Source organism: Erigeron canadensis, chromosome 2 (assembly GCF_010389155.1).
Source record: "Erigeron canadensis isolate Cc75 chromosome 2, C_canadensis_v1, whole genome shotgun sequence".
NCBI lineage: Eukaryota > Viridiplantae > Streptophyta > Magnoliopsida > Asterales > Asteraceae > Erigeron > Erigeron canadensis.
Genome location: NC_057762.1, coordinates 30443203 through 30575268, shown reverse-complemented (window position 1 = coordinate 30575268; position 132066 = coordinate 30443203). Strand labels below are relative to the sequence as shown.

Below are 132066 nucleotides of genomic sequence, written 5' to 3'. Positions count from 1 at the left end.
ACTAGCATACATTATTCGGGGTGTCTAGTGTGCTATCGTGGAGAGGTTTTGCTTTAAACCCTAAGTATTAATAATAATCTTATTATTATTATCTCAATTGGATCTTTGCATATAAGGTACACATCTCAATTCTCTCTTTGTTAATTAATGTGATTACATATATGTTTCGATTTCTTCCGTTGCGCTTATTCGTGATCTTGTATGTTTTATGTGTTCATATTCTAACAGTGGTATCACGAGCCACATATGTGATCTATTAATTACAAAAATCAAAACTTGAATGGGGGTTAAGGGTTGGTTGTTTTTAATTAATTGTTAAATAATTAAAAGGTTGTTTTTCTTATTTTTAATTAATTAAATCGGATCTTGATTAAATAAAAATTAGGGTTTTTGTTTAATTAAAGTTTTAACCTTGTTCAATGGAGATTGAAACCCTCAAACAAGTTTTGAATTATGAATTGATATAAATTATGTGATGAATTGCATGATTATGTGTATTGTTTTATTTAAAGTTGTTAAATAAATAGTAAAATCACAAGAAATTCATGCAAAATTTATTGTGATTTTACTGGATATATAAAGTGTTATATTATGCAAAACATGTTGATCCAATAATTAGGGTTAATTATTAGATAATTATGTGACAATGTGATTTTTGCGTGTAAATTTTCTTATGTGCGACAGTTTACTAGAAAAATCATATAAAATAATCTGTAATGAGTTAGAAGTTGTGCTTTGTACTGTAAAAGCCCAACACATAGGGCTACAACTTTGTAGTTTGGTCGAAAGCTGAATCGGACCAGAAACAGGAGTAAACTGGTCATCAAGCAGCTGGAAATTTCCAGTCAGCATGTATATGTGTTTATTTGCAACTTGTTAAGTTAATTTGTTTAAAGGCTTACGCAATCAAGATAACTTGATGCATGTGGTCCTTTTCTTCGGAAGGGGGAGCCGAAATTGAACTTTTGCATGAACCATAGTGACCATGTTTAGGTGGCCCACCTTAACTTGTTACTTGATTAAATAGTTCGGTAATTAGTAAGTTTATTAATTTTTGTATTTGTTTATAAGTTTTATAAAGGTGATGCAAAAATTGTTTTTGAAAATAAACTTGACTAAGAACTATCGAAATAGAGATTTCATTAATAAAATTGGAGTCTTGCAACCTTGAGATACACCGGCTCACCCATTTGAACAAACTCTAAAAGAGGTATAAGTCGGAGTGCGCTAGCCTTCTAAAAGGGCGGGTTTTTAAATCGCGTTTATCGCATACCTTTGCCCTTGCGCTTCTTTGTGCGTTCAAATGGAGCTACCGAGCTCTCTTGTGTTGTAAGACTATAAAAATGATTTTATTAAAATATTATGTTTCGAAGATTATGCATGAGTTTTCAAACATAAACTTTTGATTCACATCAAATGCATTACCCATTTAAAGTTTAAGTCAATGCCACCCACTTTGCTAAGAACACTTGCCAGTGCTTTTTGCTCTACGTGAGACGTAGGTGAATTGTATCTCTTCAAGGTGGATTACCACTCGTTGTGAGACAGCGGTGGACTATCTACATGTTCTTAATTGGGCGACTTAAAACGAGTTAAGAGGTGAGACCTTAAACCGTGGCATAAGATGGGACAAAACATGTTTACAAAACACTTAATACCCCTTTACAGTGTTATTGTAAGTCCCATAAACCTAGGAGTTGCATGAATGCAATTATCGATTCTCGATTACCTTTTGAATGCCGTCATTTCTAGCAGATCAACTGATGAAATTATTGTATGTCAAGTTGGATCCTAGCCTTAGTGAAAGTAATTTGTTAGATGAATTTAACAAGGGTAAAATTACATTTCTTAAGGATAATTATCGGAATACTGATAATTGAACTTTTTGTCTGTTTTGTAGATGGCAACAATCAATACCACTCAAAACATACATCAATCAGCGTTCAGGCTGATGTTGGAAAGGGAAAAGCTTTCTGGACCGAATTTCAATGATTGGTATCGTCAGCTCCGGATTGTTTTGAGAGCTGAGAGAAAATACCAAGTCCTTGAAGAGCCAAGACCCGTTGCTCCTGCTGCCAATGCTTTTAATGAAGCATTAGCGGAATATGCGGCTGCATATGATAGACATAATGAGGTCGCTTGTCTGATGTTGGGAAGCATGAATGCTGACCTACAAAAGCAATTTGAGCATTCATTTCTGTGTGATATGCTTACTGAATTCAAGTCTATGTTCGAGAAGCAAGCTGGCGTGGAGTTATACGATTTTATCGATGTACTTCATGACTTGCGACATGAACAAGGAACACCGGTGAGCGCTCATATCCTTAAGATGAAAGGATACTTTGAGCAGTTGGAAAGGTTGAATTTTCCTTATGCAAAGCAAGTACAAATTGGTCTAGTTCTCAAGTCCTTGTCTAAGGATTTTGAAGAATTCGGACGCAATTATACTATGCATAGCATGGATAAAACCGTTACGGAACTTCTTGAAATGGCTATTGAATTTGAAAAGAAGTTACCAAAGAAAACTGCTACTCCCAACGTTCTCATGATCAAGGGGGGTAAGGTCCAAAAAGGCAAACAACCGAAGGGAAATGGCAAGGCTGACGGTAAAGGAAAGCAAGTTGCTGCTCCTAAACCTAAGAAGACCCCTCCGGCGAAGAAGGAACATCCCGCTAAGAACCTACCTTGTTACCATTGTAATGAAGTGGGTCATTGGAAGCGGAATTGTCCCAAGTATCTTGCTGAGTTGAAGAAGCAACAGCCCAGTACGTCCGGGACTTCAGGTATATTCTTCACCATTGAATTATATTCATTTTCTAAGCGGAATTCATGGGTTTACGACACTGGGTGTGGTACTCATATCTGTAATTCTTTACAGGGGCTTAGAAGGGGAAAGAAACTGAAGTCGGGATCTTTACAACTGTTCGTGGGAAATGGCCTACCTGCAGCTGTGGAAGAGAACGGCGATTATCATTTGGTTTTACCTAGTGGTTTAATAATTGTCTTGAACGATTGTCATTATGCACCTTCTACTACTAGAGGTGTTATTTCAGTTTCTTTGTTGAAAAACAACGGTTACGTTAATGTCTTTAATGATATTGGAATTTCAGTTTCTCGAAATAATATTCATTATTTTGATGCTATTGCTTGTGATGGTATTTATGAAATTGATATGCGTGGTTTTGATTCAAAGGATAATTCAATGTATCATGTTAGCAAACGAGTCAAGTCCACCTTGGACTCGACTTATCTTTGGCATTGTCGGCTTGCTCATGTTGGCAAGAAACGCATTGAAAGACTTCAAAGGGACGGTGTCTTGCAATCAAATGATGAATCATTTGAAAAATGCGTATCTTGTGTTTCTGGCAAAATGACAAGGAAACCTTTTCCAAATAAACTGGAAAGGGCTAAAGATCTACTTGGACTAATACATTCAGATGTACGTGGCCCATTTAGACATGTGTCAAGGAAAGGTGCTAGCTATTTCGTCACTTTTACGGATGATTTCAGTCGTTATGGTTATGTTTACTTGATTAAGCATAAACATGAAGTCTTTGAAACATTCAAGGAATTTAAAAGTGAAGTGGAGAATCAACTCGGTAAAACCATCAAGATCCTCCGTTCGGATCGAGGTGGTGAATACTTAAGTCAAGAGTTTAAGGATTATCTTAAAGCTTGTGGAATAGTTCAACAGCTTACTCCTCCATATACTCCTCAACACAATGGTGTTTCGGAGAGGAGGAATCGAACCTTGTTGGAAATGGTTCGATCGATGATGATTCATACGACTCTTCCTTTTTTGTTTTGGGATTATGCCCTTGAGAATGCTGTTCGCATTCTCAATATGGTTCCAACTAAGAAAGTTGACAAGACACCGCATGAATTGTGGCATGGGAGTGTTCCTCAATTGTCTTACTTAAAGGTCTGGGGATGTGAGGCGCTCGTGAAACGAGATACGCCTGACAAGCTTGCACCTAGATCTGTCAAGTGCATCTTTGTAGGATACCCAAAGGAAACGATGGGTTACTACTTCTACTTTCCTACGGAAAACACTGTCAAGGTTCATCGATATGCTGAGTTCTTTGAAAAGAAACTCATATCTCAAGAAGACAGTGGGAGGATTGTTGAACTTGATGAGCATCAAGAAGATGTGTCAACTTCTAAAGATACTAGCAATCTTCAACTTGGGGGGGGGGGGAAATGTTCAAAGAGATGAATCTCAAGATGAACTTCAAGTTGAAGATGAAGCGATTCCACTTCGTAGGTCCTCAAGGACCATACGTGCTCGTGATAGATTAAATCTTATGATTGAGTCTGAACAACACGTGGTAGGAGATTTGAATGAACCTCCTAATTTCAATGTTGCATTATCAGATCCGGAATCTGAAAAATGGCTTGAAGCTGCGAATGTGGAAATGAAATCCATGAAAGACAATCAAGTCTGGAGCTTGGTTGATCTTCCACCAAATGGTAGAACCGTTGGGTGTAAATGGATCTTCAAGAAGAAGACCGACATGGATGGAAATATACACACCTATAAAGCTCGTCTTGTGGCGAAAGGTTATACTTAACTCTTTGGAGTTGATTATGAGGAAACCTTTTCTCCGGTTGCGGACATTAGAGCTATTAGGATCATCTTAGCCATAGCGGCGTACTATGACTTTGAGATATGGCAAATGGATGTCAAAACCGCTTTCTTGAATGGTTTTCTAGACGAGGAAGTCTATATGGACCAACCTGAAGGTTTTGTCGATCCAAAACATCCCAACAAAGTATGAAAGCTTCAAAGGTCCATTTATGGACTAAAGCAAACATCAAGGAGTTGGAATAAAAGGTTTGATGAAGAGATCAAAAAGTTTGATTTTGTTCAGAATCCTGATGAGCCATGTGTATATCGCAGAGCTAGTGGGAGTAATGTTACTTTTCTTGTCTTGTATGTCGATGACATATTGATAATAGGAAATCACATTCCAATGTTGAAAGACGTTAAATCTTATCTTGGAAAGTGTTTTGCTATGAAAGGCTTGGGTGAAGCAGCATTCATACTTGGAATCAAAATCTATAGAGATAGAAGTAAACGGTTGATCGGATTAAGTCAAAGTGCGTATATAGATAAGATCTTGAAGAGATTCAAGATGGAAAATTCTAAGCACAGGAACTTGCCTATGCAAGAAGGACTTAATTTATCCAACAAGAATGGTGCTTCTACACCCGAAGAGGTGGAGCGTATGAAAAGAGTCCCTTATGCTTCGGCAGTGGGTTCTATCATGTATGCGGTTAGATGCACTAGACCTGACATTGCGTTCGCGCAAAATATTGTAAGCCGATATCAGCAAAATCCCGGAGAGGATCATTGGACTGCTGTGAAAAGCATTCTTAAGTACATGCGTGCTACTAAAGAATTGTTTTTGGTGTATGGAGGAAATCCGGATCAAGAGCTTAAAGCCACTGGAAACTGTGATGCTGGATTTCAGACTGATAAGGATGATACCAAGTCTCAGTCAGGGTATGTCTTCATTTTAAATGGAGGAGCAGTAGATTGGAAGAGCAAGAAGCAATCTACCGTTGCTATGTCTGCTACAGAGTCTGAGTATATAGCTGCTTCGGATGCAGCAATGGAAGTTGTCTGGATCAGAAAGTTTATTTCTGGGCTTGATGTGATGCCATCAAATAATACATCTATGGATCTGTACTGTGACAATTCTGGAGCAATTGTCATTGCCAATGAACCTGGGGTTCAAAAAGGTGCCAGACATTACCAAAGGAGATATCACTATGTTCGAGAGCAAATCGAATCACGTGAAATCAATTTACTCAAAGTTCACACAGATAATAACTTGGCGGATCCTTTTTACAAAGGCATTGTCAAAGGGAAAGCTCAACAAGCATGCAGAAGGCTTAGGTCTTAGATATTGCTAAGTTATTTCATGTAAATCTGTGATTAGTATTTGGATAATAGGATGTTAAACAATTGTTATTTTCAATAAATGAATTTTTATACGCGGTATAAGTGGTTTTATTTTTATAATAATTGTGTCATATATTTGCATGTTTAAATCCATGAATATTAGTTGAATATTCTAAATGTCTATTGTCGATTAATTATATGGGAATATGATTAAAGTAAGACAATTGTGAGAGTTTGGTGAAAATATTTAAGGGAATATTTTGAAGATGGTGGATTGTACCAAACTCACATGATATTCAAAAGGTGAATATTAGACTTACCCCACAGAACGAATTATCATTTTATGGATCGGCGTCATTAAATGAAATTCGTGAAATGGTTACTTTATTTATCCTTTGACTTGAGATACAAGTGAGTTATGCATGTGTGGATTGCATTTCTTGATATAGTTCCTAACTGTCCTGAACAAGGCAGTAATAAAGGCCTATTTTCAGAAATGTTAAGAAACGACATCGCCAGACACTTGTAGTCAATACAGGATTTGTTCCTTCAAATTGCAACTGAAGTATGATACCATTTGGCGCCCTCATTAATTAATTAAGGTGTTTGTATGGCCATACCAAAATGAACTCAAGAGGAGTCTTGACTAATTTGGTAATCTTGATTAATTGTAGAAATGAGAAACATAATCGTTAAATTATGAAATGACATTGATCCATATTCATAATTAACAAGGGTATCTGATCAAAGGGATAATAAAGACTAAATCATTTCAACTTGGCAATTTAAGAATCTATTCTTAAATATTTCCGGGAGCATTGGAGTGTTGCTAGACGCCAACCAATGTTATTGCTTTTATAATAACATGCTCAAGTGGGAGCTATTGGCATATGATCATACTATTATAAGTCTCATGTCCGGGAATAATTTAAGCCTACGGGGTCACACGAAATGACACGGTAACTCGATAATAACAATTGATATATTAAAGTAATATATTAATTAGTTTGATCACGAAATAATTAATTAAACATAATTAAAGGATTAATTATATTTAATTGATTAAAAGGAGGATTAAAATGTAAAAATTAGAAAGTGGACTTGGACCTAAGTCCATATAGGGGGACGGCTACTCAAGGCTTTCCAAAACCTTGATGTTTGCTTAGTTTCCAAGTAATAGTTAACCTAATATTGCCCTATAAATCCAAGGGTTAATTCCAAGGTTTTTATTCATTCATTCACAAACAAATTCTCCTCTATCCCTCTTTTCTTTGGTTCGACCGAACCCTCTCTCCAAGAAGGGTTTTCGGTTTTCGATTTTAAGCTAAGGGGTTTTAAACAAAGGGTTTTTTAGGTTAGTGATCGGGGTACTAACATACATTATTCAGGGTGTCTAGTGTGCGATCGTGGAGAGGTTTTGCTTTAAACCCTAAGTATTAATAATAATCTTATTATTATTATCTCAATTGGATCTTTGCATATAAGGTACACATCTCAATTCTCTCTTTGTTAATTAATGTGATTACATATATGTTTCGATTTCTTCCGTTGCGCTTATTCGTTATCTTGTATGTTTTATGTGTTCATATTCTAACACGAGTGTCGTCGTAAGTTTTAGGATACAACGTTAGTAATGTAAGCTTTTGGTAATGTAAACTAGTCACGCCACTAAGGGCGCTTTTGGTTCACATAATGTTTTTGGAATGAATGCAAATCTTTCGAAGGAATTAGAAGCTGAAGGAATGAAATTTGACGGAATGTTTTTTATTTTTTGAGAATTCAAGTGACGAAAGGAATGAAATTCCTTCCTCCATCCCCAAGGAATGGAGATTCCATCAAATGATGAAATGTTTACATTTCTACGGAATGAGATTCTTCCTTCTTTGAACAACCAAACGCACTAAAGAATGGAATTCAATTCCAATTTCATCAGATTCCATCAAATTCTATGAAACAAAGGCGACATAAGAATCAATAAGGGCCAAAATATACGAGTAATTGATTATTAAGTTACAACTCGTAATCAGAGGCAGTATGATAAAAAAAAAATCCAAAAGGGCAAATAAGAAAATCCATGAAACATAAATATAAAAATGGTCAAAATGTTAAAAACCTATAGAAAATTTTTAAAATTGATTGAAAAATTTAAAAACAAAAGTCTAAATTTTAAAGGGACCCCCTTTTGCTCCCCATGTGGTAACGCCACTACTCGTAATATGATAAAAGAAAGCTTAAAACATACAATTGATTTTACTTAACTAATTTTATTTTTTGAGTGTTAAATTGAAATATATTTTTTTGTCGATTGAATTGATCTTGTAGTTTATTTTCACTTAAAGCGCATACAATTGATTTTATTTTATATCGTTATAGAAAACAAAAAGTTTGAAATATAAAGATTTGTTACATAAAGAAGGTGTAGTAAAAGTAAGAAATCAGATTTAAATATGTGGGAATTAAAGAAGAGGAATGGCATTGGATTGATGGAGGGACCAACCTTCCATTGCTAGCTACTTGTACTACCAGACCAATAGTAGTAGCAGAAGTAAGCAGTGGTTTATTTAATTCAACCAACTATTAAGTTGGTTAAATCTTTTATTGAGTCTTTATTCCTTCATGTGACAACTTAATTTTGCCAAATAAATGTTTTCATTTTGACTTTTGACAATATCAGGTTGGATTCATATATATATATATATATATATATACTACTATATAAAAATTATACCCTTATGTTGAAAAGTTTACAATTTTGGGACATGCTAAAATACCTTTTTTACCTTTAATTAATTAACTTACACAATCATTCCATAATCTTTTAAAAAATATTCACTGTCCCTAAAAATCAAATATTTATTGTATCAATTACCAACACCACTTGACACCGACGCCACCACATCGCAACTAATGTCATCATAGCCGCATTGCGCGGGTACTATGCTCGTTTTTTTATAAAAAAGGAATAGACGTTCTGTAAAGAAAAATAATGTTAACATTATACACTAAATTTACTGAAAAGCTAATGTTAGCAAGGTGTTGTATTTCTTATGTTTTTAGATAAACATCAAAGTTAAATATTCGAAAACAATCACAAGGATATCCTGATAGTACCATGTATATCTAAGGAAAATAAATATAAAAAAACAATCACAAGGATGTTCTGATAGCTACGGTTAGCAAAGTGTTTTCTTGTTTATGTTTTTAGATAAACATCTTAATCCTTAGGTTATGACAAAGTTAAATATTCGAAAACAATCACAAGGATGTTCTGATAGTATCAAAAGAAAAGCTAACATTTTTGGATAATTTGAATTGGGAACACTAGCAAAAATGGAAAAGTTTCTCAAACAAAAAGGTAAGAACTTTGATGGTATATGTTCAATAGATGAACGGGCATTAGAATCAAAATTAGAAATATGAACCTTAGGTTATGACAAAGTTAAAGTTTCTCAAACAAAAAGGTAAGAACTTTGATGGTATATGTTCAATCATTATCTTTTAATCTTGACTCTTGATTTTTATCCAATGGCCAATATTAGCCTAACATGACTAGTCATGTTAGACTAACTTGAGGGAATCCCTTTCCAATATAGACGGCTACTAAAATTAAAAAGGATAATGTCATACGAATGTAAACATCTATGACAAAATGGTTATATAATGTAGTGATCTACTCGGGTGGCTATGTAATGTATGCACTTATGTTTTTTGGGCTATACTATGTAAAATATGTACGAACCTTACATAGTATAGCAAAAAAAAAATACATAGGTCCTTACATTGATTGACCCAAATAAAAAGGTTCTTACATAGTATAGCCAAAAAAACATAGGGGCATACATTACATAGCCACCTGAGTAGGTTACTACATTACATAACCATTTAGTCATAAGTGGTTACATTCGTATGCCATAATCCCAAATTAAAAAGGAGGTCCCGTTGAAACGCAAACAAAACAACCTCCCACGGATCCGAATACCCGTTGTAACATGCCACTAATACACACGGAAGGGGATTCCCTCAAGTTAGTCTAACATGACTAGTCATGTAAGGCTAATCTTGGCCCTTGGATGAAAGTCAAGAGTCAAGATTCAAAGATAATGATTGAATCTTAGCCCTTGATTTTTAATCAAGGGTCAAGATGCCCTCAACTTGACTCAAGTTATAAAAATAACTTGAGGGAATCATTCTCCGTCTATATTTCATGTGTTTGTTTTTCTCTGAGAAATCTTGCTTTAGTTTTATTTAGTCTAGTTTCGGATTGGATTGAGTATATATTTATATAAAGTTTAATTTCATTTAAAAAAAACTGGCAGATGTATCTATAATTATATTCACATGTCAAGGGTTAACTGAAAAAATCAGTCTATGATGTTTTAGCTCATTAGTTAGAAAAGATTCAAATTATATTGTTCTAAAAGAATGAACAAAAACTAGAACATTAATGATGACATACCCCTCCAGCGGTACGAAGAAGGAATAGTAGTACGTTACGACCTGAAGGTTGTCCGTAACGAAGGTTTCCGCAGTAAGGTAAAAGAGATAAGAATTGTTCCCCTATAAAGTTGGGATTCGTTATTGCCATAAAAGGCCGGTAAATATGGAAATAATATTCCTGGTCTTAAATCAAGGAAACCCTAGGAAGTTTGGCTTCCTTTCCAAGTTGAACCTCTCCTATAAAAGGAGAGGCGTAAAACCTTCAGAATTATTCCAATTGACTCACCCAGATTCACCAACTCGATACGATCATCCGGACTAAAAGTCTGCTTAACAGTACGATAATAAATGGTTGTACTCAAATCATAAACACAATAGCATGATCATAATCGGCCAAACAACACATAATTGATTGGCGTAAAGAGGCACAAACTCTACCTTTGGAAAATCACCAACAAACAACCAAAAACACCCATCATCCCCCTTTCTAAACCTAATCTCGGTTTGGTGTACAATCAATTAAAGTATGGAAATATTTGGTTTTGACTCTTGACAAATGACTACAGCTGAGTGAGTAAAGTTTTGAAAGTCAGTTATCTAAACTTCGACTGACTAGGATGCAGGTCAATCCGTGATTTTTTAAAGTTTGCTTCTCAAAATATAAAATAGAAAATCTAAAGCTTTTTTTCTCCTTCTTATTAAGTTTAAAGTTTAGTAAATTTCTCAAAAATAAAAAACTTTTAATTATATCTTGTGTACTTTGTTGGCGTTTGTTTATTATTTTTTATTAAATTGTTATGTTATTTTTATTTTTCATCTCTTTTAATTTAGTTTGTTGTCAATTGTAGTTTGATTATAACTTATTATTGTACAACAAAAGGGTTTATTCTTGTAAATTTTTTTGTTCATATTTTTTTATTTTTTACCTATGATGTTATTTATTATTTTCATATTTACTTTTGATATATATATATTTTGAGACTATCCGTTCATCGGACGGGTCTGAAGACTAGTATATATATATATATATACATGCAGACATACAATAATTTTATTCTTCACACTAAACATTATCCAAACATCAAAATCCATTCTCGAACGTGGACCTGATTAGGGGGGGTAGGAATGGCAATGAGTCGGGTTCGAGACGGGTAGCACCAAACCCGAATCCGATAAGAAATATGCTACCCGAATCCGACTTGATATCCATCGGGTACCTTAAGATAGTTATTTTTCAAAAATAATTACCTAAACTTGTATGATTTGAGAAATGATATTAGATTTTCTTGATATTTTGAGAAACAGATGTGCGAATTGTGGAATATATAGATACAAAATTAGTTGATATTCATGTTGGAAATTGTATTTATAAAGGTGAAATATAGATTCAAAACTAATTACTTATAAGTATACTAGTGTTCAGACCCGTCCAATGGACGGGTAGTCTCAAAATATATTAATCAAAGACAAAAAAAACTGGAATTCAAATATATTAAATAGATATACTGAAATCAACTTGAAAATTTGCTAGCTGAATAGTCACTCCATCGGTCAAAATACTCCTAAAATTTTTCGTCCATTCACCATTGGCCGAGCCATGTATGAATGTGTCTTGCAAATAGCAAAAAAAAAACATGGAAAAAACTGGCAAGTTCTGTAAGTGTGTTTCTATGTATTTAATCCAATTTTAAAAGTAAACCCCAAACAAATTAACCATAAGAATCGAATAAACATCTTTGCATACAAATCTTAGAAAATTATTCAGGATAAAAAGGAACTCAACCAAGGACATTCCAAACGTTGATCAAATGATTTTATCGGCTAATTCAAGAAAGACATGGAAACAAATTGTTGCTAAAAAAAATAGTCAAGCCAAAAACATTGCAAATCCATCTTCTGTTGTGTTAAATCCTAAACATAACGTGGATCGAAGGGTTTTATCTAAAGAAAATTATGCTTTTCATAAGATCCGAAGTATATCTGTAATACACAAACTAAAATGATGAATTGTTTCACCATGCTAAATAATCATACTAAAACATTCAACACCATCTCAATATGTAATATTTTTCCCTGATAGAATAACAGTGACTAAAAAATTACACCATTAATGAGCTAATTTCAAAATTGATTCAAAATAATCATAGTCGATATATTAAAATAATCATAATTTTACTCATAGCGATGTTCAACTTTTTATCTAAAAGCTTATAGAAAGATATAATCGTAAATCTTAAGTATACACCATTAATGAGCTACTTTCAAAACGATATCAAAATAATCAAAGTCAATATATTAAAGTAATCAGAAACCTACTCATAGCAAATTTAGACTTTATATATAAAAAGTTATAGAAAAATATAATCGTAAATCCTAAGAGTTAATATAGGTTACAAATACAAAATTTAATATATAATATTTAGATTAGTTAAGTCATATATCACAACTTAATCAATACGAAAACTAAAGAAGAAACGTGCGAAAATTAACTCCATATAAATATTGATTCCAGTTTACCCTTTTTTTTTCCAACTTTAGTTATATAAAAAATTTACAGTTTCTTATATTCTAAAAGTGTAAACTATATAATTTGAAAAATACATATCAATTCATCAACAAATACCATCTCGAGCGTTTTGATTTTCTTCGAGTTGTTCCACTCCGAAACAGTCCATACATGCACAGCACGAAGTCGTAAATGATGGTTAACATGTGTTGGCTTAAGATCTTCAAGATGAACTAATGTGGTCATATTTTTTGTTGTTGAAGAAAAAAAGCCATAACAAACCTCAAACTAAATTAAAAGAAATAATAATAACAATAACATAAGAATTCAATGTTAAAAAGTAATATTAATGATTAATTATGTGCAAAGTATATAAAAAGAAAAACTTTTTGTAGTTGATCATATTTTTTTTTTGTCGTACGTGAGTTATATTATAGATTATCAATAAAACCGAAAAGTGTAAATTAATTATTTTTTAATTTGGGTGAAATTGTAAATTGGTGATGGAAAACCAAAAAGTGTAAATTAATTATTTTTAAGTGTAAATTGGTGATGGAAAACCGAAAAGTATAATTAATTATTTTAAATTGGGTTAAAGTGTAAATTGGTAATGGAAAATCAAAAAGTGTAAGTTATTTATTTTTAAATTGGGTTAAAGTGTAAATTGGTGATGAGAAACAAAAAAATGTAAATTAATTGTTTTGAGTTGGGCTTAAAGTGTAAATTGGTGATGGAAAACCAAAAAGTGTAAATTAATTTAGATTAATATTAAAAAATTAGAGTATTAATAAGGATGGGGGATTAGGCTCTAGAAGGGAGATTAGAGTGTCAAGTGTATCTCCAACCCCCTCTTTTAATTATATTATAGATAGATATAGATATTGATATGTTACATTGGTGATTCCATCTTTAACTTCGAACTACACCTGATGCTTTTAAAATAAAAGTTTAAAAAATATTGGAAATAAGTTAAAACAACAAAAGTTACCAAGGAAATGAGAGGAAGTCATAGATAGATGTAGGACTGGCAAAAAGATAAAGAAAAAAAAATGAAGACAGGACAGGCAGGCAGCACGCGAGAGAGACTAGGGGCAAGTATATATGTTTACAATATGTTGTACAGCCATCATTGCATAAAGTACAACTCCCATCACCTTTGCCCATTTTGCACCGACCCTAATCAAATAATTAACCTTCGCTCACTCACATTTCTTTTTCTAAACAAAAATAATGCTCCTCTACTCCCATCATCATCTTCTTCATCTTAAAAAACATTTACTTACACACTTACTCCCAATATCTGTATCTATAATTTTTTGCTAATTAACATCCAAGATTTCCTCAAATTAATCATATTTTTAACTTCCATTATCTCAACAAAGTGTCACATTTGGACCTTTTTTAGCTTTCATCATGTCTGCTAAATCCAAGTAATTTTCATCATTTTGCTAATTTCTTTGTTATTATTATTATTATTATTTATTATTGTTTGATTATCATTATCATTAGCTGAATTTTTACTAACTTGTTTGTTTGTTTGTTTCCATTATTGATTAAGTTGCTTGATCCAACTTTCTTTTTGCTGAACACTTTAGATCTGCTCATTTGTTTCAAGTTTCTTTTTCTTGGATCCATAATTTTTCATGAAAATTAAACCCCATGTTGTTAATTGCATTTTTGTGTAATAAAGTTGCTAACTTTCTTCAAATACAATAGCACAATGCTCATTTTTGCATATTTGTGTAAGTTGAATCCTTAATTTTCCAAGAAAATCAAACTACATGTTGTTAATTGCATTTTTATGCTATTAAGTTGCTAACTTTCTTCAAATACACTGCTCATTTTTGCAAATTTCTGTAAGTTGAATCCTTAATTTTCCAAGAAAATCAAACTACATGTTGTTAATTGGCATTCTTATGCTATAAGGTTGCTAACTTTCTTTAAATACTCTGCTCATTTTGTAAGTTTCTTCAACTTAGATCCATATTTTTTTTTCTAGAAATTTGAACCCTTCAAGATTGTCAATGTCAACACCCGATCCCGCCATGAGCAGGGTACGAGGGAGGTGAGATGTAGACAGTCTTACAAAATCTTCTAGCAAACCCCATCAAGAATCTTCTTGTTGATCGCAGTTATATGCTATAAAGTTGCTATCTTTATTCCCAATTTCTTCAAAATTATAAGATCCGAAATGTAAGAAATTCAAATCCCACCAAACTTTACCTTGTTGATTGCATTCTCATGATATAAAGTTATTAACTTTAATCCTAATGTGAGAGTGATACTATTTTACCGTTTCTTCCAAAAACTGCAGATTGTAATAAGCTTGACCTTGTTAGTTGTAATTCTTGTTATAAAGTTGATAAATTTATTCTTAAATTCTATGAATTATAAAGATCTCAATTGCACGTAGAATGAGGATGCTTCTTTCTTCTTCTCTTTTTTTTTGCTTTGATTCACATTTTTGTATATGTAAATTTTGTATGTTTGTAAAGTAATGTTTATGTGTTCTATCTGCTTGCACTGGTATAAGAATGTATACTAATGTGTTTCTTGGTGTGTGTGTGACTGTGTGCGAGAGAGGGAGAGTAATCAGAGTATACATAGTTGAGAATGTGACTGATGATGTTGAAATTTGACAGATCTTCTTCTTCTGAAACTCCCCCAGCCACAAAAATTCCGATCAGCAAAACATCCCCGGCAACACCCAGAGTCAGTAAACTTGGCCGTGGAGTTGCCAAATCTGAGACTGATTCTCCATCTCCTTTACAAAGCACGAGAGCATCCGCGGAACGGTCTCCACGAGTTGTTCCATCGAAGCCAACAATAGAACGCCGGTCGCCAAAGATCAGCTCCCCTGCAGAAGTAAGCTCAACTTGGAACCAAATAGTTACAATATATGTACTCCCTAGCAGACTACTTATATTCTAAATTGACCTGATATGTATATCTTCACATCATTAATTGCAAATTAATTTTACTCTTGCTTAAATCACTAATATCACACTTCTAACCAATGATGGGTCCAAGATTTTGTTTTAGCAATGTGTTTTTATTCTTGTCTTATTTTTTGGCTATCTAGAAACCTGCACCAAGGGGATTGCAAAAGGGTTCAGAATTACAGGCTCAATTGACTGCCCTACAAGATGATCTCAAGAAAGCTGAAGAAAAGTTGGTTTCTATAGAGAAAGAGAAAACAAAAGCCGTTAATGAGCTGAAAGAAGCACAAAAGTTATCAGAGGAGACCAATGAAAAACTTCAGAAGGCTCTTGTGGCTCAAAAGAGTGCAGAAGAGAGTATTGAGATTGAGAAGTTTCGTGCTGTTGAAATGGAACAAGCGGGGATCGAGTCTGCTCAGAAGAAGGAAGAACAGTGGGAGAAAGAGCTGGAAACTGTTAAAAACCAGCACGCTGCTGACTTGGCGGCTCTTCTTTCTGCCACTCAAGAGCTTGAAAAGGTAAAGCAAGAATTAGCCATGACGTGTGATGCAAAAGATCAGGCACTTAATCACGCGGATGATGCAACAAAGATTGCTGAAAATCAAGCTGAAAAAGTCGAAGCACTTTCTGCTGAAATTACACGATTGAAGGGATTGCTTAATTCCAAATTTGAATCAGAAGCAGATCAAACTAACAAAATGTTGTCTGAGCTGAATTTAGAGATCGAGTCTTTGAAATCAGAGGCGGGTCAGAGTGAAAAGTTGGTGTTGGAGCTGAAATCGGAGATAGAGACATTGAAATCGGAGGGTGAAGAAAACGACAAATTGGTATGTGAATTGAAATCAGAGGTGGAGCATCTGAAATCAGAGGAAAAGGAGTTAAAATCAGAGATTGAGACTCTGACCCAAGAAGTCAGGAAATCTAAAGTTTACAAGGAGAAGTTAATCCATGTAGAAGCTTCGTTTGAGGAGCTAAACGTTGAATTAGAAGCTGCAAGAATGTCCGAGTCTTATGCACGTAGCTTAATGGAGGAATGGAAGACTAAAGTTGAAGAATTAGATCTTCAAGCTGAAGAAGCCAAAAGATTAGAAAGATCTGCGTCATCATCTCTTGAGTCAATGGTCAAAGAATTAGAGACGAGCAATGGTTTCTTACAAAAAGCAGAAGCTGAGCTTTCTTCCTTGAAAGAAAAGGTTGGTTTGTTAGAAATGTCAAACGTGAGACAACGAGGGGATCTTGAAGAATCGGAACGTACCCTTCAGAAAGTGAAGGAAGAGGCTTCCGTTATGACCAAAAAGGCTGAATCTTTAAAATCAGAGCTTGAAACTGTGAAGGAGGAAAGGGCACAAGCTTTGAGCAATGAGAAACTTGCAGCCAGTAGTGTTCAAACTCTTCTGGAAGAAAAGAACCAACTCATAAGTGAACTCGAATCATCCAAGAATGAAGAGGAAAAAAGCAAGAAAGCATTGGAAAGCTTAGCATCAGCTTTACATGAAGTTTCATCAGAAGCACGAGAAGCAAAAGAAAAGCTGCTTTCTAATCAATCTGAAAATGAAAACTATGAAGCACAAATAGAAGATTTAAAACATGCACTGCAAACCACTAATGAGAAGTATCAGAACATGCTCGATGATGCAAAACATGAAATCGACATGCTTATGAACACAATTGAGCAAGCTAAACATAGTCATCAAGGTACAGAGTCAGAATGGAAAGAGAAGGAGGTGGAGTTATTGGAGACTGTGAAGAACTCTAAGGATGAAAATGCTTCATTGGAAAAGGAAGTAGGGCGGTTATCAAATTTGCTTAAAGAAACGGAGGAAGAAGCTTATGCTTCTAATGAAGAACGAACTCAAATGAAGAATCTTTTGAAGGAAGCAGAATCGGAAGTTACTTATTTAAAGGAAGTTCTTGGTGATGCAAAAGCAGAAAGCATGAACTTGAAAGAGAGTTTAATGGATAAAGAAAATGAATTGCAAAGTCTTGATCAAGAAATCTCGGAGCTTAAAACACGTGAAGCTGAATCTTTAAAGAAGATTGAGGAGTTGTCTAAATTGCTTGAGGAGAAAGATGCGAAAGAGAAAATTGAGGAAAATGATGATGTCACAGACAGTGAAAAAGATTATGACATGCTTCCAAAAGTGGTGGAGTTTTCTGAGCATAATGGAGATGTGCCAAAAATGGAGCAACTTTCGAAAGATACACCGTCGATTGAAAATGAAGTCTTGCAGAAGGAAACAGTGGTGAAGGATTTAAATGGAGACCATAAAGAGAGTGAGAATGTAGTAGAGAAAGGAATTGATTCTGAAGAAGTGGAATTTAAGATGTGGGAAAGTTGTAAGATTGAAGAAAAAGATCTCTCACCCGAAAGGGAAACTGTTAATGATGAATCGTTTGAGGATGAAGTGGATTCGAAAACAGAAGGTGGTGACGGGTATGATCAGATAAATGGTGCAGAAAATTTAGACAACGGTGCCACTTCACCATCGAAGCAGCAAGTGAAGAAGAAGAAACCACTGCTGAAAAAGTTTGGAAGCCTCTTGAAAAGCAAGAAGGGTACAGGCAATGCCCAGAAGTAGTAAAAGAGGTATATCGATATTACATGTGTTTGTGTTCTTGTTTTTTCTTCGAATACAATTTCTTTTCTTTTTTTCCTTCCGTTTTTTGGTGTAAAACAGTGGGTAATTACGTATCATCTACGGAGATTTGTTTGTTATTACTATTACTATTATTTGTGTATGCTATTTAGCCGTTCCAATGTTCTTGTATGTGATTTCCTCATGTATTTTACCTAGAAATTTAATTGGAAATAAGTGATAACTTTTAAGGAAGACAATAGCAGCTTGATGTGGTTTGGTTTGAGAGGTTGAAAGTTATTGCACTTGAATGATCAAGTTACAAACATTTGGCTATTCTATAACAGTTGAAGTGTTTCATGTTTTGCGTAAACTTTTTTTTTTTGAACGGCAAAATGTTTTGCGTAAACTACAGGGGATGACTCATATGTACGAAGTATAATGGGATATTCCTATGACCGTTTGTATATCCATTGTCCGGGCATTCCCAGATGGCGAGATGTTTACTTAGAAAGCTTCGAACTTTAGTTTCCATCCTGAGAACTCTAGCAATATATTTTCATGAATGGTAGGAAATGTGCATAGGCATGTTTTAAAAGTGTTTTATGAAGAATATCTGTTTAGATGGTCAGATGTCAATTGCATATCTTGTCTTTACATTTAATTTGAAATGATCTGTTTACAGTTATTTACTGCAGATGCTGATCTCAGTGATCTTCATCCATCCCCCCATGTGTTTTGTGATGCTTGAAAATCTTTATAATAGTGTAGGGAAGGAGTACATGCACATGCACATGCAGACTTACTTTAAGCAACTGCCCATCATGTTCAATAATATACACTGCCAGCATGACTTGTCAGACATTATTTGGAACATGTGGTGCAGTATGTCAGTTGGGCTTCATATAGGGAAGTCTGAAGTTTTAACTGTCTTCCATACATTTTCTAATGAGATATGTTGATGAATTTGTAGCTCATATAAAGCCAACTTTCTCATTTTTTGGTCTTTTGATTTTCTATTAGGAAAATATAAAATCTTGTTAACATCATTCCTGCTACTCTCACACCCCCCCCCCTCCCGGAATTTCCCACATGATAAATAAATAATCATCCTCTCTGAATGTGAAGACAACAGCAACCAACTAAATGTTGTTAACAATATATTAGCTAACCCCTTTTCTATTTTATGGTTTTGGAAACTTATTTCAGGATGATTTGTGTCTTACTCAGGGGTGGATGTTAATCTTTCTTTTAAGTATGTAAAATTCAGAGGGGGGTTTATGTAAAATTCAGGGGTTATATATGTTTATCAAATTTAAAGGTTTAATATGTATTTTTTTTTTTTGATGTGACAATACTTAAGCGTAGGTAAAGTCTGCAGTACAAATCATTTTCCCTTCTTTTAATTTTAAAATTTTAGTCATGGTAAAAAAAAAAAAAAACATGATTTTTCATGTTTATTTTAAACTTAGAGAGAATTTAAATCCTTTTTTTTACTCAATCGCCAACCATTTTCACCCATTCGCCACTGCAACTATGGTCTCCACATTAGTGAAAATAACCAAAACCCTTAAAACTGTTAGTAATCCTTAAACCCGTTAAAGCTCGTATAAAAGAACTAGTCCATATCTTAACTAAGCACGTATACAAGGCTCATATTAACAAAAGAACCAAGATTGTATCATGGGTTGCATTCAATCATAGTTCTGAGTTCTGACACTAGTCTTAGTTTAGCTGCTGCTTTTTTTCTTTCAAATCATATGGTACTAATATCATTTAACAAAAGAACCAAGATTGTATCATATTACCAAGATTGTATCAAGTCATATACTGAAACCAGCATACTGACTAACAAACTGGACATGCAACCCAAACAAACTGGAAACTCAATATGCACACTGATAGCAAACTGGAGTTGGAGATAGCCTTAGTATCCAATCTTGTGTACTACATTTTGCATATTTTGTTAGAAAGTAACACACATTTAAAGCTCAAGTTATTAGATGCCCACTGTTTACTGTCTAGGACTCTAGGCCCTGCAAAGCAAAGATTTAAATTGTCATAATTGTTTACATGTTAACATGTTTGTTACACATTCCTACATAATAATAGCAGGTAAATTCGTACACAACTGTAATTTATAACACCAGCAGAATAAAAAAACAAATGAATTGACCCATTAGGAATTTAGGACCCAACCCTGGGGCCTAAGTACAATTTTCAATCAATTGTAATGGTCAAGGCCCGACCCATTAAAAGTCATATGGTCAAGCCCTGAGCCCCTGACCCATTAGGACTCGATGTGGTCAAGGACCAGCCTGTTAGGAGTAATACGATCAAGCCCTGAAGCGTTACTCGGGACCCATATGGTTAAGGCCCGACCCATTGGTGTATCTCTACCTACTCACCAAGAGCTCATCCAAATATGTAGTAAACTAGTAACTGACTACTTGTGCAAAATACAAGACCTCTAAAGATATCTATCAATATCATTAGGCATAATTTCATATTTCTCATCAAAGCCTTTAGCAAACATATGAAATCACCATTAAAGGTGATGTATATCAATATAAATATATTCTTTCATGTTCCTCATCAAATCCATGAAACATAAGAAATCACAAGGCACTCTTCTCTTCTGTCACTTTACACTTGCAGAAGCTTGAAAACACCAAAGGAAATTTTACAGAAGTCAATCCCAAATAGAACATGCGAGACTTATTGTTTCGATTCAACCCAAACTAAATTTCTAAAAAAAAGAAGAAGAAAGAAACAACACTGCCAAGGGGTGGAATGAAACTTATGCCGTCTTAGCTCATATTCTACAAAGCACTTAATACATGATCATCCTCTCCGCCCTCGATTGTAATGCTTCTCTTGCTCTGTGTCATCGGAAGAAGGGAGCCTTTGTCTCTATATTTGACCCGTTTGGACCCATTTTTCTCACCATTCTTCCATACTGTTGCAGATACTAATTTCAGTCCTCTCCTCATGTACGTCACTAAAAGCGTCACAAGCTCTCTGCATAGTAAAGATCTTGTCATCGACTGACTTCATGACGACGACAACAATGTTATATATTCTTTTCCTAACCTAATACACTTAAGCCGACTCTTGTTTTCTTTCAAGAGAAACATAGGGAATATACCGCTAGTTAAGTGATGGTGAAACACTGTTGACTAAGAATGAAGTATATTTCATTAAAAAAGAAGAGGCATATCTAAATCTGGGATGTGAAGTGACATGATTATCCCAATTTACTAGATTGCTACCAAATGGTATAGATGGAGAAAAACGGTTAAATATGCTTTCAACTTCATTTGGAATGAAAGAAAAATAAATGTCATAATACATGATTAGAGCGTGGGTTTTGGGAACTCTTTACAAAAGAATACGCTCCCTCTATTCAATCTCATAAAAATTGCAACACTTTTAAACTCTGGCATTTTCGCTTTCTTATCCTCTCCAGGCTAAACTCACATTTACACATTTGGTCACACCATTGTGAAATTAATGAAATTGATTTTGGTAAACAAGAATGAACAAGGTATACTTACAAGGGTGAACACGGAGACCGACCACCGTTCACATAGTATATGAACAAGTATGCATCATAATGTTGGCCATTGATAAAATAGAAGGAATGGAGCCTCCTTACGCAGAGAAAAGACATTTTCTGGTACAAATGGATGGCGGAATTATTATAAGAAATTACATGAAGATAAACTGCTCTGCAGTTTGGCATAGTTGATGCATACTTGATCACCTCTCGGATGAGTGAAGTGGCTGAAAGATCAACATAGCAATTTTAGCATAAAATCAGAAAAGATATTATAAAAAGATGTCATAAAAGTGGAATATCTTTACCTATACCAAAATTTCTATAAGACTCTACCACACCTAGTGTCAGGATATAAACTAGAGCCTGATCTGATCTTGATTGGTCAAATCTCAGCATGTCTTCTATCTGCAATGCATTTGATCACTTAGTGCCCTTGTTTCAAATAACAGTGAAAACAGGCTGGTTGGGTAATGGGTCAATATAGGTGAAGCTAGGTTAACCCAAAGCATGTTTTTTCTAGAAAAGATCATTTTAATTTCTATACACTTGTGTCTATAGCTACAGAATTATATTACTTCGACAATAATACATGTTTTTTTGTTAATTTGATTAGAGAGGTATTGCGCATTCAAAATACAACTGAGGAACTTTTGACATGCTCAACCCACATGACTCATTCTCTTTTCAGCTATTTTATACTTTACCCTTTTGACCAGTTACAAGTTTAAGCAATATTCAGTCAATACAAGTTACACATAATCTGTTAATCATGAGAAAGATATTAGCTGATCAACGTTCATAGAGCAAATCAATAGCCAGATACCATAATGAGAAATCACCTCACTTTCTTTTGCCATAACAATCCGTGCAGTAACAAATCCAATAAGTTCATCACTTTGACCATTAGGACGGTTCCGGTCAACTGCTCCCCAAGAAACTATATCACGACCATGGGCAACATTGTGGAAAAATTCAATTTCATACCTAAACATAATCAGAAAGAGCTTCTTGTTGAGCAGTTCTATCTTATATTTAAACCACTACATTTATTATAAAAAAGATGTTCTAACCTGATGGGAAATAGATCACCGTGGATTTTGACAAGAACTTCTAAATCAGAAGGTTTTATAGGCCTGTATGATATCGATGGGTGGCGAGGCGTTATGAATTTCATCATTGAATAGAAACGCATCAATACCCAAAGATTTTTTCTTCCATTTATGTCACTCAACCAATAAGGGCTGTACAGCAGTCACTGAAACTGGTGAGTAAATATCCATGTTAGCAACTGCTAAAAAGTATGCTTATCAAAAGAAAAAAATGTTATAACCAGCAAGTTTTAAAATGATAATTCCATTCGAAGAGAAAACTAACGGGAAACAAGTATATTTATATAAAATAAAATAGGTTTTGTACACACACAAAAATGTAGTGTGTTTAGATTGAGGGATGGGAGATGAAGCAATGGGAATAGGAATAATAGGAGTTTTTCATTTAAGGGTACCAGTTTTAGAACCAAAACTGAAGCCCTTGAATTGGGTTAACCTATATAGGAAGATGGATTTGGCACACGTATTCCTATCACTCCGACCAGATCCATCCTGCGAAACAGTATCTTAACCCTACTCAAACGCATAAACTAAAGATCATTTTCATTAACCCAATCCATTCCACCCTACATTCAAACCCATATCCATAGTGATTTCCCACTTCAAACCAAACACTACCTAAATGATCCATTCAATCCTTCACATTGATGCATATCTGTGTGCTTTGGATTGGTAATAATCAATAATTGACTCGGATACAACTTAGACTTGTGACAAAAAACTTCTAAAAAGTAGTATTTCAACCCCACTCTTGGCTATGGTTACACAAAATCTACAATCAAATAATCAAAAGTCACATTCAAGTTCGTAACAACATGACAAGAGCAAAAACATTGAGATTGTCATCTGTATTCTGTATCTAGTGAGACCAAAACTTAGAAGAGTTTTAGCGCACTAGATCTAAACTCCTCTCCAGGTCTCGCACAAAGACAAAGAAGGAAGATAGTTTCCCTGCCATGAGTCATGTCCAAATCAGATTAGCTCATACGAGCATGCACTCTGCATCTCCTAACCCGTATTAGAGCTTAACTTGAAATCTTAGAAACTTCTAACTATCCCACCACAAGACCGTTAAGATTTTTGTTTTATTAAGAAATAATCATTCAAATTATGTGTAATCAGTATATAATTCAGAGCAATAGCAGTCAATAGCCGACACGCATATACATAATACATAATTAATCAACACTATAAGTATTCATCTAGTTGGCAAATCATCAATGCAATTAGTTAAGCTCACCAAACCCTCAAGCAACTTCACTTAATAATTTAGGAAGGAAAAAAAAAAAAAAAAAATTTTTTTTCCACCATATCCTAAAAGACATTAAAATAGATACAAGAAATGTAACATAAAGCTGATTGATTCAAAGTGATAATGGGCGATATAAATGATGGGTAAAGTTACAATCTAACAAAAACACTTAAAGATCAAAACTTTAAGGTATAAACACAATAACATGATCAAAATAGGGAGTAAAATTGAAAGTGAAAAATACCAAAATGATTATTTTTATTAATTATGTTCAAGAACTGTAAGTGAAATTAAATAAAAGATTGTTGATTGGGGCTTACCAAAATCTATAATTAGATTGTGGGTGTTAATCATATGATTAAAAAAGAGAACTTGGTGGAAGATCAAATCGAAAAAAGTTGGAAGAGAAGAATCTTGGAATGTGAACGTGATTATGATGATCAGGAAAACAGAAACAGGGGTGGGGTGGGTGGGTGGGTCGGGTCGGGTCAACCTTCAAAAACGGGAATCCCAAAGATATGCAACTTTTCGTTTTACTTTTATTATTTTGTTATTTTTTTATAATTTTTATGATCGAATGTTTTCAAGTGGCAAGAGAATCCATTTTGTTTTTATATAAATTCTGTTTTTTTGATTTTGGATATATATCTAGGGGGCATGTACATAATCAATTAATCATATAGTCAACTCATTCAATGGATTTTTAAATAATCAGTCAATGTAATTGTTTTAAGCATGAAATCCATTCGATAAATGGTTAGATCTAGATTAATTGAATACCTCTTCAATCTAGAGTATAAACCTAAAATAATTGATGGAAATTGTGGATAGAATGACAATGACGAATATTACGGTCTCAACTTTTTCCAAGTTTATAAGGTTGGTTTGATTTAGTTTTAACTAATATTCTGAATATGCTTAAAGACAAGTGATTCTTTAAAAAGTTTGATGACATAACATGTCTGTATTGTTGAATGAAAATTAGCAACATGTTAACGATACATAACCAACCAACAAAATAGGTTAGCAAGTGTTTGACAAATCACTTTACTTACTTACCTAATTGTTGCATAAGTACTCACAAATTTTGAGTAAGAAATATTGAAAGGGTCAAACAGGTTTAAATAATGCGTATCTCACTTGTTTCCACCATACACTTCCTTCTATTTATAAAAACCACCATCTCAACCATTAGGTTTGTTGTCGTACGTGTAAGTGTGTGACTCACTTGCACGTCAACAAATACAGATCAACTTCCTTGATATACCCACAATATTCGTTTCCATCCATACATCCATTGTATTTACCATTCAATAAGGTGTAAATTAGACTTAGATTCCATCAAGATTATTTCCATGCTAGTAATTTTTTGATTCATATCAAAGAAGAATTATACATTGAAATAAACATAATTTGTGTTGTGTTTTGATTTGTTGATTAACTCCCATCCAAATTTCATATAGGAGGTTTCATAGAAGAATTAGTTTTTTCTTTGAACTTGTGGCTTTTTCTTTAAACATCAAATATTAGTTGTTAGTAAATGACTTAGTAATTCACCAAATTAGTGCACCACATGGTTTGAACATGTGATCAGTGAAGGAGCCACATTAAACATAGAATGGCCATGGTCCATCCCAAGTATACTACCGAAACTCGTTTATTATACATGGCCTATTCAGGCCTAGTACAAATTTGATTCATGAGACATCTTTCCCATCTAGGAAGTTTCAAAAGTCAAATACGCATTGAAACGGGTCAAAATGTATCATTTTAATTTTGAAGATAGCAATTAAAAGGTAAAACTAGAAAAACCTATTAGGGGTGGGGGGAGTACCTCGCCACTCCTCCCCGCCCTCCCTGATTTTTCAATAGGTATGTGTCGGGTGCCTAATTGCAGTGAATACCTCGCCACCCCTCCCCACCCTAGCCTATTTTATTTATTTTCAATTTATTTTTATTCAACAATAATTACAACTTTTATTTAATGACTTAAGCTTTTATTTAAAATATTAAACTAATACAACAAAATAAAACAAGGAAATACAATCTAAAAACGAAACGACAACGCAATTTGGGGGTGTTGGGCCAGATCCGAAAAATAAAGGGTTGTTGAATAAAAGGTTCATGATTGTTATTTGGGAAATATATATTTATTTCTTGAAAATAAAGGGTTATTGGTTGTTTGTTGTTGTTTTTGTTGCACACTTGCACCTACAAGGTGGATTTTTTTTAATTTTTTTTGCAGAATGTTTGAAGAAGAAAGAAAGGGAAAAAGACAAAACATCTTGTAGCCGTTAGATGTGGGCCCCATTCATTTCTTTTACTTTTCTTTACTTTTTTTTAATGCTCCTACGGTCGAATCATGCGACATCACAACCGGCACCACTATCCCCATTTTCCTCCCCACCCTACCGGTACCGGAGGGTCGGAATGGTGTTCAAACTGATACCGGTCGGGTGCCTTTGCTCTCTGTCCACCCTTAAGGAGTTACCACTCAACTCTTTTATTTTTATGAACTTACGATTTTCATTTTAACATTAACCCATTTATTATCAATTCTTGTTAATGTAAGTAACAACTTATCATTATCGTCCTCAATAGTTCATATAATTTAATGTAAAGTTTGTCATTGTTTTACGGTGTATTTTTATTGCATTACTCAATGTTGTTTTTATTTGGAATCTTTTTGAAATCTACAACTTTGCATAATTTTAAGAGGTGTCCATATAATTTACTTATTACTAAATTCTGGATATAAAGTAGATTGTCGTTCGACAAAAGAGAACGAAGAGAGATACAAACAGATTTAGTTAGATTCAGATTGTAATGATGTGGTTTGCTATTGTAATGTCATTGTCTTGATATTCTTCTATAATTGATTATATTGTTGTTATTAAATAGCTATAAGTCTATCGTTTATAACTAAATTGATGTTTCACATTGTTCAACAATTTTTAGGTTAAAAATAATATTGGCCTACTCTGATTTAATTTATTGGCTTCACCTGTCCGTAATTTTTACATAAGGAACCCTTTAAGAAGAAACATATGACCAATACACCTAAATAAAATTGGCTTGAATTTGTGACTTAGTATTGGAACTTGTTTATACTTGACATCTTCCTTGATATCTAAATATTCTTTCCGATTTTACTATATTGTTTAAGGTTTGGGACTTAAGGAACCGAAAGAAAGATACATTTTGGACTAACCATTAGCCTAGAATTTAGAAGTGAAGTTTTCCTATAAACTTAAAAAGGGTTTATGTAAATTGGTGTTCATTAATTACCCAATACACTGTACTTTTCAAATTGGAATTTATAATACACAGGGTAACACTTCGGTAAAAACAGTCTTAAATAAGAACGGTGAAACACTTAAAAACATCATTTTGATGCATTAAAAGTCCATAAAACTAACGTAGTGCAAAAAAATTAGGATTAGTACATTAGAATGTAAGCAACTTTATACGAATTGTCATAGTATATTAATATGTATCGAACTACAATCTTGTGTATTGTATGTAATGAATTTTCAAATTTTGTGCATTGTATGTATACGTGACAACCATATAAGTTGTCACTTGTAAGTTTTTTATTGGTCAGACATATGCAATGCATAAGATTTAAAAGTTCATTACATACAATGCACATAATTAAAGTTTGATACACATTATGACAATTTCAATAAAGTTGTTTGCATTCTCAAATACTAATCCCAAAAATTATATACAAACTTACCCTAATTATTATCTTATATCACAAAAAGGGTCAACCCAACCCAAAATGATATTTACAAAAAATTCCCTTCTAGTAATTGATATAGTATCATAGTGACATCATACACGGAACCTCACTTGGATATTAGCCTCTTTTCTTTCCCCCAACCAAATTCTGATATCAACCATGTCGGTTAGTGATTCCAGCTCTCAAATCTTTCATCTTTTTGTTCTTCATTTACTACACAAATTTGTTATCTTTTTTAGTATTTATTAATTAATGTTTATTATTTTTAATCAATTTTTATCTTGTATTGTTTGATGCCAATATGCCATATGTTCATTCTAGTTTTCAAATGATAACATGTTTATGTTGCTGGGTAATTAGATGAGGTTTTTCCTGTTCAGGTTACCCGGGTAGGCCGAGTCTTTCGCGACGTGGCCTAACGGGTATCCTAGTGACCATTTTAGAACCCTTTGCATGACCACCCCTAGTTGTTTGCCTAGGGACCACTAGGTCACCTTGATGGTGGAATTTTAAGAAAAATTTTGAAGTTCTAATTATCTTGGCAAAAATGAAAAAGTGAAGAAAAATAGTTCCTTTTGTTTGTTTGATTAAAATCGATTAGAGTGGCTGCACAATATTGTTTTTGTATACATGCCAGAGTGATGGAAAACAAATAATGTTGTTTATATATGTATGTATGTATATTATAATTTGGCAGTGATGGGGATATATAAGTTAGTAATTTACCTAAGAGAACCAATATATAAACTAGCAATATTTTTCATGTTTGTGTGCTTTATGCATCTTCATAAGTTGGTTCAGTTAACGTTGGTGAACTTAATTTGTATACATAGGCTAGTATCCATCGGAAGTTAATCCCACATGGTTTTTCTAATCTTTCCGAAAGAATGGTGGCTTAAGTTAGTGCTTACGTTTGTTTATAAAAAGGGTATAAGTTCATGTGGTTATTTCCAATATTTGTCTTCTGCCATTAATGGTATGACTCGGAGAATCCTCTATGTTTGGGTTTAGAAATCCATACTTTTGTTCCGTCCTCTTATGAGACTCATACTCTGTGATTATTGACTTCAAATCAAACACTAACTAAGTTAGTTTGAGCATATTGCATTATCCATGGTGACAGTGTTACTTCATATCATGTTCCATCGCATGCTTTTTGTTTAGCACTCAGCTTTATTGTTTCTCTTTTTACTGATGATTCTTCTTGGTGACTGCAAAACAATTTAGTTTGTGGGTAAGCATAGTGTACATAGTGAAGTAAATCTCATGGGCATGTGGTTTCTTTTAGCATCACATGCAATTATGATCAATGAAACTTGTACGTTTCTTTTTGACAGGTAAGAACTGTGAAAGTCAGCAATGTTTCCTTGAGTGCTTCTGAGCAAGACATCAAGGAATTCTTTTCGTTTTCTGGTGAAATTGAATTTATTGATATACAAAGGTGAGGTCATTCTTAGCAGTTCGTACCAGTTCTTAAGTCATTTCTCACAACAAATGTCATGATTTATTATTTATTTTCTTAACACAATTTCCTTTTTTTGTAAATTGATAAAGAGTTGGAAACTCGTCTTCTTTGTTTTCAGTGTCATGTATGTTAGAAGTATTTTGCTTAAGTTTTGTTTAATGTTTCAGTGAGAATGAGCGGGCTCAAAAGGCATTTGTCACTTTTAAGGATAGTCAAGGTGCAGAGACTGCAGTTCTACTATCGGTATATCAACTTTCTTATCTATGAAGATATACCCTTTCACCGTTTGGCTGGCGCACATAAACTTACAACTTTCAGTTATTATGATTTTAGGGGGCAACAATAGTTGACCAGTCTGTTACTATTGATCTTGCACCAGACTACACTCTCCCACCTTCTGCAATTACATCTTCAGCGCAACAACCCACGGTACATTTCTCTAAATATCGAGACGTTTGGCTTTGCAAGTGATGATGATGTGATATTTTGACTTTTTTTTTTTTTGTATTAATCAGTGTTTGAATGTTTGGACGGTATTTAATAATCAGTTTCAAGCTAGTTACAACAAATTTTCTTATCAGAGTAAAATAATGTTATCTAATCAGACCTGCTTAAATCTTATTTGAGAAGCTTTTAGTCACATATCACCAGCATATCTCCTTTTTTTTTTTTACCTCACAAAATGAGTCTTATGGTCATATTAAAGTATTATCTAAATTAAGGTTGGCAACTCATGATTTAGGCAACGGATCAACAAAGTGGGGGCGTTGCTGGAGCTGTTGTTCAAAAGGCAGAGGATGTAGTGAGCAGCATGTTGGCCAGAGGGTTCATACTGGGAAAAGATGCAGTCAATAAAGCCAAAGCTTTTGATGAAAAGCTTCAGTTTACTTCTACAGCTGCTGCAAAAGCCGCCGCAATAGACCAAAAGGTTGGTCTCACAGAAAAAATCAGCATAGGCACAACACTTGTGAACGAGAAAGTGAAGGATTTGGATCAAAAATTCCAAGTGTCGGAGAAGACCAAAACCGCCTTTGCGACAGCAGAGCAGACAGTGAGTGAGGCAGGGTCTGCCATTATGAAAAATCGCTATGTGCTGACAGCTGCCTCCTGGGCTACAGGAGCTTTCAACAAAGTCACAAAAGCTGCTGAAGAAGTGGGACAGAAGACCATGGAAAAAGTGGCAGTGGGAGAACAATCAGGAAAGATCGAGTCGACTCAGCAAGAACCACCTGGTTCCCCGAAAGCCACTACTAGCTGAGCAAGAACACCACCTGCGCGGCTCCACTATAGTTTATTGTTTCGTTCAAGTGGTAGGCTGTAGATTGTGCAAAACTTTTTGGATTTCATGGTATGAATTGAAGGATACATGATGTTACTTGCTTATTAGTATTAGTCATAGCTGAAAGTACATACTGTTGCTTGAAAATGCTAAAACATGTGACTTAGGTTGCTTGATTTGTTTTTATGTTACATAAAAATCCTACCTTGCACTGTGGATATGTTTCTTTTTGGCTACTGGCCAACTGTACACATCTATGTAAATTGCATATATTCATCCTTTCGCAGTTTTATTGTTATCATTATTATCGGCTAAGATGCTAACAGAAAATTTTCACTTTATTTAAACTGTAATAGCTTCTTGTGTTTGTTAAACGATTATTTTCATGTAGAAAAGATGTTTATTTACTTGTTTTACACTAAAATAAGCAGATACTGTTTAAGCAGCATTGGGAGGCGGAGCTGCTTAAGCATACTTCCAAGAATTAACTTTTAATATCTGCATTCCAAATTGTAGAATGCATAATCTGCTATAATGTTGATAGATATCTACTTCCTATTTCAACCATAAGATAATGCATTAGAATAGACCCTTGAAAACATTATCCTAACATACGCTGTCACTACATAGGTAATTGATCATCATCATCATCATCATCATCATCATCAATTTTTCATTAGTGCGACATGGTTCAAAAGTATCAACAAAAGGTCAAAAGTGAACAAATCTACTAATCCTTTTAATTTAAGGAAAGCCACTAATGATTAATCTCTGCAAGTAACACTGAAGAGGCTTGACCTCTATAAGCCCTGTGCAGGCTGCTGCTAATCTGCAAAGTATTATAGAAGCTTCAACCCACCAGTTACATCATCAACCATATCAGCTGGTCCTGCAAGTGCAAGCACTTGATAATTGTAAAGGAAGTAAAGGCGGCAAAATAGATGCATATCATGTACTTATAAATGGGAAAATTTGCTTTCGGTTGTTATCTCAAACAGGTCAAACAAAATAAAACCAGCAAGATGAGAAACCAGTCAAATGGGTCTAATGAATTAAATGTTGCCTAGAGTGTACTTTTTTCAGGAATTAAACCTCCTGTATTTTGAAATAATATTTATACAATTGACATAATACATTTTTTGCAACCATTAGTGACACTTCAACTGAATACAATAAGTCAATAATGATGGACAAATACTAGTTTGTAACTTAACCCAGCCTGACCCGACCTATTTTGACCCATTATCCAGCCTGCACATATTCTCACCTTTAGATAATGAATAAACAGAAAAACACTAACAAGTGACACTGAATGAGAGAGAAAAAAAAAGGGAAAGGGAATGTATTTTTTTTTTTTTTTTTAATGAAACATGAACTCTACACATGAGCCAGAAAAATGATAAACTTACCGAGAACTGCCATTACTGTCCTTGAATCTGGAAAACGGAAGATGGAAAAAATTAGATACATACATCACAAAAAAGAATCTATAGATTATGAATAACAGAAAAGAAGCAGCAAAATACTTTTAAATTCACCTAGATGGATTCAATTTAAGATTCTCTTTCACTATTCTATGGAAACAGCAAACAAGCTTGGAACTATCAATAGAACAGAATGCAACAAAAACAATACATTAAAACAAAGAATATGGAAGCTCACTTGGTGCTATCTGTGTTCGCCCAGCATCAATGACAATATGAGTTGGTATAGCCAGTGATTTTGCTCTTGCCTGTAAAATAAAAAGTTCCAAAATAAGCATGGGCATGCCTATGAAAAAACGATATAAGATAGAAACATAGCTACCCTAGTCTGCAAGCGAATCGCCGTGGATCTTTTTTAATATCACAATAAGACGGAAATAACTAAATGTTAATGAAAATAGGAAAAATTACATATATCCCCACCTAAACTTGCATGATTATATACATATTAATGCATAAATACAATGAGAGGCCATAGTTATGAATACTTCATTCATGGCTGGAATAAAACTGTGTTTGAGATAAGTTAGCCAAACTGCCAAAGCATTCACTGCTCCATTAGCCTCCCTGATATAATTGAATGTTTTTGCTTTGTCACTCATTCAGTCTTATTACGTAGCATGCTTGCAATCATACTAGTCAGTCTAAACTACTAAGGGATTGGACTGGAATTATATATGCGAAAATCAGAAGTCAGACACTTTCTAGCGTAAGATTTTCTTGGATGACTTTCTAATATCAATTCTTAACCGATTATAAATACAAAAGCGCTACTAAATTTAGAGAAGTTTCAGCTTCATCTTAGAGAATATTTTAAGTAATGAACCTTTACGTACCTAAAACATGGTTGAGTGTCAGTTAATAATGCCTGACAGTTCTGAGAATAGAGGAAGTAATGAATCTATAAGGTCCCAAAACATTGGTTGTTTTCACTATGCACTTTAAAGGGCATTTGAACAACCATTGCCTAATAGAAAGGTCAATTCCAAATAGTGGGATCTCTTTTCACAAAATCTATGGCACTGTTCATGGTGGGTTTGAAGATTGATTGAACTTTCATACCAATGTCACAAGCGTAACAATTTAGTTCTGGGTTGCACCAACGTTGCCTATCACTAAAGCCGGCAATTTCAACCCATATATATTTCGGCTTTAGTTATTTATGATGGGTCAAACGGGTTTAGCTAAAGGACTTGACTAAAAAAAGAAAACAATTCAAACAGGTTCAAAGTCTGAACATGTTGTAGATGCATAACAACCGCATCAATCGTTTTATTAAAAAAGTTATATTATTTTAGTAATTAGATAATCATACTTACATTTAACACATTTCTTTAAACCAAAAATATGGACAAAGGCATGTGTGTTTGGGGCGGCCCAACCTCAAAAGCTACCAAACCTGCCCTGCCCAGTTGTCCCATCACCGTTTATAACCTTTCATGATGAGCAAAATATGGTCGAGTGTTTATCCAGCAAAGTTTTATCATATAGATTAAAGCAATAAAATTGTACCTGTAATTCCAGCATATCATCTTCGCTTTCAATTTTCACCACCACTTTAACCTGGCCACACATCTCCCACCTGCATAATTGCACCCCAAAAAAACCCACATAATTAACAGCACATGTAAAAGTGCATTTTTATTCTGCCGTTCAAAAAAAAAAGTGCATTTTTAGGATAGATGCTGAAATGGTTTACAAAGGTACCTGCTTAAAGCTTTAGGTGCTCGGTGAAGAATCTTTTTATAAAGACCCAAAGTTGCATGACTGCAAAACAAGCACAATTATGTCATTATGAGAAAATCATATAAACACATGATGAATCTTTATAGCATTATTGATTCTTCAAAGATGTTTCCAGAATTGAAAGAACTAAGATCAATTATGTGATACATACATCATTGAAATATAAGCACTTAAAAACACATAATACCAAAAGTTGTTACTGTGTTGCCATTCCATTTCTACTTTACATTTGATGTGTTACTTTGATGCCTTCTTTAACTGGCATACTCCAAATTAGCAGTCAATATAGCTGCATTTCAAGTACTAACAATGTGTGATGTTATAGCTACCTGCACTGGGCAGCAATCTTCCCTTTCCCCATCTTTAGGTCATTCCTTACAACCAACACCTGAATAAAAAAAAAAAGAATCATCCATGTTGAAGCCTTTAAGGTTTGGAAATTCATGTTCATGCACAGACCAGGGGGTTTCTGGAAACAGTTTCACTGATCATTACCACTTACGATTGCATTTTGGAAACATTTACCTGATTATTGCGACTTCATGCGGCAATAATCAGAGTTTAGGTTTTAAACAAATAATTCTACAAATATTTAAGGATTAGAAAACCAGTTTTACACCATACGACAAAACAGAAGTAAAATACAATAGCTTATTTACCTTTTCTTTTAAACTTATTCAGTTAGAGTATACTAGCATTTAGATTATGGGAGGTGATATAGCCACCACTTCATTTGACACATATACCACAACGTATAAGTTTCATAGCAAACTGTACAAGCATGTAATGCATAACTGTAATATATTTATCCAGTTTTATGTTAAGTACTTAAGTTTATAACTTTCTTTAGATTAATGTCTCTCACTTTTCCCCGTACAAATGACCCTTTTGGTCATTCTAGCTATAAATTCCTTAAATAATCAAATTTACCAAACACTCAATCGTCTACTTATTTGGTTATAACAGCTTCAAACAGCAAAAGCACACTACAGCCCATTCAGACAAAAAGGATGTTTTGAGGCTTACCATCTTAAAATCTTCAATAATCTCAGCAAGTTTTTCAATCTCAAGGGGTGGTTTCGCCTGACCCTTCTTTTTTCCATCTACAAGTGCCGCAGTTTCAGCGGCTTTGTTTTTTGGTATAAACTTGCGATAAGGTTTCTCTGCACCAACAAAAAATCCCATAGCTAGACAGCCTGCCCCAACTAAGATAGCACTTAGCCATGACGTTACATCCATCAAACCCAAATTCAGTTCAACACCTTTTGCCTCAAATCCAAATTGAAGAAAGTTATGTTTTAGAAAGCCAGATCAATGTGAACCTGCAATAAGCATAAAAAATAATACCATTAGAATTACTTCAAACCCCAGATAAATAAACTATTAATCAAGAAAAGCCAGAATTACATCAAGCAGTTTTTCCAATTCTTAATCATTACTATCTCCTAAATGCCCATTCAATTGTGTCTGGGAAGTTGTTCGCTAACGGCCGTTTGTGTAGTTTGTCCGTTTATATAACTATATCACAGTATATGCTTATATATCTCATATCTCATACATATAGATATAGCAATAGAGTGAACAAAAACAAACGAACATAAACGAGAACCAATACAGTTTATATATGAAAAACTGTATGTTCGCATATGTTTGTTCATCTTCGTTTGTTTACTTCTTAAGTGAACGAATATGGGAAAACTTATGAACACAAAAAGTCGGTTTGTTCAAGTACAAGTTATTTTTCGGTTAAACTTAAAAGGTAACACCACTGTCCATGAAAAGCCCTTTGTTGGGTTCATATACATCCCTATTAATATCATATGCCCAAAATACATGTATCTTAAGAGATGTTAACTTGTAAAGGCCCCTGGTCAATATCTCGTTGTCTAGGGTGGTGAGGTTTCCCTGGTGTCGTATTCCGACCGAATGTTCAAATAAAAATTAACTAGGTTTAATATAATCAACAATGAAACATACATAACTGTTGGCCTAAAATCAATAAACTTGATGGGGTTTAGGAATTGAACAAATTGTTACAAAAAGACAGATTAATAAGAAAGAAATTAAATTAAAAGGAATATAGAGAATATAAATGGGGTACCAATAAACAGTAGCATTGAGCAGGGTCGATCGGAAAGATGATGATGATGATGATGATGATGACGACGATGAGTTTGGGGATGCCTGCGGCGTCCCACTACAACTCTAATCACTTCTACTCCTTTTTTATTTATTTTCTTTTCTACTTTCCAAATAAACCTTTGCTTCAACTATTTTTACTAGTCTTTAACTTTCATTGGACACAGTAAAAACTAAAAATATAAAAAGTTACCCATTCTCTTATATATGATAAGTATATACCAAAAGTTGTAGTGCCAAAAAGTCGTGTTCGACTTAATTTAGATATTTTATTGATAGTTTGGAAAAAATTTGGAACTAGGCTTAGAAAAAAAAATGATTAGGCCGTTAAATTTCAGTCAAAAATAATTTGTCATTTTTACGAAACTTAGACACAAAAAAATTCACTTGCCTTTGAGTATTATGATACATTGCAATTTTTTACCAATTAGGTTGGCCGGTAATCACATATGTTTTATTTGAATGTGGTATTTGTATGAAGTTTACTTGAAAATATTAAAAACATGTTGAAATTTATCACCTTATTAAAAGATAACGTTATTAAATTCCTCATTGATATAGCCAACATAAATTAACACATCGAATGTATTTAGATAACATTATTAAGTTTCTCATTCATATAGCCAACATAAATTAACATATTGAATGTATTTATCATGTGAGGATATGAGATTGGTACTTGTCTTTTTGAACACATGTTACGTCAATGTGTGTTTAAACATGTACATATACATAGCATACTAACCCAATTTCAAAATCATGATTTTGATAAACTTCATAGTTAATGGACTATCCTAGTAATGAATAATTAGTTCAGTTGAATGGCAAAAGTGGGAATCATTAGGTTCGACACCAACTTGTTCACTCAACCAAACATAAATCACTCCTAATTTGATTATTTATTTGTATGCAAGGTCTATACAGGCAAGTGGCATCGGCAAATCGGTTCTATTGCAATTTCTTCATTGGCAAAATTTAACAAAGAGCTCCAGCAAGCACCATCGACCCATATGAGCTGATGCTAGTGAACGTTGAGATTTTGGGCCACGTGCATGTTGACTTAAAAAAAAATAAAAAATTTAATGTTTGGAGCGTGTTTTTTCTTTTTTAATTTATTCAAAAGCACTAAAGTTTCTAGTGTAGGATCTAATTTAGATAAGTAAGCCACCGTCGCTTCTCTCTCTCTTTTCGGGTCTAGTGGTGGTAGTTAGAATAGGTGTTGCGGGTAGATCTGGTGTATAGAGTTGATGATTGAAGGTTGCAATGTTAAACCGAGATAGTGATCGAAGGTACATGGTCTTGGTGGCAGATCCAGATTTAGAGGTCTTGCAGCAGGAGCAAATGAACAGGTCCCACATAAATCAGGGGCCCAATAATTTTCAGTGTATGTAACTATTAATACACATAAGTTCTTATTCTTTCTGATTATGCTAAGTAATAACATGCTAACGAGAACTAATTTGGGATGTATATACATTTTAAATTAGTATATATACTTTAAAATTTGTTAGATATATTAAATCTATATTGAGTTTCTTTATATTAGATTTATGCATGCGCAATGTGGTGGCAGTAAGGATAGTAATGGCGGAGGTGGTGGTGACGTAGTGGGGGCGGCAGTGAGGACGACGGTGGGGGCAACGATGGTGTTGAATGTAAAAATAGTTGATATTAAAGGTAGTAGTGTATATATTTTAAGTCTTTGAGAGATATATATTGTAAATTATTTCATTAAGGATATTATAGGTATATTAGATGGAGATGTTTAAATTAGTGAATAAAGAAAAGGGGTATTTTTGGTTTTTCAAAAGTAAAAAATTTAAAGGAAAAAATGAGTGATTTATTTTATTAGATAGTATAGATATAAGTTAGTTATAAATAATTGTGTTGGAGCTAAATTAATCAATAAAAACTCTAATAGGTCATTTGACCAATTAAAAACTTAATTTATTAAAAGGTAAACTCTTATAGTTTTAAAATTTTTTAATATTTTCTTTGTTTAAATTTTTTTAATATTTTCTTTATTTAATATATAAGCCTAACTTACAAAAGAAAAGAAAAGTTAGACTTTGCAATTTGTGATGTATCTAAATATGTAACTTAAAGATGTATCCAAATATGTAACTTAAAAAGCTTTTTGCAGCCATTGTTTTAATATTATTCTATAGTTATTAACTTGTTAATGTTAATAATGTTTTTAAGCATATATTTATCTTCAGTTGTAGAGAGTCCATTACGTATATATAATATAGGGCCTCGGATAATCTACAGGGCGACCATGCTTGGTGGGAGACAACAACCAGATTTAAGGAGTGGTGGGAGAGATAGGGTGGCAAGAAGGTGAGTTTTTTAGAACGGGTTGAATGAAAAGTTGTATTAGTTTACTGTTATTAATAGTATATATTAAAAGCCATTTTGACATTGTGTATGCGGGTGTAAATTGAATGATACTATCTACTATTTGAAGAGTAGAAGGTGGTGTAAATGAAGATATAAATAACTTAAAGTTGGTGTAAATGAAGATATAAATAACTTGAAGTTGGTATAAATGAAGATATAAATAACATTACCTATTACTTGCGGGTAGTGAAATAAATCGAGAATTTTAAATCGAGTTTTGTAGTTCACTTCCTGTGTAAGTAAATGAGAATCAAACTCGATTTTTATTCAAAAGAATATCAGCTAATCTTACAAAAAGCGATCGCAAATAGTTACTCAAAGAACAGTTATAAAATCGTTTACAAATTCCTAAAGGACTGTAAACCTCAACAGGAAAAAATGTTCATACCTAATTTCGAAGGACCATTACTGTAATATGTAAGTCAAGGGTATAAGAAAGTCTTGCTGCAACTTCAAGGAAACACAAACCCCACCTTCAAAAAGTCTACCTTTCGACCAAATTATAAACCCCCAAATTCCTAAACATCCAAGAAAAACCTAACTATTTCATCTTCTTTCAATTTTAGTTCTAAAAGGTACAAACTTTAACTCTTTTTTGTTGCGATTTCATATTTCTTGAATTTTGTATGTGATCATTTTTTTTTTATTATTAATTGGAATCTAGAAATTTAGTAACTTTATAATTATTTCCTTATGGTTGAATTGACTTATCATCTGATCAGATTGTAAAGTTAGTATTTTGATGATATCTTTAGACACCCTTTAATAAGTTTTAGTAAATATATAAGTTTAAACTGTCTGATTAGTGTAATTAGCAATTTGGGTATTTTTCTTATAGTTGAAAGTTAGTGTTTTTACTTTTTAGGGTTTTGAAGATCTGATTTTTTGTATTTATAACTTGGGTTTTTTAGGGTTTTAAAGATCTGATCAAGTTTAGGTTTATAAGGGAATTGGTTAATACATTTAGGGATTCGGAAAGATGAGTGATAATCTAATGGACAAAGTTAACGCGCTCGGGGAGCGTCTTAAGATTGGTGGATCGGAGGTCGGTCAGAAGATTACTGCGGGAATGAGTTCGATGAGTTTTAAAATGAAGGAGTTTTTTCAAGGTCCGAATCAAGCTGACAATCTTGTGGAGGAAGCAACTGCAGAGACGCTAAATGAGCCGGATTGGGCGACTAATCTTGAACTGTGTGACATGATTAATACTGAGAGGATTAGTAGTATTGATATGATACGTGCGATAAAGAAAAGGATTATGTTGAAGAATGCTAGGATTCAGTACTTGACTTTGGTGTTGCTTGAGACTGTTGTCAAGAACTGCGAGAAAGCATTTTCGGAAGTTGCTGCGGAAAGAGTGCTTGATGAGATGGTGAAGTTGATTGATGATCCGCAGACGGTTGTTAATAATCGTAATAAGGCTTTGATATTGATTGAAGCTTGGGGTGAGTCAACTGAGGAGCTTCGATATCTGCCTGTTTATGAAGAGACATACAAGGTATTGTTATTGGTTAGGACCTGTGTTCATAATCTAATTTTGGCTAATAAATGAGATTAAGCTCTTCATTGGTTGTGTAATGACAGAGCTTGAAATCAAGAGGTATACGATTCCCTGGTCGTGATAGCGAGAGCTTGGCTCCAATATTTACCCCTCCTCGTTCAATTCAGCCTCCAGAAGTATATCCCGTCCCCCCACAGCAGGTTCATCAGGAGATGCCGATTCAGATTCAAAGCTTGTCACCCGAACAAACAAAGGAAGCCTTTGATGTGGCACGGAACAGTGTTGAGCTTCTATCCACTGTTCTATCTTCTTCACCACAGCAGGATGCTTTGCAGGTATTTTATTGCACTGAAAATTACATTCGTACGACAGAATTGTATACAAGTTGTAGAACACATAATGACCATCTATATCACTTAAAGTATTTATGTTTTGAGAAAGTTACCTACATTGGTGCACAAAGCACTGAAGCTTCCTAAATCATTCGATTTTAAAAATCAGTTATCGTTGAATTAGTCTTGTTTTTTCTTATCATATATAACACACTAAGCCTGTATCCACAATACAAGTGATGGGAAGTGTGTCAGCTCTGTGACCTTTTTCGATTCCACCTTGCCTGTGTCAGCATGCACAACAATTAACCCATTTTGACTGTAATCCATTTGACTTATTCCCCCACCTGTCTGACCCATCCATTTTGCCACCTCTACTTGTGAGATCTAAATGTCAATGTATAGGAGATCTAAAGCCTTAAACATGATGCTATATAGTTTGTCATTCGTCACTTCTACCACTATTTGTTAACTTTAGTAGGTCTCTTGTCAAAGTTTATACCTAACGTCTTATATTTGCTGTAATTACAGGATGACTTGACCTCAACACTAGTACAGCAATGTCGCCAGTCCCAGCTTACTGTTCAGAGAATAGTGGAGACAGGAGGAGATGACGAGGCTCTGCTCTTTGAGGCCTTGAGTGTGAATGATGAAATCCAGAAAGTTCTGTCAAAGTATGAAGACATGAAGAAACCTAATGAGGTACACCGTGAGCCACCCGCCATGATTGCTGTTGCTGCTGAGCCTGACGAGCCACCTCATGTTGGGAAAGAAGAGTCATTGGTCAGAAAGCCTGCAGGGTCTCGTGGCAACAACAACAATGATGATATGATGGATGATCTTGATGAAATGATCTTTGGAAAGAAAGGTGGTGGCTCCTCCGAACCTAAAAAGGATAAACCATCCAAAGACGATCTTATTAGTTTTTAGGCTTTCTACCACACATCGAAATTTGTCTCACTCAGGTTGTGATGAACATGAATTTAGGTTCTTTTTTATGTTCTTTGTTCTTTTTTCAATTTATCGGTGTGGGGTCATATTTGGAGCTTTTACCATTGTTAATTACAAGCATCATGGACAAAGCTAGTTGTTGCCTGAACCATTGCTATGCTTTCACACTATAGATACAAATGGTTATGTGATGTGTTGTTCAGATTGTTCTTTCTTGTTCATTACTGTATTAGATATGGAAGAGTGTGTAAACAATTGTTTTGAGTATGATAGTCATGATTTAATTGAATCAAAGGTAAGTATGATGTAAGTTACCATTTCTTAGTTAGGTTACCACAATGAACCAGTAGTGGCGGCCCTGAGAATTTTAACACCCCGGCCGAACAAAGAAAATTGTGCCCATAGCTTTAACCGAATTCAAATATATAAATAACTTTTTTTATCAACGATAATTAGCATTATAATAGAAAATTATATATACATAATAAGATCATAATTTTAGAATTACATACCATAATAGTTACTAATTTACTCGATGATCCGTGAAGCTCTCCTAGCATTCTTCATATCAAATTGGTTAATTAGCTCTTCACAATTTATGTTATCTATGTTTTTGTTATCAATAACTATTATGGCCAATCTACTAAGTCTTTCTTGAGACATTGTTGATCGAAAATAAAATTTCAATAACTTTTAACACATCTTTTAACATATTATACATATAAATTTCAAAAATTTATGCCCCTTTAAAATTTATGCCCCGGCCGAAAATCGGGTTTGCACACCCTCTAAACTAGGGATGGGCGTGGGACTAATACCGTCCCGTCCCGGTACCGACGGTACCGATCTCGAAAATGAACAAAACATGGTACCGATCCCGGTCCCATTTGTATTGGTACCGGTACCGGTACCGTACCGAGATGGGACCGGAAAATCAGTACCAAATCCCGAGTAGTCCCGAAAGTTGAGCAAGAAATCAAAAAACCAGGAAAAAAGATGATGTTGTATAAATTTTTAGAGGTATGTTTCATAAATCTTTGAATGACTGGTGATATGTTATTAAATTTTGCTACGGAAACTCATATTCTATTGATTGTTAGAATTATCCAATGAAAAAATATGTCTACAGCTTTTAGAGCTTCATTTCCCTCCATGCACTCTTAGAATAGAGACGACAAGATATGCATAGGCGCATAGCATTTGTTGACTTTGCCCAGAAAAGGTGACATTTTAGTCACTTAAAATTATGTTAAATTATCGTAAGTTATTCATAACTTTGCCTCTGTGTTCAAGAATTTCAGTCACCTTTAATTTACTTGCTATACTTATCATGTTTCTGATGTTGAAAAACTCACTTTCTTACATCATCTAGTGATGGCAAGATTTATATTATCATTCAAGAATATATATATAGATATATATATATATGCATACTACATATAGATTTAGATATACATAACATTCCATAAAACATATATAAATGGTATAGTCGGTACTAAACGGGACCGTCGGGATTCGCTCGATATTTCCCGCTCCCGGTACCGATTAGTACCGATCCCGCAAACTCTCAAAATTGAGTACCGGTCCCGGTCTCGATCGGGATTCGGTACCAATTTTCGGTACCAGGATCGGTACGGGTCGGGATTTGAGATTTTTGGCTTATCCCTACTCTAAACCTCCCTGAATGAACTCAATAGCCAAACTATGCGAGAGAAAAATATTTTCTTAGTCATTGGCAAAGTGTATTCAAGATTTACTGGTTTTTTAATTCGTTAAATTAGCATATGCCTGTTTAATGCAGTAAGAGTAATTATCTTGTATTGGTTTTTTACATGGAAGTATATGTTTATTCTAACTAGTCATTTTTTTAAATAGATAAAGTGTTAATACATATTAAAAAAATCTATGCTACAAAATTACTGAATGGTTTTATGAACTTTCTTAAATTTTTGTTACATAAAGCTACGTCTAATCTTAGGAGAGGTTAATATTGTGTAAATTAGCCTAAATGTGTTACGATTATGTGAGGATCTGCTAGTGATAGTAGATTTATCTTAACAAATTTTTGGATAAACACATAAACACAATAGTAGTTTTCTCAATTTTCATCAATCGTCAAAGAGAAGTAACTTATTTTCATCACAATAGTAAATCAAATTGTTAAGGATAAACTTTCGTGACAGTCTGATTATATTTACAAAAACGATTAACTAGGGACTAAAACGTACACTCATAATAGCTAGAGGACTAGAATTTTAAATCTTCTTTACTTTTCTTCCTCTTAACATGAACAAAATCAAAAACACAGATTTGTTCTAGATTCCTGCTACTTCACTTCAATTTAATGGGGTTTATGTTTATTTCACAAAGTTCAAATCTTTAGCCTCATATAACACTTTTCAATTCTTTGATTTTTTTTTTTTTCTCAATGGTTGGTGGCAGACAATACTCATCTTTCTCAATGAAATCTTTAATCACCAAAATCACTAGATCTCCCAGATTCTTACTAATCACCATTATCCTCACATTAATCTTAATCTTTCTATACTTAACCTTGTCATTATCAGCATTCCAAACAAACCCCATATCCAAATACAAGTCATATACAAGCCCAAATAATATTCAGTACTCTTTTGTGGATTCACTTGAACAGTTTTTGGAGAAAACCCAGCTGCCAAAATCACATTCTGATGATTCTGTCAATGAACCAGAAGTTGTTTTGCAGGAAAAAGTGAAAAAGTTGGATGCTTTGATTTGGAAAAATGAAATTGAAAGGGTTTATCAAAATTCGGCTTTTTCGCCTGTTAGGGTTTATGTATATGATATGCCTGATAGGTTTACTTATGATATGCTTTTGTTGTTTCGGAATACGTATAGGGAGACTGTTAATCTTACGTCTAATGGTAGTCCTGTTCATCGCCTTATCGAACAGGTTGGTTGACTGGCTAAAGCTGTTGATTTTGTATTCTTTTGTTTGGGGTTTTAATAAACTGGCTATTACTGTTTATTAGAAGTGTTAGATTAGAATTAGAATAATAATTTGCTAAATGCTCGAATAGTTGGTTAGGACTTATGAGTTATGATATTATATGATTGTTATAAATTCAAACAGTTGAAGCACATTCAAACACTATAATTTGCAGCATGTTAGGTTAAATTCTATTGATTTAAAAGTATAATCTTGTCAAGTTAGATACACGGCATTTGCTAAACACTCAAGGAGTTGGTTATGAAATTGAGATTATATGATTGTTAAAACTGGAAAGAGTAGAAGGTTGTCCAAATACTATTAAATGCAGTCCATTTGTCTAGCTGATTATTTTGTTCTGATTATTGTTTCTTATAACAAAAGCACTTATAAAACGGAATGCCAGCACTGCCTATTTTATGATTTTATAGTGATTATGAATGTGTGCCATTCAGGGTTCGAGGATAAGAAGTTTTGGAGTAGCTGCAACAAACTCTGATCATTCAAGTAAAACCTTAAACAGTTAAAACATTCTAAACTGGCAAAAGCTGAACAATTGGTTCAGCTTTTTAAGAAATCTTGAGCTTATCTAAAATTTAAAAGGACGATAAGTTCACGTTGATAAGTTTACATATTTTATTTTTGTTATAACTCGAAGCAGTAGAAGCACATTGACACTGTTATCTGCTAGTACGTTTTGTTGCAACTGATTATTTTGTATCTCGAAATACTTTCAATATGGAATTGCAACTTATGGACTTATCCAAGATTTAAAAGGATGATAAGTTCACGTTGATAAGTTTAGTAGTATACTCTTTGTAATAACTTTGAGCAATAAAAGTGCATTGACACTATTATCTGCCGGCCTGTTTTGTGGTAACTGATTATATTTCGTATCACATAAATAGTTTTAATATGGAATGGCAAACAAAACTTGTGTTAACAAGCCAATTGCTTTTGTGTTATTTTTTTGCAGCATTCGATTGACTACTGGTTGTGGGCAGATTTAATTGCTACGGAGTCTGAAAGGAAATTGAAAAGTGTTGTACGAGTTCATCGTCAAGAAGAGGCCGATCTGTTCTATGTGCCATTTTTTACGACTATCAGCTACTTCTTGTTGGAGAAACAACAATGCAAGGCGCTTTACAGGGTGTGAGTGGGTGCCATTGTTCACATGTTGGAATGTATCTTGTGGCCATGCATGTTATATATAGCATCTGCTGTACTGTGTCTATGATTAATAAATTGGGACCTTTCCCTAACACACTTAAAATTTTTGTGACTGCAGGAAGCTTTGAAGTGGGTTACTGATCAACCTGCATGGAAACGATCAGAAGGAAGAGATCACATCTTTCCAATTCATCATCCATGGTCTTTCAAAACTGTTCGCAAATTTGTGAAGAATGCAATATGGCTGTTACCAGATATGGACTCCACAGGAAATTGGTATCTTTTTAGAATCTTTAAATTTATGCATTTTGTGACTTATGTTTTATTATCTTAAACTATATCAATAATTCCAGGTACAAGCCTGGTCAAGTTTCACTTGAAAAGGATTTGATACTTCCTTACGTTCCCAATCTTGATCTATGTGATTCCAAATGCTTATCAGAAAGTGCATCAAGAAGAACAACGCTGCTTTACTTTCGTGGGAGGCTTAAAAGAAATGCTGTATGATTTTTGACCTTAACTTAAAACCCTGATTCTGTTTACCTCTGTGCAAATGGATGGTACTTGTTCTCATTGCTACTTTGTCTCAATTTTTTTTTGGGCTACATATGTGCTAAACCGTCCTTAGAGGTTGCAACTTCGACCCATTTACTTAATAACGTGGCAATTTTGGTTATGTTTCATATCTAACGAGTTGAAAATAAAGCGTATAGACCGGGGCCAGATGGGCCATTGGGCCGAATAAGTCAAAAGATATGTATTTTCAATACATAAAACCTGCTAAATCATTTAGCTAAAAAATTAGATAGTTTCTGGAAGAGTTTGCTAATCAAACTCCACATGCCCTTCATAATTTACATTTCCTCCCTTTCCCTAGGTAAACTTCTATTTATTCTAGAAAAGAAGTCAAGTGAATTACTAGTATATGAGTAAATACGGAAGTAAGAAAATTCCCATATTAGAATCCATGTCACTTTAACAGAGTCACTAGTAAGTTAATCTATAAAAATTGCACAGTAAGTGTTTGAGCCAACCCGTATCCAACCATAGAAGAAGTTACCCTTTTTACTCATACAAGATGTTACCTTCTTACCCCTTCACAAAGTTATACCATTTTTGACCCATGACCCAACCCGTCTGACCTACCCATTTTGCCACCTCTACTTTTCACCCTTGGTAAATTTGACAATTGACACCACCAGCCATATGCATTAGATACTTGGACTAGATATACCCATCTTGTTTGTTCATGCTTGTTAGACAGTTTGACTAGATCTAGCTGACAATGTTTATGCTTTCTATAATTTATATCTGCTTATTACTTATAATATCTTACTTTCAGGGCGGAAAAATTCGCTCTAAACTTGGGTCAGAACTTGGTGATGCTGATGATGTAATTATTGAAGAGGGAAGTGCTGGCGAGGCGGGGAAAATAGTTGCACAAAGTGGCATGCGCAAGTACATTTTTGTCCCTGAATTGTTAATTTTATCGTTTGCAGGGTTTTAATACATGTCTTGAGTTGGTTGTTATTTGATAACAGGTCTGTGTTTTGCCTGAGTCCAGCTGGTGATACACCATCGTCTGCTAGACTGTTTGATGCCATTGTTAGTGGTTGCATACCTGTTATAGTCAGTGATGAGCTTGAGCTTCCTTTTGAAGGAATAATTGATTATCGTAAGGTTAGTGCCAACATATCCATTTTAATGTGGACGAAACATGTCAGGTTAGGTTGGTCTGTCAATACTTATTGTAATTATTGATACGTTAAATATGATTACCAAACTTAACCAATGAAACAACTATAGATCTTTTTGAATAGAAGTGATTTTGGAAGTCGTGAGCATTTAAATAAACTGTGGGTGATTTTTGGCTCATTTGGATCGCTTCATTTATAGCCATGTTTGTAAATTTGTCCATTTATACCTGTCGGGAGTCAAATAGAAACAAGATCCACAAGGGGTTGAATTTGCCTCGTTTATAATTGCTACAACATCATACTTCTGTTACTTTTTGTACATTGCTCGGTTTCATCAACTGATGCTTCAATTTAATGGCTTGCAGTTCTCTTTATTTGTTGCTTCAAGTGATGCTGTGCAGCCAGGCTGGCTTCTGGAATACCTGAGAAGTATTAAACCTACTCAGATAAGAGAAATGCAAGATAATCTAGCCAAGGTTTGTGACACTGAATATGCTAGTTAAATATCTGTATTCTAGTTTGCTAAATATCTCTTGTGAAGGCTGTTTACAAGTTTGAGACTTTGAGTTGACCATCTCACTCACTATAAGATGATATTCCTATGAAATCCTCATTCATTGCAGTTCCTAGAAGTTTTTTGGTTTTTTCATATCAAATATATTATGTTCTAGCTTTAAAAGAGTATTTACATATTTTGATTATAAAGTATATATACCAGTTAGTAGTTCCTCAAATTTTACCTTCGCCGAGTCTGTTTCTACATAATAGTATTTGACATGTGAATTTCAACTTCATCCCTGGGTATCAGTTGCTGATTTTTAACAGTTGGTTGCGTCAGTGGACGTTATCTTGTAAACTCAAAGTAGATATTGTAGGCCATTTAAAATTTGAAAATTTAGCATTATTTCCTTTTTCTGAAGTTTGATGATAATACTTTCGTATATGTGACAGCATGTGAGACATTTCTTGTACTCCCATCCTGCTCAACCGTTGGGGCCAGAAGACTTGGTTTGGAGAATGGTGTGTAACTCTATCTCAACGAGACTAGATCTGACTTTTTATTTTGATGTCGCAATTTCAAACCAATTACTTATGAATGGGTCGATTGGGGTTTCTTTTGTCTTCAATCAGCCAAATATAGAAATTTAGCTCAAAGGAAACCCCATTTAAACATGTCAAAAGTCACTTGAAGGCCATCTATGATGCATATAGCTTTATTAGAAAGGCTTAAGAGTCTAGTATACTTTAAAACAAATTCAAAGAAGTGTATATGGGTCAATCCTGATTCGATCCAGCATGCTCATTTTGACCTCTTACCCAACCCACCCATGTTGCTATACTTCTATTCATTCGTCTCCTCTGAATTTGATATATTGTTTGTATGTGTGTTAACAGATGGCCGGTAAACTAATGAACATCAAGCTTCACATACGAAGGTCACAACGTGTCGTGAAGGAATCGAGAAGCATTTGCATGTGTGACTGCAGGCGTCCCAACATTACTAGCCTACCGCCTCCTTGACGGGTTTGGCTGAAAAATCCCTCACGTTGTTGTTCCATTTTCTAAACATTACAAAAATTAATTTCCAATTATTATTCTTTTGTTATAGGGAGACGTATGTAAAAGACTATTTGCTTTCAACTACTCTGGTATAGAAAAGTTGGTTTTGAGGCATAAAAGAATCATAGAAAATAAAATAGTTATGCTTAATTTGTGGGAAATGGGAATCATCATATATTCATAGATAAATTCATCATATACGTGTATGTATATCAATCTATCATATAATATAGCAAAAAGGGGATGTGAAGAAGCATCATGGGGACGTGCAATCCACATTCATTCATATGCATTCCATGATTGAAACCATACACTTTTAATATTCTAACGTGTTATATTTTACAAGATCTCTGACAGTCAATTATTCCATAGAGACATTGTGATTATTCGTTCACAAGATGTCAAGATTTGACTAATTACTAGACTTTGTATTTCGGGAAATGATTTGTACATACATGTTTTGATTAATTTACAGCCAACACTTTAAATTTGATAATTTAACTTTGCAATCTCAGTCAACCACAGGTTTCAGCACTAGTATCATTGTTTTAGTGTAAATGCGTTGCGAGGTCCAGTGAAAGACTTTGCTAGAAAACGGTCACATATGACTAATCCCTGGTTTGATCGAAAAGACCATGAGACTAGCTAGGTTTCTCTGTCATTTTAACCTTTGGTTGGAAGACGAAAATTACAAAGATTAATAAAAGCAAATAGTAAAAAAAGAGATTTTGTTAGAAGTAGTAAAACTGTAAAAATGTCAAAATCCTTGTTACCATATTCCATTTATAAACTCCATAGACTTTCTAGACTAAAATATCCTGGCGGTGATCGTGGGAGCAAAGACAAATTGGTCTCCGTTTTTTAAGGATATTATAATAACGCGTATCTATACATACGCATTATACATACATTACATTTCATGACCTTCACGTTCACATGTTATGTCGGAATACAGCTAACTATACTTCATTAGCTCCTTCCAAGATTTAGATCTTACCACAACTATAATATTGTCTCCATTTTCATTCCATTTCATTCCCATATACAACCCTTTAAAACATTTTTCATTAGTACTAATCTACATTGTATTCTTAAATGGTAGATAACACCAAAGTTTCTTGCTTTCATAGTACATTTCGTTTGGTTTGATCAGGGTCTAGTATTAGTACATTTTTGTGAACATGTCAATGAATAATAGCAAGTCTTTCAAGCCGAGTCGGTCTAATCTATCAGTTAGCTCTGATGCAACAGATGCACATAACAACAACAAACCACCTCTGCCACCAACTGTCACATTTGCTAGACGAACGTCTTCAGGGCGATATGTAAACTATTCTAGAGATGATTTGGATAGTGAACTAAGTAGTCAGGATTTTATGAACTATACAGTTCATTTGCCACCAACTCCTGATAACCAACCAATGGATGCAATTTCGCAGAAGGTTGAGGAACAGTATGTGTCTAGTTCGTTGTTTACTGGTGGGTTTAATGCGGTTACTAGAGCTCATCTTATGGATAAGGTGATTGATTCTGAGACTAATCATCCTCAGATGGCTGGTGCCAAAGGGTCTTCTTGTTCGATTCCTGGATGTGATGCTAAAGTGATGAGTGATGAACGTGGAGATGATATTCTTCCGTGTGAGTGTGATTTCAAGATTTGCAGAGATTGTTATCTTGATGCAATCAAGACTGGTGATGGGGTTTGTCCGGGATGTAAGGAGTCGTATAAGACGACTGATGTGGATGAGTTGGGAGATATGGGTGGTGGTAATGGTGGCAGGCTGCCTCAGCTGCCACCGCCTGGTGGAATGTCGAAAATGGAAAGGAGGTTGTCGTTGATGAAGTCAACGAAATCTGTGCTTATGAGAAGTCAGACGGCTGACTTTGATCATAACCGGTGGTTGTTTGAAACTAGTGGGACTTATGGTTATGGTAATGCTATTTGGCCCAAAGAGGGAGTAATGGAGAATGGTAAAGATACCGATCATGTTGAATCTTTGGAGTTGATGAACAAACCGTGGAGACCTTTAACTCGCAAGTTAAGGATCCCCGCTGCTATTTTAAGTCCATATAGGTATATTTCCCTTGCTTTCATAATATATTTTTGTGTTGTTTTACCTAGTCAATTGGTGGTACAAAATCAATATGTCAAATGGTAACTAGAAAGATTTCGACTTAATATTTGACTTAATTTGATGGAATCTTTACAAGTCCTCCAAATTTTAGGCATCTTGTTATAGCTTGTAAGTAACTCTGTCCCATTATTGCACACTAGGATCCTGAAATTATTGCAAATCTCTAGCTATATATATCGGTTTTGATAGATGAGTACAAGCATGAATCAGGGGTTGTATGGATTTGTAACTTATAACTGATCATCTAGTTTGCGATGTAGAATTGCAGTAATCTGATTTTGATGATTAGCATTATATTTAGGGGTCAAATAATAAGCTTCGGATAATTAGTTCATAGGGGTTGTTTGGATTTGTAATTTGGAACTGATTATCTAGTTTGCGATTTAGAGTTGCGGTAATCTGTTTTTGATGTTTGGATAAACAAGTTCTGTTTCCTAGCATTTTATTTAGGGGTCAAATAATAAGCTTCGGATAATTACTTCATACCAGCTAAAGTTATAATCAAACGGTCAAATATATATGGTTTTGTGGTATGCATTTTGTGCATTTTTGATAGATAGTGGCAATTTTTGTGCAGGCTTCTTATTGTAGTTCGATTCGTTGTTCTTGTACTCTTCTTGGCTTGGAGAATCAACCATCCAAACAATGATGCAATATGGCTATGGGGAATGTCAATTGTTTGTGAACTATGGTTTGCCTTTTCTTGGATCCTCGATCAATTACCTAAAGTTAACCCAGTGAATCGTGCAACTGATCTTAATGTATTGAAAGAGAAATTTGAGTTACCATCATTAAGCAACCCAACTGGAAAATCAGATCTGCCAGGCATTGATATCTTTGTCTCAACTGCAGATCCAGAAAAAGAACCACCACTTGTTACTGCAAACACCATTTTATCGATTCTAGCTGCTGATTATCCTGTTGAGAAGCTTGCATGTTATGTTTCTGATGATGGTGGTGCACTTTTAACCTTTGAAGCCATGGCAGAAGCTGCAAGCTTCGCTAACATGTGGGTTCCATTTTGTAGAAAACATAATATAGAACCTAGGAACCCGGAATCTTATTTTAACTTAAAGAGGGATCCTTATAAAAACAAGGTAAAACCAGATTTTGTCAAGGACCGTAGAAGGGTAAAACGGGAGTTTGATGAGTTTAAGGTTCGGATTAATGGTCTTCCTGACTCTATACGTCGTCGGTCTGATGCTTATCATGCACGTGAAGAGATAAAGGCCATGAAGCAACAGAGACAAAAGAGAGACGACGAAGTGCTTGAGATTGTCAAGGTTCAAAAAGCTACATGGATGGCTGATGGAACTCATTGGCCCGGGACTTGGTTAGCTCCTGCACCAGAACACTCTAAGGGTGATCATTCGGGAATCATTCAGGTAAATCACTTGGTTTACAAACTCTTAATTCTTGTTAATATAAGAATCAAAGATTACTTAAGGTGTGTTTGGCATTTCGTTTTGAAAGTGATTCTTTGACGAATGTGTTTTGAAGCAGTGGATAATCAGTTTCTAATGTGTGGTTACAGTAATACTGATACCAATTGTCTGATTGATCATTTATGGTTAATCAGTTTTTAATCTCTTCTGATACTGATTCGGGTTATCTGATTGTTTTACATGTAAATACTAAAATAATCAGAATATGCCAAACACTTGAACAACTATGTATACATTAATTAAGCACGAACATTCAAACACTATCTCGTGAGCCTGTTTTGTTGCAGCTGATTATCTATTATAAGTATTCCACATGATATAATCACTTTCACAAAACACGAAGCCAACTCCCCTCCCCCCTTTAATCAGTTTTTTCTTTTCTTTTTTTGTTAGATAAATTACGCTTCTGATAATCATATAAAGAGGCCAGGTTATCTATTGGGAAAAATGTTAAACATAAATTGGTCATTTATCTATTGATACCTTAGATAATAAGATTTTCCAAATACAAGCTTTAAATGTCTGTTACATTACAACTGATTATGTCATTCTGACCGCTACAGGTGATGTTAAAACCTCCAAGTGATGATCCTCTACAAGGCACAGAAGAAGATGCTGGTATGCTGGATTTTAGCGAAGTTGACATACGTCTTCCCATGCTTGTGTATGTATCTCGTGAGAAGCGTCCAGGGTATGATCACAACAAGAAAGCAGGAGCTATGAATGCACTTGTTCGAGCATCTGCAATCATGTCAAATGGTCCATTTATTCTCAATCTTGACTGTGATCATTACATCTACAACTCTCAAGCCATGAGAGAAGGCATGTGTTTCATGATGGATAGAGGTGGAGACCGCCTTTGTTATGTCCAATTCCCTCAAAGATTTGAAGGTATTGACCCGTCTGATCGTTATGCCAACCACAACACGGTCTTCTTTGATGGAAACATGAGGGCACTTGATGGACTCCAAGGGCCTGTCTATGTAGGAACCGGGTGCCTTTTCAGAAGAATCGCGCTCTATGGGTTTGACCCACCTAGGACTAAAGAACACCACCCGAGTTTCTGTAGCTTCTGCTGTTCAGGTCGGAAAAAGGCCAAGTTTAGTACCCCGGAAGAAAACCGAGCATTAAGAATGGGTGATTCTGATGACGAAGACATGAATCTTTCTCTTGCTCCCAAGAAATTTGGAAACTCGACTCTTCTGATAGATTCCATTCCCGTGGCTGAGTTCCAAGGCCGCCCACTTGCTGACCATCCAGCAGTCAAGAACGGAAGACCACCAGGAGCTTTGACCATTCCCAGGGAGCTTCTTGATGCATCCACTGTTGCAGAGGCTATAAGTGTCATTTCATGCTGGTATGAGGATAAAACTGAGTGGGGACAACGTGTTGGGTGGATTTACGGGTCAGTGACTGAAGATGTTGTCACAGGTTACAGAATGCACAACAGAGGATGGAAATCCGTGTATTGTGTCACCAAAAGAGACGCCTTCCGTGGGACGGCTCCCATCAATCTGACAGATAGACTTCATCAGGTTCTTCGTTGGGCTACTGGGTCGGTTGAGATCTTCTTCTCACGTAACAATGCATTGTTAGCAAGCTCTAGAATGAAGATTCTGCAAAGAGTTGCCTACCTCAACGTCGGGATTTATCCTTTCACCTCCATTTTCCTGATTGTCTACTGCTTTCTTCCGGCACTTTCCCTCTTTTCGGGCCAGTTCATCGTGCAAACACTAAATGTGACTTTTCTAGTCTACCTTCTGATCATCACTCTGACTATCGTCATGCTAGCTGTTCTTGAAGTAAAATGGTCTGGGATTGAGCTAGAAGAGTGGTGGAGAAATGAACAGTTTTGGTTAATAGGAGGTACTAGTGCCCATTTAGCTGCAGTTCTTCAAGGACTACTAAAAGTGGTTGCCGGCATTGAAATATCTTTCACTTTAACATCAAAGTCAACTGCAGAAGATGAAGATGATGAGTTTGCAGACCTTTATGTTGTGAAATGGACATCCCTCATGATCCCACCATTAACTATAATGATGGTCAACTTGATTGCTATAGCCGTGGGGTTCAGTAGGACGATATACAGCACGATACCACAATGGAGTCGTCTGCTTGGTGGCGTTTTCTTTAGTTTTTGGGTGTTGGCACATTTATACCCATTTGCAAAGGGACTAATGGGAAGAAGAGGAAGGACACCAACTATTGTGTTTGTGTGGTCTGGGCTTATTGCAATCACCATTTCTCTTCTGTGGGTCGCGATCAACCCTCCACAAGGTCAAAACCAGATTGGTGGCTCGTTTCAGTTTCCGTAAAGATTTGTTTATTCTATTCTTTTTAACAAACAGTCTTATGGTTGGTGGCCTATAGATTGGTATAACACCATTTTCCATATTCATATTCTATTGTTTTGTAGTTAATTTACATCAAAAGAGGCATTTAGTTTTTTTTTTTTTTTCTAACCATGTTCAAGGTAAGAATATACAATTCGGGAAATCACAAGTTCTGATACCGGTTTACAGGCCTAAGTCTTGGGTTGGGTTGGCTCGGGTCAATTTAGGTCCGGTTGAAGTATCAAACAGGTATAGCCTGACCCTTGAAGACTAGGTTCAAAAATGCCGAAAACAGTGTTATACGATAAATGACATGTTAGTAATTCTGAGTCTATAATGGTTAGATAATAAATGACACGTACTAATTCTCAATTTCCATAGTTAAGAGCTTGTTGTTGATTCACTTAGTTCGTCTTTAATCAATTATTTTTGTAAATCGTTGAATTTGTCTTCAGATGTTATCATGATTAATTTTCCAATGATCTATTTATACAATCGTTTAAACAAGTAATTACCACGTATAACTTTTTTTTAGAACAAATATGAATTAAAAGACAAATTAAACGAAAACAAATGAGACATCAACGTGTTCATTCATTTAACCTTAAGCAAACAAATACACGACAAATCAAATATATCAAGTCATAAATGAATAAGTATGCATTTTCATGCAATTAGCAAACATACACAAACATAACTTAATGAAACTAATAAACAAATTCATGAACATCAATCATTTTCGGAAAACAAAAAATCAAAGATATATGATTAAAGAATAGATAGACACGATGATGTAGGAGTTATAGACACAAACAAAGAAATAATTAGCTTTTTTTTTTTTTTTTTTAATTTTCCTTCCTTTATTTGGGTTATTTAATTTAATAGGAGTAATAAACTAACTTTAAAAAAAAAAAAAAAAAATCAGTTATATGTTCAGTTTGGAAAAGAAAAAAAAAAAAAATTTATTTGAAGATGGTTATTTGAAATCGGGTCAAACCGGGTGACCCAAACTATAAAACAGACATGGCCCAAAACCAACCATCTAAATCTAGCCAATTCCGAAACCCTACATAAACCCTGAAGCTTTTTCTTTCTTCTACAACTTTCCCCCAAAAATATGACCTTTCTTCTCCTTCAAGCTCCAATCTTTAATCAATAAAATTCAAACCCCATTACACCTATACATACACATATACACATATATATCTCTTGTACCCTAATTATACTATCCTTATCACTTACACCCAACAATGGCAAACACTTCAAGTTCACGACTTTTTAACTTCAATCCATTCTCTTCTGCACCTTCACCTTCCCCATCACCGTCTCCGGCGCCGGCCGACGATGCTCCGCCGCAGAATGACACACCGGCGGCGCCACGTGTCCGTAATGATAACCCAAGAACCACTTCGGCTGGATTTGATCCTGAAGCATTGGAAAGAGGTGCTAAAGCTGTTAAAGAAATTGCCAACTCTAAAGAACCCAAAAAGGTTTTGACTTTTTTGTTTGACTGTTATGGGTTTTGTTAATTTTTACGCTTTTGATTTTTTTAGAGAATCTTTGGTGTGGATTTAGGTCTTTTGATGGTGAATTAAGGTTGTTGATGTGTTTCTTTGTCTTTAGATATTTGAGTTGATGAAGAAACAGGAAGAGACTAGGCAGGCGGAATTAGCATCGAAAGGCGCCGAGTTTAAAGCAATGCAAGCTCAAGCTGAAACTGTAAGTTTTTGGCTTTTAAGATGATCTCATGATGTACATGTATGGATGTGTGTATATATATATGTATTTTCATGCTCAGCAAACGTTGTACTTTTGTCCCGGTTGAATCGTAACTATGGTCCTCGATTTTGCTTTTTTCATGTTTGATTATATAATGCCTGTGTACCCATGTAAATATTTACACCCACATGCACACGAGTACACCCAATGGAAAGGCTCTTGGTGTCTATCATCATGTGTACATATCTGTTAGCAACTTGGCATTATGGTAATATTAATTCCTTTTGTCCATCAATGCATATTAAATGAATGTTAAGAATCTTGTGAGACAGGCTAAATAATGCATTGATTGTTATAGTTTCATCCTATAAGTCTAGTTTCATCCTATAAGTCTTCAATAGTCTAGTTGGTTTTGAAAATTGAGAAGTTCATGCATTTCTAAGGTAAAACCTTTTGTGTTGCATAAGGTTAACTGTGTTATGTTCATTATGTTTGCCAGGAGAGGCAAAAAGTGATTTATGAAGAACAGAAAAAGCTTGCGCAGCAACAAGCACAAATAAAATCACAAATGGCTCGTTATGAGGATGAACTAGCAAGAAAGAGAATGCAGGCATGTTTCCTTTGTATAATTAGTCTGTATAAAATGCAGTTATTCATATCAACTTGGGGATGAACATCAATTGTTCTGCAGACAGAAAATGAGCATCACAGAACAAGAAATCAAGAACTTGTAAAGATGCAAGAAGAATCCTCAATTAGACAAGAACAACACAGACGAGCAACAGAAGAGCAAATTCAAGCGCAGCGCAGACAAACAGAAAGGGAGAAAGCTGAGATTGAGAGAGAAACAATTAGGGTTAAGGCTATTGCTGAAGCAGAAGGAAGAGCCCATGAAGCTAAGTTGGCTGAAGACGTCAATAAGCGGATGTTGGTAGAACGTGCAAATGCAGAGAGAGAAAAATGGGTTTCTGCAATCAACACTACTTTTGAACACATTGGAGGTAATAATTTTTATAAAAAATGGCCATGTCTACTGATATCTTGTCCAGGCCGAAGGTCACTCTCTGGTCAATGGCTCAACAAAGTAGATGGAACTCTATTTGTCTTGTAGTACCTACTTAACTAGAATCTTTCTCATTGTGTTTGCTTTTTGATTAACAAGACTGGTAAATGGTGTTTTCTAGGTGGACTGCGTGCAATATTAACTGATCAAAACAAGATGGTTGTAGCTGTCGGTGGCGTTACTGCTCTTGCTGCAGGGGTTTACACAACTAGGTATAAAGGCTCACCTTAATATTATTGAGTGCCGTGGTGCTCCCTTCTTCAACTTTACTAATGGTTTTCTGCAGTTTATTGCTTCACTGCCATTGCATTCTTTAATGCTCTGCTGGTCTAGGATCTATCTGTTAGTTATCCATACTTGGTAAAAATAGGTAGCTATTAGGTATTAGCTGCTTGGTGTTATTGATGTCAGGGTTAAGTATTTAGATGGGGTGTTTTGCATTGTGTTTTGAAACTGAATATTTAATTGTTTCATTTTCAAGTTGACGGTATTAAGTTTCAATTATTTGGGTGCAGTGGATTTAATTCTGAATTTCTGATTATCTTCATGTCTGTATTGATTGAAAAAGATAGCAGTTTTAGGGGTATCTACTTAATATTTACAGTTCTTGAATACTTTGTTGTGTTGTAAAACAGAGAAGGCGCTAGGGTGGTTTGGAGCTATGTAGACAGAATATTGGGACAACCATCACTAATCAGGGAATCTTCTAGAGGAAAATATCCATGGTCAGGCTTTTTTTCTCGTGGATTAAGCACCCTATCAAGTGGTGGTAAAAAGGGGTTAAATTCTCAAAATGGAAATGGATTTGGTGATGTCATTCTTAATCCAAATCTTCAGAAGAGAATTACACAGTTGGCTAGTGCAACTGCCAATACAAAAGCTCATCAGGCACCATTCAGAAATATGCTTTTCTATGGCCCTCCAGGAACTGGGAAAACAATGGCAGCTAGAGAACTTGCACGGAAATCAGTATGAATTCTAGCCTTTTTTGTTTACATTGATGTTGTGTATATACAGTTAGCAGGCTGTACCATAGATGGCAATACTGACCTATTGACTTATGAAGGGTCAAATTGGACCCAAAGATGTTTTGACCAGTTACCTGACCCATCCATCTAACCGCTTCTAGTTGAGTCCATTTTTTTACTTATTTTTGCCTCTTTCTCTATCTTATATGATTTGAAATTATACAGGGACTTGATTACGCATTGATGACCGGTGGTGATGTCGCACCTCTGGGTTCACAGGCTGTTACAAAAATACATCAACTATTTGATTGGTCCAAGAAATCCAAGAGGGGCTTATTACTCTTCATTGACGAAGCAGATGCATTTTTGTGCGAGTAAGTCATGAAATTTATCTGAATATGAATAATACAAGGAATGTGATTAATACATGAAAAAAAATACTTTATACACAAAGGTACAATGTCAAACACATCGACAACACGGCCACATATACAAAGTGAATATTTTTATTTTCAAGTCACTTCCCTTTGATATAAACAATATTACAGTTTGACTGGTGCTAACATAGATTTTTTTTTTTAATTATCTGTAGGCGAAACAAAACTTATATGAGTGAAGCTCAAAGGAGTGCCCTAAATGCCCTCCTGTTTCGCACTGGTGACCAATCAAAAGACATAGTCCTAGCTCTAGCTACCAATCGTCCCGGTGATCTTGACTCGGCTGTTGCTGACCGTATTGATGAAGTTCTTGAATTCCCTTTACCTGGAGAAGAAGAAAGATTCAAACTTTTGAAACTATACTTGGACAAATATATTGCTAAAGCTGGTGCAAGAAAATCCGGGTTATTTTCGAACTTTTTCCAGAAACAACAACAGCAGATAGAAATAAAGGGTTTGACTGATGATATACTCAAGGATGCTGCTACAAAAACAGATGGATTTTCAGGAAGAGAAGTTGCAAAACTGATGGCAAGTGTACAAGCGGCTGTTTATGGAAGTGAAAACTGTGTACTGGATCCAACTTTGTTCCGGGAAGTGATTGATTATAAAGTTGCAGAGCATCAACAGAGGAGAAAGCTGGCTGGTACTGAGGATGGTGGTAATTAGTTATTATTTGTTACTTAGGGTGGCGTTTTGGGGCACGCAGGTGAGGTATCTGCTTTTGTGTCATCTGGTGGTCTACCCATTTTCTGTCAAATTGGGATGAAATGGTAACCTGTTAACATTCATTTCCTTGGAAGAAATTTCTGCATCTGATAAAGAGTTCTATTTATATACAAACAGTAAGTGTTATTATTCGGCTAGCAGTCTTTGTATCTCTTGAAGGATGGATTTTATACTGAAGAAGTTTAGCTTGAATCTTTGGTTTGTAGGCAGGATTCATTGCAATAAGACCGGCAGTTTCTTTTTTCATCTGCTTTCTTAGCCATGGCTTGTTTGCTTCTATAATGGCCAGCGGTTCCATGATAATCAAATTAACTGATAAATACTTCGATCTTTGTTGCATTTTCCCCCCTTTTTTGATGTATGAGATAATAGTGAATGATGTAACCCATTAAAAAGTTACCTTGATTATCAAAGGAATATAATATAAACTTGCCTTCCAACTTCTCAAGAAAGTTAGTGGGTTAATTCTTTAGATAAGTAATCAGTATTGGCTTTCTTTAGGTTGCAAAACACATTATATAAGAAAGAAAAATCATGTATATGTTCTTCTATTCCTTTCACTGGAGAAGCTGGCCCCCAAAAGTCAAACCCCACCAGTGGGGAGGTGCTTCTGGTTTATCCATCAAAACAAAGTCTTCCAGCAGAAACTGTTGCTGGCTAGAGCTCTTAGCCGATGACAGGCTTCTTATGCTTGTGAAAAACTATGTGATACTTCGTCTCTTTTTAGCTTGTGTAGCTCCTGGATAACATGGGAGGTATCTTGGATAGACTACACCTGACATGGCTTGTAACACTTATAGAACGTACAAAATGATATCAAAAGGAACTTAAAGGACAAAAGGGACATTAATCTTATTCAAAATTAAACCAAAGTCAAGGTAACAAAATATTCAAAAGTACTTATAATCCAACATAAAGAACTAAAGCTTGCGAAACTCTAAGGCCAGAGGTGCTAAGTCCAAATCATTCTACGCTCTTCGCTCGTTCCCAATGCCCCCTTGATCACCTGCCGTATAAGAAAGAAAAAGGAATACGGCTGAGCAATAGCTTAGTGACGGATATGACAAGAGCTGAAGTATAATATTAAAAGTAGAGACGTAATTCAAAGACAAATTTATTACCTTAACAAACTTATTTCAAATCAAAGTACAAATATGTATAATTTCACCATATATCATACGTCAAATACATATATCAAATATAAAACCAAGTTTCATAAAATAATGCACATAAGAGTCAAACAAATAAGGGCCGAATGAATTCATAGGGTAGCTACTCCACTAATCCTTCATTTATGGTGCGAAACACCTCGTCTGACACTACGATAAGCGCCCACCGTCAAACAAATATTACCTAGGACCGATCCATACGCCTCCTATCAAATATACTATAATGAGCTCAAACCACACCGGGTTATCAAAAGGAGACGCCGTAGAACAAATCAAATACACCGCTACGGACGGTGTCACGTCATCGGTGTCACGATAACGCGATGCATATCTTAAGAAACCGTTTTGACCATTTATATATATATAAAAATATCGAATAAGTTTTTAAGAAACAAATGAATTTTTGGACAATTAGAATAATAATATTGTAAGACATTTAAGTATAAACATAAAATCACATCTCTATCACTCCATAATATGCGACAGTATTATTTTCGTTAATCGAGAGACATATATGAGTGTACGCATTGGGGAACACTCGTGCGAATCACCGCATCAAATGTGACACCCAAACGCAACTCTTTCGGGACTATTATCAAATTGGGTTTTAAGAGATGGTTTTGACACACTTAATATATATCAAAAATATTATAATTTCCGAATCAACAAATATATTCAAAGGTTAACAAACAAATAATATTTTTTTTCAAATAATATATCGAATCCATACAAATTTCACAAAATGTAAATGAAGTTTTGAGAGGAAAGATTTTACCGAAAGGAACCTAATACCACCTAGAATATCCGTACCTTATCGCCGATCACAAATATTGCCAAAATGAGAGAATCACCGATGGAATATGATCACCTATCCAAATCTAACAAATACGAAAGTATAAGCACAAAATATATTCAAATAGGGAGTATGTAATATCCATTATATTTTGCGAGTTCCATGTGATAATTGTTTCTGTTACTGCAATTTCTTTATACGTAACTTTCATTTTATCAATATTATTTTTATGACTATTATTCTTTTTAGACTAGACTACATATTACACTTATATTAATTTTGTGAGCCCAACTATGATTCAATCTTTCTGTCCATTTAAAATTAAAATGAGCCTACTTTAATTATAATTAGACGTGTGTACCATTGCCACCGAAACCAATTTTGAGACATATTTGTTAATCTTGATAGTTATCTTTGTTTTATGAACCACATCATAAACAACGATAGATCCTTTATATGACAAAACTCTATGCAAAATATTACTAAATGTTATCATTATAATGAGACTCAATTTTATAAAGTAGTTTAATAAACATCAATTAATTAATTACTAAAACAAACAACGAATTTTGTCAGAAACATAAAAATACAAATATGGTACAATAGCTTATTATAACAATTTATTTTAAAAGAAATTTGTTAGAACACTTTATTAAAATAAATAACCATAACAAAATAAGAAATATGTATATAAAATATAAAATATAAAATATACAGTATATAAAAGGCTTACCAATGAAGAGAGGTTTGGAACTTGTACAGTGTAAATTTCTCGCAACTTCACCCAAATATTATATCGACCGTGACCACACACGCACGCATACAAGAAGCTGGAAAAACTAGGATTTCTTTTGATTCCTAGAAACCTTGTTCAATGTAGACTACTAGACCAAACAACCCAATATAATATCCCTTTCAAAATAACAAACCCCAAACTTAAATTATTTTGTTTCCATCATAAAGACCCAATCGCAAGATCAATATTAAATCTGTGTTCTTAGTAGTTGTAAAGAAAAGCAGGGTATCAATACAAAGCAGTGTAACGGTTTCAGAGGATAACTAGTATTATTATTATGTGTTGTATATAAGGTTTTTTTTTTTTAGCTTTCTCACATGGGGTCTAGCCTTTTATCTATTTCATTTTCCTTTCTTAACCGTAAATTCTAAGATATCAAAAGCCATGTATTTTAATTGCCCTTAATTGTCAGTGCACTACAACCAAAATTCATAAAAACTAGTGATACATGAACAGCCCAACCGACTTAGATGCTATTAGCTTTTATTTTATTTTTATCATCATGATTTGATTTAGGGATATTAATATTTCCAATTTTATATCTTTCTTTTTAAGTCACGTACATAACTAGTAAACACTCAACTCATAGTTAGTTACTCTATTTCTTTTTTTATGACTTAGGATAAAATTAATTATATGTAACTTACGATAATTATCTCTTCCAATTATAATTGTTTTAGTTATAGTGTTTTAAGTTTTTTATAGGATATTACATGGCTACTATTGTTTGTCAGCTTTAGTCCCTGCCTCTGCTGTGAATTACGGATGAAGATTCTCTCAAGTTACTTTTATTTTGAACGGCTCTCAAGTTACCAGATAATGTCAAGTTGAGTTTGTGAGAGAACCAAAACTAATAAAAGGATAATGATCAATCCTCCCAAATTGTTAGCCTAAAAATCATCCTAATTAATAGGAATGTGACATGTGAAAAATCAGGGGTGAGATTAGGAAAGAGAATTAGTGGATTCCATGTGTTAACAAGTGGATATATTATGAGGATTTTTAGACAGTTTGGTTAGGAAGATTTATCATTTTCTCTAATAAAATATAAAAATCGTGCTCATTGTAAAGACCCCACGTAGTTTTGCACTCACAAAATTCTCAACTTGGACCTATCAAGTTGACATTTAATTTGAAAGAATCCTTATCCGTGAATCTCTTATCTATAAAAGAAGAGCCAATTAATTTTATGTTTAAACATTGTTGGTCATATACGCATTGCTAGCAACACAATCTCTCCTTTCTAATTTGGGTATCATTCACTTTTACAGGAATTCAAACTTCCTGATACATTAATAAATAAAAAATTAAAATTGATTAGCAAGTCAATTTCAAGTTTTTTTTTATTTGGGGTATTTATATACAATGCAATTCTGATAATGTTGATATATTAATGACATGGTAGTGATGTGCATCAACATTGCACTATTTAGCGGTTAAAAAAAAAGCTTCTAAGCTAATCAATACACCAAATTTATAAATAAGGGGAAAAGTTAGGTAAAACATGCAGTATCTATCTTAAATAAAACAGATGGGAATTATGTAAAATTCAAATGGAGGTTATATAAAATTCAAGGGGAAATTATATAAAATTCAAAAGGAAATATATATATTATCAAATTCAAAGGTTTAATTTATAACTTTTTTTAAAGTTGCAGGACTAAGCTTAAAAGCCTGCGGTACGGATCATTTTTCCTTTAAACAAACTAGTCACCCGGAGCAGAATGTTATTTTGATATCAAATTATACACCAATTTTGTCCTTATTTGCAAATAGGTCAAGAAACATTAATAAAGGTTTTGGTAGTACATCAAGTTGCTAAAATTGGAATTGGAAGTTTGAAGCACAAAAGCTTGGACTTGCCAAGTAATAAGATTTAAACATGCAGGGACAACACTGATATTTGAAGATGAAACTAGTGATGATGATCTTGGACATAGCGTAAACCACAGTACTTGCAGATAGCTGGTTCATTCTTGTCAAGGCATATGAACTCTATGGGATGGCCGAGTGCAGGATTGGTGTCTGCAATCATAATGAACATCAAATAAATCAAGAGATGATTAGTTAGACTATAAAAATTCTGCAATATTACTGATACCAAATGATACAAGAATCATGAGGGGGAAAGAGACCTCCTTCACAAGCTGCAATCCTGCCCTCAACTTTGATAGGAGGGACTTCATTGATCAACTCCATTGGAGATTTCTTGGTTGGGTCCTGTCAATTTCAAAAGATGAACAGTGAGTAGTGTCTTATTATAATACATCATGTGGCAAAGGTGAATACTGACTATACCAGAGCTATGCTTCGATTTGAGTTTTGAAACTCATCATTTATTATTGCCAACCTAATTGTGTTAAGATAACTTACTAATTTTCTGATATCTAACTAAATAGGGTCAAATGATAACTTCTGTATATTTCTTTTCATAGTAGCAACGACAAAACCTTTCATCAAAAGTTAATCCAACTACCCCTTATTTTTACATAGATTATGACTATTCCTACCATCTCATTATCTCGGTAAAACATATCTTCTATTTTCACAAAAATATCCAGTTGGCGGCCTTAGCTCCTATGTATTATTTTCTTAAACATCAAAAAGAGCACAAACTAACTCTATTCTGGTATGCCATCATTTTTAGTTTTTTACATTGATCACAAGTCAAATTGTACATCCATAAATCACACATTGGTTAAGACTGAAAAAAATAATTCGATACGTCACACAAATATAAGGGATTCAGCAACCTCTACAACTACACATATGAAAGAGGTCCACATGTGATTCCAAAAAGCAATTTAAAATTTTGTAGATGGGTCTTAAGATCAATTGATAGTAAAAAGGGTGCAAAAAGGTATAATACCCAAATAGGCTAATTTATTTTATTCTATTTTGCTGGGCTATTCATGTGTTGCCAGTGTATAAGTGAGCTCATATCAATATGTCATGTACTCATGTCATATATAAATTTATTCTAGCAAGCCTGTAGATGGTCAGCAGCTTTTTTATGGGTTTCGAATACATCAACGGCAGCTCAATTATGCATAAGTATAACTGAAGATAAACTGAACTGGATAGCAAACTAGCATAGCATTTTCAGCCGTCTGGATTTGCATGATACGTTATTGTAAAAAGTTGTTCACTGCAATGGTTGCAGCTGTGACTGTTTTCAATATCGTTTAATGTTTACTTGGGCACTTGGCTGTTTGTACTTGTAGGTATAAGCACTTGGCTAATTTTATCAGATTTCCAGGCAATCAATATGCTGAAAATTCAATCAGAACGGACACATAAATCCATAAGGAAGTCAACATGCTGTATTAGCCAGTGTTTGGGTCCCAACCACTCCCAAAATAACTACTCGTATAGTCGTATTATCTTTAGGAAATAGGAATCAATAAAAGGATAATAAAAAAGCATAACATATAAAACCAATTACAAACTAACTACTAATTGAATGAATTATATATGTGAAGACCATAGTCACATCAAACGCGGCACGCTTTGGTACGGGTACGCGGTTCAGGTACGTAATTCGCTATGTTTGACAAATTCGGTACGGAGGGGGTAGGCTCATTTCGGTACGATATGGTACGAAACGGTACGGTGTACCATGTATTTGGTACATCGTACCAAAAACATTAGTAAACAAAACTTATAAATTTCATGAGATAAAGATAAAATAACATAATAAAATCCAAATGAATAACAAAACAACCATAAAGTTTCTATTTTTCCTTTGTCATTGTGAACTCTGTAAAAGGTTAGTATATATAGAAGAAACATATACATGTAAATTTAATTATGTAATTAATATTAAATAAGTTATTTTGTTAACAAGATACGTATTACACACAAAATATATTGGGAACTTAAAAGATACACTCTTTTTGCCGCTCAAATAAGTTCTGGAATCTTACTTTGGAAGTTGGGAAGTCAAAACGGTAATGGTTCGCGTACCAGTTCATTTGAGTCGTGTATATTATCTATTTGGTTTGTCGTACCAGTGGGAATGGGTCGCGTTCATTTTACTTTTTGGTTCGTCGTACCACCTGGTTTGGTTCACCGTACCACTAGCGATCGGAACGCTAGCGAATTCCGTTTCGGTACACTTCGTACCAATACGAGATACGCGGGTCTATGAGCGTTTTATGTGACTATGGACTGAAGACTTCCTCAAAATGAAAAATAATATGAATCAAGGGATATTTTATTACGCGTAATTTAGTATGCAATATGCCCAAGCTCTTATTTGAAAGCCACCTCAAACAGCTTATGGTTTTCAGAAGCTCATAAAATTTTTGAGTGCCAAACAAAGCTTTAAAATGAGCTTATAAAAACCATAAGCTTAGGCACATAAGCTCTCTCCAAACATACCCAACGAGCAACTAGTACACGCCTTCAGGTGTCATTCTAACTAAAAGGAAACTTACATCCTAAAAATGAAGCGACAAAGCACGGAGTACAATCGACATACATCTCAAAATAAATAATCTGAACACAAATGTCGTATAACACTAGACATTTCTATTTGCTAACTCAACAAACTTACGTTTTTAACCGGTTGAAACTTGTTCAGATTTCTACATTAAAAGACTCAGCAATGCCCCAGGTCTCACTTTCAACGACTTATGTACACGAAACCTAAAAAAAGTCTTTATTTTCAGGTGAAATCAGTAACCATTTTTTAAATTTACTTATTTACAACTTATAATTCTTCACTGATCATTATTAAAAATTTACCCCTGTAATTTTTCAATATCATCCCAAATACCCACCAGGTTTATCAAATTAGGATTTAAGAATAATTTTAACATTTTTATTCATCTAAGCCCTAAATTCAGGACTTTTCCAACATTCATTTTTTCTTCAAATAAAAGCCTAAAAAATATACAACTTTATAATACATATAGAACCCAGATATACCCATATCTTAAAAACCAAAAAGATGAAAACTTTAAGGGTGTTTAAGACTGACCGTCATCCATTTGGCGGTGTGGGTGGTGGTGATTTCGCTGTTTACAACACCGACGCTGAAGGTTCTGATTGGTGTTGATGAAGAAGATGAATTCAGGGCTTTCAAGATATTGGAAGCCATTGAGTACCCTTGTTTTGCCCTGTTCATTGCCATTGAAATGGATTTGAAAAAAAATGGAAGATTGTTTGTGTTTGTTCGTAGAATCCGATCTGATTAGGAAAAGAAAGAAGGTTTTTGTCAAATGTACTTTTTGCCCCTCAACTTTGTGACTTTGTTAAACTAGCATGATATCCGCATAATGGTTGCGATGACGGTCTGGTTGTCCGGCGGTGACTAATTATGGTGGTGACAGTGTCGAATGGTGTAGATTGACATAAATGTACTTGATGTAAATGTGTTAATAGAAATATTTTAAAAGATAAAAAGATACAAGCGCAATAAGTGATGATGTGGTGGTTTGTGGATGATAATTGATCTAAATAGGCATTGGAGATATTTTGGAAGGTAAGATATGTAAATTAATCCATTAAAACTAGAATGGTAATTTTGCATCTCACATTTATCTAACTTATCAACTAGAGGGCATAGTTGTATAGATGAATGGATGAACACGAACAATTAAAAAAAGAAATTACAATTACATGTCACTAAAACACTCTTTATAAATTTACAAATGGGTAGTGACAAACTCAAAACATAATTTTTCTATCTACAACAAATATAAACATGTTAATGCATAATATACAAAGCTTTTGAATTTATCACTACCCATTATAAATAATTTAGTGTTTTATTTTGTACAAAATGAACATGTAAGTTTATAAATGTAAAAAAACACAAATATATGAATATTGACAAATAAGATATATAAACATTGTGATTATAATCTTCATCTAGTTAATGTTCATTTTCTTTTTATTTTAGACATTGAATATTTTCACAAAATGTTCATGTAGTTAATCATTTTAGATTAGGGTTTTGTTTAAAGTTATAATTCGCAAGTATAAAAGTATCATACATAGAAAATCAATACACAAAGTTATAACTTTATGAATTTTAACTATAACCTTGACGATTATAGTTATCAAAATCCATTTAAATTATAAATGATGATAAATAATTAAGAATCCCGAGACTCAGATAAAATACGTAAAAGATATATTGTTGTGTGAATGATATTACCGTGTCTCTTAAGACTTATAATGTTTCATTGCTTCCTTATAATTAAAGAACTCGATAACAAAATCCGTGCGTATTTTATTAGGTTTGAGTCTCACTTTTTACATTTCAGCATATTTTTATACAGACATTCTTGTCATATATACTCCATATATAAACAAACTACCCAACTCCAAATTAAATACTCTACCTTTAAATTCCCTATTTTACCCTTTTAATTTACACTATCACCAAACACTTTAATCCTGAAATATCAAAAATACCCTTAAGAAAACCTTACGCCCAATTTGTTTCTCTTCTCTTCTTCTGAAGTTACTCACATATTATACCAAAAAACACACCCACACATCTCCCCCCCCCCCAACCCCAAACAACAAAAGACACACATACATTCCTTCAGAACCACCTCCCTCTAAAACACATATAGCCACCGCCCCCCAAAACCGCCGTCATATCCGCCTTCTAAAATACACATAGCCATAGGTACGGTGATCTGGTAATCGCGCGGGTACCACTAATTAACCAGCTTTTTTTTCCTATGCTCCGCCGCATCGTGCGTATACAAAACTAGTTTATAAATAGTATAAGATAGTTTATTGTTAAAAATATCAAGAACATGTCCGCACGAGTCAACAACTTAAATACACTTAAACGAGTCATGCTCGAGCTTGGCTAAATTAAAAGACTCACGTTTATGAGTCATGAGTCGCAAAACATATACAAGGGTGTTTGGCTAGATTTTTATGAGCTTAAAAGGCTCAAAGCCATCAAGCATTCAAGCTCTTTTTCAATAAGCTGTTTTTTTCTTTTTCTTTTTTTTTTTTTTTTTTTGGTTGAAAAAGAGCTGCAAAATCAATCACAAAGTAATAGCCTCCTCCGGCCGGTTCTCAGCAAATCACACACAGTAACTCGCCGGAGACAATGGCGGGCATCGGCGGTGGACCCAATTTCTCAAACCAAAACTCAAACACATCATCATCGTCAGCTCCCCACTCTCATCATCACCATCATCAAGCTCCCAAAATCCTACTAGCCAAACCAGCCCTCGTCACAGCCGCCAAATACAACCACGGTGGCGCTCCCGCCGGCGATGACCCATCTTCATCACTCCGTTCTCGGCTTCCCTCAGTTGGGTTTCTCAATCTTTTATCAGATTCTTGGGATTTCCATACTGATCGTTTCCTTCCTGTATGTATATCTTTCTTTCACCTCTCTATTTTTAATTTTATACATTTTTCTGTTATTTGTTAGGCATCTTGTTAAACCTCGTACATTTGAGTCAAAAAGACTGTCATCCCAGATAACCCAAATAGGAAAACCTACTCCTTTTTTATCTATGAAGGAACTGCTCACTGCCGTCTTTCACGGGTTTTTTGTCCCCAATACCTCGACGGTGTATGGGTGAGGTTAAGATGTAGATGAACCTTACCTCTACCTAGGTAGAAAGGCTGCTTTAGGTTCTACCTAAATGGTAGAAAGGACCTATAGCATATGCATGGGATGAGGATCGAACTCTGACCTCCCTCTCTAGAGACCAGGATGTTTACCACTAATCCAAACCACGCTGCTTACTCCTTTTTATATATGATATGTTATATATATGAAAAAGTGTTTCTTTGTTGGGCAGTTTTTGACTGATAATACGGATTTTACGGTGATTGGAGTGATTGGTCCAACTGGGGTTGGAAAGTCTACTATTATGAATGAGATTTATGGCTTTGACGCGACCTCATCCGGTAACCTTTTTTTAACAATTACTCTGATTTATCTATTATTGCCATCAAAGTGTGAATAAACTGTCATTATATTGTCATTGCAAGTAATCAACAATTTTATATTTTTTAATTTTTTGATGTAACAAATTTGTTTCCTGTTACCAATATATGTAATGAACCTTCTATAACAGGTAAGATAGGCAAATATAATCACATGAACCATCACCATTATTACGTGATGTTATATTGTTATAGAATGTCACTTACATACGTTGGTATAATAATACAATCTTTTTACTTTAAACGGCAATATACACACGCATGCACGCACGACACATATATAGTTCATTACCTGCAATGAAAATTTGCTGGAAACGTTTGTTACATTACATACAATGTCACATCCCCTCATAACCTTTTTACAACATTTGAGGTTCATCGTCATCAAAATGTAATGTCCAACTGTAATTGTAGCATTATTATGGACATCTCTGTCATCTTCTGAATTCATAAACATTTCTAATTTGATTGTCAATACATGTAATTGACATTCTTTACATGGTAAAAATCGGTGACGTTACTTAATTTTACTTATATCATACAGAACTTACCTACATATGTTGACAACAGAGTAAAAACTTTTATGAGATAAGGTAACAGAAAATATGTTCATCACAAACAATGACATTTTGGTGAGAGTTCGTTACTTATTGATGCGATAACACCAAAACATAATTTGTTCTCATTTGCGTTTTTGACTTCATACTTGTCATACACAAATTTGAAGGGAGTTAGTTAAAATTTGGGAAGTTCATTTTAATCTTCTGAAAAACATTTTGATTATTGACTCTCAAACTCTATTGTTATAAGTGGGGAAACAGTCAACTTTTCAATACTCAAATGGTGTTCTGTTTTTATTGTTTGATGGGATTATATGGTGTTAATGATCCATCTGGTGTTATTTTCTAGGGATGTTACCTCCTTTTGCAATAGAATCGGTAGAGACCAAAGCAATGGCCAAACATTGTACGGTTGGTATTGAACCACGAATTACTTCTGAAAGGATTATACTTCTCGATACTCAGGTTCCCACTTTTAAACTCTCTTTTAAGCTTTTAGCTGTAGTCTCGGTAAGGATTGATTTTTGGAATAATCTTGCTTACGTTTGTATCTCATTCCGATCAATGCAGCCTGTTTTTAGTCCATCAGTTTTGGCTGAGATGATTAGACCTGATGGTTCATCCACGGTATCCGTTTGGGGTGGTGAATCTTTACCTGCTGAGTTGGCCCATGAACTGATGAGTATACAGGTTTGTGCTTAAATTTTGGCTTTGTTATTAGCATTATGCCTATTTCCTTAGACCAAAAGATGTTTATATTTCTATTGATTCTGGCAATCTGGCCATCTCCACATCTGTCTCTAAATGACCATATATTGACACATCCTGCAAGGAACCCTTCTAGCTTGGTGTTCTTTTGACCTCCATTTGTCACATCATACTGGTGGTTTCTGAAGGAGTACATGATAACAACATGTGGCGATTGATGGCAACGGTATGACTTCTTTTCTAATACGCTCACAAGTTTGATGGTACCCAAAGGATTTCAGGTAATGTCGTTTTGTGATTGGCAGGTGGATTTGTTGAAACATAGTATACCCGATCCATCCTCCTTGTCTCTTTCACACCCACAGAGCTTTAATACGGTATCTGATAAAGAGATTAAAGATAAAATGCAGGAGGTTGGAGAAGAATACATGGCTTCTCCTATTTTTGTTCACACAAAGTGAGTTGCTCTAGTAAAATAAATTCAAGAACATCAATATGTTTGTAAAGCTCCATCTATTTTTGCTGAATCTGGATGTAAAATTTTCAATTACACATATTGACTTACCTGTCTTATTGTTTGCAGACTCCATGACCAAGATCTTGCTCCCCATTATCTTGTGCAGATGAAAAAAGCACTTACGTGTTATTTTAGCTCCACTTCATTTAACAAACAGAAGCATCAGAATGCATCCAAAGAGAAGAACGTGTCTTCCCTGAATCCCGAAGATGATTCTGATCCTACGTTATTTAAGTCATTTTTTATCCCATCGAAATATAACACCGACTCTCTGCAATATGAGAGTTACTCTTCTTCCTTGTGGAAACTACGAGACCAGGTCTTTATCTCTCAGACTCTCTCTGTCTTCTGAGTTTTTTAGCTTTAGAGCTGGTATTATGGGTGGACAAGGCATGGGCCGGTTTGGTTTACCCGACAAAAATACTCAGTTAACAATATGTCAAATACGATTATAAAATATATACATTATTTTGAAAAATTCAGCATAAAAATGATTTAAAAGGCTTATGCATTGAAAGTAACCTTGGATGATGTTTGACCCATCCGAGATGTTTTCTTGTAAGCTAATTATTCTACCCATTTGGACATATATAAACAGAACACGATCCAAATGGAATCGTCGACGAGGTAAATGGCTCAAAGTTGCCACCAGTAAATATGATGTTTGGAAACTGGTCCTTTTTATGATAATTTCAAGAGTGCAACTTCTAAAGATCATTTTGCAATCCTGGTTTCAGGTCCTATCTATGGGTGGCCCTTCGTTTTCAAGAACTGTGTCTGAAAGAGACTGGCTGAAAAACTCCGGCAAGATATGGGAGCTAGTGAAGAACTCATCAACTATTTCTGATTACTGCAGGACATTACAAAGTTCTGGCTTGTTTAGGAGATAGTCTAAGTATATCATATTTCCCAATGTCAAAACTCAAAGACCATATAAACCAATGTGATGCTAGTTTAGTTTTGTTTTGTTTTGTTTTTGAAAAAGTAATTAAAGGATCTTTGACAGTTTGACTTGAAACCTATGTTTGTGTTGTCTCAATACCATGCTTATCTCTTTATTCCTTAGTGTCTACAATTTAGTGTCTCAATTGCAACCATCTTTACAATTCACACGTAAAAAAATATGTTAGTACACAATCTGAAGCATACTGATAAATTCCATGCATAATGTTTTCACAAAAATTCAAGTTGAACATCATTAATTTGTAAGGCAATCGTCAGCATTCTTACATATTTGATAGCAAAAATAACTTGGGCAGCTAACATTCTAAACACTACTAACATAAAACAACAGTGAATCTTAATCTTTGAGTGCAAATCCATCTAATAATTACTCCATCATCAGGTCTGATGAAGCTGGCTTATCTGATTTTCTGTTGTTCTTGCCTGCAAGAGATAGTAATCAAAGTCAGATTGATTTGTTCAATACAGAGCCCTTGAAATAACCGCTACAAATTAAAGGTCTGATTAGCAGAATAATCTTTAAAGACACCTACCCTTCCTGTCCTTCTTAGCAGCTCGCTTTGATTTAATTTTCACACCCTTCTTCATGTGAAATTGTAATGGGGATTTATTGCCTTCTTGAGATGATGCCCCTGATGCTGTTGTGAACAGACATAATGGTAAGACATACAATAGTCCATAAATATTGTCCGGACAACAAAACCAATTGACCAAACCTACTACATTAACAGAAGGAATATGCGACTCAAATCACTACTCAACTTGAAAAATATTCTTAGTCAACTAATTTAAGTCAAGTTGAGCTACAACAGTGCATACTTAAACATGTTAATGGGTGCACGGGGATTGTTTATTTTAAAATAGAAAAGCAATAAGAAACAACCCATTAAAAGACTCACCCACATAGCGACATTATCATGTTTGTGTTTTTCTACATTTACCTCACTACCCGTACTAAATACCTAGTCACCTGAGTCGAGCAGCACTTAAAAGCATCTAGCTAATACTATTACACTATTACTCATCTCCCACAATTATCAAAAATGAAGTCTTGCTCAAAGTTTTAACTTTTAAGCTAAGTCGAGCTCAAGCTTTGTAACATTCCGTCTAGACATATGATATCTCTACTCCTGACAGAACTATAATGTACAAAACTCACTATCTAAACTGAAATTATACAATAACTATACATTGATATATATAACCCAAAGGTACAAAAGTATATACAGATATATACACACACATATATATATAATATAATTTACCATCAGCAACAGCCATCTCAATATCTTCCATTGTAATTAGTCCCTTTTCAACTGCCTCCTTTTGGTCCTGATGAATGTTACAATATGATAAAAAAAAAGATTAAAACTTTAGACATGGGTATTCAATAAATCTCTATTATACACAATACCAACAAAAGAAAACAGGTATATATAAAGTTTATATCTATATCTATACATACACGGCGCCATTTCTTCAAAATCTTGCGCTTACGCTTGCCAGAGATGGTGGTGTTTTGGGGCTTATGTTTAAGCTTTCCGGTGTAAGCATCACCATGGACCGCCCTTTTCCGCTCTGCTATGGCAGCTCTCCGCCGCTTTTGCACCACGTTGAATACCGCCATTCTTTTAAGCTTCGGAGATTGTTGTAATTAGGGTTTTGAATGTTTGTTGTAAAGAGGGTTATTTGATTATCAAACATTTATAAAGTTTACCCCTATGGTATTAATATAGTGATAAGTTTAGGCCCTTAAGTTTTTGTTCTAAATTAATCTTGGATTTTTTTCTCGGGCAAATTGCAAAAATCGTTATTATGTTGTTTCATTTTTGTACGAAGTACCCTTCTTGAAAGTTATTATCAATGGGTGTCCTTGTGGTTGTTCTTTCATCCCAAAATCATTTCTTTTCTTAACGATGTTGTACTTTACTTGTTAACCCCTAACATATAAGTCATGTAAGGTAATTTTGCTCATTGCCTTTCTGTTTTAACTTTATGTTTTTATTTCTCATTTAACCAATTATTGGTATCCAAGTTCTCATCGTAATCTTTTTAGCATTGAAATCCAAATGATGTGTTCTTTAAATTAACTTATGCAAGAGTTTGCTAAACGAGCATTGTTTGAATCTTTATCTGGACAACAAAAAGGTTCTTCAGAGGAGAACCTTCACGGCTCAATGGTCCATCATTCAAGCACGTAATAATAACAACTCAAATGGCGCATGTTTTAATGTGAAAACAAAGGGCATTAAACATCATCGATAAATGCACCTAAGGAGTTTTACATGCAAAATTTCTTCCAACTGAAGGCTCATATCAAATCAGACGATTCCAAGCCCAAGGTATTAGTTGCAGAAACACAACATAAAAAAAAAAAGCTTTGTTGAGAATGTATGAAATTGGTACCTCTCAAGCGAATAAGAATAAGAGCTTGAGATACGACGCACCATGTGTCTAATGGAGCTTGTCGGAAATCAAAACATATCATTTGACAAATCACTTTGACTCCACCGTCCAATGGTTATTACCTTAAAAAAAAAAAGATACAAGTTCATATTTCATTTGATAAAGATCTGTTTTCATTCAAAACAAAACATAAAATGTCTTAAATGGGGGAGAATAAATCATACCACTAACCAATATGATTCCTACACCTATAAGGAGAGCCAACATGTCTTCATCAAAGAGAGATAAGCCAAATCTCTCTAATGGACCTACCACCAAATGGCTTCACGAAGAGCTAATTGTTTATTTTTGACATTAGAATTGGATGTATAAGCCATATGACTGGATCAATATATATAAGCCACCATGCATATGTCGCAAACGATAACAAAAAAACAAACCAATACATCGGTCATCATCATGGGAACGCCAACAATCTAAACTACATGTTGTGTTCGAATAAGCCAAGATGTTGATCATCGGTATGGGAACAATGTTGAACCTGAACTATATGTCGACGCTTAATTGAGGGCGGGGTGAGGGGAGATTCAGCGTTCACGTCTATCACGAACTCATACCCGATAATCTAAAACCAAGCTTACAAAAAATACCTTAATTACACAAGGAAAGAAACAAAACTCAAACTCAATAACTTTATTCTCTCTTCAGTCGTTCAAAATAATTGTAACATTCTCAAGATACAACAACAAAAATAAAATGGTAAAATCCAAAAATAGATAAAAATAAAAGCTAGTTAAATCCCTCATGTGCATGCACACAAGAGGCTTAATGGATCCAAACCAATGCTCGTTAGTGACAAAAATGATATTGGTATGAAACTTCCACATAGAGATATTGACACCAAAACATAGCGCAAGTGTTAAAATAGATAATTCCCCAAACCACAGGGGCATTTGTGAAATTAACTCCAAAGGTAAAAAGGAAAAAAAACTAAAAGTTTCCCCTACATGGTACAATTCTAGAAGACCTTTGGACTATGCAGCACCTATTTAAATCCAAAAAAAGGCTAGACTTTGCCAGACAGTCATATCCCACAAAAACTATCTTTAAACCTGATATATATTCAAAACTCAAAACCTTACACACACAAAAACACCTCAAAGTGTGTCTATACATATATACATATACATATATATATTCACTCGGTAACAGAGAAAAAAAGAGAGGGAACCAAAACCCATATCAATTTCAAAGTCTCCATCTTTTTCTCTCTCTCTCTGCATTCCCTTTACCTATTGTGCTTCAATTTAAAGCTTTCTTTTTTTACTCTAGTTTTTCTTTGGATTATTTTAGGGTTTTATAAAAAGTGGTTTTAGGGTTTTAGTTTTTAACCAATAATTTGATGGCTGCTGAAAAGCTTAGAGATTTAAGTCAGCCAATTGATGTTGGCGTTCTTGATGCTACTGTTGCTGCCTTTTATGGCACTGGATCTAAAGATGAGGTTTTTTATCCTTTGCCCTCCATCTGTTTTACATTTTCTTATAACACTGTTTTTTGTTTGGCTATAAATTTTTAGGTTTTTTATTTTTATTTTTATTTTTAGGGTTTATCTGATGTGGGTGTGTTTTGATTAGTGTACATTTAGTTGTAACGTATGGAAAGTAGTTATTTTTTTGGTTGTGTTTGTGGAAAAAATTCTGGGTAGTGCTTAAGAAGCCGTTGTAGAATTGAAAGACAGATTTTTTGGTTGCAGTTTCTTGTTGGGATATAAATTTTGGTTTTCTTTTGTATGTATTTAGGGTGTTCATATGATATGGGTGTGTTTTGATTGGCATACATTTTATATGCAAAGGAGTTATCTTTTATCATTGTGTTTGACGGTTTGTAAAACAAACTGTGGGTAGTGCTTTGTCTTTAAAGACTTAAAGTTATGTGATATGTGCGTGTTGTGATTAATAACCTAGCTCTAGTGTATGAAAAGTAGTTATCTTTTTTTTGGCTTTGTTTGTAGATTAATTTGTGGGTAGTGCTTAAGTTATTATTTTAGAATTGTAACATTAGGTGTTTACTTTGCCCCTATTTTGTTATTGCAGTTTCCTTGTCGGATATTCATTATAGTTTTTGTATGTAGCCAGGGTTTAATTGAATATGGTTTGATAAGTGCACATTGTAGTGCATGTAAAGTAGTTGATCTCTTTTGATTGTGTTTTTGGAAAAAGTTTGCGAGTAGTGCTTAAGAAGAGTAACAATTATTATATAGTTGAAAGATGATGTTTCTATTTTGCCCCTAGTTTAGTTTAATGTGGGTGGATTTAGTATACATTCTATTGTAATGTACGGAAAGTACTTGTCTTTTTGGTTTTGTTTGATGCCATGCTTAGAGGTTCATGCTATTTGAGCAATGGAAAATAGATTTTGTGTCTAATGAAACAAATATATAAGGCAATTGCACTTTTACCATCGTGCTCTTGTTGTAGGTTTTGATGGATATGCTGCGTTAGATGGTGATCATGAGTATTTTGAGTAATGTGAAATGAGTGCATGACATATATATTCAATGATTGTCGTGTAAAGTTTAGGGAGATTAGTATGATTTGTTCATTTTGATGTTATGATTCAGAAAGAAGCAAGAATAACATATGTATGATATGAAATTCATACTTAGATTAATAGAATGGTGGCCCTTATCCTCTTGGAGTATCAGGGTGCATTAGATATTAATGCCTACAAATATATTGAATATGTTATTCTTAATCTTAGGTTTCTTAGTTGGTGGAGTATGCATTAGATTTTGGTCCTGTTCGTTCCTATTCTTTTATGTGATATCTCATCCTTTTAATTGATCTTGTTGATTTAATTTTTATTAGTGGTATTTCTCATGCTTACCTTTCTATACAGAGGACTGCAGCTGATCAAATTTTGCGGGAGTTGCAAAATAATCCAGACATGTGGCTTCAAGTGGTTCACATTCTTTCAAATACGCAGAACTTGAATACCAAGTTCTTTGCTTTACAGGTAATTATATACATCTTCTGTCGTGCACAGCTTGTGAAAGAAACTTTCTTTTTGCACTCAACACACAACTATAGAAGTGACTTCATATGAGATAATTGATCCACTTTCTAGAATCCACTGCTTTCCGTATCTCAAAATGAAGATAGTTGGTGGCAGGCTGGCAGAAGGGGTGCATCCACATATAGTTTTATTTCAGTACTCCTGTAGCTGGAGAGATACAACACTTAACAGTGTACACTGTTAAAAGTATACATTTTGTAAAAAATTTAATAGGATTAGTAATGATAGACATACTTGGAAGCCAATAGCTCTATAGTATTGTTGGAAAGTTCCTATGCCTTTTTCATTCCATTTGCTTTATATGAATGATATATGCTGCCTTGCTGGTCAAAAGGAATATTGATGATAAATGGTAAATATATTTGATTATAAAGATTTGCATGTCTTCTGTGCAATGAAGTTCACCTCAACCAACAAACAATTAGTAAAAAGTTCAAGGTCAGCATTCCTTTTGTGTTGTAAGAAAAGGTAGGGCTTAACTGTAACTTGTCAATGTTTCTTATGCTATAGAAGTCATACCATGTGGTGTAAGCATAAGCTGACAACGTGAAGGCTGCTTGCTGCATGCTCTTTTTATTCTATAAAACAAACTACCTTTCCCCCTTTTAAACTATCTATCTTTAAAAAACCCAAAATACCTTTAAGTTTCAACACTCTCAACCCACACACTATATCCACCTAAAATACCTCCAAAAAATTTCCAGCCGTATCTACCCATCTCCATTATCCACTAATTTAAATATTTCCACATAATATACCTATAATACTCTTTATGAAAGTATCTACAACATACATCCCTCAACCCTTAAAATTGCTACATTACCCCCTTTTACATTAATAACCTCACTGCTACTGCCACCACTGCTGTCACACGTCTCCTCCACAACCTAACACCGCCACCACCACCACCCATCGTCGCCACCGCCGCTGTATCTCACGCGTACCCCTCTAGTTTCATATTTTCTATCTCTCTAAAAGGGTTAAATCAATTCAAATATAATAACTGAATGTTAATGGCTTTCAATTCAGATCTGCAGCACAATGCTTTTAAGGTGTCATGTACTCTGCCCTTGGTAGCTGCTTCTGACGCTAGGCATAAAGTTATGTTATTTATTTGTGCAGGTTCTTGAAGGCGTTATCAAGTACAGGTGGAATGTATTGCCTGTAGAACAAAGGGATGGAATGAAAAACTACATATCGGATGTTATTGTAAAGGTTTGGGTGCTTCATCTTTAGTTTTAATCATGCTGTAAACTTTTGTTACTGATCGCATTAAATTTTTGATATTGAAATTTCCTCATGTTGTATAGCTTTCCAGTAACGAGGGATCTTTTCGCCTAGAAAGGTTGTATGTCAATAAACTTAACATTATACTAGTCCAGGTGAACTGTTTTGTTAATCTGCTTTTTTTAAAAAAATAATTATTTTAAGCAAAAAGGTGGAATTTGGATGATTGACTTGCAACTAATATTCAGATTTTGAAGCACGAGTGGCCAGCCAAGTGGCGCAGCTTCATACCTGATCTGGTTACAGCAGCAAAAACTAGTGAAACAATATGCGAGAATTGCATGGCTATATTAAAAGTACGTATGACAGATCCCATGCATCTACTATTCTTATCTTGTTTCCCCATTGTGCATGTGTTTACGTATAAATTGTTCTTTTTTCAGCTTCTAAGTGAGGAGGTGTTTGATTTCTCAAGGGGTGAAATGACCCAACAGAAGATTAAAGACCTGAAACAATCTTTGAACAGGTAACAGTTATACCTGTATCTTTTGCTTATGTTGTTGGATTTTTGGTTAATGATCTTGTCATATATTAGACTAAATTTTTATCATTGACTGTGTGTGTGTGGCCTCAACAGTGAGTTTCAACTCATACATGAGCTATGCTTATATGTGCTATCAGCATCTCAAAGACCCGAGCTTATTAGAGCTACATTAGCCACGTTGCATGCTTTCCTTTCTTGGATTCCTTTGGGCTATATTTTTGAGTCTCCACTGGTGTGTAATATCTTCTAATCTAAACTCTAGATCTCTTTAAAGATTTTTGGCGTATTCTTGTATTTATGGAATATATATTGTGCAGCTGGAGACACTTCTTAAGTTTTTTCCCATGCCATCATATCGTAATCTAACTCTTCAGTGCTTGACAGAGGTAATACTTATTTTCTGCATTTCTTAAAGTCATGGAATACCTTGCTGACGATGCTATTAATTAAATGTGTTCTTTCTTCTTCTGTCTTTCTGGCACAGGTTGCTGCCCTAAACTTCGGAGATTTTTTCAATGCTCAATACGTTAATATGTATAACATATTTATGGTCCAGTTGCAGGTATGTGCAATTGTATTCAGTAAATGATTTTGGTATTAATAATCTTACTTCTATATGTGGTTCAGCTGATTTTTGATCATGTGTTATGGTTTCCTTTAGATTGTTCTACCTACAAATGCGAATATACCCTATGCTTATGCAAATGGTTCTTCCGAGGAACAGGTACGCACACTCTTTCAGATTGCTGTTGTCATGTTTAAGTTTTTCAATATGTGATCCAACTTAGAGTCTCAACTTTACTCTTTTCCAGGCATTTATTCAGAATTTGGCATTGTTTTTTACTTTATTTTACAAGGTAAGTACTTGTATTTGACAAAATGCTGAACTACTTTTCTTTGTCTCTATTGCTGTAATTGGTTATTCTTTTTTAAGCATCGATTAAATATTTCTATATGCAGTTTCATATTCGTGTACTGGAATCTGCACAAGAAAGCATCAATACACTTCAGATTGGCCTTGAGTATCTCACACGCATTTCTTATGTTGATGATACTGAGGTTTTCAAGGTATGCTTTTTTGTTCGGTAATTCAACCTTTCCTCTTATCCCAGTCTTGTTTAAGGTTAGCTATGAGCATAATATGTAAAGTACAAGTTGTTTAACTTATCTTTTAATATTTTGATTAACAGGTTTGCTTGGACTACTGGAATTCTCTGGTGTCGGAACTTTTTGAGGCAAACCACAATTTTGAAAACCCTGCATCAACTGCAAACATGATGGGGTTGCAGGTAAGCTGTTCTTTATAATGTAGGTTACTTTAATATTATTATGGTGGAAAACGCATTGTTCTAGTTTTTCTTTATCTACTTTCTGCATTGCAGATGGGTATGGTTGATGGTCTTGGTACACAGTTGATGCGAAGGAGGCAACTATATGCTGCACCGATGTCAAAGCTAAGATTACTAATGATATCACGCATGGCAAAGCCTGAAGAAGTATTAATTGTGGAAGATGAAAATGGGAATATTGTTCGTGAAACTTTGAAGGATAATGATGTTCTTGTCCAGTATAAGGTAATTTGTTGTTTATTTACTTTATGATAAAGACATGAAGTTATAATATAGTAAATAAAAGAAATGTTACATTTACAATAAGGGAAATGATCCCTACACAACCATTTTTAGCCATACACAACACATGTTGTGTAGGGATCACCTCCCTTACAATAAACTTCTTCCAAAATGAAGTGGCTTATGAAGTTGGAACTTTATTTTGAATTTTAATTTCTTTTTCCTCTCATTTCGTTCCCTCTCATATTTTGCTGGAGCCACATCATGGTCCAAGATTTATTTTTTTTAATTGGTGTAGTTTTACTCAACAACTTAATAAGTTATTACTAACCAACTGTAAATCAAATACACATGGATCTCAAAATGCTTATTAATTTTTTAGAGTTTTTATTCTCTCAATTGTTGAATAAATTGAATATTTGCAGATTATGCGGGAAACGCTTATTTACTTGGCACATCTTGATCATGATGATACTGAAAAGCAGGTATGGTTCAGTTCAACTTTTGGTTGTATACCTTTGAATGGGGTTGGATTTGGATCTATGATCTTATCATTTGTATGTTCTATTAAATGTTTTATTAATTGTAGTCGATTTATGTTTTGTTTTCATGAACTTACATTAAAAGTTTACCTATGTGACTTTAAGTTACAATGTCATGACATATTTTTGTTTCTTTTGATTCTTGGGTGGTACCAGATGTTGAAGAAATTGAGTAAACAACTGAATGGCGAGGACTGGACTTGGAATAACTTGAATACACTGTGTTGGGCTATAGGATCGGTTTCTGGATCCATGATGGAAGAGCAGGTATGCACCCATCATATGGTTGTCTGTGGAGGCAGTAATTTTAGCCCATTTACTTGTGTAGGAATCAATTTAGTTGTGTTATATATCTGACGGATCAAACTGATAAATCGAACGAAGTTAGCTTAGATTGGTTAGATAATTATGAAACTATAAATGCGTAGATTTTAATATACATTCTTTTAGTAAATAGCTTGTTTTTCTATACAATATGATTTATGCAGTTGTATTTTTGCACTACAAGTATTGATTATAATCGCGAGAAAATATGAAATAAGTATTTTTGCTATGCCAGCTCTACCCATTTTGACCTACACCAAAAGTTACTTGATTTGACCTCGAGTTTAAAACCCTACGTGTTTATTTTGCCACCTCTAGCATTTAATGATGTCAGATAGCCAGGTTTTTAGTTTGGTGTCCTATTTTACACCCAGAGAGGAATGGAAATCTGGATTCTGTCATTCTTCCGCATCATGGTTCCATGTTTATTCCACACCCCTTTGATACACTAATGTGTTTACTTTGTAATTTCATATCTGATCTATATATTTATTTATGTTTGCTAGGAGAACAGGTTTCTCGTTATGGTTATACGTGACCTACTGAATCTCTGTGAAATAACTAAAGGAAAGGACAACAAAGCTGTTATTGCAAGTAATATCATGTAAGATTGTTTACTTCTGTTTCAGTAATTTCTAACAGTTTGCCGTTGGCTATGCAACTAATTGGGTCTGACATTGCATTCAACACCTTATGTGTGCTACCAGGTATGTTGTTGGACAATATCCAAGATTTTTACGGGCCCATTGGAAGTTTTTGAAAACCGTTATAAACAAGTTGTTTGAGTTCATGCATGAAATTCATCCAGGAGTTCAGGTTATTCACATATCTATATTAGATGTATAACTGTTGCAGTGAAGCTTTTTAATTCCATTAGTAGGTGTTGTGTATATATGAGCTATAGGGCTTCCCTTTTGTAGCAATTTGTTCTGAATTTACTATATTTTGCTCGTCCAAGTGTGGTCTAATTGGAGGTTAATCTGATTTCAGGATATGGCTTGCGACACCTTTTTGAAGATAGTACAGAAATGCAAGCGCAAGTTTGTCCTAGTGCAGGCAATTCTCTTTCTAATTTCATCACAAGTTTCTACTTTTTTTTATCTGCTTAGAAATACATGAGTAATCGAGTATTAGACATGATTTAACTTTGTGCTTGCTACAGGTTGGAGAGAATGAGCCATTTGTCTCTGAACTTCTCACAACGCTTCCAACCACCATTGCAGACCTTGAACCCCACCAGATACATACATTTTATGAATCAGTAAGTCCAAGTATTCCAATATGAAGTTATTTTCTTATTACAGTATCCTTCAGTTTTCTAGTAATCACAAATATGTTGCTGTGCCGTTCCAAAAAAAACTTGTTGCTGTGTTCTTTTGCTAGGTTGGTCAGATGATTCAAGCAGAAACCGAGGCAACAAAACGGGATGAGTATCTGCAGAGGTTGATGAATCTTCCCAATCAGGTACGAGTTCGTTTAGGATATTTGCTATTATGGTCTCCTGGTAAGTATTGTGCTTCATAAGTCACATTTATGCAGAAATGGGCCGAGATTATAGGACATGCACGTGGTAATGTTGATTTCTTGAAGGATCAAGATGTTATTAGGACGGTGCTTAACATATTGCAGGTTTGTGTTTTGTTATTTGTGGTGTTTAAATTGGATTTTATTTACTTAGGTATGTTATTTTTAAATTATTTGATTTGCAGACAAATACAAGTGTTGCCAGCTCGCTTGGAACATATTTCTTGCCACAAATAACTCTAATCTTTTTGGACATGCTTAACGTTTATAAGTACGTTAGCCAACTTATTTATATGTTCTGGTATGCCATCCATAGTTTTTGTCAAGTAATTAACACTTGCTTAATGCTAATTTCAAAATAAATGCATTAAACAGAATGTACAGTGAACTTATATCATCTAGCATTGCTGAAGGGGGGCCCTATGCTTCCAGGACTTCCTATGTGAAGCTTCTGAGGTAAGTCTAGGCAAATAGTCGGCTCTCTTCAATAGAATTTATGTTGATATTTAAAAAATTAAAGAATGGACTACCTTAATTACATCCGTCTTCACAGGTCAGTAAAGAGGGAAACCCTCAAGCTCATTGAGACTTTTCTGGATAAGGCTGAAGATCAACCACAGATTGGAAAACAGTTTGTGCCCCCTATGATGGATCCCGTATTGGGTGACTATGCTCGGAATTTGCCCGACGCTCGAGAATCTGAAGTTTTGTCTCTCTTTGCCACAATAATAAACAAGTATGTTCTCCTGCGGTGCTCATAACTGGTCAAAGTTGATGTGGTTTAGAACTGGGCTTGTTTTAGTTATTATTATTATTATTTTGCAAATGATGAAAGCATTAGTTATGATCCTAATACCAAAATAATGTTTTACTTCAATCATATGTGGTTTAAGCTAAATGATCTAACTCATTGACTGGTCTCCTTTCTCTATTATAGTTGTCTGACTCGTTTTCTTCGTTTGAGATTAAAATCAATAAGTTAATGGTCGAAATAACCTACTCTAGGCATAGGCGATTCATTAATGGCAGTAAACATCCATATGCATATCCATATTCGTATTTGATTTTCGTCAAATTTGTTCATCCATATCCACCTATGATAGATCGGGTAAGCGGATGTCGATCAGGTCGGGTGACCATTGCCATTCCTAGACAGAACTTATGGTTATTATGCCCAAGTAGGTTTCTATATAGACTGATTTGCTTCCTTGAATTTTTTGTATATTGAATATAGGTACAAGATTGCAATGATAGATGATGTTCCTCGTATATTTGAAGCTGTTTTCCAATGCACTCTGGAGGTTATTATCTCTTTATTCATTTATTTTATATTTTTATCTTATATATGAATGTTATGCATAAAAAAGGCAGTTTAACATGATTTTGTTTACTGCATGGCACATTTTATCTATTGCTGGTTATAACATGCCAATTTTTTCAACAGATGATAACCAAGAACTTTGAAGATTACCCTGAGCACAGACTCAAGTTCTTCTCATTACTGCGGGCCATAGCTACATATTGTTTTCGAGCTTTAATCATGCTTTCACCCGAGGTTTGTCTTCATATTCTTTATTCATTCTAGTTATTCTGATCTTTACATGTTTTTTTGCTAATGATTTTAATATTGTCTTATAGATATAGCTGCTTCTGTTTTACACATTTATCATCTTAATATTGTGGACTTTTAGTTTTAATTTCTATCTTCTTGCATCAGCAATTGAAACTTGTAATGGATTCTGTCATGTGGGCATTTCGACATACGGAGAGGAACATTGCGGAAACTGGGCTTAATCTCTTATTGGAGATGCTTAAAAACTTCCAGGTATGATTTGTGACACTTGGTCTTCTGTATGTATATGTAGATATATTTGTGTAACGATATGTGTTTTTGCTTTACGCAGAATTCCGAGTTCTGTAATCAGTTCTACCGATCTTATTATGTGCTTATCGTGCAAGAAATATTTGCTGTCTTGACGGACACATTCCATAAACCGGGATTTAAATTGCACGTCTTAGTGCTTCAACATTTATTCTGCCTGGTATGTTATGCACTGTTGCACTTGGTCTAGTATCTCCTGTATTTCAGTAACTTTTGTAGAGGTGGCAATTTCGATTCATTTAGTTAAGATGGCAGCAGGTTGAAACTTGAAGTCTGACATGGTTTTTAAAAGCTTAAAACTTCCTCAGCATTTTCATTCTGAAAGTTATATTATTGATTTAATACTAGCATTTTACCCGCGCAATGTGGCGGTGGTGGTGGTAGTGGCGGTGGTGTGGTGGTGGCAGCAGTGGTTGGTAGTGGTGGTGGCGTGACGGGTGGTGGCGGTGTGATTATTATTGTAAAAATAATTAATATAAAAGGGTAGTGTAGTTATTTTAGGAGTTCATGGATCTATATTGTAAATTATTTCATTAAGGGTATTATAGGTATTGTAAGTGAAGATGTTTAAATTAATGAATAAAAGAGAGAATTAATTCATTAAGGGTAGAATAGTCATTTCACATGGGGACATTTGTATGAGAGAGGGTGTTGAAAAGTGTTGGGAGAGAGTGTGGTAATATTTATAAAGTAGTAGAGATAGGTCCTGTTATTCTAATTGGAGAAAAATGGTTTGGGCTGACCCAAGCTGTACTAAAATTATACGTTGACTATTGGCCCGAATCATACACATTACCCATTACCCCCCAATTTGCCACCTCTTTATTATGGTTATGGACTTATGGTGCGAATTTCAGGTGGAATCTGGTTCTCTGACTGAGCCTTTATGGGATGCATCCACTGTGCCGTATCCATATCCTAACAATGGGATGTTTGTTAGAGAGTATACTATTAAGCTTCTTGGTGCCTCCTTCCCCAACATTTCAGCATCTGAGGTAAGTGATGAACTTAAATGCCTTACTCTTTCTTTTTCTTTTGCAATTTTACTCTACTCGTTTAATAAGACCACTCTTCAGGTCTCAAAGTTTGTAAATGGACTCTTCGACTCGAGAGCTGATCTTGGAACATTCAAAAACCACATACGGGACTTTCTTGTTCAGTCAAAAGAATTTTCAGCACAGGTAAGTGTCAAACAACAATGTTGATTGAGATACATGAATGGAGAATTAATCTTTGATTATGTCATTGCTGATACCATTCAGTGCTATTTTGGGGTTATTAGTCAAAGAGAGTCCTACCTGTAAGAACAAGTGGCATTTTTATATTCCAGAGGTCATATGGGTAAAATCGTAAAATTAACTGAAGTAGGTATGGGTCTACCGAGTTAAACAGGCCAAAATAGTACTCTATTGATGGCCAGGTGCATAACCTCTCCACTCGCCTATTTTGTTGTCTCAGTTTTGTTTTATTTAACCTAATTAACTTGATTACTTCCCATGAAACGCATATTTGCCATGTGTGCTTGGTGCTTAGATTTGTCATAAACTTTTTATTTGCAATTTGTGTAGGACAACAAGGATCTGTATGCAGAAGAAGCAGCTGCTCAGAAAGAGAGAGAAAGACAACGAATGCTTAGTATTCCCGGACTTATTGCACCCAACGAGATTCAAGACGAGATGGTTGACTCATAGAAGTTTAATATATGGAGTTAGTCATTATCATTTTTTAATTATCTTTTTGTTACTTGTATTCGGGCAGGGCCTGATACCCTACATTTGTGGAGATCAATAGTTTCCATCCTCCCATCACAAATTTTTACTTGGGCTTCTGTGGTGTGAACTTTAGCTCACATGTTTTCTCTAATTTTTTGTGGAGGGTACAGTACGGGGTTTGGCATTTAATGGGCTCGGTGGTGTAGAGCGGTAATAGTAGTAGCCCTAGGTGGTCATTATGTAGGAAGATATAGGGGATTGGTTGGTCATAGACACATTGTAGTTGATGAAAACATGGTTGTGGGTTGTGTTTCAAAATACTTGTAATGTATGATAATCATTATTAAACGCATTGGCGAATCATTAGTATCAGTTGGGAAGCCCTTTTCATGTTAATTTCTGTCTTGTCTATAACCATTATGAAATGCAGTCTTTACATATTTGAGCTGATATCAATGTCACTTTGATTTGGTGGGGTTTTAGTTAGAACAATAAGAGCGGTTCTTTTTGTGATTGCTGAATCAACTTCGTTTACTTTTTGGTACTACATTTTACGGCAACTTCTTAAACTCTCATAGAGAGTTGGATTTCTAATCTTAGACTAAAAAATTTGACATCATCAGGAAAAATGTCAATGCATTACTGATTAGGCCAATTGACTCTTTCCATTATTCCATATATCATTTAAGTTCCATATGTAAGCTTAGACGTGAAATAATCTTATATTCAATTTTCTTATATTTGAGTACTAACATTTTATTGTGCAATGCAACAGTGGTGATGGTGGTGGTAGCGGCGGTGTGGTGTTGGCGGTGGTGGTTAGTAGCGGTGGTGGCGTAACGGGTGGTAATGGATTTATGTTGTAAATTTAAGGGTATTAATAAGTATTTTAAGTGGAAAATTTTAAATTAATTAATAAATGAAAGAAAATTAATTAATTCATCAAGGGTGGAATGGTCATTTCATATGAGGACATTAAGTGTTGAAAAGTGTTCAGAGAAAGAATGTGATAATTTTTATAAAATATTAGAGATATAATGTATAGGTTAGGGATGTGCACGGGTTGAAACCCGGCCCGAACCGTCATGACCCATGGCCCGAGATGGCATGAAAAATGGAATCGTGACCCGCTCGTTAACCTCCCGGGCGGGTCGGTTCGGGCTCGGGATTTACCGGTTCGGGTTCGGGTTTTAAGATTTGACCCGAAAATGGCTACTTTGAGCTTTTGTTTTGAGAAGAAGAAGGTAACGAGCATGAAAATGGATGGTAAGACTGCGCTTCTGACTTTTGAAGTGCATCGTTTTGGTGGAGTATTGGATGAGCCCTGGATTTTTTTATTGAAGAGAAGCAGAAACAAAAAGCTATGTGTGTGTTAGGTGTGGATGAAGTTGGAGGAAGATAAGTACATTGGGTTTGGAAAACAGAAGTGAGCTCACGTGATTCTTTTTAGTGGGTTACTCATAATCAATTTTGAAAATTGATATACTACTCCTATTTGTCTTTTGATATTCAAGTCTTTTGATTTCTAAAATAGAAAATTAATATAATTATGTAATTATAATAAATAAAATAATGAAAGGTGTATTGTCATAGTCATGAGTCATGACAACTCTGATCCATCACAATAATATAATGATATATAATTTTTCCATAGCCTTACACTTTATAGATATAGATAGACTAATATATATATATAATTAATATGATAATAAAAAACTATACTTTCAACCTTATTTTTATTCAACCGAAGCAAAAGCGGATCTTACCTATCCCACCATTTCATCTTTCATTTCTCTTCATATAATTATAAAAACCTATACATATACATGTCTATATTCCGTTATTCACCATCTATATAATTCAGTACTTGGTTATCTCCTTCTTCAAGTACATCATAGAAGTAGGTACATAGTAAGTATGGTTCAATATACTCTTTTTATTTCATGGGTTATCTTTTTTTTGCTCTCTTTCTCTTCTTCTTGAAGCATACATAACATATATATACATAATTACATATATATATTGAGCTGTGTCACACTGTCACGGGTTTACACGGGTCAAACCGCGGTTTCTGACCCGGACCGGCCCGAGAACCGAGAATCATCAATATCATGAACCGTGAACCGGCCCGTTTGGGTGTCGTGCGGGTCGGGCACGGGCGGGTCAGTGGCGGGTCACGGGTTTCCGGTCCAAATTCTCATCCCTAGTATAGGTAAACAAATAGTCAAAAAGGTCGTTGTCACCTTCCCCCTCTTTCTCAATCACACCGCGTATCAAGTCCTTCCACATTTCCACCCCAAGCCTAACCCGTGATGGTGGTGCCAGTGTTTCCCATCAGGTTGGGGTAAACCGGTGGCAAGTCCACTTCCAGTCCGTGTGCTCTAAGTTGTACTCAACACTCAATAATGATGGAAACATGTATGATTTTTATCTATGTCTTCATGGTTCAATTACACCGCATGTGGAAAAAAAAATTCTTTGCAAGTGAGTCATGTAAGGTCATTGTCATTATTTATACCCTCTTATAAAAAGAATAATCCCAATGTTGAAAGTTACATGGAAAAATATCTAAAGTACCATTAATAATTATATTATACTATCAGTCATTTATCTTTTAAAATATCCCCATTAACCTTTTATATCAATTATCTACCTCACTCGACGCCGCCTCTACCGTCAACCGTTGTCCCAACCGCCATACCATCCCTGCCACGAACAACGCCACATTGCGAGAATACCGTGTTAATATTGTCATATGTGTATATGCATTGCAGATGGATGTGTTTGACTCATTCTGACAATAACTTTTCAATAAATTTTATTCAAGTTTTTCTATATTGTGTATGCATTTTGTTTTGTTTTATAAGATTAATAATATTTGAATATGCTGATTTAGTTTTATCCAAGTTAAAAAATAACTTATAGAGGAATCGGTTATCGGTATTACATTGGATGTTCGTCAACATATTTAGTATGTTAGCTTTAAGAAACAAACTATCGAAAAAAAGTAATATTCAACTAACGTTTTGTTTTCTTACTGTTTCACTCACGACTTTTCAAAATTTTACAATTTACTCCATCAAATTGTTGGATGTATACATATCTACCCCGATAATTTGAAATGTTATACTCTTGCCTCAACCTTTTGATTTCTTATACTTAGATACCTAACCTGCTGCCATTAGTATTTATCTAATTTCACTCGAATCTAAAAGTCCGTTTTAACTATGATATCTATTTTCCCAATTACAGTATTGTAAAGCTAATGATGAAACATGATAGGTTAAGGATTAAAACTTATCTTGATAAAGCTGATGAGATGACGATGATGATTACTGGTGATGTTTTTGATAAGATGATAGTTTAACAAATTTTATATATTCGATCTGTCAGATTTATTATCATATCATATTATTATTATCTTTATGTTTGACAATGATTTTGAACTTACTATAAGAGTGAACGTAGTCATGAAAATCAATTTCAATACGATTTTGTAGAGAATCTAAAGTTTTAATGTTAAAAGAAATAACACTAAAAAAGCACTCATGGGGTTGGCATTAGATGTCATACCTCAATTTTTTCTTACTTTCAACGATCCCTTGTGTTACCTCATTTTCTTTTGATATCTCATTCCTTAATTTGTTGGCATGACATGCCGCACCTCAATTTTCATTGATCATTTACTTTCAACGGTCACATTACATGCAGCATCCGATAGCTCACTAAATCAAACTGCATCCATGCCACGAAGTATAGGGACGATGTTATCGAGTAATATAGGTTATACCGCATTACCGCAAACTATCGAGTATTTCTTGCACCCATGCAAAGGCCGGAGGTCCTTTTCTATCATTTAGATAGAATTTGGAAGTACCTAGGTGGATGTAAGACTGTCTACATCACTGTAACACCCCACCGTTGGCGGAAACATGAGGTGTCATGAAAAGTACAGCACGACATGGAATTACATAGATACTGCTAAATGAAATAGAATATAATAAATATATTCCCAACAACATGAGTTCAAAGTCATATCAGTGCTAAAATAGCTTATTACAACCAAGTCCATAAAGAAATAAACCAAGGCATGTAGCCTTAAAATCTGACAATTATTAAGGAGTACTAATCTCCGAAGTCCAGCCTAGCATAGCAGTCCTTATCCCTGATTAACCTGAGCACTTGAAAAGTATACTAAAACGTGTCAACACAAAGGTTGGTGAGTTCGTAGGTTTTATGTCAAAAGTCTAGTCAAAGTATTAAGTCTTTTGTCGATTCTTTTAAGTCTAAACAAGTAATAGTTCAATATATAACAAGCAGAGTTACGCCATACTAAGTCCAAATGCCTCAATGTCTCAAAGTCCGGCCTTATGGTACCTGCCTTAGTCCAAGTCTCAAGTCTCAAGTCTCAACACACACAATAAGTACGTCCAAAGCACAACAAACAAACACATAATCACACACATACAACAAGATCAAAGCACGTCAAATGACACAAATAACTCTATACGCACAGGCTCAATATTGAACATAAAACAGAAATCGACAAAACTGTTTGAAAATAAGTATACTTTCCACCCCAAAACTTGTAAAAAAAAGAGGGGCTACGAAACTCACCTGGAAGAAGCACAAGTATAAGTACCCTAAGTCAACGAACAAGAACAGGAACAGTCAGTACACCTGAAACACGCTCAGTATCTGTCCAAAAGTCCTACATTGTCCACAAGTCACCCAGTAAGTACTTACTTAGATGTACATGTCTATGTCCTATATTAGTATCTTGGGCAATGCCATTATGTCTCGTCAAATATCAATATACATTAGTCATGTTGTCCTTGTAAATTGTCCATAGGGAAAAATCCGTTTAATAATGTCACCTTACATCGTTTATATCCAGTCAAGTCTTCATATGGAATATTAATATAAAGATGTGTTGAGTTCAAAAAGTCGTATAATTTATATATAATCTTTATGATTTATATATAATATTTATAAGGTCCCTTCATTTCAAATTGATTTTTTTTGTATTTATATATGTATATACATATACATATGTTCTTATTAAATTAGTCCTTGTATATATAAATTTATATACAAAAATTGTCCAACTTAATTAATCCATATGTATATGTATATATCTAAGTCCAATGTCCGTATCAATTTAATTCTTTGTATACATATATATCGAATCAATTTAGTCTTTATATATTTATATTTAATTATTTATGGAAAAATAGGATTTAACTTTAAACATAAATTCAAATAAATTAAAGGATATAATTTAATTTATTTAAAACCTTAAATTTTTACTAAAATTCCCAAAATAATACCCTAACCCTAATTTTCCCAATGAGCCGCCGTTGACCACGGTTTGACTGGACCCAAAAACATTTTATGGCCGGTTTGACCGGCAGTTGACCGACGTTGACCGGACGAAGCACCCCAAACAAGTCTAGATCCGGCCACAAAGTTGCATTACAACTCGATTTCAAGACCCAAAACATGATGGATCTAAAAGATCCCGAACCCAATGTCACGAATTTGGAAGATTTCGGTTTTACTTTTCGTATGTTAGGGTTTTCGGACTCAAAGTTTTCGAACTCAAAGGATTTCGGATCCAAAAATCATATGTACATATATGTAACCGAAAAAGTATAGATATAAGTATAGAAATTTCGGATCTAAAATGATTTTGGATATGTTTATATGCAATACACCACACAAATCGAAAATATATGTATATATATATATATATTAAATAGGTTTCGGATTTAAAGGAAGGAGAAGATTAAAAATCAAAAATATACACACACATATATATATATATATTTATGTATGAATTCGTGTATAAAAAGCCTCATATGTGCGAAACCGATCTTCGTTTATTGATGAACAACCATAGATTCATTCAAACTTACCAAAAATCTATAAGAAAAAGGAGGAGATAATGAAGATTGATGAAATTCGTGGTGGTGGTTCGTGTGGTTCGTGGCTGCAAAAAGAGAGGGAGAAGAGGGGGGACGGCTAGGGAGAGAAGAAGAGAGAAGGGAGGAAATGTGAAATGAGTGGAGGATAGTTAGGGTTAGGAGAAAATAGGTTTTGTTCCTTCCATCCCCTAGTTTGACCGAAATTTGACCATCTTTGACTCCACTAAAGTTCGTTTGACTCGACCATTCTAGAAGACTCGTGACCCGTTAATTCATACCATCGACATAGTTAAATGTAACTTTTCAACAGCTTTCTAATGGTTATCAACATGTCTATATTTATTTATTAAACCTTTTTATTGATTTAATTTTAAGTATTTTACTTAATTTGGCACTTCCACAAGACAACTAGTATTCTTCCTGTTCTCGAGTCCACGTACAATTTTTCAAAAGTCTAGATGCTCAATAAGCCCGAATCAAACATAAATTCACTTATTCCATGATAAAGTCTTAAAGGCTAATGACGTACATAAACCAAACGAACTAAAGTGACCGGAAAGTGTTTCGGGAAGTACGCTCAGATGACGGTTGTCACAGCATTACCCCGTAAAAGAATTTCGTCCCGAAATTCAACTCGAACTAGTCCCATTAAACAATTGGGGGTATTTTGTCTTGAAATGATCTTCCCGTTCCCAAGTATACTCAGGGCCTCCCTTCGATTTCCATCGAACTTTGACAAGTGTATACTTGGTTTTCTTTAGTTTCTGCACCTTGCGATCCACGATCTCTAAAGGCTCTTCAACAAAATTCAACTTATCGTCAATCCGGATTTCGTCCATAGGCACATGACGATCTTCTTCAGTTAGGCATTTTCGAAGATGAGACACATGAAATACGTCGTGAACTCCCTTAAGCTCTTCCGAAAGTCTCAATCGATAAGTTACTCGCCAACTCTTTCTAGTATCTCAAAAGGTCCAATAAATCTAAGTCCAAGTTTTCCACTCTTGACAAATCTAACCACTCCTTTCCAAGGGGAAACCTTAGGTAGTACACGGTCTCCGACACTAAACTCCAAGAGTCTACGTCTGACGTCAGCATACTTCTTTTGACGTTCACGTGCTAATCTAAGTCTCTCTTTAATCTGAATTATTTTCTCGGCAGTCTCTTCAATAAGCCTAGGCCCAACCAACTGGCTATCGCCAAAGTCAGACCATGCGACAGGTGATCTACACTTCCGTCCATACAATGCCTTGAAAGGAGCCATATTAATACTCGCGTGATAACTATTGTTGTAAGAGAATTCTATCAAATGTAGATGGTCATCCCAGTTACCACCAAATTTTAAGACACAGGCTCTCAACATGTCTTCTAAGGTCTGAATCGTACGTTTACTCTAACCATCAGTTTGTGGATGGTACGCCGTACTCATGGTACGTTCACTTTACCCAAAGGTCGAAAAACTGCTTCCATAAGGACCTCCAACCAGGAAGATGTAAAAGCCGTAAAAGGGTAAAGTGTTTATACCTGTCTGTCGAGACCATAATAAGACGATATACCTATCAGCTGGGTCCGCCGGGTATGCCACCTTATGAGTAGGAAATGGTAGCAAACGTATGACAACAAAACTTTAGCACAATATATAAACTCTAGCAAACCTAGTACGCATGTAACATACTTAATAGTCTCCTTATCAAAATTTAATTAAAAAAAAATAATACTAGTAACATCAACAGAGTAAGAAACTTACTTTAATTAAAATTTCTCCCAAAACAAACCCTAATCACAATTCTTTTTGATTTAAAGTAATTAAAGGAAAAAAGAAAATCACATAATTGTGACGTTCATATGTAAAATTTCCAACCAGTGAGAAGAAGATTCCTTGAAACAACGCTACCTTATTATTCTTATTTTTATTCCCCTTTTTATTTCACAAACTTACAAATCTTGAATTTCTTGAATATATCTGGGTCAAAAATTCACCATTAGCTCTTTGTTATTTTTCAAAGAAATTGAAGGGTTTTGAAGGAAATACAATAAGCATATACAAAAGAAGCTGCTTGATTTGATTGATTGATATGGGTCAAGTTTTCCGCAAGCTTTTTTGATGCATTCTTTGGCAATAGCGAGATGAGGGTACTTCTTCTTCTTCTTTTTTTTTTTTTTTTTTTTTGTAAATTATATATTTTTGAATGTTTTTAGATAATTAAACTTAATGGGCAGGACTAGGATCTGCTTTCAGAAGAAAGCTGTGTGTTGTAATATATAATTGTGGGTTACAAAGCTAAGTTAAAATAGTTTTATTGTTACTAGTATGTTTATATAGTTTTTGATTTAGCTGTATTCTTCCTGTATGCTTATTAGGTATGTTTGTATATATGCCTATATATATGGGTGTGTATATGTGTGATTTGAGTTTATGCATATTTAAGTATGTATGTATGTTGATGGCTTACTTGCATGAGGTACTTTTGGGTGGTGTTTATGTGTGTAATTATGAAACTTTGTTGGTACCGATTCTTGTAAACATTTTGTGTTAAGTTTTGGAACGATAACAAGATAAATGGGAAAGCCTACATGTATGCTTGATGGACTACTCAATGCATGTTCATTAGGCGAGCTGATTAGTAGGAATTTGGGTTTGTCTAGTGGGCTTCCTCACAAATCTAGAAATAATAACTCTTAAAATATAGAGAGGCTTACTATAGAAACCTAAATGGTTGACACTTAATATAGTTACTATAGTTAATTGGGCCATGAAGTTTTTATTTCATCTCATAGCTATTGGATGAAGATGTTGATTGTTCATTATCTCTCTTCATCTATTGCTTAGGTTTCTTTCGACATACTTCTGTCGTATTCTCAGTGTAATGCAACTCTTTCTTATTTTGGTTTTAATGTGTTTCTTTAGTGCAACTTTAGGCATTGGTTACATTGATGAGATCTAAATAATACTTGATTTTTGTTAACGTATGTTTTTTAATTGCTTTCTGGTATAAGTAGGTTGTCATGCTCGGGCTAGATGCAGCAGGGAAAACAACCATACTGTACAAGCTGCACATTGGAGAAGTTCTATCAACCGTTCCTACTATTGGTAAGTCATCTTTAAATTAGTGTGAATCGTTGACCTGGTTTTATACAATCAGGTAAGCTGTAAACGAAAAGTTCTTGGTATCATGGCATTTTTTAGGTTAAAAAATGTGTTGATACAAGTCTATTTTATTTTGAAACAGGTTTTAATGTGGAAAAAGTTCAGTATAAGAATGTGATTTTCACGGTTTGGGATGTTGGCGGCCAAGAGAAGTTGAGGCCTTTGTGGAGGCATTACTTTAGTGATACGAATGGATTGGTAAGAAAACCTCAGTATTTATTTTTCAGTATATGTTATTCTTCCATTCTAAAAAGTAAGCTGGTTTAGTGAGGTTCTTAGTGAAGAGTAACAAACAATGGATAATTTATCCCCTCTTGTTGGGAATAATTTCTTGATTTTTAAAGACGTGCTGTACTGAGATTATTATCTCCAGATTTATGTTGTTGACTCCTTGGACCGGGAAAGGATAAGCAAAGCAAAAGCAGAGTTTCAGGTAATATATTTGCACTTTTTCTGCTAGTGTGCCAGATAACGAATTTAGAGTAGAGTTGACATATTAACTCATTTTCTTATTAAGGGTCGGGTTATAGTTCATCTCTAATGCTGAAAACAAGTAATATTATCTTAAAGGGAAATACTCAAATGGGTTGAACGGTTTGGAAGTTGACCAAAGTAATATTTAATTCCATAAAACCTTCTAAATCATTGACACAATACAACTCTTGTAATACTATATGACAGATTAAGTATTCATAAAGAACTTTTTGTAAAGATCATATTAGGTCAAAGCAACTCTGTGGGTTCATCCTGTACTCAATAATCCCTGTTTTGACTCATGTTACTCAACCCAGTAACCGTTGTCACCTCTACTTCAATTGAACTTCTTTTTCTGATTATTCTATGTGCCTCTTCCTCACCTTTCTTTTATGTTACTCCAGGCCATCATTAATGATCCTTTCATGACGAACTGTGTCATCTTGGTGTTTGCAAACAAACAGGACATGGTATGCATACACTTCTAATAAGACTTTTTAGTGCATTTAATGGTTTTAACATCATTTCAATACAATCTTTACGCATTTTGTTGTCAACAAATTTAATCGTATATTATAATATCTTTTGATGATAAGCAAAGATAGCAGCCTAATGAAGTTGTTCACCTTAGTAACTGATACTTTTTTCATCAGTTTGTTTTATGGCCTGAACAGAAGTTATGGTGTTTAATGTTAGGAAAGAGCTTCATGGCTTGATATGATAACCAACCGCTTCTTTTATGTTCCTTGATAAAGTCAATATTGGCCAACACAATATTTGCCTTCTAAGGGTAAATTGTGTCCATTATTAGGGTTTTGGATAACAGTTACCACAACCATTAATCGAATATCAAATAATCGGATATTCTTTTCTTGGTAAAATTACTACAGTTGTATGAACAACTCCTATGTTGATAACTTTAATCTAGGTATGTCCATCGTCTTCATTTCTATAATCCTATCCAAGCAAAGTATGCGGTATGGTTAATCAATGCTGCCTGATAAAGAAAATTGGCCTTTTACGAGCTTGGGTAATCCCAAGGCGACTCACTTTGCGAACCCGGAGTTATAGGGGGTTCATAAATGGACTTGTGACCTCTACACTATGGGGTTTATGTCAATGATAGTACTTGTGACCTCTACACTGAGAGACATAAGTCCTTGCAAATGGACCGCCACCCTAATGGTTAATGCTGTCTAATATACCGTACACAACACAAAACATGTTAAGCTATATTTGTTGCATCTTGTCTTTTGAAATGTGATTTGAATAGTCGAATGTGAATACTCAGATAACAGTGATCCAACCTTTGGTCAAGCTTTCGCTTAATATTGCAGTAGGCCTTTTATCCATATTAACATTCTTTAGATACATAGGAATCCCACTAACACATGTCTAAATTAAGTTTATAGAGGCTCCTTTCTGAAGGATTCATTCCAATAGTTTTGGGGTGAGCAAAAGACACAAGTATTTTTTTTCTTTTCTGACTTCACCATTTCGGAACTAGAATTAGGTTTTTGTTATACATGGATGTGTAGTGGATCATACGAGTATATCTTGGAAACCAATTAGGGGGTTTCAGCATTGAGTTATGTGACTATCTGATTATTGTGTTTTTACGTCGCCTATAATTAGGTTCCGTTGTTATGGGTATGATGATAATGATTATCCTGTTATTTAGGTGTAAAGTAACTAGTTTTGAATAATTAGTAGCTGCACCAAACCTGATTCCAGTTATCTGATTATCGAGGGCATTTTAAATGTAAATACTCAAAGAGTTAGAGTTTGCCAGACACTAGATACATGATCATTGCAACTAAAACGGCAGATGAAGATCCAACAAATAATAATCTGATTCTTCTTACTCGATATCAAAGGGTAATTCATTTAGATCAGAAATAAGCTTTAAATTTTCTGTATGTTTTAATTTTTGGCGAAAAGAAAAGGGATTGTTTTAGACGTGCTTATGTAATGTTCTCATACTAATATATTTCTGGGCATATTTTAATAATTTCAGAAAGGAGCAATGGCACCAATGGAAGTATGTGAAGGTCTGGGACTATATGAACTCAAAAACAGAAAATGGCATATACAAGGAACGTGTGCACTTAGAGGAGATGGGCTATATGAGGGGTTGGACTGGCTAGCTAGCACTCTAAAGGATACGAAGGCAGCTAGCAGCTCATCTTTCTAATTAACCTGGTGTGTCCAATGAAGTCACCCATGTTGATCGCTCTGATCAATAACCCAACCTTTTTTCTATGTATATCGAGAACACGTGAGCCTTGGATAGATGTTGTGCATGGCACCCTGTGTAGTAGCACTATTGGCATAAAGTAAAAATTTACCGCCGTTTGGGTGTTTTATTCAGATCTCTACAATGTATAATGAAAAAGCATAGTGGGGTGAAATCTGTGTGTTCTCTGTACTAATCCTGAGCCAACAGATTTTTTTTGGAAAGTTCTAATAGAAAAAGATAGCTTTATTCATAGATCACATATACAGATTAACAGAAATACTAAGTTGATTGTTTTCAGTCTTTGGGCTTGCTTATTGTTTTGATATCAAGATTCAGTGTCAACTTTATTAGGCTTGCTGTTAATTGGGTTATTTGAATTGCTTATTTACTTCTTTATCATGTTTATATTTTTTGATGAACAACAAAATCAATTTTTATTACAAAATGACTAACAAGCTTTAGCCACCATGAAAACGCATATTCTGAATGAGAAAATACCATGACGTAATCATCAGCTTACTAAAATAAATGGAACTTAAAATCATACCAACTCTTCCACGTAAAAGTTTTAAATCTCGATCGGCTCTTGATCCAAGTGAACGACAAAGACTTGATTTCCATTTCCTCAATAATAGTAATTATCTTTCTAAGTAATTAAACATTAGCCTATAGGATTGGTCGGTCTGTGATTTATTGGTAAGTTTTGACTTTAATGTATTTCACTCGGATTTGAGTTTCACTTTCTTTATTATGCGAGTGGATTATTGGGGTTTTCTTAAGAAGTATTAGGTTTCATTCCAAACATTCATGTAATATTACATAGGCATAAAAATAAGACTAGAGGGGAATGAGCAAAGCGACAGGTTTTGTTGGCAATGTGATGGCGATATTAACGTTGACGATGGTGGTGACGAATATTGTAGGTTAATGAAATAAAGATACTTGTAAAATGGGATAACGTAGTGATAAATTTCTTAAATTATGTAATTAAAAGTATTTTTGGAACCCTATTTAAGAAGGTAGATGGAGACATAGAGTAATAATAAGCCAATAAAGAAATAATATTTTAGGCAAAATAGTTCATTATCTAAGAAAAAAAGTAAGGGTGGTTTAATTTATAAAGGAGTAAAAAGTTTTACGGTTTTAGAAACAAAAGAAAAGTAATTAAACACTAGCCAATATATTATTCAACTAGTCTCCAAACACATCCGTTGTACGGATAGTTTCAAAACATATATCTTATAGATTTCATTTCAATGTCATGAGTTTTTTTGATATATTAAAAAACTTTGCCATATTGTATCAGAGCAATTTTTAGATGAAACCAATCAAATCAAACTCAAACGACTATAAGCTAACAAAATCATAAAGATTTAACCGCATCACAACATAACAATTGACTTTTCATTCAGTCTATCAATAAGTTTGATTTTTATCAAGGCTAAAAGTTCACTATAAACTTTTATCATATAAAATATAATATAACGTGAGTAGCTAAATGGCTGCCATCTTTTTTTTTTCAACTCGTCCTGCCATTGCAACATCTTGTCAAGAATATATCCACCTTACAACATTTTATAGATGCTTGCTCCAATTGAATTGCTCGCCCCTAACTAAAAGTTACCTATAACATTTTATAGATCGCTTGCAACAATTGAATTGAATATATTCAATAGTTTAAAAAATAGGTCCACCAAGACATCCATCTATCTCAACTGCCAACTTGTGTAACCCAATCTATGACACGTAAAATTGACTCACAAAATCTGCTCGGAGAGCGAAGATACTATTTCTTGTTTGAGTACAAAACCTAACAAGAGTGCGCCAATGTTTAATCTAGTTGGAGCTATTGGTACGCAAAAGATATTGAACTAAAAGAAAGAGAAAACTTCCCTTGTGTTTTGGACATTAAGTTGCAATTATTGTATTTACATGGAGTTTAAAGACGTCCCAAGGCGTTGCTAACGATAATCTTGTAGGTCTGTCTGTCTCAATAAGCACCAAAGAATTGAAGGAAAATGTCGATGAGAAGATGCCTTAGTAAAATAGTCAAACCAACCAATCTAATGAAATAGAGAACCATGGGTTCTTCTACGACCCCAAGCATTTAGATCTATCACAACATCTAAGAAAGAAGTAGCTGTGAGATCTTTCTGTGATTTGGTATGCCCCTACTATTTTTTTTCCATGTTAAGGATCTACAACAATAGTGTTTGAATTAGGTGTGCTTATTTGGAATTAAAATATACGATTCTCCATCCCTTGTTTAATTAAATGAATTTATGTAGGTTGTTCGGCATGAGCCTTTTAAAATCATCTTTTCCCGGCTAAGAAAGGGGATAGAGATGACCTATCAATGATCTAGTTGCATCTGGTCACGTTACCAGGTGGATTGACCCTTTTTACTAGCATGTTTATGCAGGTTTGTTATGGCACAAAACATTTCCGAAATGCTCATTTTTCATTAAAAAAATCACTGATCTTTGCTCTATATCCCAGGAGGTTGAAGCTCAAGCCCCCTCGTTTGACAATTTTGAGCCAGAAGACACGGCGACGAAGGTTTGTACATCCTTGATCCTACCGTAACAAATGTGATGAACAGTCGTATTGGATTTTTAGAAAAAACAAATGTCATAATATTTCAAAAGCGTGTCTGGAAAATTGGGACACAACACAGCCTCTTGGGCCGATTTCAAGTTGCTTTTATAATGAAATGCATAACAACACTTAAATACTAATTTCATTATGTGACTGCCACTACCTTTAACAGGTAACAAGGCAAAATATAATGAAGACTAGACTTGTTCGTTTGACTAATTTTATAAGAAACCAAATTGTAAAAGAAATTGTTGGCCTATAATTGACTAAACTAATAAGACTAATAAAGTCTTTGACTCTTCTAACAGTAATTATTTATAATGGTAAATTAATTCTCCAGGTTTTGTGAGAATGTGATTATGCTGCATGACAAGTAGCTAGAATGTGTCAAGTCTTCATTTGTAATTAAAGAACTCTCTTTTTTACAAGGTCTTCTTTCTTAGTTAATTTCATCACAGCTTTCATGAGTTTGATATAAAGGGATTGAAGGAATTATAGTTTACACGTTTCGGTTTCTGTTTCCCTTTTCCCCCCCTAGATTTTGACTCGTTTCAGTTTCTGTTTTGAGAGCATCATTATCTTCTCTTTCATATCTTTTCCGTTCTTGTTTGACCCATTCTTGTTTAATATTCCCCTTCTCTTTCTATATCTTTAGGCGTGTGACGACACATATGTTATGATCTGCAAAAGGAGTTTTTCTGGAAGATCCATTGCAGAGTTACTTGCTAGCTATTGTGATCAGATAGTTAGGACCGATGGACGTGGAAAAACGAATGATGAATCTCTTGAGGAGACTCTTGAAAAGGTGTAATGATAACCAGAGGTGGCAATCGGGTTTGGGTAATGTTTCACAGATCAAAAAGATGACTTTCTGGTGGGGAAAACTGATCGGAAAACCTCTTCTCAATGTTATTTTTTTATTGTCATAAAAATAATAGTGTCGTTTATTATAAAAAAAATATAGTCTCCTTACCAATAGATTAGTTGTACACTTAGCATAAAATTCAGGGGATGAGTTTTTAATATAGAAATGTACAATCTTTTTATGCATGTTAAGTGAAACCTTAAGGACTTTGTTTAGCATTTTTCTAAAAATAATAGTGTCTATTATTATTTTTATGACAACAAAAAATAAACATTGAAAGAGGTGTTCCGGTCAGCTTCTCCTCCAAGAAGGTCATCTTTTTTGACCTTATCATCACACCTTTTCAAGAATCTCCTCTACAGATTTATGAGTAAACTTTCCACGTCCATCAGTCCCATGAATCTGATCACAATAGCTAGCAAGTAAATCTGCAATGGATCTTCAAAAAAAACTCCTTTTACAATAATAACAAATGCCTCGTCAAGCGCCTAAAGATATAGCAAGAAAAGGGGAATATTAAACAAGAATGGGTAAAACAAGAATCGAAAGGATCATGAAAAAGAAGATAATGATGTTAAAACAGAAACTAAAACGGGTCCAAAAGTTAGCGAGAAAAGGGGAAACAAACTAGACGTGTAAAACTATTATTCCCTCAATGCCCTTATATCAAATTGGTGAAACCTATGATGAAATTAACTAAGAAACCAAAAATATTTACAAATTTTATCATATATATATATCACATATACATATATATACATATATTATATAAAAAAAATTATAGGATCTAGACACTAACAAAATGTCGTTTGTTGAAAATTTGCTCTTCAACAATGTGGTCGCTGGCTATGATGGCTGCAAATTGCCGACCAGCTTCCTCGGCTATGGTGGATGACATCAAAAATCAACAACTTCATGGACACATCCAATCCCAAACTGGTAAGTGCATGGTAATCTCCTGTTTGCAAAAATCACCATAAAACTCATGCCACCGTAAATAACCTCCGCCATCGTCGTGAACACCATTGCCAGTTTCATCTTTAACATGTCCCTGTTTTTTAATCATAAAATGACAACCATCATGGCATCACCACATAGACCAACAATAACCAAAAAATACTTATTTAGTATCTATAAAAAAGTTTTTAAATAATGGATTATGTATCTAACATTTAATCAATATTCTATCGTTGTTGATTTTTGAGTAGGAATATTCAGAAAATTTAGTGGGAATACTTTTAGAAAATTCATTAAGTAGAAAAAGTGGATTAAACATTTGATTTAGGAAAAAAGAAAAACGGTAAGAGAAAAAGAAAAGTGAGTAAACAAAAATGAGAGGTAGATGGAACTATGGAAGGTTTTGAGGGAAAACAAGATAAGCACGCTCAATTTGTGAATATGTAGGGTGGTTTTGCATTTACAATACTTTATTTAAAAAAAATTATAATAAGTCACACCTTTCTTTGATTTGTGATTAGTTGTCACATGTTTTTTGTTTTGCTTCAAATTTGGGTGTAACATTTATGAAATTTGACTTGGTGACCACGCGTACAATGTGACTAATTATTTGGTTAATTATATATTTTGAGTACAATTTAGAGTTCATTATGTGCATGTGTTCATATGGGTAAATTGATCATTTCATTTGAGTATTGTGTGCTAGTCGAGACCATGAGTTAATGCTGTTCGATTATAAGGTACAAGATGGCATTTAATTTAGTGGAAACTTGAGATGGATCCTCCATAGGTTGATCCAAGACCCATGACCCATCAAAGATGACCCAACCCTATCCCACCCTTCCATCTCTCCATCCATTCATTCATTTCTCTTATCTTTTCTCTCTCACCACACTAAATGCAAGACTATCTACCTCTCTCTATAAATTCTTGAGCAATCATTGTGTTATTTGGGTTAGATTAGTGCTATAAACATCATCTATTACATCTCCATTACATCATATCAAGATTTGGGTCATCAAAAAGTGCAAGAACATTCTCTTTGGGGTCAAATTCGGGTTAAGCAATTGGTAGAAGGTTTGGTAAGTTAAACTCATTCTATAATCATCATTTTATACTTATAAATATGTTACTAGTGATAACAAAGTGCTTTCGGGTTACAAATCGAGCTAAAGGTTGAATTAGGGTTTTGGTCTCATGAATTAGGTCAAGGTTGGATTTGGTCACAAATGTGAAGTTTTGGGATGGAATTATGAAGCGGGTTTCGGTTAATTGAGTCCATATACGTTTGTTTATGTGCAATAATGAGTTTCCAACCTCCCTAAATCGAACCTAGACTAAAGGTGAGTTATGGGTTGGTTTTTGGTGTGTTTGGCTCAGAATTCTGTTGCAGGTGCAGATCTGAACCTGCTACGGCGCAGCTACAAGCTGCGGGGCAGTGGTTAGGGTGAGACAAGGGCTGTGGCGCAGTGAGGAGGGTTGTGGCGTAGTGAAACTTGCGTCCTAATGACTGCGGCGCAGTAATGAATTGCGGCGCAGTTGGGGAGCTACTCTGCCTAGTCAATTCCTAGGTTCTTTTCCATTATCCTAGGATCGTCCTGACCTTACCGGAATGTACGTTTATGACCTTATTGGTGCCCTACATATGACAAACGGGTCGTTCAAAGTCGAGTGTCATTTTTGGAACCTAATTCAAGACATTAACTAAAACTTTATGAACATATAACTTTTGTTTGGGAATGAAGTGACCTTGAGGTGACTTCATTTGATTTCAAACTATTACATAACCGCTCTAGTGACCTTGTCGAGTCCCGGAAGCCTTTCCAAGCCATGAGACCTAGCTAGGAACCTAGTTAAAGCTTCGTTTTGGTTAATAATGCATATATTGAATACTTTAATAGGTTGTGGACGCGTGGAGCACGTTGATCACTTATAATCTCATCTTAACTTGATACTATCCTCTTTTGCTGAGCAAGGTGAGTATTCGTAGCTTCCCTTACTCTTTTAGGAGTCGGGCTGAAAAGTGTACTTCGTGCGGCATGATGACATTGTGATTTATATGTTGTGTGATGGTTTTGTAAACGTGCAAATAGGTGATTCGTTGTATGGATATTGTATGTGTATGTGGAGATGTTTTTAGGTTAGTTGTGTATATACGGAAGACAGTAATGCCTTTGAAAAGTTGGAGATGTGGTGGGAAGGCTGCGGGTGACCCTATATATAAGCATTAAATGCCTTTCAAAAGTAGTATCGTATGAAATATATACACATGGTGTTTCGGTTATGTGTGGACAATGATGGTCATGGATGATCACTTTATGTGCAATGGGTACAATGAGGTGCATGATGACAATACAAACGGGTACTTTTAGTACTTGATGACATTACACGGGTACGATACGTACTTGATGACATTTTACGGGTACTTTTTAGTACCAGATGACAATTATGAATGACATGTGAACATTTAGGGACATTGTGTACAAGGATGCAAATCTTAAATCATGTTTGATAGTTAATTATGTATTGGATGACATTGGTACGTGTTCTTGTTCATTCCTTCCTACAAACTCACCAACATAGTATTGACATTGTTTAGTACACTTTTCGGGTAACCAAGAGAACCCAAGAGCTTGATGTGCCTTGCTAGATGTTGGACTTGACCATGGATCCGTGATTCATTACCCGTTGATGGGATTTACTTAGGATCATGAGCCATCTTTTGAATGTTATTTTGTAAACTTTTGATGGTTGTATGCTCCTTATGCTTTTGTGACTTTGTAACTTAATTGTTGTGTTCACGGAATCCTTTCATCTTCATATAGTTTCATTCTACGGTAATTCCATCTTATGTCATGCTTTTCCGTGCATTTCGAGCCTAGCTTGGGGTATTACATTGGGCCTACTACAAAAATGACCAAAAATCCTTTTATATTTATTTGGTTTTGGGCCATGTACAAGCCCATCCATCCGTATCATGAGTTCGTATGTTATTTTTTTTTCAAACAAATTTTTTAGGTTTATTATTTTCTATTTTATCTTTTATAGTAAGTATAAATTTAAAACAAACGTATATAAAACGTAGGTGTGGTCATAAAATTTTTGTTACCCACAACAATACACGAGTGTATAAACTAGTTAAATACATATATTAGAAGGGAAGAGATTGACGTACTGAAAAGGAGTTTATTGAGTACTGAAAAGCAGTTAAAGTTACGGGCAGGTTCTAGATAAAGTTCTTTGTTGTTTATCTAGAATGTTGTAACTTTGTACTCTGTAATTTAACCTCTAGTTTCTTGCTAGTTGGTTGTTGTTATTTTAATATATTGATATTGCTTTTGTCGTAAAAAAAAAAAAAAATAGTGAGTATTGACTCTTATTTTTATTTTAGACTATATAGAGGTGTAGGGTTGGAAAGAAAATAGTTTTTTTCTTTCAAATTAGTATAATGGATAAATTTATATACCTAACTAGTTTAGGTTTAAAAAATATTTATGAGATTAGTATATTTGTATAAATTGTATAAAAAATAAAAAATTCTAAGTGACACAAATTCCTACCTTGTTACGAGTATATTTGCAGTAAACCATGCCTGTGAACACATAATATCAACAATTAGTACAGTTTTAAGAACCGTGTATTTTCACTTATCAATTTGCCAAGTCATATCATATAAACCGCTCACCATCTTCAACCATAGTAGCACAATCAATCATCTTACTATCAGTATCATCCATGAGACTAAATCTGTTAACATAATCACCACTATATTTCGGAACCAGTGAAACATGACATAAATTAATCAATCCACTCGTTCCCGTCCTAAGCTCATCAACAACTTCATTAACTTCCTTACCGTTTGAACAAAAGAAGTCTTTGATGGAGGATAACTCTTTCAAGAAAAAATAAAAATTGTCTTTAGGAAAAGCAGAGTGGGATGAAATCTGTGCGTTCTCTATACTAATCTTGAGCCAACAGGTTTATCTTGGAAACTGAAAAGTCATGAGAAGCTGTAATAAAAAACGATAGCTTTATTCACAGATTATAAATACTAATTTGATTGCTTTCAGTGTTTGGGCTTACGTTATTGTTGCGATTTCAAGATTTAGTTTTAACTTATGGGCAGTTTGGGTTCAAAGATTTGAAGAGTACTTGATGGAAAGGAAATAGGGTTTAACATAAGAAATTCCAAATTTCTTTCCAACAAATTTTTTTAGAATCTTTGAATCAAATGGCTCCTTTCTTTGTGGCAATCCTTGCAAACAGAAAGATTTATGAATTATGATCATGTATGGAGGTATAGATAAAAAAAAAAAAAAAAATTCCAACAAGTTTGAAGGTTTCTTTTTGTCCAATCTTTAGCTCGATCTATCATAATTGTTCACACATAAAAAAAAATTCCTTCATTTTGCTAGTTCACACATAATCGAGCGTAAATGACTACAAACAAGTTTTCTCGTACAGATCCTTTTCATCAATTTTAGAACGAAGAGATTTAAGAAATTTAACAATTTTGATGCTTACATCTTACAAGTGTGTGTGTGTTGCATTTAATTTAAGAAAGAATGTAAAGAGCAATTCATTAAACCAATTTATTTCACGGATCAAGTTAAAGTAAAGTGATTAATCTTGAACTTTAAATTAAAATCGATGGTTAAAATTTAAAAATAATTTTTTAATTATGAGCTTTAATTTAATCCAATGATTAAAATTTCTTTAACTTTATTAATAAAAGGGATTAGTTTTTTGGAATGTAAGAAACTTTGAACGAATGTCTATAGTAGGAAATAACTAAAGTTGTGTGTATTGTATATAAACAACTCTAAATAATGTTTATTGTATGTAGGAATTTCGTTTCAACCAATTAAAATCTGACAAGTGACACATATATATGGTTGCCACGTATGTTTTCTTACATACAATAAACATTTTTTTGAAGTTACTTACATACAATATACACAACTTTAGTTTTTTCCTACTATAGACATCGGTCAAAGATAGTTACATTCCAGGGAACTAATCCCTTAATAAAATTATTTTTAACTTTAATTAATCTCCATCCTTATTTTATTTACTCTTTTATAAAATACTAGGTCTTTTACCTGCACGATGTGCGGCTAGTTAAAATATGGTTAATAGAATATAAGAAAAATGATCTATATGTAGGCATTTATAATTAGTAAAATTGTTTTGTGTTACTTTATACAACCATGCCATTCGCTTGCCTTAGTATTTTTATAACACGGTTAGCAACAAAATCAATTAACAAAAATTAAACAATGTGTTAAATTTGGACTCGGCTACATAGATTTTAAAGATCGATTATAACATACATTTAAAGAAAATAGATACTAACCATGAAACTAAAAGAAATCTTATTTGGCAATGCAATAAGTTAGTTTTGAGTTTTAGAGGCTTTAAAATTGTCTTGAGGTTTTTGAGCCAAACCATGCACGGACGGTATAAAGAACATTATAACATACCTTAAAATGAAACTTGAAATATGGTAAAAACAATCTTTTAGATGATAGAATTATGTAATGAAAACTACAAACCAATAGTTTAGACGACAGGCTGGTGCGATACTGCGATACATACAATGTGTTTTTATGTTTAATTATTTAAAAAAGAGTCTATTTTCTTTCCGGTCCGATTTTTCCATGACATATTTGGGGTTACCCCATTGTCCACGAACCATCCAGTAATTATTTAATTACACTACAACCTTTTCCCACATCAAATACGCATTACAACTTCCCATATATTTTCTCTTGAAAATGATAGAATGAAAACTTGGACGATAATACATTTGGCCGTCGGTGTATTTTGTCGAAGTACTTGCACGGCTGCACTAAAAAAAAATTAACCACTTGTGACTATCTAAGAATTTAAAACCATAATAAAAGTATGCTTCACATAACATTCAAAAGCTTTATGAAGTGATTTAAGAGATGTTGGGCAAGAATTTTATAACAAGAGCACATATATGGAATAACCATGAAGATGATAGCACTACACTTGCATTGGTATCTAAACATAAAGATCAAAACTTACACTCTTTGCTAGTGAATGTGGATCATGTAAAAAGCAAAGTTTGTTTTTGTACTTGTAAAAAATGGATCACCAATATCACCCAACCAGAAACATCAACAAAATAAAAAAGAAGCTATAGAGATCCAATGAGGTTAATTACCAAACACCAACAAAGGAAAACTTAAACGCGAGATTATAAATAATTGACCCACAAACAATTTTTCTTTCATCACTTTTCACATTAAGCATTTATAAATAATTAAAGTGATATGATTACAAAAATTTATATAACTAAATAATAACCTATATTCTTTTACCAAAAAAAAAAGGTGATATGGGTATTTGAATACACTTAGACACATCATTTTAACCCAATGGACTATCCTATCTAGTTAGAATCTAAATCTTCATTAACTTAACACATTTGACTTTTTAGACATAAAATATAAAACAACCCAAATAAAAAGAAAATAAAAAGCAAACATAAATTGACCAATTTAGAGGTTAATGCCCTGATGCCTTATTATGGGCACCTTAATGGTAAATTACTTTCCTCAATAGTCAACCACAAGTGCAATGTACATGGTGATCACTAAAGTATAGAATATGAAGTTTAGCTTTGGTACATACCTAGTGAAGCTGTGTCAGTATACTTGTCACTAAATGCATATATGATATATTTACACCAACATGAAATTTGGAGGTATCCACATCCATTTGTTTATAAAATGAGTCATCTTGTATTCTTAAAGTATACTCCTTATATGTCCTATAAACACGAAGATCATCTCTACGCAACTTTCAACAACCAACACCAACTCAGGAAAGAGTACTTTGGAAAATTAGCAATTCCCTCCAAGTTGGCTCTGCATAGAGCAAATAGACTTGTAAGTAATGTGGTAGTGTTGGAGAGAAAACTATAAATCAGTCAAATATCTGATCACCTGACAAATGTGAGATTGAGTTGCCAAATATCATACAAAATATACATATTGTAAAAGTAAAAGCAGTGTTAGGAAGAATTAGCAAACATCACCCGAAACATTCAAATTACACCATATGATTAGATTATAAGTTAGTTATTAACACTACAGCAATACAATAAAGTGTAATTAATTTTGAAAAAAGAATAATTACCAAATGTAGTATAAAGTTATTTGCTTAAACTCCTAGTAGCATCCATATAATATTTAGTAGTAGCATTACAATTGTAGCATTTTAAGATAGTAAAATCAGTAGTAAATATGTACTCATTGATACAAACTTTTAGTTGGCAATTCATGGAAAGATGTTCACTGTAAATTATAATAAAATTCCAGCAGATCACATTCATAGAAGTTCTAGACTTGGAAACCACCTTGTCACAAAAGAGAAGTGCCTTGACAAACATGCTAGATTAAAAAGAAAGAAAGAAGCCATTGAAAGGTTAAAGAACTAATTAGCATTAAGCAATACTGGATGTGCATAGGAGACCTTTGTGTTCAATACTATTTCTTCTAATTAAACCACTAACAAACAACATCTCATTACATTCAATTGGTTTTACTTCTAGTCCTACAACTTTTTTTTTTTATATTTGTCACTTCTGTTATTTTGGTGACTTCTAAATCACACATCATAAGTAAAAATGATTAAAGTGTTACCTTTAATGATACACGACACAACTGGGAAATTAAAATAGAACAAACTTAATCATGCTTATGTAGGAAACACAAAATAAAGTACTTAGAAGCACAAACAAAGTAATAGTAACTTATAAAATTAATGACCAAACTAAAACAACTCCTGAACCACTTACAGCCAGGAGGATGAAAAAGATGTACCCGTACTAAACTCTCTCCAAAAATCGGATCTTTAACAAATTTCGAAGAATTTAATTTAGGGCATGCTATAATTAGGGTCTTGTGAGAAATAACATCAATGAATTTATACATAAATTAAATGGAGAAAAAGGTTCGAAAATTTAATGAAATAAAAAAGAACTTAAATAATCAAAAATAATGGAAAGAGAAACATACTGCAAAGAAGAGAATCACAAATCGAATAAAGAGATCGAGAGAGATGGAACATGATTAGGGTTATAGGAATAACTGAGAATTGAGAATAGGTAGAAACTTGTTTTCTCGGGTCGGGTTTTTAAGTATGCGTGTTTTGTTTAATTTTAGTGGTAAAAAATTACGGAGATGACACCTAGGATTTAAGCCTATGTGGCAATGTCATTATATAGTTTTAAATTGATGAGGCTTTATTAACTATTGTTTTAATAATAATAGATATATTATATTATTATTATTATTATATTATTATATGATATATGTTAATAAATCTTTAATTTTTAAGTACATTAAAATTAGTAATTTATTTTAATAAATGTTAAATTACAAAATAAAACGAAAACTTATTTTTAAACCATGAAAGTAAAATCATTGCACACATATCATAAGGTTTTCACTACAACTCAATAAATTTAATTAATCACTTTGTTTAAGAAAATATTCTTATTCAAAAATCTTTATATATATATATATATAAAATTGCTATTATATCAACATTTTATAAAATTAGCTTAATTGTCATCTTCAATTTTTTTCTCAAAGTTTAGTTTTTTTTTTAGTTTACTTATGATGTCATAATCATTTTTCCTTTTTAAAACTAATTTCATTTTTAATTTTTCTTTTTTAAAACTTATTTCATTTTCTTTTTGTTATTTATAATGTCATTTTTTAAATTGTTTTTATTTTCTCTAAAACTCTAATAATCTATACATGGTATTTTAATTTCCATCATCTACATAATTATGTCGTAACAGATTTTTAAATTATCGACATATTATGCGGGTTAAGAAGTTAATTATATTTATTTGAAACATAAGGTATACTACTCCAGGTATACTACTAAAAGGTTATGATTATCGTTGGATTGTCGCAACTTCATTGACGAAAATACATTTCTATAAAGCTTTTATTAATATGCCTGGGTTGAACCCGAATTAATTAACTAGTATTTTAAAAAAGCCAATGAGGTTGGTGACTCATTGTTAAAGTTTTTGATTTTGAGAAAATCCATTTACATTTAAGTCTTAATCTCACATTTATGAGATGGATTTTACGGGATTTTCGAGAATATAGATACACATATAAATTATAAAATATAGAATATATAAATAAATACAACTATAGATTCTAGTTATTAAAGTAAAACAAATAAAACAATACGTTGTTTCGTGAATCTTCGTAAATCATTTTTTTACCATAATATAAAGGTCAAGATATTATTTTTATTTATTTTACCTTAATACCTGTTTTACAATAACAAACATCTACAACTATATTATACTATTTATTACATAAATAATATGCTAACATCTATTATCAATAGCTTCATTTTTAACATCTCTTCGGTTTTTTCATTTTTAACATCTTTCAGGTATTTTTAAATAATAAAAGGTAATGTAGGTAAAAGCATTTTATAGAATTTTTAAGGGCACGTCTAGTTGTGAAAAATGTTTTCTAGTTTTTCATTTTTAATTTTTTAGAAAATGAAAGGAGTTTTCTATCCTTAGAAAACAAATAAAAATTTTAAAAACGCGTTTAAAATCAAAAAATGAAAAACAATGCGAGGTTTTTAAAATTTAAAAAATAGAAAAGGAAAAGTGAAAAATAATGTTTTCAAAATGTTTTCTGTTTTCATGAAAACTTTTTCTAAAAAATACAATTTAAAAGTGTTTACTGTATTTTCATGTTTTCTTAAACTAAAACTAAAAGCACCTAACATTTTCCAAAATAACTTTTGTGTACTTTTTATTAGATAATATATAGATCGTGTAACTACATACATTATGCTTTAATAATCATTTAAAGGGGTACGTTCGTGTGCTGAGAGTCTTTATCGTGCCGAGATTCTGGCGCGATGGCCGGTGTGACTGAGTCATTGCGGCAGCTTCGACCTGATTCATTGATTTTTTTAAAAGGTAAGTTAGTGTGTGTGTGTGTGTATATACAGCTGTATTAGTCAACTGTGTATTTCATATACGAGTATAATATATGTAGTTGTTGAGATTCATATGTCATCAAGTACGTACTTTTGCCCCCACTTAAAACAAAAACCAGGACCACCTCTGTGTGTGTTTGTGTTTGAATTGAGGAAGAAGAATGGTTCTTATCTTTAGTTTTTTTCATTAAATACATTATTTATATAGCCGTGTTTGGTATATGTTGATATAGTAGTGACAGGAAACAATGAAAAGGAAATTGAGAATTTTAACTTTTAAGTTAATTCTCTAAGATAAAAGTTTTAAATAAAGACTTAGGAGAGTAGTATTAATTTTTAGAAATGTGAAATTCTTAAACAGAAAGTGGTGTTTGTTTGTCTCGAAGAAAGTAACATCTAGAATTGTTGAATGAATATTGGCTTTTACCCTTGTAGGATGTAAGCTATGCAGTCACCTTTCGAAGCAAATTTGGTGTTCGATTGTACTGAAATTAGGATTAATAAATTGTTGTCTAGTGTTTCAGAATATCGCAAATTGATTGGAAAGTTGATCTATTTAAGCCTTACCAGACCGGACGTTTCATATTTAGTCCTATGCTTGAGTCGTTATATGCATGCTCCCTTTAGTCACATTTTACAACCGCATTAAGAGTTTTAAGATACATAGTCACCAGCAAAAGGTGTTCTAATCGGGGAAAAAAAATGATCATAAACTTGAAGCATAAGTGTTTATCATTAAGAAGGTCAATTTCAAACTTTTGTATTTCATTAAAAATGGTGGTCTTATTTTATGGGAAGTAAGAAACAACCTACTTTACATATTTTTGAGTTACCTTTTGAAAGACTACTCACATGTCCATATTTCGCATCCATATGTCACCTAGTTCAAGTTTGACTCATTTCCATTTTACTAGACTGGTAGAGTTGTCCGGCCTAAATGGCTGTTTTTACATCTACAAAAAGATTGAGTATTACTTCACATCATTTTTTATGTAGTAAATTGAATTTGCATGACATGTTTCAAGTTTAGATTGAGGGGGATGTAAATTTATATGATACAAACTAAAATTAAACATGTCCAAATTATGTAAACTTGTGTTTTGTGTATGAGAATGTTTCAGGTACAAAGTGGAGGGAGTATAGATGCATATTGTGGAAGTTGCATTGCTTAAGCAGGATGTGGAAGTATAGAAGACTTCAAGGACCAAAGGGAAATATTTTCAAGTATAAAAGATCTCTTTGGAAGAAACTCAAAGTCAACTTGAAGTATTCTGTGATTTGATCTATCTGTCAAAAGATGATCATCATCATATTAATGTTGGTAGTTGATACAGTAATCTGCACATATTGTTCAGATATAGGTATAATTTGTTCTTGATCAGTTGGCTATAAGTTTAGTTGTTCAAATCTTTCAAATATTAGAAGTTTATACCATGCATCATATATCTGTACAAGATCTATTTAAGTAGCTGTGAGTTCTTTCTCTTGATCAGTATTATCATCATCGTATATATTGCTGGAAAATATGAGTAGCTATGACGTATTTCTGAGCTTTAGAGGCGAAGATACACGTGATTCATTTACAGACCATCTTTACAATGCACTAATACGAGCAGGAATTGATACTTTTAGAGACAATGAAGAAATAAATAGAGGTGAGGAATTGAAACCTGAAATCGAAAGAGCAATCAAGGAATCAAGGTCTTCAATAGTTGTATTGTCAAAAAACTATGCAACTTCCTCTTGGTGCCTTGATGAGCTTCTGTTGATTCTACAACAAAGAAAAGAATGCAATCATTTTGTTCTGCCAGTTTTCTATCACATCGCTCCCACAGATGTTAGGCAACAAACTAACAGTTTCGCCATACAAGTGATCGAAGCTTCTTCAAAGTGGTCTGTGCACAACGTGAACCAGTGGAAGGCAGCACTAAAAGAGGTTGCTGATTTGGCCGGCATGGTTCTTTCTGGGTATGCCTAGTTATTTCTTGGGGTGTGTTTGATTTTAATTTGTATGATTATGAATAGACGAGGAGGTGTTTCCTGTTTTTTTTTTTTACCCAAGAAGGTCGAGTCTTTGACTCCAATTTATGTGGTCTAATGTGGGTATCTTGTGACTGTTTCGAAACCCTTTAGCTGGCCAGCCCAAGATGTTTACCTAGTGCACCTTAGTGGCGGTTATATGTCTTTTGACTAAAATTGTTTAGACTAATTTTGATATTTAGCGTATGTTTGATGAAAGTATATGAAGCTGGAAATGTGGCTGGGGCTACGGATTACATAATGGTAGATGTAGGCATGTAGCTAAGGGCTTTCTGATGTGATTTTATTTAAAAGCTACAACCAAACAAAAATTTTTTCCCCACAAACGTCTAAAAGACCCCTGTCAAACACACTTTTAATGTTATGGTTAATTAAAATCCTTATCGTTTAATTTCTGTTTAGTTATCTAAACTAGTAAACTGTCTGTCTGCTCTTATGCATTGATATAGTTAAATATGGCCAACAATCACCTGTGAGATATCTAATGGAGCTTATTCATTTTTCTTTTTCAGGTCTGAAACAAAGTTCTTGAAGGAAATTGTGGATACTATTTACAATAAAATAGATTGCAAAGAAGTTTCTCTTCCACCCAATATAACAGGGATGTCCGCTCGATATGAGGAGATCAATATTTGGTTAAATCAACCCAATCTTGAATTTTTATCAATTTGGGGAATGGGTGGAAGTGGCAAAACAACACTGGCCAAGTATATATACGATTCAAATTGGAAACATTTCGAAAATGTAAGTTTTGTTGAAGGGATTGATAGTAGATGTGAAGGACATCATGATTTGCTTGAGCTACAAGAACAACTTCTCAAAGACATTTTAGGAGGCAAGAAAAGAAAAATTCCTGGTGTTTCCCATGGTACGAGGAAAATTGAGGAGGCATTACATTCAAAAAGGACGCTAATTGTTCTTGATGACATTGCTGAGCATAAGCAGTTGGTTGCTTTACTTGGAACAGGGGAGATTAATGCACAAAGCAAAATTATATTAACAACCAGGCAAAATACAGATAAATGGTTTAGCTCCACAAAATGGAGATGTCAAAGTTATAAAATGAAATTATTGAATGATGATGAATCATTAGAACTTTTAAGTCGGCATGCATTTGGTTCCAAGATTCCCATGGAAGGTTTCGTGGAGCTTGCAGGACAAGCAGTACGATATTGTCAAGGAAATCCACTGGCACTTGAAGTTTTGGGTTCGTCTCTGTTCAAAAACGATTGGGAAAGTCAATTGAAGCTATTAGATAAAGATATCGATTCTCGAATTCAAGTAGTACTCATAAGGAGCTACATGTCTTTGCCATATAAATCGGAGAAAGAGTTGTTTTTGCATATTGCTTGTTTCTTTGTTGGCAAAGACATAGACTATGTGGTAACGATATTGGAGCGTGATTATTCTGCAGCATCCGGGATCAAAACATTAATAAACAGATGTCTTCTCTCTGTTTCACCAAACAAAAAACTCGTAATGCATCGGTTGCTCCAGGAGATGGGGAAAAACATAGTCCGTGAAGAATCGCCGAAATATCCTTCAGAGCGTAGTAGAGTCTGGCTAAGTAGCGAGTCCTATAAGATATTGAGCAAGGGAAAGGTAAGATACTTCTTATTTGTTTGTTTAAGCTTGTCTTTACTCTCATACCCGCCTCATTCATATAGAAATTCTACGGTTTTTCTTTTTCTTTTCAGGGTTCAAAAACAATAGAAGGTTTAGCACTTGACATGAATCTGCTGACAGAAGAGATCTTTGCATTCAAGGTAATTAATAAAGAATAATTGAAATGTAATTTTGTATGTTTTCCATTCTAGTAGTTTTGTTGCTTTCGTCCAAGGGTCTGGCCTTTTATAGATTCCCTGGTTTGGTCCCTATCATTCATGTTTTGTTTCACAAACCACCTCCCTTTCAAATTAAATGACCATGGCTAGCTAATGGTACCGCCACAAGGCCCCCTTGACCCTTGCCACATTTTCGCTTCTGGGGTCAAAATAGATCATGCAATTGTGCACTATGCAGTTCAAGATATAGATCATACGAGTATGCATACACACTTTCTTACTCGTGTTAGATACCAAGCTGAAGTCCTTTTGGTCTTTAGTGAATTTCAGTTAAAGATTGATGATACTAAAATCACAAAAGTTGGTTTTATTATGTTTTTGTTTGTTAATGCTGTGTTTATTGTAACTGACGGAAAACCGAACCAGAACTTATATAGTTATATTCTTAATACTAGAAGAGAATAAGGTTTGAGTCTAGCTAGCACTGATGATAATCCATACACTAGGTATACAAAATTTAAAAGATTATTAATTAAATGATTTAGTTTTCCTTTTTGAGGTCCTTAATCTCCTACTGTTCTGTCCTAACTTATCTTTTAAACCTACAAATATATAAACAAACACAATAAGGTAAACCAATGCAATATTCCAGACCCAAGATTGCACAATTACAACTCATAAGCACCTTTAAGTGGCATACTGGCATGTTTGTGTGCTCTTAATAGGAAAACCTAATGTTAGATGATTTATTTTGCTAAAAAGAGGAATGTAACTAATGGAAATCTTTGTTTCTTTTTCCTGGATATGATATACATTTTACTAACTTCTTCATGCTAAATTTACAGTCATCAGAACTCAAGACCAAGGCACTAAAAAAGATGGATAACTTAAAATTGTTGCAGCTAAATTTTGTGGAGCTGACCGGCTCCTTTGACAATATACCAGAAGATTTAAGATGGCTTTGCTGGATTGGATTCAATTCAAAAACTGTACCCTCTGATTTATACATGATGAATTTGGTGGCTATAGATATGAGCAATAGCAAGTTGGAAGTATTTGACCCCCCTATGGTAGAGTATTCAATGTCTTCTTTTTGATGTTTTGCTCAATTATGGAATTTTTGAAGGTTTAGCTAATCCATTAAACTGTAACATAAATACAAAGACACTCATTAATAAAATTTCAACTTTTATGCTAAAACTAAATTTGAAACTCACTTTCCGATTGAAATTCAACCTTCTCAAATTAAAATAGAAAGCCAAGTCTTTTACAAAGATTGTTTTTTGGGTAAATCACCAAAGTTATCCAATTGTTTTTTTGTTTTTTTTTAATTAAAAAATATCACTTTTAAGTATTAATTAAACGGTTTGTACATGTGGTTGTCATTTTTATACCCAAATTTGTTCTTATGCTACATGAAATGACCAAAGTAACTTTAATCTTATTTGAGTGATTTTGGTGACATACGAAAAAACTTGGAAAAAATTACAACTAGAGGGATGACGAGTGTAGAAACAAATAATCAATTTACCCTTGCTTTTTATTTATAGAAGGCTTAACCACAACGCTACGGGTGGTTAGCAACAATTTTCATCTATCTTTTATGGAAGTGTATAATTGTAAAGAATTTCCCTATTTTTTTGCTGCAGAATCTTCAATCATTGCAGATTCTAAATCTTAAGGACTCACACAATCTACGTGAAATTCGCAACGTGTTTAGAATCCCTCAACTCGAGTCTTTGATTCTTTGGAACTGTTTTAGTTTGTTGCATGTCTGTGAAACCATTGGAGACCTTACGAGTCTTGCACTATTGAACTTGACAGGGTGTAAAAATTTGTCCAATCTGTTAGTAGGAACTAAAGCATCCACCTCTGGTGGATTTCCAATGCCTACATTATCCTTCCCACGTTCATTAAAGCGGCTATTACTCAATAAGTGCGAACTTGAATATACTGATCATTTTCCTTTGAATTTCAACGTTCAACCATTTTTGGAGTACTTGAACTTAGGGAATAGTCTATTTAAGGTCTCGCCTTGCTATGATCATCTTGAAAATCTTCGGGTCCTTGATTTGAGTTTTTGCTGTAGTCTGAAGTCGCTTCTATATCTCCCCAACAGATTAGCAGAATTGTATGTATATTATTGTGAGTCACTGGAGCAAATAACTTTCAATTCACATCGATTCACTTTGCAAGAGTTTGGTTATGAAGGTTGTGTCAATTTGTATGAAGTTGAAGACTTTATCAAATTGCTACCAGTATCCAAGCTCAATGAAACTGCTCTGGGGCACTTGAAGTGGCTGAAAAAATATCAAAACCACGAGGTGTGCCTTGTTGGTGATGATGAGCTCACAGTAGGCAGAAATTGTAATCTCCAGGTTCATTTTTTCTTTCTCGAGTACTCATATCAGCACATAAATACACCACCTACAAACAATTCATATTTAAATGACCAACTCTTTTATCTTCGTTCCCAGATGTTGTATGAATTCAGTATAATGAGCACATCTCTGCCAGATGTTTCAGACCTAAAGGATCCAAACATTAAACCTGACTATATATCAGAATCATCATCTTTGTCCTTTGGAGTGCCTTCATGTCCTGAGAATAGGAGGCTTAAAGGATTAAATCTAACTTTCAAATATACAATATCAGGTGATGACTCTGCATGGTTTGCTAAAATCAGTACAACGAATGGTGTTGATTTGATGTACAACCCCAGAGTATTTGGCAAACCAGAATATGGTGAAGTTGGTATATGGTTGAGCTATTGGCCAATTGGAAACACATTGGAGCCGGAAGATAAAGTTAATGTCTCTATTGCTGTGATGAGTGGATTAGAGGTGCATGAATGTGGGGCAAGGCTTGTGTACTCTGATGACGAAGTAGCTGATGAATCCTCTGGAAGCAATTTAAGTTTGGAAGAAATTCTTGGTGGAGAATTGTCTGGATTTCAGCTAAGCACAGGAGCATACTATCTTTGTCGCCGTGATTTCTTCGAGTTAATGGAGGTTGGCAGACTAGCACCTGATTGGTTTAAAATTTTAGTGGGTGATACCATTGATTATACAGGTATGTTCATATTGTCAAGCTACTTCTTGGTATTTGTAGTTAAATGTAAGTTGAATAGGCAAAGTTCCTCATATGACACGTCCTTACAGAGATACGGGGATGGAGAAAGATTGGTCGACCTAAGCAGCTGAATCGATCATATATAGATTTGAAAACTCTGAGATGCATCATCCAAGGTCCTGAATTGGTAAATATGCTCTGTACTATCTCTTTTGTCTTTTCCTTTTTCTGGTGAAGTTTTAAGTGACAATGGTGAAGGAAATTTTACCTACATATGCAGCTGGAATAAGATGAATAGGACCTAGGTGGATTAATTTTAATCATAACAATTTTTATTGCTCTCCTCTGTTACAAACTCTAGGGCCATGTTACCCTAGTGTCTATGATGTCGAAAATCCCTAGGTTTTATACTAAATAATAGTAACACACACAAACTTCAAAGAAAAAAAGACCACACATAATCAAGGTGGCCGGGTAGTTCAGTTCTTCTAGTTAATCCATGGCTGAGCTAGATTCAGTTTTTCTTTTTTAGAACGGCGTGTTAGTTGGTTAGTGATTCGAAACCTAGCAGTGACACCCAATCGGGCAGTATGCTAGAGGTTGGACCCCGTAGGCACCCTTGGAGACCAAGGGTGCGATAACATGATCCGCAGGCGTCTGCCGCGGTAAATGCCCGAAGCCATGGGGAATTGAGATTCGATCCCTAGTCTCCAAGCCAACATCCCCTCCCCCAGAACCACAAAGAGGGCCCCAGGTGGCCACTTGATCTAAGACAAGTGGTTTAAACTAGATTCATATTGATTTTCAATTTCGATTCATGGTTTTACAGTACATTAGAGCTGTTTATGTTAGTGTCTAATCCTATATGATTTAGCCATTTAGGTACATATGTTATCATTTTTTATACAACTACAATGTTCTTGTAATTGTAATTGTAATTGTAAACCTTGTCAAAATTGAAGATCAATACTATTCATGGGGAAAAAAGACTTTAAAATGATATGAGGCTCGTCCCAATGGTCTCATCGGTTCCTCGTTGCTTAAGTAACGCTGTTGGCAGCATATTGGCTGTTGTGGTCGTCGGTTGTGTGTGTCGGTTAACCGAGGAATGGGAGATGAGCTATTTAGGGTTTCCTTTTTTTATTCCCCTTTAAATCCGAATGTTCTTTGTTATATGTTGGTGGATCTTATGCGCGATGAGTTGCCGAAATATTTAAACCGGCCAGATCCATTGGACGAGCCTTGTCTGGTTCTTGTTGGTCACCATCTTTTAATCCCACCATTTATATTTGTGTTAGTTGGATATTGTGGACGAACAGTGCTGAATTTGATCCCGCCAGATCCGTTCTTGTTCGTGTTCTGGCGACGAAACCGACGTGCACTGATTATGTATCTAGAGGCGTTAATGATATGTTGAATCCAAGTTCTCGATATGGATACATCTGATCTTGATGATTGATATAAATTCGGGGAAAATTCTTAAAGATTATCCATATCTTGGCAGGGCAAAATCATAGGATTGTAAAAACTAAAAAGTTTGCAACCTTCGACAGATTGCACCCATGGCAGATTATCCGTAATTTGTTCCCAAACATATCTGAGTCTTCTTTTGTTTTTTATAAATAATATTTTTATTTGTATGAATATGTTTTATATATTATTGTGTTAAATTAATTAAAAAAGTTAAGTAATGAGGGTTCCCAAACATACAGAATTTACTTGGTTGGGTTCAATTCAATCTGCTTGGTCCACGGCCCAACTATTTGATTTCATTGATTTTTGATCTTGTACAAGGTTGACAAAAGTGATAAAGATTAACTAAAAAACTATAGTATATAGTTTGACCTTTTGGTATTCGATTTTTATTTGATTTAGTTAATGTGATATTTGGGTTTCGCTAATATGGATTGTGGTGTCTGAAAAAACAAACAGGAGGACATTTACAAGATAACAGAAATGTCTAAATCATCTCTTGATACAACTATGACGTTTACATCAAGCTCAGAGCTAGTAAAATCTGGTACTGAATTTGAGATTCATGCTACAAATGGCAAGGTAATTGAATATTCAGTTGAGTTAATATATGAAAGAGCTTACAAAAATATAAGATAGCTAGCTCCTGAGATCCACCTGAGGTTCGGCAGGCCCTATCATTAATTCCATGATTTCAAATTCTTTGTAGCACTATTTTCCAGTCCTGTTTATTCAATAATAATACTGTACTTTGCAGAGAACTGTGCACAAAAAACTGATAGGAATAGGAGTGAACATCGGTGATGATAAGGTAAAACACAAGGTGGTGAAAGAATTGGCTAAATTTGCAGGAATTGGATCAGTCACTCTTGATACAAAAGAAGAGCGGATAACTGTCGTTGGAGATTTTCATCCTTTTCGTGTTGTGAAATTGGTGGAGGAGCTTTGGAAAAATGAGCTCATTCGTGTTAAAAATCTACCCAAAAGCTCCGCATTGAAATCTTTATATGACAGATGTTATACAATTTATAACTTCGCAAGAGAAGCAGGAGTAACATTGAAATATTATGCAGAAGCAGCACAAGCAAGTTCCCCAATGGGAAGTCCCCCCCATCAATGGGAAGTCCTCCATCAATCAATGGAAAGTTCCCCAAGTCCCCCCCATCAATGGGAAGTCCTCCATCAATCAATGGAAAGTTCCCCAAGTCCCCCCCATCAATGGGAAGTCCTCCATCAATCAATGGAAAGTTCCCCAAGTCTCTCCCATCAACGGAAAGCCCCCCATCCATCAATGGAAAGTCCCCCAAGTTTCCCAGTTTCCTCATTAAGAAAATTTTCCCGAAGCCCATCATTGGAAAGACCCCCCCTAAGCCCATCAATGGAAAGTCCCCCAAGTTCCCCATTTCAATCACCGGAAAAGTCCAGTTCGTGATGATTTTAAAGATGCAAAATCAAGCCACTTAGCCACCCATTGAAATTTTCAGATAAATCGGGCTAGAAACTTTAGTATTTTATTGGGTTGAGATTACTAATTGTTTCCGTTTGGTTTTTAATATGAAGTATATGAATTCTGTTAATATTAACTAGTTTTTTTAATCCACACTTCGTGGCAGATGAAGAAAATGACATTTTTACATAACAATAAAATTTGATGTTGAAGTTGGTCCAATATTTATACTTAGTGGATCACATATGTATATCTTGGAAATCAATTTGGGAGGTGGGGGTTAGCATTGCGTTATGTAAGTGATCTTCTGATTATTGTGTTCTTAAGCTGTCTATAAACAGATTCCGGTGATCGTGTATGATGATGTTGATTATCCTGATTATTTAGTGGTAAGCTAACTAGTTCTGAATAATTAGTAGCTGCATCAAATCTGATTCCAAATATCTGATTATTGAGGGCATTTTAAGTGTAGATAGTTAAAGAGTTGGAGTTTGCCAAACGCTAGATAAGTGTCCAACAAATAGTTATCTGATTCTTATTACCTGATATCACAGGGTGATTCATTTAGAATCTCAAAGAAAACTGTACTTGTAAATGTTTTTTTTTTTAAGAAAACTGTACTTAATCTTTTGTACGTGTAGTGTTCATAATGGCTTTATATATACAATTGTTATCGATAATTTAAAGATGTCAATTTAGGTGTACACATGTTATACCTAAATACCTAATGCTTGGATCAACTTTATTTTGGGATATGTTCATCCTGGTTGGATGTACATATGTGTTTTGATCTGCAAGTCGCAGATCACATGTGTTGTGTTGTAGCGTTACTTTAAGTAAATGATCCACATCTTAACAATTGGTTGTGGTAGTGTAGAATAGTTTGTGAATGATGAGCTCTGAACCTGTGTTTATTGTGTACTCTTATCTTGACTGATTTTTTAGGTGTTAAAGGAAAAAAGAGTAGAAGTCAGAAGTGGCAAGACATAAGGCGTTTTAATGGAAGGAAATAAGAGTCATGAAGTTAAGAGGAAACAAAACGGTGGAGGGGACACGATACTAGTATGATATTAGGGATGGAAAAATCAACTAGAAAATCAGGCTGAAATAGAGCGTGACGAATGTCAAGACGGAAGCATTAAAAAAAGAACGACAATGAACGCAAAGATATCTGAAGAGAAGGCTGTGAAAAAAAACACTCTACCTAATAGGACATCTACTAAATCATGTGTCCAGATGTGTTTATACATTTCATATATTATAATGGGAAAGGAACAAATGTGTGTTTCCGTGTACACATTTGTCTATTAGTCGGTTCACTTGTTTTTATGTGGTATAAATATGTTATGATCGTTTACGTATGAGGTTCGGATGGTATCATATTTGTTTTGTTTTAGAATAAATATATGTGTTGTTTTGTAATTAAGCATATTTGTTTTTATTAGTATGTAATTGATTTTTGATTTTATCAGCTTTTGCTGTTTTATGATTTAACTTGTTAACACCAATTCATATAAATGATGTAATAAAATAATTGGCTATGGATTACATTATAACTGCTCATAACTAATGAGCTATTTCAGGGGTGTTATTTTTTAATTGAAAAATAAATTTAATTGTAGTAGATAAATGACAATAGTACCCCTAAATAAATCAATTAAAAAAGTAGTTCTCGTAGTTCTCGACATTTTCTTGGTTCTCATTTTATCTTTTCACCATATATATTTTATGAACAACAAAATCAATTATTATTACAGAATGACTAACAACCTTTAGACATTATGAAAACGCATAATACAAACACCAATTCTGAAAGGGAAAATACCATGACGTAATCATGAGCTTTACTAAAATGAACGGAACTTAAAATTACACCAACTCTCCCACTTAAAAGTTTTAAATCTCGTCCGGCTCTTGATCCAAGTGAACGACAATGACTTAATTTCCTCAATAATAGTAATTATCTTTCTAAGTAATTAAACATTAGCCTATAGGATTGGTCAATTTGTGATTTATTGATAAGGTCTTTTAACTTTGATGTATTTTATTTAGATTTGAGTTCACTACTTTTTTTCATTATACGAGTGGATTATTGGGGTTTTCTTAAGAAGTATTACATTCAATCCCAAACATTCATAAAAATAAGACTAGAATGGAATTGCACAAAGCGACAGGTTACGTTGACAATGTGATGGCGGCACTAACGTTGACGGTGGTGGTGGCAAATACGGAGTAGTTTATGTTATTGATATAAAAATAATTGATGTGAAATTGAATAGTGTATTGATAAATTTTGTAAATTATTTAATTAAAAGTATTTTTGAAACACTATTTAAGAAGGTAAATGGAGTAGTAATAAGCCAATAAGGTAATAGTATTTTAGGTAAATTAGTTCATTATTTGAGAAAAAAGTAAAGGTGGTTTAATTTATAAAGGAGTGAAAATATTTTGCGGTTTTAGAAACAAAAGAAAAGTAATTAAACACTAGTCAATATATTCTTTAATTAGTCTTCAGACCCGTCCAATATCATATGAGTTTTTTTATATATTAAAAAACTTTGCCATATTGTATGAGAGCAATTTTTAGAATAAACCAATCAAATCAAACTCAAATGATTATAAGCTAAACAAAATCATAAAGATTTAACTGTATCACAACATAACAATTGACTTTTCATTCCATCTATCAATTAATTGATTTTTACCAAGGCTAAAAGTTCACTATAAACTTTTATCATATATAACTAGTGTTATACCCGGCCTTTGGCCAGGGTAACAACGAAATATGGGCTTAAACCCGTGTTAGGAACGTTAACATGTCAATAGTTACCACCAGATTAATGAAAACATATGATTAAACAATGCAACAATCTTATAATAAACTTTAGTGGTGAAATACAAAATTCAAAACTTTGACAGAGACACCAAAATAATAGGCGATGTGCACGGTTTGGTCTAAGCCGGCTAAACTGTTTAAACCGAAGAAATTGGACGGATTGGTTGGTTTAAAATTAAAAAATTAAACCGTCAATTTGCCTTTTTAATAAACCGCTCTTATGGTTTGGTTCGTGGTTTTAGACTTTTATCAAACCGGTTAACCAATCCGGACCATTAAATTATATCAATGGTATGTTTATTATATATAGATGTATATGTATATGTACATGTATATATTAATATTCAATATTATAAATTATAAATAACAAACTATTAGCTGGTATAAAGTTGAACATATTGAATATCTAGATTTAAAATTTTTAAAGATACGATCCCTCAATCACCAAGCTAATTAATATTTATTTTTTTCAAAATACTTTGTGATTCATTTGAAGTATGGGTGAAGCTTTTGCAATTTGGTATCACTAAAAGCTTTTATATATGAATGTCAAAAGTATGATAACCGTTTAACCGAACTAAACCAAACCGGTTAATTGGTTTTGGTTGGTTTGGTTTGGCATAATAATTTGGATGGATTGCTTTGAAAAAATGTTAAACCGTTTACATTGGTTTGGTTGAAATTTTTAGCAAAAACCGGTCAAACCGGACCACGCACATCCCTAAGTAAAAACAATAATGCTCAAAACTTTGTCACTGTAAATCTTAAAACCCAAAACTTTAGTGATGAAATACAAAAATTAAAATCTTGATCTAAATATTCATAAGATTAAAATGAAAATGTCAAAATTTATAAAATTAAAAAGCTTATGAGAAAAAACAAAAACCAAATAAATTTAGTGGTCAAATTGATAAAATCAAAAACTAAATTAAAATGTTAAATAGGGACAAAAATAAAAACCAAAAAAGTTTAGTGGTCAAAATATAAAAGAGCAAAACTATACTGTTAATCTCAAATGTTTTTAATTAGGATATAATATAATATAATATAATATAATATAATATAATATAATATAATATAATATAACATAACATAACGTGACTAACTAAATGGCCGCCATCGTTTCTTTCAATTCGTCCCGGTTCCATTGCAAAATCTTGTCAAGAATATATCCTAACTTGCAATATTTTTTAGATTGCTTGCTCCAATTGAATTGCTCACTCCTAACTATAACATCAAAACCGAAACCAAAATACTAATCTAAAATGCCCTCTAGTAGTTAACAAAAAAAACACAAAGTTTTTCACTAAAATACTTGGCTACGTTAAGACAATCATTGTGATTCAAAGTATTGTAATTTCCAAACAATTAGTACCACACAAGCAACCACACGTGATATCAAAATTTGGTAACAGAATTGAGTAACTTATAGAGATTCCAGGTTAGGCCTAAAGACTATGAAGAATTATTCCATAAGTTATTTACATAAACAATTCCAAACACAATACTCACTTAGTCCTTTCCTTATAAGGAATTACTTCTAACCACTTCTAACACTATTCATCACTTCTAGGCACACCAAGAACACCCCCTCCTTATAATCCTCAGTTCTAACCCGCTTCTCACACTATTTAGACAACCTTTACATTCATTCGGGCCCACATGTCTACCACTTTCGTGCGTCTAAAAACAGAAGTAAGCACCAAGACGCAGCCAAGAAGCGGAGGGTGCTTATAGTGTCTGCTGCTTCTGGTGCGTCGGACGCGGCCAAGACGCGGGCTAGAAGCCCTATAAGGAACGACCTTATGTTGACCAAACTGCCAACTTGTGTAACCCAATCTATGACATGTAAAATTGGCTCACAAATTCTGCTGGGGGGGGGGGGAACTGATCTAGCTATGGATCCGAAATTAAAATTAAATTACAAAGTTGGAACTAAAAACCAATTAAATACAGTATAAGAATGGTTGAAGTAAACGTATAATAAACACCAACTCTTTCTACTTTAGTGTTTGAGTATAACATTATGCATATTAGATAGCAGATGATCCAAGGTAACTCGCTCTTGACAGAGCCCTCTCAAATTATCGAATAAATGGGTAAATGTTCACATTACCTAATAACACCTTTATCTTCTTTTAAACTCTTCATCTTCATCTTCTATATCATAAGGTGTAACGGTGGTGATGGTTATCATGGCCACTCAACTCATAACGGAGCACAACTATAACTCGGTACGTTGCTGTAACATTCATGACTTTTGAGCCGTTGACTATTTGTGCAATGTGCTTATTGAGATCAATAGGCCATTCTATTTAGTTAGTCATACGACGACATACGATAGGTATTTGTGTGGTATTAGTGGAATAAAACTCACCTAATTTTTCTATCCCCAAACAGGCCCCACGCCCTCCCTCATTTGAGGATCTTGTCTCTCTCCCTCCCCACTCATTTCTTATCTCCATATTCTCTCTCACACACTCCTTATCTATTTTTTTCTCTCTAGACTCCATCATCATCATCATCATCATCATCATCATCATCATCATCATCATCATCATCATCATCATCATCATCATCATCATCTTCTTCTTCTTCTTCTTCTTCTTCTTCTTCTTCTTCTTCTTCTTCTTCTTCTTCTTCTTCTTCTTCTTCTTCTTAATTTCTTAATTATTTTCGGATTTAATTATCAAAGTGTCAAGAAATCCCTAGTATTTTGTATAATAATCATAAAAAATTCAAGGTTTTCTTCCATTTAAAGTGTTCATCTCTCTCTTTGCTTTAATTTCAGATTTCTTGCTTCAAGGAGCTTTTGATAAATGTTTTTATTCTTAAATACTTGATTAATGCTATTGTATGTTTAATTACTAGATCTTTTGATGTTTCGGTCAAAATCCCTAATATCAAGGGTTAGGGTTAAAAGCTTCAAATCAAAAAAGGGGTTTTGTCCTTGGCAAGTGTATGATTGTAAGATGGGCATGATTTTACTTGTTTTATGTTTTATAATGGTACGCAAAAAATATATCGCCCCTTTTTTTCCTAGAAGCCTGCCATTAAGTTGCAAAAAAGTAACTGTATTTACATGGAGTTTAAAGTGATCTGTGTAAAGATGCCCCGGGGCATGCGCTCAAGTACATCAAAGACGAAATGAGATATCAAGTATCCGTGTCAATTGATTGAAAATTAAACAGAAAGTTATAAATAGAATGAAATGAGAAGCAACAATGGACACAATGGAATGTTTATATTCATTATATGGGGATGTAAAACCGATCGATAGCTATGAGGCGTTGCTAACGATAATCTTGTAGGTTTGTCTGTCTGAATAAGCAACAAAGAATTGAAAGAAAATGTCGATGAAGAAGTTGCCTCATTAAAATAGTCAAACCAACCAATATAATGAAATAGAGAACCATGGGTTCTTCTTGTTTGTGCACCGAATCCGCGATTAGGTTTAGAAAGGGGGATGATGGGTGTTTTTGGTTGTTTGTCGGCGATTCCCCGAAGGTAGAGTGAATCTCTTTACGCCAATTGTATGTGTGATTGCGTAGTTTGGACGAGTTTTGATCTGATTAACTTATCATGTCTATGTGTATATCCCATGGTGCCTTCGTGAGGTCTCCTTTTATAGGGATGACCTTGGCTTGGAAAATAGGTCAAGATTTGAGGTTTTCTTTACGGGATATCGTTTCCATAAATGTCGGCCTTTTGATAAGAACAAATCTCTATTTTATAGGGAAACAATTCTTATCCTTTTTAATCTTTCGTGCGCCATTTGTTACGCACGATCTTCGTGACTCGCTTCGTGACTTAGGCAGGGTGTGTCATCAAGCTCCCAGTCCAAAGGGGTGTTTTGCAAATCAAACATTATCTTGGACTATTTTTGTTGAACCATAAATCAATGAGGATGTATTGCGGTAAATGCCATTCAAGAAGTCTTGCACATATCCCAAAAAGCTAGATCGACGGGTAGAGTTTCTTCCTTCTTTCTATAAAACTCTTTTTCATTCAACACTTCTTTTATTTTCCTGCCATCTTTCCATTAACTTCCCTGTGAGTCTCTTCTTTTTTCGCCGTCATTTACTGTTCTTCGCCTTTTCTCTTTTAATAATATATATTTGTCTTGCAGATCTTCCATAATGTCTTCGAAGAGGAAGGTTGCTGATGTTGGTCCTTCTGTTTCACCATTTGACTTAATTGATGCCGTTGTGAAGAAAGGGAAGGACGCTGCAGATGTGTCGCCTGTTACTTTTTCCGGTACGGTGGCTCGCAAATTTATGGAGGAGGAGCTTTTGTCGAAGAATCTTGCCGATCGGGAAAACTTGTTGATTAGCGGTTTATGTCGAGAGTATGAATATTCTCAGGATATGTTGAAGGAATCTCAGTTTGTTGTTAGTAACCTATTTGACAGGATATCAGATCTGGAGAAACGTTTATCGGAGCAAGATGTTGTTGTTAGGGCTTTGCGTGGTGGTTTGGCGAAATGTCATGATGAGTTGCTGCAGAGGGATCTCAAGAATGGTGATCTTTTGAAGAAGGTTGAAGGTCTAGTAAACCGGGTGATCCCTTATATCTGTGAAACACTTGTGACAGGTCCCGAAGCGGTGAAACTGGTTGATCTTGTGGTGAACACATCAAAGAAAAAAGGCGTGCTTTCTGCTACTCACTCTGAACATGATCCCGGCTACGTGAAGGTGAAAGAGTCTTTTGATCAAGCTATCAGGAACTTGGCTGCCTACCAAAGTAATTTTATTTATGATGTTACTCACTTGTCTGATCCTGATGTGCATGATTTTCTGGTCGTGAAACCTCGTTTTGACTAAACTTTTTATTTTGTCTTGTGGAACTTTATGATGGAATATTTATATATTAGACTTTGTATCATTCTTTATTTTATTCCATGCTGTTTTTGGGTTATCTGTTCAAGCGTCCCTGCCAGTTTGTTCCCATGAGGTTGCGACCCTTAACTTTGAAGGCAATTTAGCCTTTTTGTATGGTCTGCCTCTTATGAGGCTGTAGTTTCAAGGCTCGTAGCCTTTCATTGTTTTTGTTTTTATTATTTATTTTTGCTAGTTGTGGTAATTCAGCATGCTTTGAAATTGTCATTTGTGTTTGATGTAAAAAATATCAATGGTAGTGAGAGAAACTTAACTGTAAAATTTTCGTAAATTCGAACTATTCCATGTTCTATCAACCGGGACTCCTTCGGGTGTCTCGAGCTTGTATGCCCCATTTCCGAAGGACGTCTGTACTCGGTATGGGCCTTCCCAGGTTGGTCCCAGTTTACCCCTGTACTCCTTTTCACTAGCGCTGTTTAGTCGTAACACATAGTCTCCAGTCTTAAAACTTGTGGGGTTCACCCTTTTGTTGTAGTATC

General features: G+C 34.3%; 13 protein-coding genes, 1 long non-coding RNA gene and 1 pseudogene across 16 annotated transcripts; 10 read left to right on the top strand and 5 right to left on the bottom strand.

Moving 5' to 3' along the window:
* The first annotated feature begins 14085 nt into the window (after positions 1-14085).
* On the top strand, positions 14086-18548 carry LOC122586572 (WEB family protein At5g16730, chloroplastic-like). Its single transcript, XM_043758554.1, has 3 exons — positions 14086-14281; positions 15494-15716; positions 15934-18548. Exons 1-3 carry the CDS (start codon positions 14265-14267, stop codon positions 18367-18369), a joined length of 2676 nt encoding a protein of 891 aa, XP_043614489.1. The 5' UTR covers positions 14086-14264; the 3' UTR covers positions 18370-18548.
* A 2353-nt stretch (positions 18549-20901) lies between these two features.
* LOC122588855 (histone acetyltransferase MCC1) lies at positions 20902-24718 on the bottom strand. 2 transcript variants are annotated; one of them, XM_043761071.1, is made up of 6 exons: positions 24610-24718; positions 22999-23189; positions 22768-22912; positions 22234-22333; positions 21924-22152; positions 20902-21387 (listed from the first exon to the last, which is right to left on the bottom strand). In XM_043761071.1, exons 2-6 carry the CDS (start codon positions 23118-23120, stop codon positions 21189-21191), a joined length of 795 nt encoding a protein of 264 aa, XP_043617006.1. In that variant the 5' UTR covers positions 23121-23189; positions 24610-24718; the 3' UTR covers positions 20902-21188. The 2 variants fall into 2 exon arrangements, with proteins under 2 accessions (XP_043617006.1, XP_043617007.1); XM_043761072.1 differs by having other exon boundaries at positions 22999-23169; positions 24610-24714.
* A 3381-nt stretch (positions 24719-28099) lies between these two features.
* On the top strand, positions 28100-30996 carry LOC122587323 (binding partner of ACD11 1). The gene is made up of 5 exons (XM_043759457.1): positions 28100-28199; positions 29372-29475; positions 29667-29742; positions 29833-29928; positions 30242-30996. Exons 1-5 carry the CDS (start codon positions 28194-28196, stop codon positions 30755-30757), a joined length of 798 nt encoding a protein of 265 aa, XP_043615392.1. The 5' UTR covers positions 28100-28193; the 3' UTR covers positions 30758-30996.
* A 409-nt stretch (positions 30997-31405) lies between these two features.
* LOC122587441 (peptidyl-tRNA hydrolase 2, mitochondrial) lies at positions 31406-36246 on the bottom strand. The gene is made up of 8 exons (XM_043759612.1): positions 36110-36246; positions 35035-35330; positions 34338-34396; positions 33970-34029; positions 33775-33844; positions 32441-32510; positions 32188-32214; positions 31406-31667 (listed from the first exon to the last, which is right to left on the bottom strand). Exons 2-8 carry the CDS (start codon positions 35245-35247, stop codon positions 31618-31620), a joined length of 549 nt encoding a protein of 182 aa, XP_043615547.1. The 5' UTR covers positions 35248-35330; positions 36110-36246; the 3' UTR covers positions 31406-31617.
* A 2765-nt stretch (positions 36247-39011) lies between these two features.
* LOC122586926 (TOM1-like protein 1) lies at positions 39012-41533 on the top strand. The gene is made up of 4 exons (XM_043758956.1): positions 39012-39122; positions 39459-40045; positions 40132-40383; positions 40912-41533. The coding sequence occupies exons 2-4, from the start codon at positions 39527-39529 to the stop codon at positions 41308-41310; spliced, it is 1170 nt and encodes a 389-aa protein (XP_043614891.1). The 5' UTR covers positions 39012-39122; positions 39459-39526; the 3' UTR covers positions 41311-41533.
* A 2136-nt stretch (positions 41534-43669) lies between these two features.
* Positions 43670-48887, top strand: LOC122588707 (probable arabinosyltransferase ARAD1). Its single transcript, XM_043760877.1, has 9 exons — positions 43670-44263; positions 45276-45449; positions 45588-45745; positions 45823-45970; positions 46812-46927; positions 47011-47149; positions 47532-47642; positions 48118-48186; positions 48562-48887. The coding sequence occupies exons 1-9, from the start codon at positions 43760-43762 to the stop codon at positions 48685-48687; spliced, it is 1545 nt and encodes a 514-aa protein (XP_043616812.1). The 5' UTR covers positions 43670-43759; the 3' UTR covers positions 48688-48887.
* An 834-nt stretch (positions 48888-49721) lies between these two features.
* On the top strand, positions 49722-54764 carry LOC122588833 (cellulose synthase-like protein D3). Its single transcript, XM_043761044.1, has 3 exons — positions 49722-50800; positions 51439-52246; positions 52870-54764. The coding sequence occupies exons 1-3, from the start codon at positions 49908-49910 to the stop codon at positions 54619-54621; spliced, it is 3453 nt and encodes a 1150-aa protein (XP_043616979.1). The 5' UTR covers positions 49722-49907; the 3' UTR covers positions 54622-54764.
* A 920-nt stretch (positions 54765-55684) lies between these two features.
* LOC122587468 (ATPase family AAA domain-containing protein 3-like) lies at positions 55685-59995 on the top strand. Its single transcript, XM_043759651.1, has 8 exons — positions 55685-56129; positions 56263-56358; positions 56858-56968; positions 57050-57359; positions 57543-57633; positions 58057-58390; positions 58615-58763; positions 58982-59995. The coding sequence occupies exons 1-8, from the start codon at positions 55890-55892 to the stop codon at positions 59493-59495; spliced, it is 1845 nt and encodes a 614-aa protein (XP_043615586.1). The 5' UTR covers positions 55685-55889; the 3' UTR covers positions 59496-59995.
* Positions 59996-60528: 533 nt separating this feature from the next.
* LOC122586555 lies at positions 60529-62351 on the bottom strand. The gene is made up of 3 exons (XR_006322031.1): positions 62251-62351; positions 61535-61602; positions 60529-60561 (listed from the first exon to the last, which is right to left on the bottom strand). It is a non-coding gene; the product is annotated as an uncharacterized LOC122586555 (long non-coding RNA).
* A 1679-nt stretch (positions 62352-64030) lies between these two features.
* Positions 64031-67530, bottom strand: LOC122589104 (NADH dehydrogenase [ubiquinone] iron-sulfur protein 6, mitochondrial). The gene is made up of 3 exons (XM_043761348.1): positions 67298-67530; positions 64449-64533; positions 64031-64338 (listed from the first exon to the last, which is right to left on the bottom strand). Exons 1-3 carry the CDS (start codon positions 67448-67450, stop codon positions 64229-64231), a joined length of 348 nt encoding a protein of 115 aa, XP_043617283.1. The 5' UTR covers positions 67451-67530; the 3' UTR covers positions 64031-64228.
* Positions 67531-69302: 1772 nt separating this feature from the next.
* On the top strand, positions 69303-73054 carry LOC122588494 (protein SMG9-like). The gene is made up of 8 exons (XM_043760626.1): positions 69303-69664; positions 70104-70212; positions 71161-71276; positions 71382-71501; positions 71656-71745; positions 71825-71976; positions 72103-72355; positions 72774-73054. Exons 1-8 carry the CDS (start codon positions 69398-69400, stop codon positions 72924-72926), a joined length of 1260 nt encoding a protein of 419 aa, XP_043616561.1. The 5' UTR covers positions 69303-69397; the 3' UTR covers positions 72927-73054.
* A 152-nt stretch (positions 73055-73206) lies between these two features.
* On the bottom strand, positions 73207-74677 carry LOC122589305. The gene is made up of 4 exons (XM_043761581.1): positions 74465-74677; positions 74265-74331; positions 73533-73637; positions 73207-73422 (listed from the first exon to the last, which is right to left on the bottom strand). The coding sequence occupies exons 1-4, from the start codon at positions 74624-74626 to the stop codon at positions 73367-73369; spliced, it is 390 nt and encodes a 129-aa protein (XP_043617516.1). The 5' UTR covers positions 74627-74677; the 3' UTR covers positions 73207-73366.
* A 1840-nt stretch (positions 74678-76517) lies between these two features.
* On the top strand, positions 76518-88202 carry LOC122587016 (protein EXPORTIN 1A). Its single transcript, XM_043759076.1, has 32 exons — positions 76518-76906; positions 78304-78420; positions 79603-79695; positions 79791-79862; positions 79956-80063; positions 80151-80233; positions 80345-80483; positions 80569-80637; positions 80736-80813; positions 80913-80975; positions 81064-81108; positions 81212-81319; positions 81442-81540; positions 81634-81825; positions 82248-82307; positions 82521-82631; positions 83195-83292; positions 83396-83504; positions 83679-83744; positions 83851-83949; positions 84072-84152; positions 84228-84317; positions 84398-84483; positions 84588-84668; positions 84766-84948; positions 85447-85513; positions 85657-85767; positions 85930-86037; positions 86117-86254; positions 86952-87089; positions 87171-87275; positions 87663-88202. The coding sequence occupies exons 1-32, from the start codon at positions 76808-76810 to the stop codon at positions 87783-87785; spliced, it is 3219 nt and encodes a 1072-aa protein (XP_043615011.1). The 5' UTR covers positions 76518-76807; the 3' UTR covers positions 87786-88202.
* A 7378-nt stretch (positions 88203-95580) lies between these two features.
* Positions 95581-99766, top strand: LOC122588948 (annotated as a pseudogene).
* Positions 99767-113813: 14047 nt separating this feature from the next.
* Positions 113814-124167, top strand: LOC122587428 (disease resistance protein RUN1-like). 2 transcript variants are annotated; one of them, XM_043759593.1, is made up of 11 exons: positions 113814-114017; positions 115159-116005; positions 116590-117679; positions 117775-117843; positions 118707-118931; positions 119511-120239; positions 120339-120933; positions 121023-121120; positions 122866-122988; positions 123164-123552; positions 123604-124167. In XM_043759593.1, the coding sequence occupies exons 2-11, from the start codon at positions 115563-115565 to the stop codon at positions 123836-123838; spliced, it is 3996 nt and encodes a 1331-aa protein (XP_043615528.1). In that variant the 5' UTR covers positions 113814-114017; positions 115159-115562; the 3' UTR covers positions 123839-124167. The 2 variants fall into 2 exon arrangements, with proteins under 2 accessions (XP_043615528.1, XP_043615527.1); XM_043759592.1 differs by having other exon boundaries at positions 123164-124167.
* Positions 124168-132066: the final 7899 nt, after the last annotated feature.

Excerpts from the sequence above, each read along its gene's own strand:
- LOC122588494 (XM_043760626.1), top strand. The coding sequence starts at position 69,398 with ATGGCGGGCATCGGCGGTGGACCCAATTTCTCAAACCAAAACTCAAAC. Across the intron at positions 71,277-71,381 it reads TTATACTTCTCGATACTCAG|CCTGTTTTTAGTCCATCAGT; the intron begins GTTCCCACTTTT and ends CGATCAATGCAG. Across the intron at positions 71,502-71,655 it reads ATGAACTGATGAGTATACAG|CTTGGTGTTCTTTTGACCTC; the intron begins GTTTGTGCTTAA and ends GAACCCTTCTAG.
- LOC122587016 (XM_043759076.1), top strand. The coding sequence starts at position 76,808 with ATGGCTGCTGAAAAGCTTAGAGATTTAAGTCAGCCAATTGATGTTGGC. Across the intron at positions 83,745-83,850 it reads GCAAGTTTGTCCTAGTGCAG|GTTGGAGAGAATGAGCCATT; the intron begins GCAATTCTCTTT and ends TGCTTGCTACAG. Across the intron at positions 85,514-85,656 it reads TTTTCCAATGCACTCTGGAG|ATGATAACCAAGAACTTTGA; the intron begins GTTATTATCTCT and ends TTTTTTCAACAG.
- LOC122588855 (XM_043761071.1), bottom strand. The coding sequence starts at position 23,120 with ATGCGTTTCTATTCAATGATGAAATTCATAACGCCTCGCCACCCATCG. Across the intron at positions 22,153-22,233 it reads TTATAGAAATTTTGGTATAG|CCACTTCACTCATCCGAGAG; the intron begins GTAAAGATATTC and ends TTGATCTTTCAG. Across the intron at positions 21,388-21,923 it reads CGGTCTCCGTGTTCACCCTT|AGAGCTTGTGACGCTTTTAG; the intron begins GTAAGTATACCT and ends TTTACTATGCAG.
- LOC122587323 (XM_043759457.1), top strand. Across the intron at positions 29,476-29,666 it reads GAATTTATTGATATACAAAG|TGAGAATGAGCGGGCTCAAA; the intron begins GTGAGGTCATTC and ends TTAATGTTTCAG. Across the intron at positions 29,929-30,241 it reads CTTCAGCGCAACAACCCACG|GCAACGGATCAACAAAGTGG; the intron begins GTACATTTCTCT and ends CTCATGATTTAG.
- LOC122588833 (XM_043761044.1), top strand. The coding sequence starts at position 49,908 with ATGTCAATGAATAATAGCAAGTCTTTCAAGCCGAGTCGGTCTAATCTA. Across the intron at positions 50,801-51,438 it reads GCTATTTTAAGTCCATATAG|GCTTCTTATTGTAGTTCGAT; the intron begins GTATATTTCCCT and ends ATTTTTGTGCAG. Across the intron at positions 52,247-52,869 it reads ATCATTCGGGAATCATTCAG|GTGATGTTAAAACCTCCAAG; the intron begins GTAAATCACTTG and ends TGACCGCTACAG.
- LOC122587441 (XM_043759612.1), bottom strand. The coding sequence starts at position 35,247 with ATGGATGTAACGTCATGGCTAAGTGCTATCTTAGTTGGGGCAGGCTGT. Across the intron at positions 32,215-32,440 it reads GCGAACACAGATAGCACCAA|ATTCAAGGACAGTAATGGCA; the intron begins GTGAGCTTCCAT and ends TCCGTTTTCCAG. Across the intron at positions 31,668-32,187 it reads GACAGTAATGGCAGTTCTCG|GACCAGCTGATATGGTTGAT; the intron begins GTAAGTTTATCA and ends TTGCACTTGCAG.
- LOC122586572 (XM_043758554.1), top strand. Across the intron at positions 15,717-15,933 it reads AGATCAGCTCCCCTGCAGAA|AAACCTGCACCAAGGGGATT; the intron begins GTAAGCTCAACT and ends TTGGCTATCTAG.
- LOC122589305 (XM_043761581.1), bottom strand. The coding sequence starts at position 74,626 with ATGGCGGTATTCAACGTGGTGCAAAAGCGGCGGAGAGCTGCCATAGCA. Across the intron at positions 74,332-74,464 it reads TTTTGAAGAAATGGCGCCGT|GACCAAAAGGAGGCAGTTGA; the intron begins GTATGTATAGAT and ends AACATTCATCAG. Across the intron at positions 73,638-74,264 it reads TGAGATGGCTGTTGCTGATG|CATCAGGGGCATCATCTCAA; the intron begins GTAAATTATATT and ends TGTTCACAACAG.
- LOC122586926 (XM_043758956.1), top strand. The coding sequence starts at position 39,527 with ATGAGTGATAATCTAATGGACAAAGTTAACGCGCTCGGGGAGCGTCTT. Across the intron at positions 40,046-40,131 it reads TTTATGAAGAGACATACAAG|AGCTTGAAATCAAGAGGTAT; the intron begins GTATTGTTATTG and ends GTGTAATGACAG. Across the intron at positions 40,384-40,911 it reads CACAGCAGGATGCTTTGCAG|GATGACTTGACCTCAACACT; the intron begins GTATTTTATTGC and ends CTGTAATTACAG.
- LOC122588707 (XM_043760877.1), top strand. The coding sequence starts at position 43,760 with ATGGTTGGTGGCAGACAATACTCATCTTTCTCAATGAAATCTTTAATC. Across the intron at positions 45,450-45,587 it reads AATGCAAGGCGCTTTACAGG|GAAGCTTTGAAGTGGGTTAC; the intron begins GTGTGAGTGGGT and ends TTGTGACTGCAG. Across the intron at positions 47,643-48,117 it reads TGCAAGATAATCTAGCCAAG|CATGTGAGACATTTCTTGTA; the intron begins GTTTGTGACACT and ends TATATGTGACAG.
- LOC122589104 (XM_043761348.1), bottom strand. The coding sequence starts at position 67,450 with ATGGCAATGAACAGGGCAAAACAAGGGTACTCAATGGCTTCCAATATC. Across the intron at positions 64,534-67,297 it reads ACACCGCCAAATGGATGACG|GACCCAACCAAGAAATCTCC; the intron begins GTCAGTCTTAAA and ends TGAAATTGACAG. Across the intron at positions 64,339-64,448 it reads GATTGCAGCTTGTGAAGGAG|ACACCAATCCTGCACTCGGC; the intron begins GTCTCTTTCCCC and ends TTATGATTGCAG.
- LOC122587468 (XM_043759651.1), top strand. The coding sequence starts at position 55,890 with ATGGCAAACACTTCAAGTTCACGACTTTTTAACTTCAATCCATTCTCT. Across the intron at positions 56,969-57,049 it reads TAGCAAGAAAGAGAATGCAG|ACAGAAAATGAGCATCACAG; the intron begins GCATGTTTCCTT and ends ATTGTTCTGCAG. Across the intron at positions 57,360-57,542 it reads TACTTTTGAACACATTGGAG|GTGGACTGCGTGCAATATTA; the intron begins GTAATAATTTTT and ends GGTGTTTTCTAG.
- LOC122587428 (XM_043759592.1), top strand. The coding sequence starts at position 115,563 with ATGAGTAGCTATGACGTATTTCTGAGCTTTAGAGGCGAAGATACACGT. Across the intron at positions 117,844-118,706 it reads AAGAGATCTTTGCATTCAAG|TCATCAGAACTCAAGACCAA; the intron begins GTAATTAATAAA and ends CTAAATTTACAG. Across the intron at positions 118,932-119,510 it reads AAGTATTTGACCCCCCTATG|AATCTTCAATCATTGCAGAT; the intron begins GTAGAGTATTCA and ends TTTTTGCTGCAG.